Raw genomic sequence first — 144,179 nt, forward strand, 5'->3', positions numbered from 1 at the left:
CCAGTGGCGCAGAGAGTCGCAAGAAGAAGCAGTTGTTGATAGGCTCTGGAAGGTGTAGGCTGGGTACTAGTGCGTAGTATCTGTAAGTGGTTGTTCTTTGGAGGGCAACAATGCCCAGTGGCGCAGAGAGTCGCAAGAAGAAGCAGTTGTTGAGAGGCTCTGGAAGGTGTAGGCTGGGTACTGGTGTGTAGTATCTGTAAGTGGTTGTTCTTTGGAGGGCGACAATGCCCAGTGGCGCAGAGAGTCGCAAGAAGAAGCAGTAGTTTATAGGATCTGGAAGGTGTAGGCTGGGTACTGGTGTGTAGTATCTGTAAGTGGTTGTTCTTTGGAGGGCGACAATGCCCAGTGGCGCAGAGAGTCGCAAGAAGAAGCAGTTGTTGAGAGGCTCTGGAAGGTGTAGGCTGCGTGAGCCAAAGGCGGTTGCGTAGCGAAGGATTTATCTCTATGTTTAATAGTAGTGGCACACAGTTTGAATAATTGTGTGTTTATGTTTGTGCATTGTGATAAAGAAAATAAATTAAATTTTACCAGTTCTTAATGCATCTCCATCAGTTAGTATCACACCATTGCATTTAATAATGAACGAAGTCTCGATATACACGGTCAACTACAACAAGAGGATTGTAACATAATAATCATTAATTAACCCATATAATCTGCAAGGGAAAGCGAACTTATAGCTGGATGTGGAAAACCGCTTAAAAACCACAATCTGGCTAGCCCGCACACTGTCGCTCGTTGATTCGGGCCCGTTCGCTTCTTCAAATCCCGGAAGCAGCACGCTAACGCGCTCGGCTAGCCGCGGGTGTAATTGTGATCTCTCGGTATGAGACAGCCGTAAGCCGGGCGCACCACGACCTTTATTTCCTAAGGTGGTCGGAAAATAAGAGATGCTGCGCCCTATTAATGACAGACTCGGCCTCAGTACCCCTTGGTTTTACAAGAGGCTTTATAAGATTCCTTGTGAGTGCGAAAGCAACTACACCGGTCAGTCTATCTCTACCGTTAGCGACCGTAACACCAAACTCACAAATCGGAAACTTGACTAATCAACATCTCCTCTGAACACGTTCACAGAGAAATACAAAATATTGTATGATGAAACTAAAATCTTGCGTCACTCTTCTACACACTTGGATCCTGTTACTAAAGAAGCAGTAGAAACTACACTCCTGGAAATTGAAATAAGAACACCGTGAATTCATTGTCCCAGGAAGGGGAAACTTTATTGACACATTCCTGGGGTCAGATACATCACATGATCACACTGACAGAACCACAGGCACATAGACACAGGCAACAGAGCATGCACAATGTCGGCACTAGTACAGTATATATCCACCTTTCGCAGCAATGCAGGCTGCTATTCTCCCATGGAGACGATCGTAGAGATGCTGGATGTAGTCCTGTGGAACGGCTTGCCATGCCATTTCCACCTGGCGCCTCAGTTGGACCAGCGTTCGTGCTGGACGTGCAGACCGCGTGAGACGACGCTTCATCCAGTCCCAAACATGCTCAATGGGGGAGAGATCCGGAGATCTTGCTGGCCAGGGTAGTTGACTTACACCTTCTAGAGCACGTTGGGTGGCACGGGATACATGCGGACGTGCATTGTCCTGTTGGAACAGCAAGTTCCCTTGCCGGTCTAGGAATGGTAGAACGATGGGTTCGATGACGGTTTAGATGTACCGTGCACTATTCAGTGTCCCCTCGACGATCACCAGTGGTGTACGGCCAGTGTAGGAGATCGCTCCCCACACCATGATGCCGGGTGTTGGCCCTGTGTGCCTCAGTCGTATGCAGTCCTGATTGTGGCGCTCACCTGCACGGCGCCAAACACGCATACAACCATCATTGGCACCAAGGCAGAAGCGACTCTCATCGCTGAAGACGACACGTCTCCATTCGTCCCTCCATTCACGCCTGTCGCGACACCACTGGAGGCGGGCTGCACGATGTTGGGGCGTGAGCGGAAGACGGCCTAACGGTGTGCGGGACCGTAGCCCAGCTTCATGGAGACGGTTGCGAATGGTCCTCGCCGATACCCGAGGAGCAACAGTGTCCCTAATTTGCTGGGAAGTGGCGGTGCGGTCCCCTACGGCACTGCGTAGGATCCTACGGTCTTGGCGTGCATCCGTGCGTCGCTGCGGTCCGGTCCCAGGTCGACGGGCACGTGCACCTTCCGCCGACCACTGGCGACAACATCGATGTACTGTGGAGACCTCACGCCCCACGTGTTGAGCAATTCGGCGGTACGTCCACCCGGCCTCCCGCATGCCCACTATACGCTCTCGCTCAAAGTCCGTCAACTGCACATACGGTTCATGTCCACGCTCTCGCGGCATGCTACCAGTGTTAAAGACTGCGATGGAGCTCCATATGCCACGGCAAACTGGCTGACACTGACGGCGGCGGTGCACAAATGCTGCGCAGCTAGCGCCATTCGACGGCCAACACCGCGGTTTCTGGTGTGTCCGCTGTGCCGTGCGTGTGATCATTGCTTGTACAGCCCTCTCGCAGTGTCCGGAGCAAGTATGGTGGGTCTGACACACCGGTGTCAATGTGTTCTTTTTTCCATTTCCAGGAGTGTAGAACTTGCGAGAACATCTTAAACCGGGACTGCGGTTGTAAACTTAGTGGTGCATGGAAGCGAGCTGAACGCTGAGAAGACAGAAGAAATGCGCTGGATTATTTTTAGTTCCTACGGGAGCTCCCCCAGTGCAGACATGGATACAGTCTCTTGCAGCACGATGTAATGATGGCGTGCACCAAGCAGTCATAAACCGTTTATGCGCTATAAATGATTACGACAGCAGTAGCGACGGTAGTTATTTGCTCCTGACGAGGAAATGGACGATTTCGTCGACAGTTTCACTCAGATTTGGGACGGGAAGAAAATTGAACGTGTTTTATACAAGGATGTCGTCACAAGAAGCTCCACTAAATTGTTTAAAGAACTGTTTAGAATAGGTTCTTGAGTGGACATTACATATTAACCGCATTACACATTTCTGTGTTAAAATGTTGTCGGGAATATGACGCCAAAATATATTAGTGAATAGGAATAGGCGAAGTCAGTCAACTATTATGTTTTTTTTATTTTTTTATTGTATATTGTCTGTTCCTTCGAAAGAATAGACAAGACACAGATCCCGCAGTTGTGAAACAGTGTATGTAAATTGAAGAGCAATCACTGCTATCAGCTACAGCGGGACATTAAGAGAATCAGCGGCGATGAGCGAAAATGTGTACCGGACGTATGTTTTCATTTACAAAGGCTCCTGTTATCAATAACGCAAAGGTTGCAGAGCTTAGACGTTTAAGAGCATCTAGCATATTCGACTTTTAGCTCAGGTTCTTACCAACATAAACGTAAATTTGTTTAGAATACTGTATTTCATTTATCGATCTTTCTCTGGTGCGTAATTTCTAACGGCATGGCCACTCCTTGCGCAGTATAGAAATATGTGCATTGTGTTTCATCTGAATTCAGTGACAGTCTACTCCAAGAAAACTAGTCTACAGTTTCCAACAAAAAAATTATTTGCATTTTGCAGTGTTGAAATTTTTCCATCGGGTTTCGTTATAAAACTTGCTTACGTCAAAGCAGAGAAGTCTTTCAACATATTGGAAAAACTATAGCAGATAATTTATAGGTTAAGCTTATCCATTACGGATGATTCAGAACCCATGACTGTTTATTCAGGGGAAGTCACTTTTTTGAAATATTTATTTATTCTTTCCATGAATCAGTTTTCGAACCTTTTCAAGCTATCTTCAGACGGCTTTCCGAAAGTTACAAAGTGCCGGCTGCTGGCTTGCAACAGTATAGGCGGCTTTTGTTGTTAGAATCTATCTGTCTGCTTCCATTTTGATGGCCAGTTTGTACCAAATGATGGATACTGGCAAAGTTTGGTTATCGCAGTGTATATGCACACACCTGGCTATCACAATGGAAACAGACACATGGGTACTGACAACAAAAGAGCCACACGTACTGTCGCAAGCCAGTACCCAGCATTATGCTTGAAGTAGATATGTAACTTCTGGAAAACCAGCTAAAGATGGCTCTGTAGGGGGTTCAAAAGCTGGCTCGTGGAATGAATAAATAAGTATTTCCAAAAATTGACTGGTTGCTGTTTTGTGTATCTACATTAGATAATTTACGGGATGACAGTTATTGAACTACATGAAATAAAAACGTCAGAACTTCTGAACGGTTTGTGTTAGGACGTTCAAACTGTATTGTTGCCTGCGGCGCGTGATGGGAATTAGTATGCGCATGCGCACGCGACTTGTTGTTTCATTTGGATGGGTTCGTCAGTAATCAAAATTGGCGCGTTTGGGAGACTGAGAACTCTCATTTCGCGACTCGGAACTGTCTTTAGCTTCAATGGGAGACACGGTGACTACCGAACGGTACGTGAAGGTTTTGGAAGATGATTCCATTCCAATTATCAAAAGTGACCCTGATTTCGAAAAGATGTGGTCCAGGCAAGACGGAGCTCGACTCCATCGAAGGAGAAGAGTATTTGATGTCCTGGAGGAGCACTGTGGGGTATCCAGAGGCCACTGTCTTGGGCCTCCATTGGCCACCGTATTCTCCAGATATGAACACGTGCGACTCCTTTTTGTGGGGCTGTATTGAAGGCAAGGCGCACACCAGTAATCCCCAAACCATTGCTGAGCTTAAAACAGCTATTCAGGTCATCCACAGCATCGATGTTCCGTCACTTCAGCGGTCCATGCAGAATTTCGCTATTTGTCTGCTCCACATCATCGCCATTGATGGCAGCTACACCGAGCATGTCGTAACCAAAATCCGAATATCTGTACTGGCGTTTACATGTTGGATAAGGTGTGTGCATGCCGTAGTTTATAGCTAATTTACGCATTTTTCGTATAGTTCAATAATTGTCATCCTATATATGTAACAAGAACAAGACGTGAAACAGTGTAGATCTCTGTAATGATTATTCCCCATTCTGAAAATGCTGTTGTGTTGTGTACGTTTCCCGATTTTATAGGGTGACACCCTGCGTTCTTCTAGTTTCGAGAGGATGAAAGCGAGTGAGATCTATGATCCGAGAATATTTGTGCTCCTCTGCAGAATATCGCGCATAGCACAATCAGATGTTTTTAGCAAGTCACAGGAATTAAAAAATTAGGAGTTGATAATGTTTTGTTATTCAGATTTTGTATAACGTGATTTGTGAACTGAAAAATATCGAATCAAGCTTACAAAATCAAATGGCTCTGAGCACTATGGGACTCAACTGCTGTGGTCATCAGTGCCCTAGAACTTAGAACTACTTAAACCTAACTAACCTAAGGACATCACACACATCCATGCCCGAGGCAGGATTCGAACCTGCGACCGTAGCAGTCGCACAATCAAACTTACAGTAGGTTTCATAACGAATGGCAAATATATCGAGAAATAATAGTATAGACATTTACAGGTGTTTATTTTTGTGGTCGCAGATTTGCAGTGGCTGTTAAAAGCCGTCAACCGCCATTACATCAATAGATTGTAAGGCTTTCGCAGACGAGATCTATATCGACCAACTATTAATCTGTATTCCCACACACACTGTAATATAATATATTGCGATTTAAGGCATGGAAATTTCGCACTTCAGAGAAAATAGCCTCATTGTTGTAGCAATCTTGAACGCTAACCGATCAGTGGGATTAACTCTCTGCTGTTACTCGTTTTCTATGTCCGAAGTGAAACGAAGTATTTCATAATTTATTCTGGAGAGTGTCATGAAGAATAAACAGTTTTGTACAAGGTGAGCCAATTTTGGTTTTACGAGTTTCAATTTCATCATTGGAACATCTCTTTTTACGAGATTTGGTAATTAGCTGCGGTCCATGGTCAGTCGCTGCAGAATGGAGACAATCTGATATATTACCCAAATCAATTTCAATGTAACATGCAAGCTTACCATGGACTAGAAAAAAGAGAGAGCTTTACACGGAGTTGCTAATAACCTAAAAGGAAAGATTAATTATTTATCTTACAATTAATTTTAGTTAGCGTTTACTTCCTTTACTGAAAGGACTGCAGACTATGATTTATTGCTATACAAAGGATATCCCACGGAAAGATTATAGTAACTTTTATTAAGCGGATTGGACTTGCTAGTAGACTATAGATTGATACTCAGTTTAATACTATTTAGAAGTGGGATATTTTACTATCACAGCCTACGTATTACTAAAATTGACAATAACGATATTTTAGAAAAAATATGAAGAAGACACGCGCAAATTGTGGCGACGAACAGGCAAGAGAAGATTTAGACTTGCTCATCAGCAGCGAGTACTCTGAGTGATAGCCGGCTAAGTGAACTGAAGACCGAGCTCGTGTGGTGGTGTTTCGCCCGAGAAACACGGAGGGAGAAGTATTAATAACGTTCAGTTCAACACTATTACAAGTGAAGTGCTGCCATAGACTACACGTCCAAACAAGCCACTTAATGGAACAATAACAGAAAGTAGAACAATAACAGAAATAAAACGTACTGTATACTTATCTTACTGATGTTAATAGGAAACACTTTATAATGTTCTGCAAAATTATGTTTATTTGGATAACCGCCTTCAACTTCTTAGGCCATATTCAGGTGACAACTGATGTCGCAAACACAGATAAAATGGCGTGCGACTAACACAGAAGATTAAAATATACAAAAATAATATCATGTAGTGTGTTTACATCTGAAAGAATTACATTTTTTGTCATGCAGAAATAGATCCATTAACTAAAAAAGGAAACAAAAATTTTTATGTGGCACAATTTCAAAGAGCCTCACCATAAGTTAGTGTCGCAGCTTCACACCTGTATTTGGTAATATCGACAATACATCAAATTTTTGTTCAGTAATAAAGATAAACTGTAACCTTTCGCACAGAATGGTCTATATAAAATCGTATGTAAACACTGTGGGAAAATTTATATTGGTCAGTCAAGCAGAGTTGAGGTACTTAGATTATCTTAACATGAGAGATTAAGAAAGAAAGATTCGACCTTGTCGAACATTTGTGAACGGAAAACTACTAATATGTTGAATAAGAAATTGCAAATTCCGTCAAGAAAAACAGAAAGTCGACGCTACTGGAAAGACTGGAAATCAACAAACTTATGACACAGAATACCAGCTTCTATCAGCAAATTGAGTTCGCCTTGATGCAAAACACCTTGTTATTCGTTTATTTCTGAATTCTGCCAAACTAGTTTCGGCGACAAATAGCACCATCATCAGTAGGGTTTTTAATCTAAAACATGCAGAAAATAGCATGGTTATACAAACACAGTAGCACATTATTACGTTTTTACTATTAGTTTTTTGAAATATAGTTTTCTATGGACACTTTCATACTACCTTATTTATTGTATGTTATAGCATGTTTTAATAAGAACTATTTTCGCTGTTTGCGACATGTTTTCTGTGCGCTTTTTTTGAATGCCGCGTCTGTCAATAAATCTTTGTAATGTTGATACAAATCGAACCGTTGTTGCGCTGTCGACTAGCTCTAGGTGAACAGCTCAAGACACAGCACAGGTGAGCGGTGTAGTATAGCAGTCGCTTTTGATACTTCCTACTATGACGTTCAACGGTTACGCAAACTCAGCTTAAAGGACCTGGAATGGCCAGTTCCGTGTTACCCGATCGACGTGCAGTGGAGCATAGAGCTGAACCTGGAGCGAAACCCCTACGCCATTCGCATGCCCAGCAACTGAATGTTGACCGGCACTTTAGTTTACCAAAGTTCTTCGAAACATTGTCACTGCACCAACATTTATGAGGTGTTACCTTTCTAAATCCAGCTTTCTTCTCATTAAAATACTGGCCGCTTTAATAATAGTGCTTCATAGTGTCGCAGAAATTTAGTGTAGCATATGCTTTTTTCAAAAATATCGTCTTGTTCACACATGATGAGTCGTTCATTCTAGCACAATTTAAAACCAAATATCAGAAACAGGACAACTTTCCACATATATTACTTGCTACCCTTAGAATCCAAAGTGTGATATAATCTCCAAATTGGTATGCCTCGTTGGTAATACTGCAAAATTTTTGCCTAATAAAATTGTGAACGACGTCTGTTTCAGTCACGCTCCATGCCCTGTAAATGTAACGCTGTCCCCCTCGATGGCTGCGAGCACTCTGGACTCGCATTCTGTAGGAGGACTGGACTGGTCAGACCCGCGTCCGGTCATTCAGATTCAGGTGATTTACCTAAATCGCTCCAGGCAATTGCCTGGTTGAGGGGGGCACGGCCGATTTCCTTCCCCATCCTTGATACAAACCGAGCTTGCGTTCCGTCTCTAATAACCTCGATGTCGATGGGATGTCGAACCCAATCTTCCTTCCTTCCTTCAATAGCTGCGGGGTCAGCGCAGTAATTGCGAACGCAAGCGCCCTGGTTCGATTCCCGGCCGGATTGGCGATTTTCTCCGCACGGGGTCTGGGTATTTATTTGTCCTTACGTACGTATCGACGTAACTAAGACAGCCGGCTCCAGTACACTGTCGTATCGTCTTTTCATTACTGAGATTGCTGAACTGGCGCGAACCGAAAGCCAATTAAGAGAAAGTGACGTCAGTAAGCACTGGCCTCCCTCAAAGATTTGTAGCCACTTATCGGCCTACAGTGGTAATACACATCAGGTGTAAACTGTGAGTAATGTCTTAACGTGTCGTCCGGAATGAGCCATTAGGGGAACTTCGAGTCAGATTGTGAGTTTGTTCTCGTGGCGGCACACACAGGGTCGTTTCGAACTCGCCATTCTTCTCTCTACGCTCGTTTCTTCCGCTTACTACTATGATGCCTAGTGGTGAATCTGTCTCGTAGAATAGACGCTAGTGTTGTGATACTTACGTGGGCATGCTCAACTGAATTTATCCCGGCTGATAGTGAGATGGTTGCTATCTCACATTCTTGCGCTGCATTTACGTTATTGTACGTTATGTGGATTTCAGATTATGCGGCATTAGATTTCTCTCCGTTTTCACCAGAGCTCAATGTGCGAAATGTAAGGGTGGTGTCACCGACAGACACCACACTTGCTAGGTGGTAGCCTTTAAATCGGCCGAGGTCCGTTAGTATACGTCGGACCCGCGTGTCGCCACCATCAGTGATTGCAGACCGAGCGCCGCCACACGTCAGGTCTAGAGAGACTTCCTAGCACTCGCCCCAGTTTTACAGCCGATTTTACTAGCGATATTTCACTGTCTACATACGCTCTCATTTGCCGAGACGACAGTTTAGCATAGCCTTCAGCTACGTCATTTGCTACGACCTAGCAAGGCGCCATATTCAGTTACTATATGTCTTCTGAACAGATAATATTGTGAATCATGTACCGTCAAGAGCGACGTTCCTCATTAATGGATAAAGTTAAGTATCAAACTAATTACGTCCGCTTTCTGAATTCTAATTCCTTGTCATGTTCCAGACCTCACGTCAGTATAGTCCTTCCCTCCTCATGCCAGCCTGCGTGAGCTAAAACGCGTGCATTTCGGCCTCCATTCGTAACACGGTTTTGGATCTTCTGCCAACACAACAGTAAGGTCTTTCTTTCTCCACTCAGGTTTTGAGAACACATGGTTCAAATGGCTCTGGGCAGTATGGGACTTAAAATCTGAGGTCCTCAGTCCCCTACACTTAGAACTACAGGAACCTAACTAACCTAAGGACATCACACACATCCATGCCCAAGGCAGGATTCGAGCATGCGACCATTGCAGCAGCGCGGTTCCGGACTAAAGCACCTAGAACCGCTCGGCCACAACGGCCGGCAGAACACGTGGGATCAAAATCGAGTTATTGGGTTTGTGCAAGAGTTTGTAGCGTCTTTCCATCGGTTTAATAAGCGCAACAGATACGCGTAAAAGAGACGTTAACTGTCAATAGTATGTTCTGCTTCACTAATTACGACAGTCCGTCAGCGTTGGGGTTACTTTCCGATTCAGATAATGCAGAAATCACGTGGTTTTGAGGCGAAGAACACGTCGAACAATGTTGGGAGCGCATTTTCATGCTGAAAGGAAGTTCCTTGAAGGTTGTTCGACAGAGAGAGGGAAAGGTGAAAATATGGGGGCCCAAGATCAGGTAAATTAGAAGGGTGCGGAATGACTTCCCAACCAAACTCGTAAAAAGTGTTTTTCCTCAGTCCAACAGAACGCGTGCGGGCGTTATCGTAGAACAGCATCACTTCATGCAGTCTTCCTGGTCGTTGCTCTTGGATTGTGTCTGCACGACGTCTCTGTTCTTGACAATAAGTGATGGGTACACTTCGGAGAACAATTTTTAGTACACAACACCATCACTTTTGCACCAGATGCATTACTATCTTTTGTGAATGCGCACAGGCTTTTATATGCTGATGCTTTGTTTACGCTCAACCATTCCTTTGTTTTCCTCATGTTAGGGTAAAGACACCATTTCTCGCCACCAGTAACGATACTGGATAGGATTGTTCGATGTTGTTCAGAGCCAATTTATGACGAAGAAGAAGAGATGCATATTTGGCCACACTGCTTTGAGCATGAGGTACCCATACATCCGATTTTTGAACCTTCTGCATTGCTCGAGGCTGTCGCACGGTGGTTGAATCATCATCTCCTCCCGAACACACCATGAAGGCCCAAAGGTCCCGATAGGCCGCCGTGTCATCCTCAGCCCACAGGCGTCACTGGATGCGCATATGGAGGGGCATGTGGTCAGCACACCGCTCTCCCGGCCGTATGTCAGTTTCCGAGACCGGAGCCGCTACTTCTCAATCAAGTAGCTCCTCAGTTTGCCTCACAAGAGCGGTTGAATCATCGTAGTTCATCACATTTGACAGTTCTCGAGTACACTGACGTGGATCCTTATGTATTGCTTTAACGCGTTTAAACCATCTTCATCAAACCCCAAAAGTCTTCCTGAACGTCGAGAGTCACTAACATCGAAACGATCCTCCTTAAAACGAGAAAACCATTTTCTTGCTGTGATCTGTCCAGTGGCATTATCCCCATACACGGCGCTAATGTTTCTGGCTTCCTCCGCTGTTGTCACTCATCTGTTGATAGATAGAAGAATATATTGGAAATGTTCCGATTTCTCCATTTGCCACTCCATTTTCTAGCGTCCACAGCTTCACTCACTGTCTCCAAATGACAAAATGTCAATATGTAAAACCAAATGGCAACAGTGAACTACAAATAAAAAATGACAGTCGATAAACAAACTTTTAGCAACCGGAATACAGGCAGAGCAAAAACGCTACACACTTAAGCACAAACCTAATTGTTTCAGTCATTGAATGCTTCAAATTGCTTGGATCACTACTCTCCCACTAATCAAATAATATTTCGGGCGTTAATGCTAAAATATGATTATTTTATTTTATCTGTTGTATATGGATGGTAGTGTAAAGACGCAAATCTATTGAATTGAGATTTTTATGACACGTGTTGTCATGTATTCAATTAGCGAACATTATCCAAGGTATGAATATGTTATCGGACATTTACGAGCTTATTCCCATTTACTTCAGTCCGTGTTCAAATGTTATAGAGAGTTTCAGGGACAAAATTTGGGAAGGATTGACAAAAATGGGGGAAAGAAATACAGTAGAAGAAGAATGGGTAGCTTTGAGAGACGAAATAGTGAAGGTAGCAGAGGATCAAGTAGGTAAAAAGACGAGGGCTAATAGAAATCGTTGGGTAATAGAAGAGATATTGAATTTAATTGATGAAAGGAGAAAATACAAAAATGCAGTAAATGAAGCAGGCAAAAAAGAATAGAAACGTCTCAAAAATGAGATCGACAGGAAGTGCAAAATGGCTAAGCAGGGATGGCTAAAGGACAAATGTAAGGATGTAGAGGCGCATATCACTAGGTGTAAGACAGATACTGCCTACAGGAAAATTAGAGAGATCTTTGGAGAAAAGAGAACGACTTGCATGAATATCAAGAGCTCAGATGGAAATCCAGTAATAAGCAAACAAGTGAAAGCAGAAAGGTGGAAGGAGTGTATATATGGTCTATACAAGGACGATGTTCTTGAGGACAATATTATGGAAATGGAAGAGAATGTAGATGAAGATGAAATAGGAGATATGATACTGCGAGAAGAGTTTGACAGAGCACTGAAAGACCTAAGTCGAAACAAGGCCCCGGGAGTAGAAAACATCCCATTAGAACTAATGACAGCCTTGGGAGAGCCAGGCCTAACAAAACTCTACCATCTAGTGAGCAATATGTATGAGACAGGCGAAATACCCTCAGACTTCAAGAAGAATATAGTAATTCCAATCCCAAAGAAAGCAGATTTTGACAGACGTGAAAATTACCGAACTATCAGTTTAATAAGCCACGGCTGCAAAATACTAACGCGAATTCTTTACAGACGAATGGAAAAACTAGTAGACGTCGACCTCGGGGAAGATCAGGTTGGATTCAGTAGAAATATTGGAACATGTGAGGCAATGCTGCATTGCACGAAATGGCTTTATAAGATGCAATTCATATAGATGTGTAATTAGTTGCTACATGAGGTGTATTGTAAGTATTATAGTTCCAGTTTTATCTTGGACAACAGTTGCTAAAAGATACCTTTTATTGTTCCGTTGTGCCATGCGAAAGTACTTGCCACTAAAAAACATAAAAACAAAGTTTGTCAGACTGTATTGCCGGTCGGAGTGGCGAGCGGTTCTAGGCGCTTCAGTCTGGAACCGCACGACAGCTACGGTCGCAGGTTCGAATCCTGCCTCGGGCATGGATGTGTGTGATGTCCTTAGGTTAGTTAGGTTTAAGTAGTTCTAAGTTCTAGGGGACTGATGACCTCAGATGTTAAGTCCCATAGTGCTCAGAGCCAGAGCCAGACTCTATTTATTCACATATGGCTCAAATGGCTCTGAGCACTATGGGACTTAACATCTATGGTCATCAGTCCCCTAGAACTTAGAACTACTTAAACCTAACTAACCTAAGGACATCACACTACACCCAGTCATCTATTCACATATGGGTCAGATTTTATTGGAAATTGAAAATTTATGGTATGATCCTATGGGACCAAACTGTTGAGGTCATCGGTCCCTAAGCTCACACACTACTTACTCTAACTTAAACTAACTTACGCTGAGTAAAAAACAAACACACACACACACACACACACACACACACACACACACACACACACACACACACACATTTCCAAGGGAGGACTCGAACCTCCGACTCGGGGAGCCGCGCGAACCGTTACACGACGCCCAAGACGGAGCGGCTCAGACTTTATCTAGCGGGGTAATGTATCAGGACATAGTCCCTGTTGAACGCACGTGTGAAAGTAAATAATAGTGGAAGAGTTTCAGCTGCACTGTCGCTCCTTTCTATTGATCAATGTGAGTCAGTGGCCTGAAGTCGGCGCATCTGCTTGCATAGACATTTTCCTGAATCACTTCCCGAACTTTCTCTATGATGTAAAAATGCACACTGCTATTAACTGGAACCTGACTGTACCTAGTCACGTAACGCCACAGTTAGCGCAAGAGCTGAGAACATAGATCGCTTTGTCGAGGGATTATTGTAATAAGTGTTCCAGAAACCGAAGCCCTAATCAGTCAAGCTTGATAAACACGAAAATCTTGTCCAGAAGTCGCTCGCATTCTTGCGTAAACTTGGGTCTACGTGTGCCCTAAGAAGTGCCCATATCTAAGAAATCTTCGACAACCCACTGCAGCTACGCTACGACGCATTAATTAATTGTTTACATGAAGTTTCCGTCCACTTCCAGCTTTAAAATACAAAAGGTTTTCATTCATCTCGTCTGAAGTAATTGTACATTGCGCATTGTGCGTGGTGGGACTAGGAGCACACTCTTAGAATTTCTAGTCATCATGCATAAAATGTAAGGAACGAAAGGTTTTCTGAGTTTTAACATAAGTCTGACTGCAGTTTTGAGAGACAAGGGAAATGACAGGGAGGGAGGAACTATTCTATTTTTTTATCCAAGTTCTACACTGAGCAAGCAGTTATGGAAACCAAGGACAAATTTGTAAAGAGAATTGAAGTTAAGGGAGAAGAAGCAAGAATCTTACGGTTTGTCGATGACAATGTGATTCTGTCAGGGACGGCAAATTACAAAGAAAATTAGCTGAACGGAAATGATAGTGTAGTGAAAGCAAGTTGTAAGATGAACAGCAATAAAATTAGAACAAGAGTGATGGTGTAAAATTTAATTAAGTAAAGAAATACTGGGGAATGACATTAGGAATTGAGATGTTCATTGTAGTAGGTCAGGTTTGCTGTGCGGGCAGAAAAACAACTAAAGATGGCAGATGAAGAGAACACATAAAATTCACACTTGCAATAGAAAGAAAACGTTCTTGAAAAAAAAGAAATATGTATTTTAACATCGAGTGCAAATTTAAATCGACTTTAGTGTCTTCTGAAGGAATTTGTCTGGAGTATGGCTCAAAAAATGTTTCAAATGGCTCTAAGCACTATGGGACTAAGTTCCCTAGACTTGGAACTACTTAAACCTAACCTACCTTAGGGCATCACACACATCCATACCTGAGGCAGTATTCGAACCTGCGCTCGACCGTAGCAGCAGCGCGGTATCGGACTGAAGCGCCTAGAACCGCTCGGTCACAGCGGCCGGCTGAAATATAGCCTTACGCGGAAACGAAACATGGACGGTAAACAATACAGACAAAAAGAGATTAGATGCTTTTGAAATTCAGTGAAGCAGAAGAATGATTAAGAAATCTGGGTAGACGAGATACTTAATGAAGAGATAGAAATTCGAATAGGGGTGAACAGTGGCTTTTAGCTCAATTTGACTAAAAGCAGGGATAGATAATTAGGAAGAATTCTGAGACATTAAGGAATAGTTAATTTGTTGATCAGTAGTTCAGCATTCAGGCTGACTGGGTCGCAGTGTTAAAAGTCAAACATTAGGTGAGAAATAGCTTTATCGCTCATATGACACGTTTCGGAATTTATCCATCATCAGACATCCAGGACCGATTGCGGCACGTAAATATGGCGTTTCAGTTTGTATGTGAAACAAAAATTCACTGACTAGTCTTCAAATGTGTGTTTCATATACAACTTGAAACGTTGTATCTATATGCACCAATCACTCCTGGATATCTGATGATGGATAAATATCGAAACGCGTCATATGAGCAGTAAAGTCATTCCTTGCGGCCATGTCAGCCGAATACAGAACTACTCCTCATTATAAGTGGCTGCCTCTTTCTGCACGACGTTGTGTAAGATTGATATTAGTTGATCTGGTAAAGCAGAAGGGGAACATTTATTGGGCCAAATGGATGTCGGTGGAGATAAATATACTCGCACACGACATACTATCGTGGACAGCTGAATCAACCGGACTTTCGGATTGGAGACAACAACAATACTTTATGGTAGAGCATTAAACGTCGTGTTAGAAAGTAAACTCTTATGGCTCTACGTAGGCTGCTGGGATTTAGGAGGGACTACGAGGAGAGGGGTACTGTCGTATCGCCCTCGAATCATTCCGGGCCTCCGGGCCTTGTACCAGCCTACTTCTCCGTATATCTTGTGATTCTGCTGCAATAAACCCGCTTGTTAAATGGCTCGAAGAGCAAGTTATCTTTGGAACCGGTGAGGGTCAGCCTGCACGTGATTTACTGCGACACTATGGGTGGGAAGTACTAGAAAACTCTCGACTGCTGGGAGATATCCATCTCTGCGGGTCATTGAGTAACCCACTTGTACGGAGGGCGCCTTACTTCCTTTGCCGATGTCCAGCTGTCTTTGTTGAAAATCGCCTTATAGCGTCATTTTATGTGTGATCCTCCTTACGCCAAAGAAGAATATATATTCAGAACGATTCTTATATGTAACGTATTACGTGTGAATCAATCTATATTCACTACGAGATAATATTAGGGTTGGAACTTAAATAGTGGCAACTATTTATTCACAACCGATACAGAAGGGTTACGTGTTTGCACCTGTTACTGTTCTTCAAAGTAATCACCAGCGTTGTGTAGAACCCGTTGCCAGCGATGTGGAAGGCGTAGTATGCCGTTAGCAGAGCCTGTTCTGTTGATGGTGCGAATGGAGCGATCTACTGCCTGTCGAATTTCTGGAACAGTTCTGAAGCGAATGGAACAAAGTGGTTCCTTCATCTTCGGAGTCAAATCAAAGTCTCACCGACTTAAGTCCGGGGATGGTACAGTACTTCCCGGTCCCATCGACCGAACAGAGCAGCCACAGCTTGCACTGTATGCGCCCGCGCATTGTCGTGCGAAATGATGGGTGGGTTGTGCAGAAAGTGTTGCCACTTCTTTCCCAAAGCTGGTCACAGGTGATGCTCCAAAAACGAACAGTAATACTGTGCAGTGACGGTCTGCCGTGGGGGAACGTAATGTGTTAGGATAACACCATCACAGTCGTATACGAGAATCACCATAACTTTCACCATACTGGGGCTCTGACGAGCTTTTGACTTCGGCGGCGACCCATAATGACGCCATTCGTTGAATTGACGTTTCGGTTTTGGCTCGTACGATGTGGCCCATGTCTCATCCAGTGTTGCGATACGGCCTAAGAAAGCCTCTCCTTCGCGCTGATAGCGTTCCAAGTGCGTCTGAGCAGCGTCGTAACGCATCCATTTCTGCATTTCCGTGAAATCATGCGGAACCCATCGTGATGCAATTTTTCGCATGCCCAGGAGTTCGCCCAGGATGCGAAGCACAGTCGTATGCGCTAATACGGTTTCGTGGGCGAGCTCACGAATCGTATGGCGTCGATCACTGTCCACTAACGTGGCAACAGCATGCACGCCTTCTTCAGATACGCTTGGACGACCTGCCCGATGCATGTCTGTCACAGTTTGCCGACCTTCGTTGAAGGCTTTTACCCAACGTGCAAATGTTCTGTACGGCAATATCAACCCCCAGCACGCCCCTTGAAGACCTTGATAACACTGTCGTGCTGTAAGACCTCTGGCACATTCAGTCTTGATCCAGTTCCGTTGTTCCTGTTTCAAAAATATAGTGACACCGTTACGTTAGAGCGGTCGCTCACGCTTGACTGTGTTTCCCTCGATTGTGCTCACGCCGGTGACGTGGGACGGGCGAGTCGATTTGCTCGGAGGTATGGTAGGTATGTCAACAACGTGTGCTATCAGCGACAATAGTAGATTCCATTGCATAGTGTCTCCACAGAAGTGTTTCCACTATTTAAATTTCAACCTACGTATATGCATATTGTAATATCATTTATGGACGGCAAACAAGTAATACAGCGATGAAGTATAAATCAGCTTTCACGTAAACCAGCAATCATCGCTGCTCCCAAATTGTTTTGTAATTGTCTTCTCTTCCATTTCTGGATGCCATCTAGGGTAGACGTAAGTGCGATGTAGTCTACTGCCATTTGAAGTAATAACCATTGTGTCAGCTAAAATTGCTTTTATTCTAGTCTTGAGCACACTGCCATTTCTTTCCTGATAAATGAAATAGGAAAATATAATATCTGGCCGTTTAAACCGAGCTGGAGACGGTATACATACGGAGATGCAGCGATCGCTGCCTTCAGCGCCATATCGTTAGATATTCTGTTGTTCAAACTAAATCTGCATTTTATAACGAAGTTCAATAACCTTTTATGAAAAGCATTTTACGTGCACATGATAATATTATTTAACTTGCATGGTCAAGCGTCATCAAGTAAACCAACGACCAACATCACACTTTGGCTTGTACTTTCACATGGAACTGATAAAAACAACAAATGAGGATAACTTAACAGGAAATACTAAAGGCAAAGTCTCATATTTAAACGACCCAACACCTTTGTTAAGGAAAGAAATTTAGTCCCATAAAAATCTTGGAAGTTTTCTTTTTGTTGAATGTTTTAAAATTCCGTAACTATATCAAAAGCTAACTAAAACACGAAAGGAATGCATTGTCCTGCCGTAAATCTCACTTACGAAAGCCCCGTTGCCTTGATAAAATGATGGAGCAAATATTTAAAAAGGATGGGGTTTATGGTGTAACGAGTACCAGTACTTTAATACATTCATTTACAATAAGAGCCTGTGCGATAGCTAGTAAGTTAGAGCTGTTATCACTTTATTTTTGGAATCACACTAGTAGTGTGTCACTGGGCATTCTGGCCAGGAATTAGCAGACATCAGCATCAGCACTTTCTTATCTGTGATGTCGTGTAACAGGGTTAGACACTTGTGCACGTCATATTTCGCTTACAACAGAAGCAGCACGTTTTCATCATACTGGGAGTCACATCGGACCATGTGCCAAGGCTATGGAGGAGGAGGACCCAGCGCTCTCTCCACCTTCCCCGCACCCACACCCACACTTGGTAGCCAATGGGCGTGCAGTATTTAATTTGCACGTGTGTTGTCATATGCTGGCCAGGATGATGCCTCCCCCCACCCTGACCAGCACCACACCTGCCTCCGCGCCTATCCACTCCAAATCAATGCATAGCCAATGGTGTAGTTGGTAGCTGTCGGGTTCGCACTTTTTCGTGTTTTCGTGGGATGACTGTAGTTTACACATGTAGCACGCATCTGTACATACTAGTATGTTCATGTTTTTATGATTTCGTGGAAGCAAAACACGTGCTTGAAAAATGGTGGCTCATCTGGCATGCAATTGGCACATGACACTACCCCTCCCCTTACATGGTCTTTTCACATTGCTAGTTACAATTCCAGCAATGATAAGGAAGTGCTGATGTTAATATCACCGAAATATAACAAGTACAATTGTGTCAGCTGTAATATCACACCACAGATAAAAAACTGCTGACGCCGATGTCAGCAAAATATGAATGTGCAATACCAGGGGTTTTATGAACCAGGCAACTTATGACGGCACTTGAAACAGACACTTGAGAGAATCATATCGTATGAAGAATTAAATCTTCACACTATTCTATTAAAAAAAATCGAAAGGTTAAGAAAATGAGAAAACATCCAGTGCATATTAGCCGGTTCACCAGATCTGCTACACACTTTTTGGCAGTCTAAGTGTGGACGACTGAAAGTTAATTAATTATCTTCGAATGTCTAAATCTTCGTTTTATGAGTTAGTTGACTGGATGAAAGAAGATATATCTCCAATTGACACAGTTTTTCAGAAAATGTCATCTACTTCTACGCCGGCCATGGTGGCTGTGCGGTTCTAGGCGCTGAAGTCCGGAACCGCGGGACTGCTACGGTCGCAGGTTCGAATCCTGCCTCGGGCATAGATGTGTGTGGTGTCCTTAGGTTAGTTAGGTTTAAGTAGTTCTAAGTTCTAGGGGACTGATGACAGCAGATGTTAAGTCCCATAGTGCTCAGAGCCATTCTACTTCTACACTGAGATAAAGAAGTTAGTGTAAAACTGCCTAACACATTCTTTACACTTTATGGTGCCTTTTTACGACCGGTGTGTTTTAGAATAAGAGAAAAATGTTCATGAAACAAGGTTGCATCACACTGACGACAACAAGAGACAATAAAATTATGAAAATGTAGACCTTAAAATTAATGATTTGAAGTAAATATCTCTTGCTAATATCTTGAATTGATTAAATACCTGTTACCTTAATGAATCTGAATAGTCTGGCAGAGAAGTCATTGTCGGAGAGCGGAAAAATCTGGTGACAGGAAACCATCTTTTATGTTAGGTTTCAATGCAAATAATGATTTCCATGATAATAGCAATAATGACTGGACATCTTAACATGATTAATTGCAGTTCAGATCATGTACGCTGAAATCTGGAAACGAAGGTGCGCTTATAACGACGATGTCTTGAGTGAAATTTCCTATCTTAAAGCCCATTCTCTATAATACCTTAATCCTTCCTACTTTCCCGTCAATTAATACAAGTACTGCATCGTAAGTTGCAATTCTGACAAATGCAGTAGACGGAAATTTGGTTTTAGGGCATCGTTTCCATAAGAGTGAATTAAAGACTCATTTTATGCTGGATTTTGCCATGAACACACTTATTTAGAAGTTCAGAATTCGAAGCTTTCTAGATGTATACTGTGCAAGTTCGTTTGATAGGAATCCGTTGAATCGTTCTGCACTGAGGTACTACTAAATGTAAATGTCGTGTGACTAGGGCCACCCGTCGGATAGACCGTTCGCCGGGTGCAAGTCTTTCGATTTGACGCCACTGCAGCGACTTGCGCGTCGATGGGGATGAAATGATGATGATTAGGACAACACAACACCCAGTCCCTGAGCGGAGAAAAATCTTCGACCGAGCCGGGAATTTAACCCGGGCAGTTAGGATTGATATTCTGTCGCGCTGACCACTTTATTTTCTTTTCTTTTTCTTTTTTTGATCTCGTTTTGTTGTATTTTGTTTGTTGTAGATGTTCGGGGCGGACGTCTCCAGACACTTTTTCAGGTTGTTAGTTGATCCGTTCACTCAGTTTTTTTTATTAGAGGGAGTAGCTAACCCTCTGACCGAACACGCTGAGCTACCGTGCTGGCGACCGCTCAGCTGCCGGGGGCGGACACTGGGGTAGTACTGAAGTGTTGCTTCAAATACTAAGCGTGACAGGACTGTCTCGTCATACAGTTCATTATTTTGCAGGAACCTCGGATGCGATTTCGTCATTGAAACTTCGTGAACTTGTTGTCTACGAGTTCTTCTAATAAATAAAAAGTGTAAATTCAAAACTGACATTTTTCGGTCAATTTCATGTACGTCCTCGCTTAAAAATGCCGATGACGGCCAGTTAGTTGCATTGGAGGGTGGGGTCGGGAGACCCGACAGAGATAGTAACGAACTGTAATCTCCCTCCCCCCTCCCTCTCCATGGTTTCGTGGTTCCTCTAGAAACATATCCTGGATCCGCGCCTGCCAAATAGGATAGTAAGGTGAAAATTGAGTATTACAAAAAATTGTCCATTCTAAGCTGTAGAAAATGTGCTTTTCGAAACTCTTGCATCACTAGGAGTTTTCGATGATGAAATAGTTGACAGGCGTGTCAGTGAATGACTGAAAAGCGAAGAAACAGCAGCAACGCGTCAGAGTGGCTTCGATCGTTTTCCCCAGTCCTCTGTCTTATGGAACGTCGCCTTGTCAGAGTACAAAGTAGGGAAGGAGAAGCTGTCACCGTGGCCGAAAGTCATTACCTTCTCTAGCATGAGCAGGAGGAGAGTTCTCTAGTGGCACCAGCCAGCTAAAACCGCCGCCTGGCCGGAGAACGAAGGATGCGGCCTAAACCTTTTTCTTTCTTCCTCCGTCCGTGCCGTGCGTAGTACTTGACGTCGTGCTCCTTTATGCTCAAAGACGGCGCGCTGCGAAATTACTGGCGAAAGGCGCAAAAGCCGTCGCCTAGAATGACGTGCTCGTTCCTGTGCAAACACGAACACAACCACAACCACAACCATACAGCCTACGCAAAAGAGCCGTCGCCGGCAAATACCAGAGTTCAGCCGCACCGCGTCTTTCTGGGCCAGTCTATCGCCGTCTCACCTCACCCCGCCACTCCACAACAGTAAAATTGACTTCGCGGTTACGTTACACACTAGTGTCTCATGTTAGCGTACTTCATGAAAGGTGTCCTAGAGAAATCTCCCGTCTGTCCACTTTTTCATGACAATGGGTATACCACGTTAAATGAGCGTGCTTCGGTTAGATCTAGCCGTCAGGGCTGTGAATATCGCCGAAATATACAAATAACTGCAGTCAATCACTTTTATTGATTCGCCATCCCTCCCTCCCCCCTCCCTCTCTCTCTCTCTCTCTCTCTCTCTCTCTCTCTCTCTCTCTCTCTCTCTCTCTCTCACACACACACACACAGTATCAACGTTATTAATTAAAGTCTCGAATGAAACAAGAAAGCTACTGTCACCAGCCACTGTTTATTTATCAGGTGTAGAAGTACACACACACACACACACACACACACACACACACACACACACACAGTATCAACGTCATTAATTAAAGTCTCGAATGAAACAAGACAGCTACTGTCACCAGCCACTGTTTATTCACCAGGTGTAGAAGAATGAAACCGGAATTTGGTTGCAATAATTACACGTACGTTGTTTGAAACTAATAAACAATATTTGATTCAAAATAATGTCCATTGCTATTTATACATTTCTCTCACCTCTCTGGCAGTCTATGAATGCCAGGCCAATAGAACAGTTCTTCTTTTGAAACGAACCAGTCATCGAACCATTTTCGTACATTTTCATACGAATTGAAGCGTTGTTCGGCGAGAGCGTGTTCCAATGATGCAAATAGGTGATAATCGGACGGAGCCAAGTCGGGAGAATAAGCTGCATGCCCTAGTATTTCCCAACTGAATGCCTCGATCTTTTCCCTGATCCGTTTTGCTGTGTGTGAAGGGGTGTTATGATGGAGCAATATGACTTTTTGTTGCCTTCTTCCATATTCCGGTCGTTTTTCACGTAATGCTCGATTGAAATCGACCATTTGCTGTTGCTAGCAATCAGTGTTAACGGTTTCACCAGGTTTTAGCAGCTTATAATTGATGACACCCTCCTGAACCCATCAAACACAGAGCATTGTCTTCTCTCCAAAGCCATTTGGTCTTGCATTGGATGTCGATGGTTTGCCTGGATTTACCCATGATTTACGACGCTTAGGATCCATTTTTCATCACCTGCCTCTATTCGATGGAGAACCGACTTTCTTTTGCATCTGGCGAGCAGCATTTCACAAGTGGTCTTTTGAGTTGCTAGCTGTCTTTCATTCAGTTAATGCGAAATCCATTTTCCCACTTTCTGCACCGTTACCATAGCTTTCAACCGAGGAGAAACGGCTTCCTTCGTCACAACGTCCGCGAGTTTTTGTTGAGATTGAGTATCATCTTCATGTTCTCACATCAAAATCACCACTTTTGAATTTCTTAAACTACTCGAAACACTGAGTTTTCCCAAGAGCATGTTCGCGCAAAGCTTCGACAAGCACTCGATGCGATTCTGCAGCAGTTTTCTTCAAATGATAACAGAAAACCAACGCTGTGAGCGAATCGCAGTTCGTGACCACAAACCTCAACATGCTTAGGGATTTGAAACAGATACCGATGTATTGGACTTGGGTTACTGTGTGTTGACTTTCATTACCAGCCGTTACAGGAAGCAGATAGCGCTCCAGACGCGGTTTCACGGGCCAACACTGACGGCTAGCACCATCTATAGGGAAATTACTGTTTCATACCTCTACAGCTACTATTTCCACGAATCGTTTCTAAGGTTTAAAACTCAATCATCGGGTGGTTTTATATGGATTAATACGTTACATTTATGTTGTGTTATGATTTTGGAACAACCGATTGCATCATTGTCTAGTGTAGAGAGAGAGAGAGAGAGAGAGAGAGAGAGAGAGAGAGAGAGAGAGAGATACACTACTGGCCATTAAAATTGCCACACCAAGAAGAAATGCAGATGATAAACGGGTATTCATTGGACAAATATATTATACTAGAACTGACATGCGATTACATTTTCATACAATTTGGGTGTATACAGCCTGAGAAATCAGTACCCAGAACAACCACCTCTGGCCGTAATAACGGCCTTGATACGCCTGGCCATTTAGTCAAATAGAGCTTGGATGGCGTGTACAGGTACAGCTGCCCATGCAGCTTCAACACGATACCACAATTCATCAAGAGTAGTGACTGGCGTATTGTGACGAGCCAGTTGCTCAGCCACCATTGACCGGATGTTTTCAGTTGCTGAGAGATCTGGAGGATGTGCTGACCAGGGCAGCAGTCAAAAATTTTCTGTATTCAGAAAGGCCCGTACAGGACCTGCAACATGGGGTCGTGCATTATCCTGCTGAAATGTAGAGTTTCGCAGGGATCGAATGAAGGGTAGAGCCACGGGTCGTAACACATCTGAAATGTAACGTCCACTGTTCAAAGTGTCGCCAATGCGAACAAGAGGTGACCGAGACGTGTAACCAATGGCACCCCATACCATCACGCCAGGTGATACGCCAGTATGGCAATGACGAATACACGCTTCCAATGTGTGTTCACCGCGATGTCGCCAAACACGGATGCGACCATCATCATGCTGTAAACAGAACCTGAATTCATCCGAAAAATTGACGTTTTGCCATTCGTGTACCCATGTTCGTCGTTGAGTACACCATCGCAGGCGCTCCTGTCTGTGTTGCAGCGTCAAGGGTAACCGCAGCCATGGTCTCCGAGCTGATAGTCCATGCTGCTGCAAACGTCGTCGAACTTTTCGTGCAGATGGCTGTTGTCTTGCAAACGTCCCCATCTGTCGACCAAGGGATCGAGATGTGGCTGCACGATCCGTTACAGCCATGCGGATAAGATGCCTGTCATCTCGACTGCTAGTGATACGAGACCGTTGGAATCCAGCACGGCGTTCCGTATTAACCTCCTGAACCTACCGATTCCATATTCGGCTAACAGTCATTGGATATCGACCAACGCGAGCAGCAATGTCGCGATACGATAAACCGCAATCACGATGGGCTACAATCCGACCTTTATAATAGTCGGAAACGTGATGGTACGCATTTCTCGTCCTTACACGAGGCATCACTACAAGGTTTCACCAGGCAACGCCGGTCAACTGTTGTTTGTGTATGAGTAATCGGTTTGAGAATTTCCTCATGTCAGCACGTAGTAGGTATCGCCACCGGTGCCAACCTTGTGTGAATGCTCTGAAAAGCTTATCATTTGCATATCACAGCATCTTCTTCCTATCGGTTAAATTTCGCGCCTGTAGCACATCATTTTCGTGGTGTAGCAAGTTTAATTGCCAGTAGTGTATTTTCGACAGGTGACGTCAGAGGATCACTTGGAAGATAGAATGGGGCGCCGTGATCTTCAGCGTTCAAAGCAGATTCGTCCAGCAGGCAAGTCATGGTAGTTTGCGCGCACGAAGTAGGCCTGGTGAGCGCTGTTTCGTAGAGTACATTCGGCCGAGACACTCTTGTCCCACCCCAGGGTTTCTGGTCGGGGTGGGATAAGTTACAACTCTAGTTCACCTTTGTTGTTTCTGGAGGGGAGGCTAACCAGCGCTCGGTACGTTAGCCTCTTCTTTAGCCGTTCTTGCTCTAGGAAGGTGATGTGTTGTTCCAACAGTACAGTGCTCACCCACACATTGCCCGTGAAACTCAACGTTCTCTCCAAGACGTGCAGCAAAGCCCCTGGCCAGCACGATCTCGAAGCTTGTATGTAACCAAGCACGTGTGTGGTATGATGGTACGAGAAGTGACTCGTCAACCAACGGGTCTTGCAGAATGCGTGAACAGGTCGAGCAGCCTTGGCGTAACGTATCCCAGTAAAGTATTCGGCGTTTGTACGATCGACTATATGCCAGAGTCAGCGCCTACATTGCCGCCTGTAGTAATATGAGTGTTTCAGCTTTGGTTGATACCTGATTTCTCAGAACCGCTTGTAAATGTACTCATTTCATGTACTCCATAACCAGTGCTGTAACAATAAATCTTCAGTGAATCGGAAACCTCCAAAAGTGCGTACTAATTTTTCTTTCCAGCAGTGTAAATCACTTATCTTAGAAGAAAGATTAAGGAAAGGCAAACCTACGTTTCTAGCATTTGTAGACTTACAGAAAGCTTTTGACAATGTGGACTGGAATACTCTGTTTCAAATTCTGAAGGTGGCAGGGGTAAAATACAGGGAGCGAAAGGCTATTTACAATTTGTACAGAAAGCAGATGGCAGTTATAAGAGTCGAGGGGTATGAAAGGGAAGCAGTGGTTGGGAAGGGAGTGAGACAGGGTTGTAGCCTCTCCCCGATGCTATTCAATCTGTGTATTGAGCAAGCAGTAAAGGAAACGGAGTAGGTATTAAAATCCATGGAGAAGAAATAAAAACTTTGAGGTTCGCCGATGGCATTGTAATTCTGTCAGAGACAGCAAAGGACTTGGAAGAGTAGTTGAACCGAATGGACAGTGTCTTGAAAGGAGGATATAAGATGAACATCAACAAAAGCGCTTCAATCTGGAAACGCGCGACCGCTACGGTCGCAGGTTCGAATCCTGCCTCGGACATGGATGTGTGTGATGTCCTTATGTTAGTTAGGTTTAAGTAGTTCTAAGTTCTAGGGGACTGATGACCTTAGAAGTTGAGTCCCATAGTGCTCATAGCCATTTGAACCATTTGAACCATCAACAAAATCAAAACGAGGACAATGGAATGTATTCGAATTAAGTCGGGTGATGCTGGGGGAATTAGATTAGGAAATGAGACACTTAAAGTAGTAAAGGAGTTTTGCTATTTGGGGAGCAAAATAACTGATTCGAAGTAGAAAGGATATAAAATGTAGACTGGCAATGGCAAGGAAAGCGTTTCTGAAGAAGAGAAATTTGTTAACATCGAGTATTGATTTAAGTGTCAGGAAGTCGTTCCTGAAAGTATTTGTATGGAGTGTAGCCATGTATGGAAGTGAAACATGGACAATAAATAGTTTAGACAAGAAGAGAATAGAAGCTTTCGAAATGTGGTGCTACAGAAGAGCACTGAAGATTAGATGGGTAGATCACATAACTAATGAGCAGGTATTGAATAGAATTGGGGAGAAGAGGAGTTTGTGGCACAACTTGACTAGAAGAAGGGATCGGTTGGTAGGACATGTTCTGAGGCATCAAGGGATCACCAATTTAGTACTGGAGGGCAGCGTGGAGGGTAAAAATCGTAGAGGGAGACCAAGAGATGAATACACTAAGCAGATTCAGAAGGATGTTGGTTGCAGTAGGTACTGGGAAATGAAGAGGCTTGCACAGGATAGAGTAGCATGGAGAGCTGCATGAAACCAGTCTCAGGACTGAAGACCACAACAACAGTGTATATCGAACAGCCATGAAGGAAGATTTTATTTTGACAATCCTGTAGTAGCAAGTGTTACTTGCAAACTTCAGCACTTGCTGCGTAACTGTCGAAATGTTATTTACAAAGCTGTTTGCGCATGAAACGCAATATTCGCGAATATATTCAACTATGACAAAAACATGAATGCAGATTCTAATTATGAATATCGGCACTGATCGATTTTAAGTGCCGATTAACACGTGGACTGATGAATCGCTGTAAAATTTCATTTGCTGGGCCCAGTCAATACTTCTGTGCCGGCGGACAGAATGAGCCGCTCGCATTTGATAACGCGGGTCGCACATTAGTTTTACGTGTATCCGCCGATGCGACCATAATAAATTGATTCTGTGTCTTTTTTTTTAACTGACTTTTTACTTGTTTTGTGGTTGGAAAACCAACAACAGTCGCTAGCGTTATTTATGTCGGCGATTCGAGAGTGTTGCGCTGCTGCGAAATGACGCGCGGCGTTGTTGTCGGGAAATTTATAGCGGCGGTTCCAGGCCAGAGTGTCTGGCGGTACATTGTACGCTGGAGCAGTATGGTGGCGCACTCCAGGCCAAAGGATGCAGTCTGGGCCAGTGGCGTGAATAAACGTGTACGGTAGCTGACGGTGATGTACAAGGAATTTACTATTTATTTATTGAGGCATTCATTTTATCTAACATCTTAACTTCTACATCTTACCTGGCATCCGCCTTGAAGTTATCTATACGGAACCTCACCATGCTGCTCATAGAAAAAGAAGTATCTTTTGCTACATTGAAATAATAGTAATAGTTATTTTTAATATTGTTTTTATTAGAGGAGAATTGGGGAATTTGGCTCACATAAGGGAAATCTAGTATTAATCACTAGACAATATTGGTATGCCTAAATAAGTACTGCCACACGACGCTGTGGCGCATTATGCTTACTAACTGAGTCCCCACTATCTCTGTTACTCGCTGTTGTGAACGGGAACGCGTTATGCAGATCTTGGTGCCTCTCACGTCCATCTAGAAAAGATAACGAGAAGATGCCTAAATAAGGCGAAACGCGTCGCTGAAGAATAAAAAACTAAAATTGCAACCAAGACTGTTTTTAACCAATACTGTTAAGCACTGGTTTGCTGTACCCCACATATGGATTAATCACTAGATTTATTCTTAATCCCATGGAATTTGTTATTTAACTTTCATATATGTGCCCATAAATAAGTGTTAATATAAAAGAACTTCTGCATGATTAATTTTTACTTATCAGTATCTCTATCCTAATTTTAGCATTGCGCCATTTTATCCGAACAAGGAGGGAGGGGGGGGGGGATGACGCATCAAGTGGGGTTAAATAACGCATTGTAGGCTTTATATAGTTGCTTTCACAGTTTAAGTTTTGCTGCCATCCTAAATAATTAAATCTGCCTTAATCTAAAGGTTCTACAGATTAAGACAAATTATAGCAGAAAAGCATTAAGTCAGTCAAAACTTCATTGTTTCCCTAAACCTTCCACTTATATAAGGAGTGCTCAAACGAAAAGGTACGAAATGTCGGAACAAACAATCTGGTTGAAATTTGCATATGCCGATTTGGATTGGTTGGTTGATTTGAGGGAGGAGCCCAAACAGCGAGGTCATCGGTCATATCGGATTAGGAAAGAATGTCGACCGTGCCCCTTCCAAAGGAACCATCCCGGCATTTGCCGAAGCGATTTACGATATTCACGGAAAACCTAAATGAGGATGGCCGGACGGGAGTTCGAACTGTCGTCCTCCCGAATGTTAGTCCAGTGTGTCAACCAGCCGCTTTGGGATAACGTCGTGAGACATCTAGGCGATGGAGGCATCCGTCGACTCATCCCCCAGTAAACCTCGAGGTGGTGCCCACAGCAGGGAAGTGATGTTCACCGTCTCTTCCCACGTCCGAGGTCCGACACCCATCGAATTCCTCGAGCGTGGACGTATACTGTGAGATACTCCGTAGCCTCTAGAAGGGCATCAAGAGCAAACGGCCTGGGCTGCTCACGGAAGGTGTGATTCTGCTCCACGATTACGCTCATCCACACGTCTCCAACGTCACACAAATTGTAATGGCCAAGTTTAAATGGAAGCAGCTTGAACATCCACCCTACAACCCGGACATGTCGCACAGCGACTTCCATTGTTTGGTCTGCTAAAAAAACACTTCAGAGGGAAGTGCTTCAACTGAGGGACACAATGGAGGACTAGCTCTCGTCACATTCACAGGAATTATGGAAATAGGGAATCCTTTGCCTCGTAAAACAGAGGGGTAGCTGTGTTCAGACCTGCGGTGATTACCTTTGAATAAAGACTTCAGTGTTACCCACGATGTTCTTTCGTAAATTTTCTTTTGAACACCCCTCATATGGTTCTGTGGACTGTCCAGGGCCCACTGAAAGGTTCTAATTACAGCAGGATACACGTCTGTACCAAACTTCTCCATCTTTCTCCAGTTCGTCACACACCAAACAAATTTCATGTGTAGCATCAGGAATGTATATCATCTTGTTCATTCTTGTCGCGTAAGTTGGTGAACTCTACTACTGATCCTGATTCAGACGATGAGAAATCAGATTTTCTCTTATAATTTGTTCGTTTCATGTTAGTGGAACCTGCTTCCTTCCTCGCAATTTTTAGTTGTTTTTCAATCTTCTTATTTTATTTGATCTTCCCCTTCTCTTATTTAATTTTGAAAACCTCCTCGCACAGCGTAGCTAATAAAATTGTGAAGTGCTCCTTTTATCTGCTTCAGCTTCTGCATCCGTTTTTATATCGGCACACATCAAAAAAAGTTTTGCGTCACCTCGCAGAAAATTGGAATAGAGATCAACACAAACATTATTTCCGTCCTTTTTATTCCTCATGAAAACCACACATTGCTTGTTGTACCACCATACAGTGAGACCTTCAGAGGTAGTGGTCCAGATTGCTGTACACACCGATACCTCTAATACCCAGTAGCACATCCTCTCGCATTGATGCATGCCTCTATTCGTCGTGGCATACTATCCACAAGTTCATCAAGGCATTGTTGGTCAAGATTGTCCCACTCCTCAACAGCGATTCGGCGTATATCCCTCAGAGTGGTTGGTGGGTCACGTCATCCATAGACAGCCCTTTCCAATCTATCCCTGGCATGTTCGATAGGGTTCATATCTGCAGAACATGCTGGCCACTTTAGTCGAGCGATGTCGTTATCCTGAAGGGGGCCATTCACAAGGTGTGCACGATGGGTGGCGGGGGGGGGGGGGGGGGAGGGGTGAATTGTCGTCCATGTAGAAGAATGCCTTGCCAATATGCTGCCGATATGGTTGCACTGTCGGTCGGAGGATGGCATTCACGTATCGTACAGCCGTTACGGCGCTTTCCATGACTACCAGCGGCGTACGTCGGCCCCGCATAATGCCCCCCAAAACATCTGGGAACCTCCACCTTGATGCACACGCTGGACAGTGTGTCTAACGCGTGCAGCCTGACCGTGTTGCCTCCAAACACGTCTCCGACGATTGTCTGGTTGAAGGAGTGTGCGACATTCATCGGTGAAGAGAACGTGACGCCAATCTTGAGTGGTCCATTCGGCATGTTGTTGGGCCCATCTGTCCCGCGCTGCATGGTGTCGTGGTTGCAAAGATGGGCCTCGCCATGGACGTCAGCAATGACATTGCACATCATGCAGCGTATTGCACACAGTTTGAGTCGTAACACGACGTTCTGTGGCTGCACGAAATGCATTATTCAAGATGTTGGCTTTGCTGTCAGGGTTCCTCCGAGCCATAATCCGTAGGCAGCGGTCATCCACTGCAGTAGTAGCCTGAACGAGGCATGTCATCGACAGTTCCTGTCTCTCTGTATCTCCTCCATGTCCGAACAACATTGCTTTGGTTCTGACCGAGGCGCCTGGACACTTCCCTTGTTGAGAGCCTTTTCTGGCACAAAGTAACAATGCGGACGCGATCGAACCGCGGTATTTACCGTCTAGGCACGGTTGAACTGCAGACAACAAGAGCCGTGTACCTCATTCCTGGTGGAATAACTGGAACTGATCGGCTGTCGGACCCCCTCCGTCTAACTGGCGCTGCTCATGCGTGGTTGTTTACGTCTTTGCGCGGGTTTAGTGACATCTCTGAACAGTCAAAGGGACTGTGCCTGTGATACAATATCCGCTGTCAACGCCTATCTTCAGGAATTCTGGGAACCTGGTTGATGCAAAACTTTCTTGATGTGTGCATATTTTGGAAAAAAATGAAAGTAATTTAAAATACGGTCAATATAACCTCCTAAAGCAGCAGATACAGAACAGTAAATAGAGTGAATAGGGAATGGAATTCAGACAATACATTCATTAGACTAGGTAAAGATGCCTTGAAAGCTAAAGCTGGGAAATGGAAACAGCGTTTCATATTATACGAGACATTTACAACTGCACAAGTTTTGCCACAAATACCAAACCTCATCTTTTTCAACTCTGTGGCGAAAGCAGTGGGTTTATATAGAGTGATTTTTCCACGTGTTCAAAGTCTAGGATTGATCGATTAGAGGATACGGAACGAAAACGGTCTAATGTACTTATGTCCGGAAATGTATAGATCCCATGCTAGAGTCCATTTATTCAATCATGATTTGTTACAGAGACTGCGATCTAATACGCACTTTATTATGCAGCCAAAGTTAAAGTATACATGGTTTCCTCCGAGAGGGTGGTACTGTTCCTCATACGTCATCCCTAGCGTCCTCTCCTGCCATAGTAATTGGTAATGTTGTGTCCGATTCACTTCTCTTGCTGACACACCTTCTAGTTGATGTGCTACAGCGTTGTACACAATGGTTCCGTATTCTAACCGAAAGCCTGCTGGCATGGCGTTTTCTTGCGGAAAGGCAAATAGCAACGGGTGGCGGACAGCAAGGTTGTATCAGGAGATCTATCCTTGCCGGCAACAACCTCAGCATTCAATGTTTGCAACAGTGTTTCACCGTTTGTCTGATACAGGGTCGTTTCAGGAAACAGGAAATCATGAAGGACGTACTCGAAATGTTCGTACAGCTGACTTGGAGAAAAGGAAAATGTGATTAACACTGTGGAAGACGACCGCCGTGTCAGTACCAGGCAGTTGGCCCTTCAGTCATCATCATCATCTTGGACAGTTTCCAGCCACTGGCTGGGTCTGTCGGGAACACAAGCCTCTCCATCGTGTTCTGTCTTTCCACCATTCCCCCTCTTCCACCTTCGTCCAGTTCTCTCCTCTTCTCGTCACACATTCCTTCACTCCCTTCACCCATCTATCTCTTGGTCTTCCTCTGGGCCTCTTCCCCTCCGGTTAAAGATCAAACATCCTCTTTGGAATTCTTCCCTCATCCATTCTCTTCATGTGTCCATACCACTGCAGTCTTGATTTTTCTATCCTGTTCTGTACTGGTTCCTCCTTTAGTCTTTCCCTCACATACACATTTCGCAATCTGTCTCGTCTTGTTACACTCAACCTGCTCCTCTGGAACTTCATTTCACTAGCCTGTATTCTACTTTTGTCGCTTTTGTGCATTGCCCATGTCTCACTTCCGTATGCCAATATGGGGAAAAAGTAGGTTCGGTATATAGTTCCCTTGGATTTCTGTGGCACCTCCTTGCTCCAAATAAGCCCCCTAATGCATTTGTAGAACTGCCCTGCTTTTCTGCACCTTTCATTTATTTCCATTTCGTTTCCTCCCTTACTTCCAATCATGCTTCCCAGGTACTTGAAGTTCTCTACCACTTGTAGTTTTTCCCCTCCACAAGTTATATCCACATTTGGCCTACTCTTCTTCCTTGTTGTGACAATTATTTCACTTTTCTTTGCAGAGAAATGCATTCCATATTGCGCTGCCGTTTCCTCCCATGCATCTAACTGCTCTTGCACCTCCTTCTCGCAATTTCCCCATAACATCAGGTCATCGGCAAAAAGCACTGCTTTCATTTTATGATCTCCGATTGCATCTGATACTTGCTGTAGGATTTCATCCATAACAATAATAAACAATAAAGGCGAAAGTGCACTTCCCTGTCGCAGCCCATTTTCCAGCTTGAACCATGCAGTACGTCCCCCCCCCCACTTTCACACAACTCTCACTTCCCTCATACATTTTTCTGACTTTTCGTGTTATCTCTTCATCTATCCCTTTTGCGTTCAGCACATCCCAGAGCTTGTCCCTACAGATACTGTCATACGCCTTCTCAATATCTAAAAATGGCCCTTCAGTACAGGGTGTAAGCCCTGCACACGCTGTGATGATAAGAGCAGTAAAAGTTGTCATGGAGAATGTTTCACACCCTGGCCCTTCAGTGCAGGATGTGAAACATTCTCCATGACAACTTTTACTGCTCTTATCATCACAGCGTGTGCAGGGCTTACTAACGACAAACTTGCCACATCGGGAGCAGTTTTGTGAATGGTTTCTTCACCAGGCAACCACGATTCCGGGATTTGTGTCATTCACCATATTCACCTTTACGCGGAATGGTATCTTCAGCTTTCATAACAGTCACCTGTGAGATAGTATGCAGAACCCCGATGACATGATGGCAGCGAATTATCAGCATCGGTCCAGCCGGAATGTATGGGTCGGGCCGGCCGGAGTGGCCGTGCGGTTCTGGGCGCTACAGTCTGGAGCCGAGCGACCGCTACGGTCGCAGGTTCGAATCTTGCCTCGGGCATGGATGTGTGTGATGTCCTTAGGTTAGTTAGGTTTAAGTAGTTCTCAGTTCTAGGGGACTGATGACCTCAGAAGTTAAGTCGCATAGTGCTCAGAGCCATTTGAACCATTTGTATGGGTCGGGATAATTGGGGAGCGTATTTTGGGACCGGTCTTCTCTCCACGTCACCTAACAGGCCGGAATATCAGCACTGCTCGTTCACCGGATCTCAACCCGTGCGATTTGTGGTTACGGTGCCATCTCAAAAACATCGTGTTTGCAGAACTCTTTCCAGATGTGGAGACACTGGAGCAGCGTGTTCATGCTGCCTTTGACAGTGTTCGGACGCAGCCCGGCCGATGTGAACGTGAGAGACAGAACACGCTGCGGCGCGTACACACATGCGTTGAGGCACATGGAAACCATTTTCAACACAAACTGTAACTGTGGCTGCGTGGTACAGTAGTATTCGATCGCAGTCTTTGTAACGGCGTGTAAACCATGCATTTCCGGTCATTAAGTTCAGTAGACCTTTTTTGTTCCGTACCCTCTCATCGATCAATCGCTAGAGTTTGCACACGGCGGAAAAGATCACCCGATTTTTATATAAGTGTCGTATCATCTCTGAAAGATGTTTGCTAGCGGAATAAAAAAAAAAGCAAACAAGGTCTCACACAATACACATCACGTAAATTATCAAAAACTGGCTCTTTATGAAAAAGCCTGAAACAAGAAGTATACTCTAAAATATAAAAATTACAAACATAGTGCGCAACCTCAAAGCTTTGGTTCTGTGATACATACGAAGAATGAATGGCTCCAAGTGGATGAAACGCATCTTCAGATCTTTGACTCGAAACCGGAAACAAAATTTCGTAGTACATTGATTACAAAACAGTGAAATGTACACACAGACACTAGATACGTAAAACAGAAATACCACCAAAGATGCTATAGTGATGTTTGGTACTCTAAGAGACGAGAAATGATGAACTGTTGCTAAATTGTCATATTAACAACTTCATAAAAACTGCGAATTGAAGAGTAACATCTGGATTAAACAAATGTTATAAATGACAACTGTCGTAATCGTTTTAAGCTTATCGTGACACATAAAGGCCGGAAAAATGTAAATAAGATGGGAGGTGGAAGTTTGACGCGGCGAGGGAAAATGATGCTTTTGTATGTATCCTCATTTCTTTAACCAGTAACCTCCAGAAGGGTGCTGCACCCTAGTGCTTGTTGATACAAATCACTCGGTTGCCGTCGCCGCTGAGTTAGAGCAGTGAAATGATACGTGTTTTGTAATTTTCGGCTTTGTTTCTATGAGGTAATACCAACTATGTAAGATACTACTGAATGTATGTACTGCACTGATAATGTTCTCATATTTCTACTTCGCGAGATAAAATGTTTAGGACTCTGCATGTAATGCTTACGTTCTGTAACGTCTTCAGTCAATCAGTGAGCGCTGAGGTTATGTGGCACACAATGGCTGATTACATTGCACAGTCCCACCGTATTATGTGTTTATTTTTATCATAATTTTATGGTTGCAGATAAAATAACATTGGCATTGTAATCTTACCCTCCCTCACATCACGAGTAAATTTTCAGTCTCTTCATTAGTCGCAAAAGCTTACAGAGGCGTGAGGAAACAATTTTTTTTACTTATATTAATTTTCTTATTGTTGACTGCAGTACGTTTAAAGATAGATTCTTGAGACTGTAATTTTGACTTTTTGGGTTCCAGCTGACAGAGAATAATTGATGAAGTACTTTCTGTTTCTATAAATTTTTTATTTTATCCAATTCTTCTATATCGCACTGACTTCACACTCTCCATTTCCATAAAACCAAAAATTACATTATTATTGCCAAAATTATAAAGGCGTCTGTTTCCATCAGAAGCATGCCCACTACTAGTGAGTCGTTCTGCGGTACTAACACATTACAACATGAAGCCCAGTGTTGGGCCCCTGTCACATCTCAATTTCCAACAAATCTGGGTAATGCACGATTCGAGCAGCTGACCAAATGGAGATCTCCAAAGAGTTAGGTCCTAACAACGCTGTCTCAAACGAGTACATGGCAGCTCCCTGTCGGTAACAGCGCTCACTTACGGGTGTTATCTGACGCCTTTCACGCCCCTTACATACCCTACCTGCCCCGGTAACAACATTAAACACGAATAACGCTAACCCATTCTGCCTGTCACAGAGAATTGCAACTGTAACCATTAACATCCCCGCCGACTGTGCATACGTGTACGAAGCTACGTTGACATCCAGCCGTGTGGTTCACTTTTTCGTTTGGCAATGCAGATAACTGCATTGACTGCGAACAGTGTGGGGTTACTGTTAATGTCGTCTGACGAGTCATTAATATACAACATGAACGACGTATTCCTTACGGCGCGCCTAAAGTTACATTTACTTCTGTCGATGATTATCCACACAAGATAACATGATGCATCCTGCCTAGCAAGAAATACTCAGTCCACGTACTAAATCGTTATACCTGGATAAACTACCTACTGCCATCAGGAACGCACCCAAGGAGGACAGGAAAAATGCAGCTCATCATAAGGACATCGCCGTGGCGTTATTGGCAACTAGGGGTACAGAGTGGAGTTCAAGTGCCCCGTCCCACGATCGTGATTTAGTTGGTTCTGTTTTTCCCATTGCTTCCCTGAAGCATTTGAGGGGAATCCGTATGGGATTCATTCGATTTCTTACTTGTCTAATGACTACATCTGCCTAGACTGAATAAACTGGATTGTATCACCAGACAAAAAAATTGCTACTGTAATTTCTTTATTTGACTTTAAGCTCTTGTTTGATTTACAAGGTCAGACGTCATATTTTCAACCTGAAAGTGTTTCTTATAAAGCGCAATGGAAAATCTTACCTCTTTTAAATCATGCACCCATAAAACGAAGACCAACTTTTTACCCATTAAAACAGATTTATTTGGGAGACATGGTGCAGCTGACTGAATATAAACAAAGAAAATACATTCAGCAACGTGATCAACACCGAATACTTACATGGTCTCCACTTTAGATGCAAATAAATTTACCAAAGCTGTATATATATATATATATATATATATATATATATATATATATATATATACAGGGTGTCCCAGCTATCTTGTCCACCCAAAATATCTCTGGAACAATAACAGCTATTGGAAAACGACTTTCACCGGTATCAATGTTGGGCTGGGGCCCATGAATGTACATATTTGGAAACATTCTAAAACGAAAGCATATGTGTTTTTAACACAAACTTATGTTTTTTTAAATGGACCTCCTATATTTTTTCTTCAGCAATCCATAGCATGACAAAGCACATACACAATGGCGTTGATTGCATCGCAATATTCCCATTACATCCCGAGATATTAAGACGCGAAGTTGACGCTTGAAACACCCGACATGCGCTGCTAGCGCATGTCCTGAGGCTCAGGCGTGAACCCCATGCTGCCCGTAATCGCGATGTGATTGACATGCGTAATCACACTTCCATACTTATCAAGGGGTCCGAAACGAATAATACGGTCTGCTACCATCCTGCTGCGATTACGGGCAGCATGGGGTTCACGCCTGAGCCTCAGGACGTGCGCTAGCAGCGCATGTCGGGTGTTTCAAGCGTCAACTTCGCGTGTCAATATCTCGGGATGTAATGGGAATATTGCGATGCAATCAACGCCATTGTGTATGTGCTTTGTCATGCTATGGATTTCTGAAGAAAAAATATAGGAGGTCCATTTAAAAAAACATAAGTTAGTGTTAAAAAACACATAAGCTTTCGTTTTAGAATGTTTCCAAATATGTACATTCATGGGCCCCAGCCCTACATTGATACCGGTGAAAGTCGTTTTCCAATAGCTGTTATTGTTCCAGAGATATTTTGGGTGGACAAGATAGCTGGGACACCATATATATATATATATATATATATATATATATATATATATATATATATATATATATATAGGGAGTACAAGTATATATAGTGAAATAGTGAAACGCCAAAAAACCGATATAGGCATGGGTATTCAAATACAGAGATACGTAAATATATGTAAATAGGAAGAATACGGCTCTGCGGTCGGCAGCGCCCAAATAAGGCAACAAGTGTCTGGCCCAGTTGTTAGATCGATTACTGCTGCTACAGTGGCAGGTTATCAATGTTTAAGTGAGTTTGAACGTGATGTTATAGTCGACGGACGAGCGATGGGTCACAGCATCTACGAGATAGCGATGAAGTGGCGATTTTCCCGTACAACCATTTTACGTGTGTACCGTGATTATTAGAAATCCGGTAAAACATCAAATCGCCGACATCGCTGCGTCCGGAAAAAGATCCTACGAGAACGGGACCACCGACGACTGAAGAGACTTGTTCAACATGACAGAAGTGCAGCCGGTCCGCAGATTTGTGCAGATTTCAATGCTGGGACCATCAACAAGTGTCAGCGTGCGAACCATTCGACGAAACATCTTCTATATGGCCTTTCCGGAGCCGAAGGCCTACTGGTTTACTCTTCGTGACTGCATGACACAAAGCTTTACTCGTCGCCTGGCTCCGTGAATACCGTCATTGGACTGTAGATGATTGGAAACATGTTTGCTGGTCGGACGAGTCTCGTTTCAAATTGTATCAATCGGATTGACGTGTATGGGTATGGAGACAGTATAATGAATCCATGGACCTGCAGCCCGCATCTCGTGGTCGTGCGGTAGCGTTCTCGCTTCCCACGCCCGGGTTCCCGGGTTCGATTCCCGGCGGGGTCAGGGATTTTCCCTGCCTCGTGATGGCTGGGTGTTGTGTGCTGTCCTTAGGTTAGTTAGGTTTAAGTAGTTCTAAGTTCTAGGGGACTTATGACCATAGCAGTTGAGTCCCATAGTGCTCAGAGCCATTTGAACCATGGACCTGCATGTCGGCAGGGGAGTGTTCAAGCTAGTGGAGGCTCTGTAATGGTGTGGGGCGTGTGCAGTTGGAGTGATATGGGGCGCCTGATACGTCTAGATACGACACTGACAGCTGACACGTAAGCATCCCATCTGATCACCTGCATCCATTCATGTCCATTGTGCATTCCGACGGACTTGGGAAATTCCAGCACAACAGTTGCTACAGAGTGGCTCCAGGAACACTGTTCAGAGTTTAAACACTTCTGCTGGTCACCAAACTCTCCGGACATTGATCATGTCTGGGATACCTTGCAACGTGCTGTTCAGAAGATGTCCCCCCTCCGTCATACTTTTAGGGATTTATGGACAGCCATGAAGGATTCATAGTGTCAGTTCCCTCCAGCACTGCTTCAAACATTAGTCGAATCCATGCCACCTCGTGTTTTGGCACTTCTGCGTGTTCGTGGTGGCCCTACACGATACTAAGCAGATGTACCAGTCTCTTTGGTTCTTCAGTGTGTGAGTGTGTTACACCGTATATCCGACTTGGCCAGTTGTGTTTGATAGTAGTCATATGTGTTTGAGTTGGTTTTGTGTGTTTTCTAATTTACAAGAAGACATGGAGGCCAAAAGGTCAAATTTATAGCAGCAGATATACACGGTGAAAATTAATAAAACCGATAAACTGCTGGGACGGATTCCTGACTAGAATTGGAGAAAAATAGGCCCTAGAACATGTGTCTCCAAAATGCATCGTTGCCACAATAGATGGCGTTAACGAATGAAGCTTGCTCTCACCACATGCCGTGTGTTCCTTGTTTGTTGCAGGCTGCGAGAACGAGGCAGTGTACTGCAAGCAGCAGAATGAAGCGGTATTCATATCGGGAACAAGCTGATATAATGTTTGTGTAGAGCCAAGCAGCACGGCTGTATCAAAACAAGTATCCTCACAGACACCAACCACATCACACATTTTAAGCCCTGTTTGGGCGTTTGTGTGATGATGGTTCCTTTGACACAGACGAAAGTACAGGGAGACGCGGACTGTGCGTATACCCGATTTGAAGTAGACGAATCCTAGTTCAAGCTCGAGGCAAGCGGCCCGCCAGCATGATGTAAGCCAAAGTACGCAATGTACGATTGTGTGTATCCTTTAAGGCAACGGATACTATCCCTATCACCTGAATCCCATGGAGGCCACTTTGAACGTCTCCTGTGACGTGGATGCGATGCAGCTGTGTACTCTGTTCCGGGACGATTTGTTGACGTTCCACGCACACCGTCCGTTTCTGGACAGATGTTCGTAGGACCTTTTTCCCTCCATTTCCAGGCTGGAATCCATCCCTGCAATTTGTTAGTTTTATTAATGTTCACTACGTACAGCCTGCGGATATCGTTATGGTATCGTAAAATGGCTTCAAGATTTGTTATAGAAGGCAAAAAACTAGAGTGATGTTCCCGCTACACTTAAATAACTGCATAAGAATTAATGACGTCTTTAGAAGGCTACATACTACATAGACTGAAATCAGTGAATTGTATTTCATTTGTAACTCATGAGGTGCGACTCCGCTGGAAACAATATGAGAATGTGTAAATTCAACATGACGGAACTAGCAGCCGATAGTTCTAAAGATCGGTCACAGTTACTCTCTATATTTTCGTATACATTAAGCAATCCACTGTGAAGGGCTTGGTGGAGGGGGGTTATTACAAATATTTGCCACTTCCTCCTCTGTTCCAGTCGCGTACAGATTGTGGAAAAATTTAACTGTGTTTGTTTCTCTGTATACGCCATAATCTCACTTAACGCATGTTGGTGATGTCTCTGGAACATACACGGTAGCTGTAGCAGAACTGGATACCTACCTCTAACATCGTTCCAAGACAACAGTCACAGTCCTATTACTATCCGAGCGGTTCTCAGAATTCCTTTTTGGACGCTGGAACAAAAATGTAGAACAGGACAGAGCAGAGTATTTTTGGCAGTTATCATGAACGATATTCTACGGCTCCCCATAATTGTTCCAGCATATCTAAATGCTATTAATCTCACGCATTCTTTCCATAGAATATCGCTACGTGGTATTATGCTGACATGCGTTACACGTTTACCACTAGCACAGATAGCGTTGTAACTGGGTACTACGGTTTCGTTGCTCTTGTGCAGCACTTACATGGATTTAAAGAGAGTTGTCATGCAGTAAACGAAATGGAAATGCTTTATTGTTACAGCCATCCAGGTGCTACACTTCTGTAATCACAACATCGCCAGAAATCAGTCTGGAAGTGCTAATGGAACACGCCGCTGACAGGCGCTAATACTGAGAGAAACAGGCGATCGTTCGACGTGCTATTTCCCTATATAACAGACAGGGATGTCCCCAGAGTGATTTGAAATTGTGGTGTCTAGAGAGGCTGCTTACTCTTTTCGCTAGACAAACATTCAGACAAATCGTATTAACGAGTTTTATTTCAAAAATGAAATTACAGTACTTAACTTCTGCAACTACACAGCCACAAGCAAAGGGCGAGATATGAATTAATCAGTCTTCTTCAACATAAACTTTTCCAAGTCTGTGGTACATTGAGAATACAATCGAAGTAACTAGCGTTGACGATTCTATCCAGGTCGCTAATCTTAAAGCTGCCATTGAACCGGCCGTCACCAGTCTGTCGTGGCGCTTGTGTCCTCTTCACGTAGGGGCCGTTGCTGTCGCATTGTCGTCCTGGAGGGAAGTCCAGCCAGAGTGCGATCGGCTGACTTCTTCTCATAGTCTTCTCTTCTTTGTCGTTCCCGACTGGCGTGCCGGCACTTGACTTTACGCCGTAACAGAAATAATGAAAGCATGGCTCGCAATTGAGTAATTTGATTCCGACACGCCAAACATGTAACGACTCCGATACCATGAGAGACAGGAATCTTGATATTGAAAATAATTCAGCTTTGGCGGCTGCAGGACCATGTCTGTAGCGATATTTTATTCTTATCTGACAATTTGTGAATAATCGACAGTTTCAAAATTTAACCTGTCACTGTATTTTGAAACTTCCTGATAGACTAAAATCATGTGCCGGATCGGTGCTCGAATCCGAATGCTCGTCTTTGGTTAGCAATCCAGACAAGTCTCGCTATCCGCCCTCACGGATTCTATTCTGCCAGTATCTCTTTCCCAGTTGCCAAACTTCTCAGTGACTCGTCCGTATACTTTCCGGCTCTAGCAGTGCCAGAAGAAACGGTGTCACGGTGATGTGTCTCAGCCATTGCATAGGGGATTGTTTCTAAATGAATCTCACTTTGCTGCGTAGTGTACCTTGTTTCGAAACTTTCTTGCAGACACGCGGTTTTAATCCGCCGGGAAGATTTAACTGGGAGTAGTTGGTATCGTAATGGCGTTCACCAGTCACATTAGAATCGGTTACTTCGTCCAAATACCTGGATAAACCACTTTACAGGGATTCTGAATTGAACGGTCACATAGGCTCAGTCGAAAGTAATTCAGATGGTAGACTTCGGTTCACTGGTAAAATAAAAAGGAAATGCATTCAGCCTACAAAGGAGATAGCTTACAAATCACTCATGGAAGCCATCCTAGAATGGTGATCAAGTGCGTGGGACCCGCTCCAGATAGATCTAGCGTAGACTATTGAATGTATACAGAGAGCGACGCATGAAGGGTCACAGGATTGTTTGAACCGTGGGAGAGTGTTACAGACATCCTGAAAAAACAGGACTGGTGCGTCTTGAAGATAGACGCAAACTATGCCGAGGAAGCCTACTTACAGAGTTTCAGGAACCGGCTTTAAATGATGACTCTAAAAATGGTTCAAATGGCTCTGAGCACTATGGCACTTAACATCTGAGGTCATCAGTCTCCTGGACTTAGAACTACTCAAATCTAACTAACCTAAGGACATCGCACACATCCACGCCCGAGGCAGGATTCGAACCTGCGACCGTAGCAGCCGCGTGGTTCCGGACCGAAGTGCCTAGAACCGCTCGGCCACAGCGGCCGGCTAAATGATGACTCGAGGAATATTCGGCAACCCCCTACTTATTGCACCTATAGCGATCGTCAAGAGATGATTTATTACAGCGCGAAGTGGCATTTAAACAGCCATTCTTCCCGCTCTCCGTGCCTGTATGGAACTGGCAGCAGGTCTAATAATTCGTATAATGAGAAGTACTCCCTGCCACGCACTTCACAGTGGCAGAGGATGGACGTAGGTACATTTGTAGATGTAGAAATAGCCACCCATTTTATACATTTAGACAGCTAACGCAGGAAATGAAGCTCTGTAATTTTGCGGATAATGTAACTCGCGTTGGTCGACAGCAGCTTCGGCTGGGAGCCTGCAGCCGCCGTTGCGCGGTGAGTACAGTAGTTTGCAGAGATGTGATTACGGCGGAGGAGCGCCCACCTGCTTTCGCTGTGTGGCGGCCGACCTGCGGCAGGCCTCCGCGTGGAGCCGCCCACGCCACAGCCACCCACCCAACCACCCACCCACATAGTGGTGTGGCCAGTATCAAAGCAGCAGGTAATCAAATCGGAGAGACCGTGCCGGGGGCAGGTAGGCAGCTAAGGGCGTTCTGCGGCCCGTAATGGTGCCAGATTGCGTTTGCTGGGGGCGGACAGGTTTCCACCCGAGAGGCTGCGCTGTCTGTCGTCGTTTCGTTTGCGGTTTTTAAAAGTTCGTCCGTTCCGTAAGAGAGACGTATCATCTGTGTAACAAAGAGCATAAAAGCTATTAGCGGCTAGTTCTTGACTCTGACAATGGGGATTCTTTTCCTTTTTTCCTTTATTGTATTTCAATTCCCCATCGGAGGGGGCTGGCAGCATCATATGCGCTGCTCTTCAACCAAAAGACATAGAACAAACAATAGAAGACATTTAAAAAGAACAAAGGAGAAAACATGGTGAACGTAAATATAAAGAAGGGGGAACATCATGGAAGACAATAGACAACAAAAGGGGCGACTGTAAAATGGAGAGAAAAACCGTAAAACAGTAGCACACACAAGAAACCACACACTGGGACAATTAAAATAACACAAGACACAGTATGACTGTAGCTTAAAAGTATTGACGGATGGCATAGCACATAACAAACACTGACAGTAGCACTAAGTACAAGGCCAGCACACAATTAAATTCACACCTCTCGATGCACAGGAGAAACAGCACTAAACACAACACTGATGTGGCACACTGATGATGATCAAAACGGAGGATCTGCCAGGTGCTAAGAGATGTGGGAGAAGAGAAGAAGGGAGGGAGGGGAAGAGAGGGGGGAGATGGGCGGGGGATGCGCCGAAGAGGGCAAGGTAGGAAGGGACGTGGGAGGGAAAGAGGCAAGGATGGGGCGCAGGGTCTCGGGGGCGGGTGGGGGAAGGAGGTAAATCCGCTCTGGGAGAAGGAGGGGACAGGAAAAAGGGGACCCTGGGGAGGGGGGAATAAGGCCAGCTTATAGTTAGAAGGAAGGGTATATGTCATGGCGAAGTTCATCATCTGGGAGGGGGAGGCGCTGGAAATTGTCCTGATGGAGGGTGTGGAGGTGGAGAGAGGGAGGGATACAGCGGTAGAGGCGTGGCAACAGGCAGGGGGGTGGAGAGGAAGCAGGAAACCAGGGGGTGGGGGAGATCAAGTCTGTGGACAACATAAAGGATGCAGAGATGTTGGAGGAACATGAGGAGGTGCGGGAAGGGGATGAGTTCATACAGGAGCCATGTGGGGGAAGGAAGGCAGATACACAATTGGGACAAGACACGTACATTATAAAAATAATAATGCATTTTTAAAATATGAGCGTAAAAGCCATTGGAACACCGGCACTTGACTGACACAATTGGGGACGAAATACGTACTGTTGTAATAATAATGCTTTTTTAAAATTTAATTTACCAGTACTTGTTTCGAACAAAGACTTGCCCTGATTATAAAACGTTATAACAGAATAACCGTTTGACATAATAAGTTACATTTGTTAGGTTAGTGTTATTAGTTGTTGTGACCAATAGATAGCACTAGTGCTCCACAACACCGACGTGGTCTGTTAGGTCATGTTAGTTGCTGGCGAAATGGCGTTGTAGCAGGAGAGAGCGCAATGTGTGCTTTGGTTTCATGAAACGAAATCCCCCATCAGTCTTGAGCGTAAATTTCTGGCTTCTCATGGACGCAGCCCTCCTGGCGTTAAATCAGTAAAGCAATGGTATGCGAAGTTTAACGAAACACGCAATGTTGAAGATCGTCCTCGAAGTGGCAGGCCTCATGAGTGATGCAACTGTCGTTTCAACGGAGTCTAAATCAACTCATCAGGCATCACATGAACTTCAAATACCGCAAACAAGTGTGGTGATGATTCTTCATGAAAGGCTTAGGTTGCATGCTTACAAAGTGCAAATCGTGCAGGGCTTGCAACCGAATGATTTGCTGAGACGTGCTGAATTTCCAGCTGAGATTCTCAACAGGATTGATGGCGCTAACGATTACTTAAATCGCATATGCTTTACCGATGAATCCACCTTTTACGTCAGTGGAATCGTAAATCGGCATAATGTCCGTATATGGGGTTCAGAGGAACGTTTTTCTTCGCGGAAAAATCCATTACCGCTAGCGTTTACTTAGATGTTTTGCAACAGTTCATTGCTGCACAGTTAGAAGAATATCAACCAGGGATAATTTTCCAATAGTGCGTGATTTCCTCTATGAAACGTTTTCCGATCGGTGTATTGGAAGGAACGGTCCAACACCCTGGCCACCCCGCTCTACAGACATTACGCCCCTTCACTTTTTTTTCTGGGGCTATATCAAGGACAGAGTCAGTTGCTGACGTCGACGAACTGAAGACTAGGATACAAGCTGCTGTGGGTACTGTGACAGAACACATGCTACGAAACACCTGGCGGGAACTGGAATACCGCCTCGACATTCTCCGAGCTACCAAGGGAGCACACGTGGAGGTTTACTAACGTAAATGGTCTCAAAGAAAACTAGTAACATTAACCTATATAACGGCATCAAATGTAAATTATTATGTCAAACGGTTATTCTGTAATAAATTGTTATAATCATGATATATAAGCTTACGAAAGTCATAGGACACCTCTTAATGTCGCGTCGGACCTCATTTACCCGGTGTAGTGCAGCAACTAAACATGGCAGAATCAGTTAGCATAGACAGCATAGACTCGTTGGAAGCCCCTGCAAAAATATTGCCAGTGCATGGCTTTGTGCACGAACTGACCACTCGATTATGTCACATGTAAATGTTTCATCATTCGCTGGAAATGTTCAGAATGTCTTCAAAGCAACCTCGAAGAGTTGTGGCCCAGGGCATGGTGCACTGTCATCCATAAAAATTCGGTCGTTGTTTGGGAACTTGAAATCCATAAATGGCTGGAAACGATCTCTGTATAGCTGAAAATAACCGTTTCCAGTTAGTCATCTGTTCAGCTGGATCAGAGGACGCAGTCCATTCCACGTAAACGCAGTCCGCTTCAGTATGCACCTTGCACATAATGCCTTTTTGAAAACTTGGCTCCATGGCTTCGTGGGGTCTGCGCCGCACTCGAAGTCTACCATCAGCTCTTACCAACTGAAATAGGGACTTGTCTGACCATGCCACGGCTTTTCCAGTCGTTTAAGAGTCCAAACGGTACGGTCACGAGCCCCGGAGATGCGCTGCAGGCGATCTTTGCTGTTAGCAAAGGAACTCGCGTCGGTCATCTGCTGCGGTAGCTGACTAACAACAGATTTCGCCGCATTGTCCTAACGGATACTTTCTTCGAACGCCTCACATTCATTTCTGCGGTCATAACAGGCAGCGTTTCCTTGTGTGTTAGCACTGTCAACACTACACACACGCCGCTGTACTCGGTCATTACATGAAGGCCGCCGGCCACGCGTTGTCCGAATTGAGAGGCAGTGTCTGAAATTTGGTATTCTCTGAACGCTGTTGAGACTGTCGACGTGAAAGTCGACGGACCGTCACGTCATCCTCAGCTATTCATCCTCGTAATTGGTATGAATCAGCATGGGACCAGCAGCAGCCCCCACTCCGTGGCGTTGACCTTGGAGCTGCTGCGCCTCACTCTGGTTGTTCTACAATTGTCACCATGAGGCGAGTGCCCTCCAGTCTAGTGTTCCCACCCAGGAAGAATCTCTGGCAGTACCGCGAATCGAGCCCAAGTCCAGGATACAGAGGCGGATACGTACGCGGTGGTCATAAACTGTCTGAAAAGGCTGTTAGGATTTTGCAGAGTAGGCGTTTTGAGAAGTGTGAACTCTGAGAATTTTTCATTGCAGTACCGACCATTTGATGTGAACCTGTTAGTCTCCTAGATTAATGCGAGAAGCCTAGTTTACGAGATGAGTTCTGAAAATCACATGTCTCAATGTGTCAGCCTCCTACTTGCTATCTCTCCAGATGCATCGTCATCTGTGGCTGCATGTGAGAGACAATAGGCTGCAGTCGGCGTCGCGAACAACTTGGGCGAGGTGTTACCTACTTCAACCCACGCACATGACAGTGAATCAAATGGTTCTGAGCACTATGGGACTTAACGTCTGAGGTCATCAGTCCCCTAGACTTAGAACTACTTAAACCTGAGTAACCTAAGGACATCACAGGATTCGAACCTGCGACCGTAGCAGCAGCGCGGTTCCGGACTGAAGCGCCTAGAACCGCGGCGGCGCCGACGGTCAATCGCTCTCACTCGTCTACATATGGGACACTATTCAATGACGCACACCTTCCGGCTCTGGCGAGAGAAGCCGGCAGTTTGTCGAACTTGGTGCAGAGAAGAAGAGCCTTGCTAGAGAACTCCGAGAAAAGCTGCATCAAACGAAAGTGTTCGCAGCGAAGACCACAACCACATTGACAACTCGCATAGACATCATGAAGAATTATGCAACGTTCTCCCTTGTTTTTCCAGATGTAATCGATTTCTTTTTTGTGAGATTTCCACGCGATCTTCCTTACACACAACTACGTAAACATTTTGTATAAATAGTGTAACAGCTCAGTGGCTGGCTCTGAGCACTATGGGACTTAACATCTGTAGTCATCAGTCCCCTAGAACTACTTAAACCTAACTAACGTAGGGACATCACACAACACCCAGTCATCACGAGGCAGAGATAATCCCTGACCCTAACAGCTCAGTATTGAAGCAAAACATTTACCAAGCAGGTAATGAAAGAACCCACAACATTACCAGGTATGGCTGAATAAATAGACACAGAAGTGAGTTTATATGTGACAATGACCAGTTCATAATTAAATTTTCCCGGAGGAGGTTCGAGTCCTCCCCCCCCCCCCCCCCCCCGAGCATGAGTGTGTGTGTTTGTCCTTAGGATAATTTAGGTTGAGTAGTGTGTAAGCTTAGGGGCTAATGACCGTAGCAGTTAAGTCCAGCAGTTAAGTCACACACATCTGAACATTTTTGAATTAAATTATTGTCAGTAATGGTATGTTTACTAGGCCACGTGTATATCAGTACTGGACTACATACATCGCTATTGTACGAGGGCGAATCAGAAAGTCTTTATTAGCAGAAACAGGTTACATTCAAGTAATTACAAGTATGTGTACTATTCTACATATCTTACACTATTTTCTTACGTACTCCCCATAGTCCCCAGTTCATTCATTTATCCCAGCGCAGCATTAAATTTGAGATACCCCTGTGGCAGACTGCGTTCCTCTGACTGTGGAACCACCATTGGACTGCTGTCTAGGCTTAATCGTTACACGTGGATTGCTGTCCTGCCAGAAACTTCGTCAGCGGACCTAAAACGTGGAAATTAGTAGCTCCCGGCTAAATGACTGGAGATTTTCAACGGCACTGATTGCCACATTTTGCTTTGCGTTGTTGTGGAGGATAATCACGTTGTCCACATCGAGTATTCCTCGGAGCTCGTTAATGATGGCACCCATCAGACGTGGCAACGTGATACAATATCATGGGCATTGATGGCTGCACGTAGCATCATGAGATCCAGGAGGAGCAGTCCACGGCGACGTCAGAAGACCGTTAACATCACTTTCCCAGGATGGCACTGAATGATTTTCTTTATCACAGTCGAACTCGGATGTTCCCGCACCATACTCTGCTGCTTCAATTGCATCGTGAAATGTAGTGTCCACCTTTCATCGCCAGTAACAGTACGGACCAGGAATCTGTCACCCTTCTTGGGATACCATTGCAGATGATTTAATGAGGCAAACATTCAGTTGCCTTTCATTATGTAATCCAAATGCTTAGACGCTTACTGACATGCTTGAGATACGCACGCCGCACCGTTTTCACCATTGCATCCAAGTGGGAAATGTCGTCAGTCAGCGACGAACGCAGCAGGCCCAAACGCTCATTGCCACGCAAGTCTTTGCGGCCTTTGTGAAGCCACAACAAAATCATGTCTCATTTCTCAAAGCGTGACACTACTCCCCATACGAGGGCTGCATTTCTCTTTGGATTTCGATGGACCTTCGTCCGTTACTCTATAGAAAACTAATGACACTTAGTTGTTCATAACGCCGTGAATGTGTGAAGTAAAAATCCCGTTTTCAGTAGCTGACAGCAGCGCCATGGCGCGGAGCTACCGGCATATAAGGCCGGTCCGGTCCAAGGCCGGTCCGGTCCAAGAAGAGTCCAACGCAAGGAATGGATATGTTGATTTCGCATTTACAGCCGTAATTTGGTTCAACAAGAATAAAGACTTTCTGATTCGCTCTCGTAAAAAAAGAACAAAAAATTATTACAATTTACAGCATTACAATTTACAACTCACAATAATATAAAACATTATTTAGAATTAATTTCGACATGGAACATTCATTAATGTGTGAGCGTCATGGGTACGGCATTGTACATCGTACTTCAACCTCAAGTTGTGTTACTGATGTAGTAACAGCATCAATTTTGGACGTTTGTGATGGTGCTCGACCTTGCTACCGTATGTGGACAACTGAAGAATGACACGTTAGTTAAAGGAAGTTTGCTGCAAAAAGTTTGGGATATGGAGGGGAGATCTTCTGAAACAGTTCGCATTTTTAAGTCGTTGTCGACTGTTGTGTTTCTAACGAACCGTGGAGCACTTAATATTATTTGCAATGTCTTATTTTGGACAACTTAAAGTTTGTTGAGATGCGTGGACACAGCAGATCCCCAAATGGGGTTAGCGTAAATGATTGCTGGTCGTATTGTTAACTTTTGAGGTGGGAGACTAACCGGCCGCTGGGCACGAGCGGTTCTAGGCGCTTCAGTCCGGAACCACGCTGCTGCTACGGTCGCAGGTTCGAATCCTGCCTCGGGCATGGATGTGTGTGCTGCCCTTAGGTTAGTTTAAGTAGTTCTAAGTCTAGGGGACTTATGACCTCAGATGTTAAGTCCCATAGTGCTTAGAGCCATTTGAACCATTGTTTAGAGTTGCCCTTGTGTTTATTAATGGATATACGGTAGCTGATACACTGTTCGCTACATATGTTACATGGTTCTTGTATGTAAGAGAACTCCAAGATATTTGGCGGAGTCACTCCAAGAAATGCTTTCATTTAATAACTGCAGCAGGGTTTGTAAATCGTGTCTTTTCCTTGACTTTTGTCCACATTTCTTTTGATCCGTTTTCAAGCAACAGGAGAGTTTGTCATGAATATTCGTGACTTGCTTTTCGGTATGACATATCGCTGTATCTTCGATCCTCTAAAGCGGAGGTCGCGACATGGCCAAAGACACAGACGATCATTTTATTGGGAGTATGTCTTGAACGAGTAACTTTAGTTGGTTGATTGGTTTCGTTTCATCTTGGAATATCAAAACATACAAAATTTTAATTTTCATGGTCGAATTGTTTCAACATTTACTTACACTAAATGGCACAATCCCATTTCTAGCTGCTTTCAAACTGCGTGGCATCCATTGGAAATCGGTTTTTTTCACAGCTAAATTTTCATGTGAAGGCGAACTACTGTAGCCGTTGAAAGGCGTAAGTACACTCTTATCAAAGTTCAAGTGATGTGTCGACCCTTGTTATTCAGCATGCGCCCTGCAACTTAACGATGTATTTTATAACAACAGAATTGGGTGGAATTTCACTAAATTTTTCGTTGACGGAAAAACGACGAATTCTGCACAGTATTTTCCGAAGGAGACTTGTTACAAAAAGCTGACTAATTTAATTTGAGACATTTTTGTTGAGTAAAATATCTTCCACTGGAAATCTTAACATGAAATTTCAATCTTTTCACATTATTTCCTTAACTCCCATAGTAAGCAAACTACTCGCCCAGTTTTCTGCGTTGCCATTGTTTTAACAGTAACAAATAACCAGTTTTAAAACAATGAAACATCAATTAGAGATCGTATGTAAAAATTTAAAATGGCATTTCTAATTGTGATTATGTAACATTCTCCTGTGGTTTTTAAATGTAAAGATGTAATTGTGATTATTTCGTTTGCCAATGGATAAATATGTTTCTTGCTTTGTACCTGTGGTAAAGTTTCTAAAGTTCTCTTTTGAAATATTATTAATTGTGAAAAATGCAGTCAATAACATTTATAAAGGTTTATGTAATTTACAATAACGATATAACGTCTATAGACAGGGCACAGCGATAGTGATATCAAGAGTTGAAAGGTTGTTGCGTAGTAGAGGGGATGGTGGATGGCGTGTCCGTGAAGCGTGCGCGGGAAAAATGGTACTGTGTTCCATGAAAAGCATACGTAATTGTATGGGCAGTGATACCGAACTATCAGATTGTTAATTCCCTTTACCACTGCGGTATGTAATGTCATCGCCAGCGAACTTTAAGAGCAAATAAACCGGACTGTGAAAGTGCCGCTAACATTACTTTGTTGTGGCCGACACGAACTGTGCCTTTATTAGAATGAACTTTGCTGGTATTGGTTTTGGGTGGTGGAACTGTTGTATATCACATTCTATCAAGCCATGAAAGTGAAGACTAATTAACTGTGCAATATAAATGGCTTTCAGTGACGTTGTCGAAGTTTGAAATGCGAGAACAGAGTGGACATTGTTTACGGTGTGCTTCACATACATGAACAATTCTATGAACTGTGTATTTGTGGCTAAGACTATATTAATGTGACGAACCGTGTAATTATGGACGATAGCGTCACGGACAGTGCATAAAGTGTAAAAACGAGTGATGTCTACGTAATGAACTTTGAAAGAGAGGACATGTCAACAACGTTCGTATACTGGCGTCTTGTGGTTTGTTAATCACCACGGGGTTAATGATACAGCTGTGCCGGAACTTTATTTGCGTTTCGCCGGAGAAGATTAACCAGGGGAACTGCCTGTATACTGCTCTCATCATCGTAACCCGCCGACATCGTGCTGCCCAACGCAACGCTTCGTATGCAACAAAAAGTTACGGGATTTCGCTGAACGTTATCCCCTGACCTAGAAACTTTCTTTCTCTATTAAAAGTATAAGAATTACAGACTCTGTTTAATTAAATTCTTTGTTCAGTTTGTTTGCTTTCTGCTAACGAAAATAAAATTACAATCAGTGAATTAAAAGTTGCCTGGTAGTCATTGTTGAAACACCAGTAAATATAAACTTCTTCCTCTCATAAGGACTAATTCTCCTTGCATGTCAAAATTATTATAGTTATTTTATGTAGTTTTATGTATTGTTATGAGACTAGATATATGGCAGTAACTAATAAGAGTATTTTGTCTCGAAATATGGCTTCGCGCGAAAATTGCGGCGACTGCCATAATTGCTTGCGTTCTGACCAATTATGTAAAAGCTGCTATTCCCGTATTGGTGCTTTTCCTGACGTGAGCGGGAATTATAAATGTCAGCTGTCAAATCACGTAGTGACTCTTTACCCAGTAATCAAAGTTTTTTGATATTGTATTGCTACGAGTCGTAGTATTAAGAGACACTGGTTATGCTCAAAAGTGGGTAGATGTATGGTGAAAACCCCCAGTGTTCATGCGAATGTTAACAGTATTGTGTGTGATTCACGAAATTTTGTCACTTTTTCTAATTCCTTTGAAGTTTCAGAGAATATATACACAATTTTGTCGGTTCAGGTTAATTTCAGAGCAGTTTCTCGTGAATATTAGAGTTTTCAGTTCATAAACAAAGTGGGATCGTGACCAATTGAGAAGTAAAACAAAGAGTGTGGTTTTCCAACTAGAATTTTGGATGACTTCACAGTTCAGATTTTGATAATTATTTTTCCTGTGGGTTGAGGTCATCACAAGTTGCAGAGCTGATTCGACCTTCACAGCTTACGATCACATTCTGCACAATAATGGGACAAATCCTCTTATCCATGTGCATCTCTAACGGTCTGTGGGCGAAAAAGGAAGCCGCTTAAAGCAATACTGTTTTATACGGTCGAAACACCCATGGAGTCAGAGAAAAAGTTGTCAATTTTAAAAGTGTGCGTCGTACGACGTTCTGAACTTGCGTCTTTTTCCTCTGTGGAAAGTGGCAGTACTGTTCTCGTTTCTATTAACCTTGTAAAAGCCAAGGTGACTTGCTGCGTTTCTTTGAGCACCAAATATATTTAAGGCCACATTTATCATTCTTCTTTTTTTCTTATTCTTTCTTCGATTACGGCAATCTGTAGACACGTAAGGCAACTTTCTCGAAATTATATCTTCATTTCTGATTTTCGGTCTTTACAGTGTTTTTCCTTTTTTTTACTGTGCTCTTTTCTTGTTTCGTCTGTCCAGACTGTGATGCACTTTCTGAACTTCTCCTAAAATTTCCGAAGTTCCTGAACTTGTATTGACTAGTTAGTCTATCTAGATTTTCTGCTTTTGTAGTGTTGCCCGCATCTCGTGGTCGTGCGGTAGCGTTCTCGCTTCCCACGCCCGGGTTCCCGGGTTCGATTCCCGGCGGGGTCGGGGATTTTCTCTGCCTCGTGATGGCTGGGTGTTGTGTGCTGTCCTTAGGTTAGTTAGGTTTAAGTAGTTCTAAGTTCTAGGGGACTGATGACCACAGCAGTTGAGTCCCATAGTGCTCAGAGCCATTTGAACCATTTTTTTTGTAGTGTTAATTGCTTTTTCATTTCCCTGAAAAACATGATTTGCGTGCTATGATTTTAGCCCAAATGGTCAAATGCTTTTTTAGTCGGACTTCTCGGATTCATTCGAAGCAAATGAGCATAGGACGAAATTCTCCTCCTCACCATGGCATCGGACTGTTTTAAGTTTGGGTGTAGATTTCTTACACAAATTCTCCCCCTCTATCTACTCCCAACTTCTCTTGGACCGAGTAATTTCCTTAGTACTTATCTTTGGTTTTTGCTCGACCTCTTGAATTTCTCCATTTTTGCTGAGGACTAAACATTTCATTGCATAGAGGCACTCCAGTTTTCTGACAGTGTAATACTGTTGAATTTCTGTTTTTCCTGACAGAAATTTTTTATTGCACATGTTCTTGAACTGATAAGCTACTTCCGTTTCCTGCTCTGTATTTTCCCTTTAAGCACCTAAATCTACTCATTATATTGATTTTTATGCTTAGGAATTTCGGAGAATTTTTAATGTGTAATATGAATCCTCTCTTCTCGAAAGACTTTTGTAGTCCAGTCTTTCGCACCGTCTCCTTCAACCGGTTGATTTGCGCAGTTGCCATATCGAAGTTTTTGGAAAATTTTGATAAATCGTCCACAAAGACTAGACAGTTGAGTTTCACGTTCAAGTTTTTACACCCTAGTCTGATTTCTTGGCTTCCTTTCCTTTGAAACCTAAGATTCTGTTTCCTTATTACCTTTTTCAAATCGCTGTTGAAGAGCATTGGGGAGAGGTCATCATCTTCCTTTTCATCAGTTTTGATTTCACATGGTTCCCAAATTCCTCCACAAAATTTTATTTTGGACTTAGTTTCGTCAATATTTCTTTAATAACAATAATAATAATAATAATAATAATAACAATAATAATAATAATAATAATAATTATTATTATTATTATTATTATTACTATTGTTGTTGTTGTTGTTAACTCATTGATCTTCACATAACGTTATTCCACTTTTCATGTTCTCTTGTGAGCCTCAGAGCCTCATAATAATTCCTTCATACCACATAATGACAGTTTTAAAATACCTAATATACCTCTGCTATGATGTACTGGGTGATCAAAAAGTCAGTATAAATTTGAAAACTGAATAAATCACGGAGTAATGTAGATCGAGAGGTACAAATTGACATACATGCTTGGAATGACATGGGCTTTTATTAGCACCAAAAAAAAATACAAAAGTTCAAAAAGTGTCCGACAGATGGCGCTTCATCTGATCATAATAGCAATAATTAACATAACAAAGTAAGACAAAGCAAATGTGATGTTCTTTACAGGAAATGCTCAATATGTCCACCATCATTCCTCAACAATAGCTGTAGTCGAGGAATAATGTTGTGAACAGCACTGTCCGGAGTTGTGGCGAGGCATTGGCGTCGGATGTTGTCTTTCAGCATCCATAGAGATGTCGGTCGATCACGATACACTTGCGACTTCAGGTAACCCCAAAGCCAATATTCGCACGGACTGAGGTCTGTGGACCTGGGGGGCCAAGCATGACGAAAGTAGCGGCTGAGCACACGATCATCACCAAACGACGCGCGCAAGAGATCTTTCACGCGTCTAGCAATATACTTTTTTGAACTTTTGTATTTTTTTGGTTCTAATAAAACCTCATGTCATTCCAAGCATGTGTATCAATCTGTAACTCTATATCTACATTATTCCTTGATTTATTCAGTTTTCAAATTGATACTGACTTTTTGATCACCCGGTATATTACCCTTTACTCAACAGCGTGAAAATCTAGTCCTTATTTGCCTTTCAGACTAAATCCCTTAAGTTAATTTATTCTTATCTTTGTAGAGTGCAGTTTCTGCACAAATAATCCACATGCATCTGGACTTTCCTTGCTGTGAGACATTTCAGTGTAGAAATACGTCAGCAGAAATAATATACAACGTATAGTTACGAAACGTCTTAGCTCTTATCTTTATTCAGTTAACACTCAGTTCTAAACCATAACACACAATATACTGACAACACGAAGGTATTATAGAAAATTTGGAAATTTATGATAAGGTCTCACGGGTCGTTAAGCTTACGCACTATTTAATCTAACTTACGCTACACACACACACACACACACACACACACACACACACACACGCCCGTGCCCGAGGGAGGACTCGATCCTTCATCCTTAACTGACGGGGGGAGCCGCAACGTATTCTCTTTAAGGCACATGGCACACAAAATACAGGGTAAGCATAAAGTCTCTCCCTGATTACAAAACTTAGTTTCTAAGGAACTATGCTACATACAGTATGTGGTTTGTTCCAAATGGTAGCTTTACTCATTTTGTTTAGGAATACATTTTAACACTGCGTCTAGGCAATACCGAGTTTCTCTCCATGTCTTGACTATCAATCGTAGTGCGTAGTGGCGACGCAGCCATATATGATTAGAAACCTTAAATGAAACAGTCTCTGGTAGCAAGGCTGTTTCTTTATAATTGTTTTTCTCTATGCCTCTGCCAGCATCTCTTCTCTCACTGCCTCTATAGAGTCTCGTATTCGGACCAAAGGAGTTTGCACATCAGTAACTGGTAAACTGAAAACTTCATCCTTAACTGAATCCCACAAAAAACGTCAAGCGGGTTATGTTCGGAGAATGTGGTGGCCGTTATGTTGGACCGTCTCTATCGATCCATCTGTCCGGGAAGAATTCACCAAAGAGCTGGTCAACAAATAATGCACAGTGTGGCGGTGGTTGAAATTCCTGTGAAGTGCAACGTAGAGTGTAGAAATATACCCGTAAATATGTTTATGAGCTAATCTACTATTTGCGGCAAATCTCGTAGTTATATCTAGCATAATTCCTTAAAATTAAATTTTTGTAATCAAGGAAAGACCTCATGCTCACTCTGTATTCCAAGAGTGAACATGGAATTGCAATTAACTATATTGAAATAAATATAACTGAAAAAAATATGACTTAGATGCTTCTAAATCTCATCAAAATATGACTAGAAGGTAAATCCATATGAAGCTGTCACCGATATCATTAACAAAGTGCTATTAATGATTCACCCGTCTCCTAAAAACGCTGGACGTTTAGTTCACATGTACAAATATCCAGCATAAGTACATTACTAAAAGTTATAATTAATATGTATAAGACCAATAGAGTGGAAATTAACACCATTCTCATCTTCCTGTCTACTGAAACCCAAAAAATTTGAGGGTGAAACACAGAATATTAAGAAAGTAGGCAGCAGTATAGGAAATTAGACAAAGGACACATGATTTACGGAATGTAGTTTTACTCAGCTGTGGTTCAGTTTGACAAAGATATTTGGCATTTCGCGGTACTGCAGCTCAAGAACAAAAGACGTAATACATTGACGCAGACATACAGGTATACTTTGACAAGTACATAGCCTTGCTGGAGGAACCATCAAGGCTAACAATCTGTCATAGAAGAAACAACATGAACAGCACATTTAGTAACGCGCAGGGAGCAGCATCGACGTAATATACGCTGTCTAACATAAAACTGGTTCGCAAAATTTTTTCTGCACTTCGTGGAAAGTTAGCATAAAAAGTATAAAGACTGTAATATGATACCGTTATCAGGAACGACTTGGATCTTTGTCCTAAGAGATTTTCTTCTTTGTGTGAGTTGCAGATTACAGAACAACCTGTGCATGTTCAATTCTGACGGTGGTGTCTGAAAGAAGTGGTATCGATACATGTGAAATCTCAGCTTTTCATTTATCTTATTACGCACCAGGAATTCTCAATTAAAAGTTTGAAGAACCGTCGCTTGATGTTAAGATTCGTCTTTGGGAAGCAATTTACGAACGAGATTAGGTGTGATGACAAGCAGGTGCCTTTCTTGACATGTGGGAAAGTTTTATATCAGTGTGTGGTGAAAGACTGCAACGAATGAGGAACGGAGAGAATCGTGAAGTGTTAAATACAAAATGTAAAAGCTGGTATCTCCTAAAACTCTATATGATAGCAGATGACATAAAAGAAGCCATCAGTTAGGTAGCAGATGAGATGATAACGTAAACAGACAGCACTGACTGTACAGACAATAGATGCTCTTGCTAACTTAACTGGGGCCGTGGAGTTAACTGAAGCCTGCTCACTGATACTGAACCTATAACGTTCTTCAGTCGCAAGCAGTAAAGCCTTCCGCCGTTCTGGGTTGTTATAGCCGCTCGTAAAAGCGATCTGATGACGCACAGGAGCCGCCCACCCGTGCCGTCGTTTACACGCACAGACAGCGTTCCTCTAACTGTCATTATTTCTTTCTGCTTTACGTCATTGGCACAGACTTTCTCCACATTTCTGCAGAAACAGTTTTGCAATGCATTATTTACTGCAGAAGCTTATTTTGAGAATCATTCAAATTTGAAGTACACTGCCTGAACAAAAATGTGAAGCACCCAGGTATGGAGGAGGAAACGAAATGAAACTTCACGGTTTGATAGAATTTGTGATGTTATTGCAGTTATTGTAGTATCGAGTCAAATTTACAATGACCCTGTCAGCAAGCGTCCACGTATAAATATGACGCTGCACTCAATTTAGCCTGACTGCTCATTCAGTTGGGAAAGGTGACATGAGCCCGCAGTATGCTCTCCTGAGACAAACTGTCCAATAACTGTTGTAACTGGTCTGTGATATAATGGAAACTGGGACTGAGATGAAGTCGACGCCCCAGTCGATCCCACACATGTTCTATTGAGGACAGACATGAGTGACTTGCCGGCTGAAGATTACCTCAATGTCACGCAACAGTTCATTCAAACACATGCCATATATGGACGAGCATTGTCCTGTTGAAGAACGGCACCTCGATATTGACGCACGAGAGGTAACACATCAACACGCAGGGTGTCTGCGACCTCCTGTCGTAGGGTCATTACCGAGCGAGGTGGCGCAGTGGTTAGCACACTGGACTCGCATTCGGGAGGACGACGGTTCAATCCCGTCTCCAGCCATCCTGATTTAGGTTTTCCGTGATTTCCCTAAATCGTTTCAGGCAAATGCCGGGATGGTTCCTTTGAAAGGGCGCGGCCGATTTCCTTCCCCATCCTTCCCTAACCCGAGCTTACGCTCCGTCTCTCATGACCTCGTTGTCGACGGGACGTTAAAAAACACTAACCGAACCGAACCGTAGGGTCATTATTCCCTCAGCCAGTACCAGCCTGTCTCGAAGACACACCAGATGCCTGCCGCACCAGGTATTTTCGAAAACAAAGTAAAATCTTATATTTAATACATTGATACGTTCATCGACACACTTTCGAAGACCTTCTTTGGATTTCGCTACCTCTCTTCTGATTACTGCTTTAGCGCTCCGTTGTGCTAACGCGCCATGTTTGTGTCAGGCGGTTGAAGAAGCGAGATCCTACAGGGCCAGAGCAGCACGAGGCAGCGAACTCCTACCCCCAGACAATAAGGTCCGCTATTTGTGTGGCACTCTGGACTGGAGCAGCTTCGTGAACACGAAACATTTATACATCGTTTTCAAGTTTGCATTTAAGATGTTTTTTCACGAGACTTGAAAAGACACGCAGGTTTTATGGTGCATCGTTCTGTTATTGCAACTGTGCGTTTTGTAACTTGTTCCTTGTGCAAGTTTTGTTATTTTTTTATAGCTCGTTAGATAGTTATGCATATTTTCCAGTTTTAACTCCTGTAATTTTAAAATTTCTACGTAGCGAATTGCTTCCGCCTGTATTGTTGTGATCGCTGCGCATACACAGTTTGTGTCACAAGTCGTAGCACTGAGTCTCCGTTTATCGTTCATCTCTAGTCTTTCGCACAGCACGACAACAGATACATTACTAATTTTCCTTTCCCTTCTGTCGGTAATCGAGTTACGCAGCATGCGATTACAGAGCATTAAATACACATTAGAAATGACAGAATTTGGTGTAACTGAACGGAAGCTATAGGACGTTGGCATTCACGGTTAGCCTTTCATCACCACCAATAAGTCCCGAATAATCATTCCATCTATTACGCAAATAATCGCGAAGGTATACATTTCCAAGAAAGTGAGGAAAGCACTGAAGCGGATCAGAGAAGTTGCCGGGACTGTCGTCCTCCCAGCAGAGAAAGGGAATTGCACGGTCCTACTACCATTTAACGTATACAAGCAAAAATTGTACGACCTATTAGGAGACGACACCTACCGGACAATCGAAGACGATCCTAACAACAGAGTGAAAAGGAAGACTATTGAGCTTCTCCAGCACACCTTCGAAGATACGAAGATGGTGAAGAAACTTCGTCCACGATCAGCTGCACCTCCTAGACTTTACGGACTACCTGAAGTCCATAAGGATGGACTGCCTCTCCGGCCGATTGTTAAGAAACGTTGGAGCACCAACACATGAATTAGCAAAACACCTGACGTCGATGCTCAGTCTCTTTGTGGGCAAATGTCAGCACCACATCAGAAACTCCGCGCATTTCGTCCAGCAGCTCCAGAATTTCCGATTGGGCCAAGAAGACCTCATGGTGAGCTTTGACGTGGTATCCCCCTTTACTAGGGTACTTCTAAGAGACTCCCTAAGTCTCATAGGAGAAAAATTCGGACCAACAGTAACGAAAGTTTTCTAATTCGTACTTACGTCAACATACTTTCTGTTCGATGGGAACTACTACAAACAAACAAATGGAATAGTGATGGACTATCCGCTATTACTAGTAGTAGCCAATATGTTTTTGGAGGCTTTTGAAGAAGAAGCTCTCGAGTCAGCAGTCTACAAGCCCTCTTGCTTTTTTCGATATGTGGCCGCACGGACGACAACGCCTCCAAGACTTATTCCAGCATCTGAACTCGCTCCACCAGAATATCAAGTTCACGATGGAGGTAGAAGAAAACAACTAACTAACATTTCTGGTTGTGCTTGTCAAGCGAAGATCAGATGGCACACCAGGACACAGTGTCTACCGTAAGTCGACACATACGGATTTGTACCTGCATGCCTCCAGCTGTCATGCTCCTTCACACCTAGAGGGTGTTCTGAGCACAGTGGTAAACAGAGCACGTCAAATCTCGGACTGTGACAGCCTTGCAGCTGAATTGCAGCACTTGCAGGCCGTGTTCCGCACGAACGGTTACAATAACTGGCAGATAAAACGTACATTGAGACCGAAGAAGCCGAGACCGCAGCCTTCCGAGGACGAAGACAAACCGGATGCGACGGTGATTATATCATACGTCGGGTACACATCGGCAAAGTTCGGCAGAATATTCAGAAAATACAATGTCATGTGCGTGTTTTGCCCTCCATACAAAACGAAAACGTTATTAGGATCAGTCAAGGATGACTTAGGACTCCGGAAACCGAGACTTTACAGCATCCCTTGCCAGTGCAGGAAAATGTGTATAGACCAGACCATCCGGACGGTACAGGAGAGATGTGAACATAAACGCCACACAGACAACGCACAGCCGACCAAGTCCGCCGTGGCAGAGCACTGCATCTCACATGGACATGACATGAACTACGACGCTACAAAGGTGTTACAGCAATCGAACACCTTCTGGGACTGCATCCTCAAAGAGGCAATGGAGATCCGGCTGCACGACGAACTAATAAATAAAGACAGCAGTTTGCAGTTAAGCAATGCCTGGGATGCAGCTTTGAGGATGATTAAAACACAACGACAGTCTACACGGAAATCTGCATCTGTCAAGAGACCTGAAGAAGAAGAAGAAGAAGAAGAAGAACAAGAAGCATAATCACCACGACGGCAGAGTTCCGCCAGCGGCCGTGGCCGCGGAAGGACTGCGGCCCATGATGTGTCGCGGGGCACCGCGCTTCCCCCACCACCCAGCCACCCAGCTCCGCCCTTCCCCCACCACCGGCCGCGGTCCGTCCGGAAGCGCCCAGACGGAGGCTGCGGGAGAGGTATGGATATTATATAAAGTCGGCATCCATCAGAGATCAATCAAACTCCAACAGCGCCTGAAGATGGCAAGAAGTCGGCTTGCCGAAATATCGCGTATTTTAGATCAGCCCACCTCCGCATTTCACCATAATGTCTAACAAACAAATATTCTTTCGAACGTGACCTGCACTAATTCCGTAGAAATGTTGGAAAACGTGAGGCAATACTGACCCTACGACTTATCTTAGAAAATAGATTAAGGAAAGGCAAACCTACGTTTCTAGCATTTGTAGACTTAAAGAAAACTTTTGACGATGTTGACTGGAATACTCTCTTTCAAATTCTGAAGGTAGCAGGGGTAAAATACAGGGAGTGAAAGGTTATTTACAATTTGTACAGAAACCAGATGGCAGTTATAAGAGTCGAGGGCCATGAAAGGGAAGCAGTGGTTGGGAAGGGAGTGAGACAGGGTTGTAGCCTGTCCCCGATGTTATTCAATTTGTATATTGAGCAAGTAGTAAAGGAAACAAAAGAAAACTTCGGAGTAGGAATTAAAATCCATGGAGATGAAATAAAAACTTTGATGTTCGCCGATGACATTGTAATTGTGTCAGAGACAGCAAAAGACCTGGAAGAGCAGCTGAACGGAATGGACAGTGTCTTGAAAGGAGGATATAAGATGAACATGAACAAAAGCGAAACGAGGATAATGGAATGTAATCGAATTAGACTGGATGATGCTGCGGGAATTAGATTAGGACAGGAGACGCTTAAAGTAGTAATTGAGTTTTGCTGTTTGGGGAGCAAAATAACTGATGATGTCGAAGTAGAAAGAATGTAAAATGTAGACTGGCAATGGCAATGAAAGCGTTTCTGAAGAAGAGAAATTTGTTAACATCGAGTATAGATTTAAGTGTCAGGAAGTCTTTTCTGAAAGTATTTGTATGGAGTGTAGCCATGTATGGAAGTGAAACGTGGACGATAAATAGTTTAGACAAAGAGAATAGAAGCTTTCGAAATGTGGTGCTACAGAAGTATGCTGAATATTAGATGGGTAGATCACATAACTAATGAGGAGGTGCCGAATAGAATTGGGGAGAAGAGGAGTTTGTGGCAAAACTTGACTAGAAGAAGGGAGCGATTGGTAGGACATATTCTGAGGCATCAAGGGATCACCAATTTAGTACTGGGGGGCAGCGTGGAGGTTAAAAATCGTAGAGGAAGACCAAGAGATGAATACACTAAACAGATTCAGAAGGATGTAGGTTGCAGTAGATACTGGGAGATGAAGAAGCTTGCACAGGATAGAGTGGCATGGAGAGCTGCATCAAACCAGCCTCTGGACTGAAGACCACAACAACAACATAATGGCATCCGTCCATCCCTGAAGGATGATGGTGTAGCGTAGTTGGTTCAGACTCTGCTACATCTGTTAAGGCTGAAAAGTCCCGCTCGAGAGTGGCAGTCTCTACTGCAGTTTGGGCTCTTGAAATGTGAAGGACTTCCACCAGAGGCCGCTCTCTCCTTCCGTCTTGCCCTCTACCTGATGTTTTCTTGCATGCGTTCGTTCTATGCAACCTCAACCCCATTGCGCACAGCTTGTCACCACTTGACCCCTTCACCAGCTGTATTTTCCCACTGACTTGGATCGATGCTGGCCTTGGTCACATCTCTCTTGCAGACATCCTTGATGCGAACAGATTATGCAAATAGATTATATAGTAAGTATAGGTTATACTCACTACATATTAACACTTTGCCGACCAGCGACACCACAGTCGTGTCGTGTACATAGTATCGCTCAGTGGCCGACGACACCGCAGTGGTGTCGTGAGCATAGTATCGCGCAGTAGCCGGTGACAGCACTTAACTATCTTTTGCATTCTGTGGGTGTTTTGTTTAAGTAACAATGGCAGACCAAAGATACGATACGATTATGTACGATGAATGCGCGGACGTCTTGGCTGACACTCCGGACGACTTGGCTGATTGGGAAGTCGACATTGGATATCATAAAAATGAAAGTGAAGCAGAATCGTCGGAAGATAGTGAAATACGTCCAAGAAGAATTCGGTGAACGCTACGGTTGCCAACTATTTCGGATGAATCAGATGCAGAAGGCAGACTATGATTTACTGAGGACCAATAATAAATTTGAAGGATCTCCGAGTCCACACAGATTTCCCAAAGATACACAGAGCGTCGTGGATATCGTAGAATTATATATTGGGAACGATCTATTTGAATATATTAGCAACAAAACCAACAAGCATTACAGTCAAAATTACAATGGAAGGACACTGGATAAAAAATGCCAAATTTGTCGACGTTACGGGACCCGAACTTAGAAAATGGTTTGGGCTTGCTATCTTTATGGGAATTGTAAAAAAAAGCAAGGATCGTTGATTAATTGTCAACGAATACGTTGATAGACACACCGACATTTCCCAAAACGATGTCCCGCAACCGATTCATACAAATAATATCATTTTTACATTTTTCCGACAACACAATAAACCGGATAATGCCGACCGGCTTTTCAAAGTGCAATTCGTAATTGATTATTTTTCCAAAAAGTTTAAAGAAACGTTTAATCTGAGTCAAAACATCTCAACTGATGAAGGAATGATACCGTGGCGTGGACAATTAAATTTTAAAGTTCACAATCCGTCGAAAATTACGAAATTTGGCATACTCATTCGGATGCTGTGTGATTCGAGTACGGGATACATTTCCTCATTCAAGATATATTCCGGCGCTGGACAACCTTTAGCAAAAACAGTGATGGAACTATTGACACCTTCTTATGGAAAGTGGCATCACCTCTACATGCATAATTATTATAACAGTGAAGAACTTGCAGAGACGTTACGTGAAAAGAAAATTCGAATTTGTGGAACGATACGGAAAATATAGGATTTCCGGAAAAGTTAAAGCGCGCAAAAGTCAATGCGTTTGAAGTTTGTCATCAACGGAAAGGTGACAAGCGGCCGGCGACAAGCCAAGTAATCCGAATTAGCGCTGCCGGCGCCAAGCGAATAAATTTGGATGAGACGTGCGGACGGCAAAGTGTTAATAAACAAATTGTTTCAGTTCATCAGATTCAATGTATCATAACGTTCGTAAATTGTCATACATTTAACGATCTGTGTTATTTTATACAGAAAGTATAAATCATTAATTACCTACATCTGTAAAGAACAAAGTCTCATTTCCATTCATTTGAAGTTTCTTCGACAGCTTGTACTTAAAATAACAGACACAGAGAAATTCTCATTAAAGGCCTCTTAAGATCTTTATGTGGATACGTTTAGTGTCGGGATAGACAACTATGTAACTTCCTTCACAAGGAATATCTAAAATAGTTTTTGACCAGAATACATTATTGGCCATTTCTTATTCTGTTTCCTTAACAATGATGTGATGCCATTGGGTCAGTTTTCAGTAAAATCTTTTCTCCTAGAGAATACAGTAGTCTCTCGCAGCTTTTTATCATATTATCCTTTCTCATCTATGCACTATGTTTGAGTGCTTTTAAAACTAATTTTAACTGCGTTTTATTGTCGCAAACCGTTTCAGGTCTCTTTCGAAGTAATCTATTCATTTGACTGTGGTTCGTTTAATAATACTTCTGCGCTTGTATGCCCTGTCGAAGAATGCGGTAGATGATTAAAACGATCTTCAAACACTGATACGTACTTAATCCACTCAAACTGCTGTCTGGACATGTATGATCTAATGAATGTATTAAATTCACGGAAGTGTCGGTTGGTCACAGTCAGTGTGCTCCCTGCTGCCGTTGGATAAGCAGCTGCAGCAGCATGTCGTATACTCCTAGCTCACTCACTTGTTACATAGTGTAATTCTTAATTTCTTTGCGTGTTTTTGGTACTTGCATTGTTTAATTCATAAATTTCGGGCGTATTATAGTATTTGAGAGTTGTAGCATCGCGTTCTAGTACCTGAATAGTGTAAAATCGCGTAATCTCCTTCCGCCGCCGAGCAGTGAGGTCTGGCGTGAGGTCTGGAACAGGACAAGGAAGTTAGACTTTAGCAAAAAAGGACGTAGCTGTTGGAATACTTAACTTTAATCCGTAAATGGTGAACATCGCTCTTGACGGTACATGTTTTACGGCATCAATAGTAACTGGTAATGGCGCTTTGCTAGGTCGTAGCAAATGACGTAGCTGAAGGCTATGCTAACTATCGTCTCGGCAAATGAGAGCGTAATTTGTCAGTGAACCATCGCTAGCGAAGTCGGCTGTACAACTGGGGCGAGTGCTAGGAAGTCTCTCTAGACCTGCCGTGTGGCGGCGCTCGGTCTGCAATCACTGATAGTGGCGACACGCGGGTCCGTCGTATACTAACGGACCGCGGCCGATGTAAAGGCTACCACCTAGCAAGTGTGGTGTCTGGCGGTGACACCACACTGCAACTGCTGTGTTCGGATGCAGGCTGAGTTGGCATCCCTTCGCTCCCAGCTTCAGGCAGTGTTGGCTTCGGTCACACAGCTTGGGGCTGTTGTCAATGGGCATCACTGTGGGGGTCCGGATGGGGGTTTGTCGGGGACGGCCAGCTCGTCCCACGCATCCCCAGTTCGGACTACGACTGTAGTTGCCCGGGATACTGCCCACATTGAGGCTGATCCCTCACCTGTGGTAGAGTGGGAGGTCGTCTCAAGGTGTGGCAGGGGGCGAAAGACATTCCGGAGGGCTGAACGGAAGGCCTCTCCAGTTTGTCTGACGAACCGGTTTCAGGCTCTGTCTCAGGCTGATACTGATCTTCGGCCTGACATGGCTACTTGTCCTGTTCCAGAGGTTGCCCGTCAGTCTACAAGATCCGGGCGGTCGCAGAGGGTGGGCTTACTTGTAGTTGGGAGCTCCAACGTCAGGCACGTAATGGGGCCCCTTAGGGATATGGCAGCAAGAGAGGGGAAGAAAACCAATGTGCACTCCGTGTGCATACCGGGGGGAGTCATTCTAGATGTGGAAAGGGTCCTTCCGGATGCCATGAAGGGTACAGGGTGCACTTATCTGCAGGTGGTCGCTCATGTGGGCACCAATGATGTGTGTCGCTATGGATCGGAGGAAATCCTCTCTGGCTTCCGGCGGCTATCTGATTTGGTGAAGACTGCCAGTCTCGCTAGCGGGATGAAAGCAGAGCTCACCATCTGCAGCATCGTCGACAGGACTGACTGCGGACCTTTGGTACAGAGCCGAGTGGAGGGTCTGAATCAGAGGCTGAGAAGGTTCTGCGACCGTGTGGGCTGCAGATTCCTCGACTTGCGCCATAGAGTGGTGGGGTTTCGGGTTCCGCTGGATAGGTCAGGAGTCCACTACACGCAACAAGCGGCTACATGGGTAGCAGGGGTTGTGTGGCGTGGGCTGGGCGGTTTTTTAGGTTAGATGGCCTTGGGCAAGCACAGAAAGGGCAACAGCCTCAACGGGTGTGGGGCAAAGTCAGGACATGCGGGGACCAAGCAGCAATCGGTATTGTAATTGTAAACTGTCGAAGCTGCGTTGGTAAAGTACCGGAACTTCAAGCTCTGATAGAAAGCACCGAAGCTGGCTGAAGCCAGAGATAAATTCTGCCGAAATTTTTACAAAGGTACAGACGGTGTTTAGAAAGGATAGATTGCATGCAACCGGTGGTGGAGTGTTCGTCGCTGTTAGTAGTAGTTTATCCTGTAGTGAAGTAGAAGTGGATAGTTCCTGTGAATTATTATGGGTGGAGGTTACACTCAACAACCGAGCTAGGTTAATAATTGGCTCCTTTTACCGACCTCCCGACTCAGCAGCATTAGTGGCAGAACAACTGAGAGAAAATTTGGAATACATTTCACATAAATTTTCTCAGCATGTTATAGTCTTAGGTGGAGATTTCAATTTACCAGATATAGACTGGGACACTCACATGTTTAGGACGGTTGGTAGGGGCAGAGCATCAAGTGACATTATACTGAGTGCACATCCGAGAATTATCTCGAGCAATTAAACAGAGAACCGACTCGTGGAGATAACATCTTGGACCTACTGATAACAAACAGACCCGAACTTTTCGACTCTGTATGTGCAGAACAGGACAGTGGCACGTAAAGTGCCCTCCGCCACACACCGTTGGGTGGCTTGCGGAGTATAAATGTAGATGTAGATGTAGATGTAGATGTAGAAAATACGTTCCACCAGGCTAGATTTGAAGTGAAATCTGCATATCAGGATTTGTTTAATGTCTTTTAGGAATTCCCTCTACTTATGTCCCGTAAAATAGAGGTATTATCAGACAGAACAGCGTTCGGCTTTCTGACATGTGGGATATATTCTCGGACGAATCTTCTTATAATTGAAGTAGCTGTTGTTGTTGTTAGCGGATGAAGTTTGAAGTATTTAGTAAACAGATCATAGATATCTATCACGTATTTTACTCCGCCTCTAGCTGCAGGGAGCGTCAGTGACACCGCAAGACACTAGTTGCAAAGTTTTGGCAGGTATAATTGGCTTTAGATCTATTCGGCAACATGTGTTTCACCGTTTGACGCAGGATACATGTTCGTAAAACTTGATGTACTTTCCGCTCAAGATTTGGAAAGCAGCAGTGTCTTAGTATTTTATTAGTACGTTTGTCAAAACCAAAGTGCGCCCAGGAGTAAATTCACCAAACACAATAAAGGTGTACATACACGCCACTTATCCACATGTACCTTACTTCTATAAAACAGAATATAATCTGATTTTTTGTGAAACCTCTTCATTATGATTTTGTCATAATAACTGTTTCATACTACTCGATTTAAGATTTTCATCCAGTAATTCTGCCATATTCCTACACATGGTAAGGTAATGCTCTCTAAATGGTGAATCCTTGATCAGTAATACTCTGAAATTAGATGATTGCTCTAGTATTTCCTGATGGTTGGGCAGTCCCTGCATTAACTGGGAAAGAGCATGAGCTGTTATATTGCCCTTGCCTTTAACATGAATTATATCAGTATTGTATTCCTGTAACAATGATCCCCAGTGTGCAAGTCTTTCATACTACAATGTATGTGGTAGTAGAAAACCTACTGATTGTTGGCCACGGAATGTTGTGATATGTTTCCCGTAAATAAAGTAATTAAATTTCTCTAATGTCTGCTTCACAGCAAGCGCTTTCAATTCTGTCGCAGTATATGCTCTTTGTCACAAAACCTAATACTTTAACATCCTGCTTATTGTCTCGTGCATCTGTCTGAAACAGGCAGGTTCTAAGTCCACTTAAGGATGCATCTGGTGCCAGACGAAAATCTTCTTTCATGTTAGGATGGTTTGAAAGATCGGTATTAACACATGCTGCTTTCAAATGCTTCAGCACGTTACAGCGTCCTATAATAAGGTGTATTCTTTCATAATAAATTTAATAGATGATCATTGTTCGTTTCCGTGTTGGGAACAAATTTTCGAAAAAAATGATGCTAGTTCTAGAAACGATTTTAATTGCCTTTTAATGCTGGGATGAGGGAAACTTTTAATTGCCTCCAGCTTCTTTGGATCGGGTTTAATCTCCTCTGGTGAAATGATCTGTCCTAAAAATTTCATCTGTTTCTTACGAAATTTAGACTTCCTCAAATTTACAGTAACCCAGTTAATCAGTAACTTTTTGAAAAACCATTTCAAGTATTTCAAGAAGTTATTCTCAGGTTTTTGCTGCTATTAGCAGATCATAAACAGATTCTGTAACTTTGTCTAACAGCTCTGGCTCAAACATAGTATCCAAGGCTGCAATAAATACACTACCAGTTACGTTAAAACCAAAGGGCATGACTCTAAATTCATAACTATGCCCTGCGAAGAGAAATGCTGTTTATATTTTGGATTTTTCTCTTAACAGGAACTCACAGTAAGATGATTTTCAATCTATAAAAGCCAGGAATTTGAAATCATAAAACCTTTGTAATAGTTCTTCCAGGTTTTCCAGGTGTGTTCATACTAGTAGAATAATTTCATTGATATCTCAGGCACCCAGAAGCAGTCTGATACTGCAACCTGGTTTAGTCACTATTAAAAGGGGACTACTGTATGCTGAATTAGAAGTTTCTATTATTGTCTAGTCTAATATCTTATGAATTTTCTCAGGTACAGCTTCTTTTTTTGTCAACGGGAAAGAATAGGAAGCACAACAAAATGTCTTGAGGGGTAGACTTCCACGTTGTACACACAGTCTTCTATCACTAAAGGTTTTTCATCGAATACACCTGAGCGACTATTGAAACAAATCCTTTTGCTGTTTTAGTTAAACATTCGGATCTGGCTACTTTATTATTAATAATATCATTCTGATTTAACGTGTTTGCCTGAGCAGATTCTTCCACACTAAAATCCGCCGCGAGTTTAGTGTCTTGTGTCGAAGACACCATACATTAATGTGCTGGCAGTATGTACCATGAACCTCAAGACTTTTTACCTAAATCATTTTGATTCTATTATCTTTACCATATATACAACCAAAACCTGTAGAAAGATTTCACTCGCGCAGGAAATCCCACCCCCATGTACAAGCAATGGACAACTTAGGTGCAATCAAGAAAATGCATTTTAGTTCTCCCTCCTTGACAACTACGTCCACTTGTATTTGAAATTTCACAGTCTATGAATATGCACCTAAGTCTCCAGTAATACTACAGTTCTGCACTGCCAAAACTGAACTGCTATTATTACGACTGATCCGCTTGGAAAATATCTGGCTCACCACGTTTGTTATAGAACTAGTATCTAACGTTACTTGTACGAGTAGTTTCCCAATAATTGCTTTTATAATGGCCTGTACTGATCCACTTTTGTGGTTTTACATTGCTCTGATTCTTTACTCAATATCTTCATTCATTGTATCTTAACATCTGGATATGATGCCGTTAGATGCCTTCCGCCTGTCCTCCAACCAGTCGCGAAAGGCTGAGAATGGTCGGCTTTAGATTGATGAGGAGGATGGATCTGCTCGATTTTCCCCTATTACGTCAACGATTCTCACACTATCATTATGTTGTGGCCAAGACCTATTTACATTTTGAGCAGAAAGTGGATTACTGTTATTATTATTTAGTCAATTTTTTATGGGGTTGCTTTGTGCAAAGGCTACACCAGTTGGTTGGTGCATGGGACCTGAATTTTCATTACTCATACTACTTCCCATGGCTCTAGCAGTGTTATGATTATTAGAGTTAAAATTATCGTTGTACTTCCTTTTGCTATGAATATTATGTGTGTTACCATTATTACTGTTACTATTGCAAGGCCTATAATTTTAGCTCCATTGCATAGATGGCCCTTGAGAATACTCAAAATCCCCATTTACTACTGTTATTTCTGTTATTATTATAATTATTAGGTTTATGATTGTTATAACCATACTTATAATTATTTCCTATCGAATTAGGTGAATTATTATCGCTATTAAGCTGGTTAATATCTTCCTGAATTAAATCTAAGTAATCAATTACTGATGTGAAATGATTGAAATCTGTGTCAGGTACATTAGTTTCTCCCTAAGATTGATGGACAGTTTAGCTTTAAAAATTCGTAATACTTCTCTGTGTGATATTGGTTTATCCGACTAACTGTTTTTATCAGTATAACATTACAAATACTTTCTAAAGCTGCCCTTTTTCAGGTTGAAATATTCAGGGCTGTAAACTTCCTTCTGAAGTTCTTGCTTACTAGCGAACCAAACGTTGAAATGAACATTCGTTCAAATTCTTCCGTACATGTTTCAGCAGCTTGATTAGGCCATAACTCCGCATCTCCGGCTGTATGTGAGATAATAAACTATATTTTATTATCCACGATCTTGGAAAAATATTCTGGAAACTTTTTATGAATACTGTAGGATGGGGTACATCTTTCTCTGCAGAACAGGTTTCAAATTGACTGCTCTCAATAATACTATGTTCTAATTTTAATGTAGACGTTGAAAGAATTCCACCTCTCACTTCATCTTCTTGGTTAGGATGTGCATCAGAGTATGGTGATTCATTGCCACATTTGAGTCCTTGCCTATAGACGGGACTGCAGTTCTTGTCAAATTTTAATACCTTTGGCAAACTATTCTGTTTCGAACTACTTTCCGGAGGGAGTTCACGTCCCAGTTAATGTAACCTGTTGTTTACTTCAAAGTGCCATTTTTGGATTTCGAAAACTACTTTTTCCTTCATTTGCTGAAATTCAGCTTTGTAATGCTCCACCTTTTCGTTAGTATCCAAACCCGATTAGTTGTTTGATAGCTGGATTGCCGACGTAATTTCGGAACTAACTAGCCCATCAGTCTCCGCAGCTTCAACTTCAATTCCGTTAGGCAACTCATCCTCCCAATTTTTCGATTGTTTGACTGAATAGCCACCTATCTGTGTCTGACTATCTACTTCCATGCCTTTAATTTTTGTGGCGTCGTTCCACATACCACTGGTATGTTCCTACACATTCGTCAAAGGTAGGCAGAGAAGTGGACGACGCGCATTTAACCCATGCCGTAATAAACGGCTACGGACGTTCACCCCTGACAGTGTGTACGATTTGTTACACTGTTCCACTAGAGCCGAGTATGAAATGAAATGGCTCTGAGCACTATGGGACTCAACTGCTGAGGTCATCAGTCCCCTAGAACTTAGAACTAGTTAAACCTAACTAACCTACGGACATCACAAACATCCATGCCCGAGGCAGGATTCGAACCTGCGACCGTAGCGGTCTTGCGGTTCCAGACTGCAGCGCCTTTAACCGCACGGCCACTTCGGCCGGCAAAAAAGCGATACCAGTGACGAAGCAATTTATGCGAAGGTGCCGGCCGCTGGTGGCCGAGCGGTTCTGGCGCTACAGTCTGGAACCGCGCGACCGCTACGGTCGCAGGTTCGAATCCTGCCTCGGGCATGGATGTGTGTGTTGTCCTTAGGTTAGTTATGACCTCAGCAGTTGAGTCCCACAGTGGTCAGAGCCATTTGAACCATTTCTATGCGAAGGTAAATACTGTTTATTACTTTACTCTAAAACTTGAAAAGAATGGCTCAGAGCCATTTGAACCATTTGGTATCGCTTTTCTGTCAATGTACTGGACTGCACTCACCAGTTCGAGAGCCTTTGCATCCACTAATCATCAGTCGTTCCGTTGACTTGGTGTGGTATCGTCTAGAGCTCGCAGTGCCACATCAATGTCGGCAGTGCGAATCGATTCCACGGACATTAACGAGGTTTCGCTGCAATCAGTAACGATTTATGTAAGGCGCCCTTGAAGACCACACCTCGAGCTCACCATAGCAGCACCCTCGCACAGAGGGTGTTGAGCATGCAAGAGCCCAGCCCTGGTGCGAGACCACTGCTTCAGCAGTCAGCAGTGTCGAGTAGGACAGTGTTCGTGAAGTTTCAGATGGACATATACTTTTGTCAAGGTTGAACGTTTGATAATTTGTTAGCCCATGACAGTTGTAAATAATTCAGTGCTCCTGTGGCAAAGAACTGAGGCAAAGTTAAATAAATTTTTTATTCATTTATGTGAGAAAGTGAAATAATAGTTCGTGAGTTCTAGTTTAATTCACCACCTCACGGAGCAATCAAAGAACCCGAAGTTGTGGCCAGATGATTGAAATTTCCGCTGAACACAATGGTTGGTATCCTTAGCTTTGCTCGTAATACCTCTCATATTGCTTTCTTAACATAACGGACGCGTTTTCTCTTGGTTGCGATGTCTGTCGTTGTGACCTTGTCCATTTCCTAGAAAAGGCGAAAGTCAGGAGGACTCACTGCGATATCTTATGTTACTACATGTCATTTCAGTTCTTTAGATGCGCTAGTGTTGAATTTATATTTTCCTATCCTTCAGCATTGTGGGAGGTGGCTGGGTTTCCTGCCATGTTTATTTCTTGCACATCACTTTCGTGATTGGTATCCTCTAACACTAAGACTCTTTGGGTTTTCTTCCCTGTTGAGCCACAACTTGAATTCGGCATTAGCTATCGTGTAAAACTGTCCCTCCTTTACCACTTGCGGCGATGGTGACACGTGACGGCTTTCACTATTTTTTGCAGTTCTCTTTCGCGTGCGGGATGCCTATTTCCTCTGTTGTGTTGATTTACTCAGTTTAAACTTTACAATGAAAAACGTTGAGCAGTGTTTGATATTCGGATATGTTTTCTCTCCCGTTGCCACACAATCACCCTGGCTTTAGCCATATTTAGTTCGCAGCGTTTGCCTATCCAGCACAATTTTATAGGTCGGACACAATTTCAAAATGCTGTCGTCTTTTGTTCACGTATTTCTTTTGTTATTTTTCTGTCCAGTTGTCGTGTTTCTTTGCGTTCCAGTATAAACAATATAAGAGGGGCCGTATTCCTGCTAAGGAATACAGATTGGCCTATTTTCCTCTCTGATGAATACCTCTAAAACTGTAGTTATGTCGCAGTAGAGATTATTAAAGAGTATCGTATTATGGAAAGTGATTTTTGAACGAGAATCCTACGGGACAAAATAACGTCCATGAATTTATAATGAACGCCTAAGAAGTACTTATCGGCTTCTTCCGCTTCACCTTTGTCCTTATTACGAAAAGGAGAGGCCGCTCTACGAACTTTAAGGTCAATATTATCGCAACAGATATTGCGCGGACGAGAATAAATGATGTTTTTCGACTTGAGCGACTCGTTCACAACAACTGAAATATTGGTTAATGAAGTAGCGATTATTATTTTATGTTTCGGTCCGCCTTCGAAGGTGAGAAACGGCACGGCAGATCAGCGTGTTCGTTCAGAGCGTTAGCTGGCTCCTGCAATAAAAAAAAAGAGTGAATTAATCATCGATGATGTACTAAGATGGTATCTGTTCTTTCGGACATGTACCATGCAGGTCGTTAGAATGAAATTACAATGAAATGAACGCCCTTAGCTGCTTACAGGCGTTGACATACGTCAACGGGGACGGATGAAAATGTGTGCCCCGACCGGGAATCGAACCCGGGATCTCCTGCTTACATGGCAGACGCTCTATCCATGTTTTTTTGACGATTGCCACTTTTTTATTATTATTATTTTATTTTTTTACCAATTTTTTCTCTTAAAAAGCCCCTTAGGAAAATGGAACTAAAAAAAAACTAAGTGCCACCGCCATTTTTCATCCTATAACAAAAAATCTGATCCACTTCAGGCGTTGGCTCCTGAGTAAACCCACCCCATAGAGCTGCCTATATACCAGGGGAAATATGGGAAATCAAGGGTAGTGCTATCCTTTGCCACTTTTTTTTTTTTTTTTTTTTACATGATTACATTTAGGGAACGTATACAAATGAGAATTCTAGCAACTAAGTGTTAGAAGTAAGTGTTACAACAACAAAGGTGGCATAAAAGAGTAATCAAAAAATAAAAATATAAATCACTGATGTAATTCCAACTAAAAGGTTCTTCAATAATGTAACTGGTTCCACTTGGAGCCTCGCCATCGTTATCTGATATCTCCAATAGCGCCTTTGAAGGGCATCTCAACGGAGGCATTCTGCTTCGCTAGTGCCTCAAGGAAAACAGCATCCTTGCAGCAGCTTGTCTCTTCCTTCGCTCATGGCTGACAAGGCAGAACGTTCAGTGTGAAGTCGCTGTCGTGTGGCATATTTTTTGTTGGCGATCTGATACCACTTCGAACGCACCGTGGATGACAGAAAGTTGTGGTGTATCGTTTTCCACACTCTTGGCCAGTGAACCGTAGGGTACTTGTTTTCCACCACGTTATGGGGAACAGCCCGCAGAAGGTTGGTATAAAAATCTTTCGCCTTTGGTGGATGTGTGGCGGAGGGGTTCGAGCTGACATAGCTGTAATCAAGAATGAAGGTCGACACATGGGAGAGCTGTGGTGCGACGTGCGCAACCGACACCGGCGGGACGTTAGAGGCTGGCATCAGAACCTGTAGTAAACGACCCGTGAGAGAGGCATATTGACTTTTCCATCGTTTCCTCATGTTGCTCATGTAAAGGGCAGCTCCTCTCGCCCTGACGTTGACCAATCCCAGTCCTCCTTTGTGCATTGGGAGGGTAAGAGTGTCGTATCGTACTTTAAAGATATGACTTGCGGAAACGTAGTAACTGAAGGCCGCCTGATGCCGGCGACCTATCCGCAGCGGTAGTGGGAGGACCTGTGCCACGTGGTTGAGTTTTGATGCCCCGTAGAGATTCTGGTACTCAACACGTTGTAGCTGGTTCAAGTCCTGGAGCAGGTTCTGTCGCACCATTGCGCGTATGATCTGTAATAACCGTCGGTAGTTTGCTGCAGCTGTTTTACGTACATCTTTCTTGAGCGTGATTCCCAAATATCGCAGATCAGAAACTGGTGGGGGGGGAGCGAGGACTTCCGGTCCGAGACCACGCCCAGTATCCAACGCCGCCGACTTGTTGATGTTCAGAAGACTGCCTACGGCCTGTCCGTATCGCTCAATCCAGGTTAGTACGCTTTGAACTTCGTCATTGGAACGAACCAGCAGTAGCAGGTCGTCAGCGTATGTCCTATAGCGAAAGGTGACGTCCCGCAGCGTGATGCCAGATAGGCGGTGGTTAAGGCCCCCTAGGAGTGGTTCGAGTGCGATTGCATAAAGGTAGGTAGAAAGGGGTCAACCCTGTCGTAGAGACCTCTTAATGGGTACTGGTCCTACCGTCCTTTCATTGACCTGGACGTGTGAGCTGGCTGCGGTCCAAAGACGCCGTAGGGTGTCGATGAGGCCCGGGGGGAATCCCATACAGTCCATCACTCGTAGGAGGAAGTTGTGGTGCACTCTATCAAAGGCGCGGTTGAAATCGACAGAGACGATCGCCGCTCTCAGACGGCACGCAGAAGCGATCGCTATTAAGTCCCTGCAGTCACTGGTGGCCATGTGTATGTTGGCTTCTCCCCCCTGCGACGTCTGTTCTGGAACGAGGATCATCGGCAAAGTCGTCTTAATACGGCTCACCATAATCCTGGTGAAAATCTTGTAATCGGCGTTCAGCATTTTAAGCGGCCTATAGTCGTTAATCGATAGCACTCCACCTGGCTTTTGTACCGGTATGAGAAGACCTTCTACAAACGCTGGTGGCACAACACAGTCTGAAGACATAAGTTCGCGGAACATTATAACCCAGCGAGGCATCATGATGTCACGGAAAGTCCGGTAGAATTCGATGGGCAATCCATCAGGTCCAGGAGACTTATTGGCCGCACCTTTGTCCACAGCGTCTTCGACTTCTTCGAGTGAGATTTCCTCTGTTAGTGCATTCACGGTAGCGTCGTCGATAGTACGTGTTTCCTGCTGTAACACTTTGATAGTGGCCTCGTCATCGACGGTTCTTTCATTGTAAAGATGACGAAAATGATCCTCCACCGCCTTTACTATGGTTGCTTGGGTCGTACATAAGCGACCGTCGTGTGTCCTGAGTTGTGTGATTAAATGTTGGCGCTGTCGGCGCTTTTCCGCCACAACTTGGTGCATAGTGGGTTCCTCTGCAACCGTTCGGTCGTGCCGTCGCGAGCGGACTACTGCACCTTCTAGTCGGCGCTTCGTCAATAATAGTATGTGAGCCATGATTCTGCTTTAGTCATGTCGTCTCTCCGGGGAAGGGGGTAAAGCGTCGAGGTCCCTGAGTGCCGCGTAGTAAAAATCGAGGGTCTGTCGATGCCACGCAGTTACGTCCTTGCCGTATTGCATAAGTGTCCTACGGATTGCTGGTTTGGCACAGAGGAGCCACCACTCCAGGGTCGAGGTGTATCGTGGGTGGCGGCGTTCACAGTCAGTCCACGTTACTGCAACTTGCCGACCGCAATCCAGGTCCTGGAGACGAGTTATGTTGAGCTTCCAAAAGCCATTGCTGCGCCAGACTTGTTGGGGGCGTAGGTGTATAGTGCAGATATAGGCACTATGATCGGAATAGGCTTGAGGCCATAGTTCGGCGTCCACCACACCTTGTGTGAGATCTTGTGACACATATATGCGATCAAGTCGGCTGACCGAATGACTCGTAAGATGAGGGTGGCCAGAGCGGTTACCGTGGACTTTTTCCCACGTGTCGCACAAGTGAAGTTCTTGGATCATCGCACCCAGTTCCGGACAAGGCATGTAATGTGGGATTTGGTCCTTGGGGTGAAGTACGCAATTAAAATCGCCGGCGAAGACACTGTGGTCGTATCGTCCAAGGAAAAGGGGAGCAACATCTGTGAAGTAGAATCTGGCGCGGCCGTGACGTCTTGTGGTACCCGACGGCGCGTGAACAGTAATGAATCGGGTGTTGAGTGCCGTAAAAGCTATTCCTCGCGCGGAGGGAAGAAACGTGACGTCGGTAACTGCAATACCTACACGCACTAATATTGCCACTCCGGTGTCTGCAGGGCTACCGGGCGTCACATGTGTGGCGTAACCGTAAAAGTGCGGGAGTGCAGTCGTTTTCCCTTCTTGTAGGAAAGCAAAATCAACTCCCATGGCTCGCATGGTTTCTTTCAAAAGTTGGGTCTTGACAGGAGAACTGATCATGTCGATATTCATTGTCGCCAGGCGGTAAGCCTGGCAACGCGTTGTTTGGGCGAGGTTATCCATGTTGAAGTTGGAGAGAAGCGAACATCGGAAGTGATGTCACCCCCCGCCGAACGCGGTCCTCCTTGTGCTGCTTATGCTGCATGATCCGGCGGCGCCTCAGCTGGCCGCGGATCGGGATCTTGTGTCTCGACGTCCTCGGCCCACGAAGCGGGCGCGGATGTCTGTTCATGTTCCGTAGCCTCGGAATGTTTGATAGTAAGGGGCCGGGCGACTTCGCTGCCTGCACTGGTACCTTCCCGCTGCTCACTGTTTCTGTCATTGGGCTGATGGTCGAAAGCTGCATGTTTTTCTGTCTGTTCTGCAAGGTTGGAGTCAGTGGAAACAGCCTCAGCTTCGCGGCTGGCTTCTTGAGTGGTCAGTTGCTCTTCCCCGGCCGAATGCGAACCGCTGTGTTCCGACACGGTCCGACGACGGCGCTTTCGGCGTTTCGGTGATCGCTGTTTCCGTACATGACCTTCATTGTCAGAAGACGACACTGACTCACGCTCCGCCGGAACAAACGCTTCGGTCGGTACAATAAGGGAATCAATTGCCATCTTGCTGGCGTCAATGTCTGTCGCGTTCGGTATCTCCAGAGTCGTAGTACTATTTTCCACCACTGGCGGATCATCCAGGTTTTTGTCCGTGGAAAGTGATTCTTGTACCGCTGAAGCGGTCGGCCGTGTCTGTTGTGTGGAGAACGTCGTGAGCGCCGCCGCGTGAGTCACGGGTAGAATAGTCTTCGCCGCTGGTGGTGCAAAGTTCTTCGGTGGGAGTTGTGTGATCCGACGCTGGAGGCACTCGGAACGAAGGTGACCTTCCTTGCCGCATCCGGAACACGTCTTCGGCTGGCCGTCATAAATAACTATAGCCCGGCATCCTCCTATCTGTAGATAGGATGGCACGTGTCGTTGGAGATCTATGCGCACTTGGCGTACTCCATTGAGTACTGGATACGTCTTAAACTGGGTCCATTTTTCAGCCACGTGTTCGTGTACCGTGCCGTAGGGGCGGAGCGCCGCTACAACTTCTGCCGCCGGGAGTTCAAATGGAAGTTCGAATATGCGTATAGTCCGCAGTCCCATTGCGGCATGGCCGACCTCGACGTTGCCAACGTTGCCATCTGCGTGGCAGAAGCGGAGTTCTTGTTTCATCTCTCGAAGCACCATGTCGCATGTAGTTTCGTTTATGAGCATTACGCAGACCGTGCTACTGACGATCGAAAAGTGAATGCCGACAATGTCGGCAGCCGGGATCTTGGCTTCCTCTTTTAAAAAGCGTTCGACTTCGAGCGCCTTTGGTCAGGTAAAGTCGTTCCGAAATGTGAATTTCAACGTTGATCTTCTGTATTGGTTTGCCATGGTCTTGTAACACTACGGCGTCACGTTAGTGTCGGCCGAAGAAAGTAAACAAAGCTCGCGGGCCCTCTCTGACAGCGGAGAGCACACACGGCACGTCTGCTTCGCTCGGCTGAGAGAGCCGCACTGATCCATCTGAGCCACCGAGGACACAGTAGATAGCGCGACTGCAGGGATTTATCTCTTGCACGCCTCCCGCAAAACACACGTTCTCAACGTATTGTCCCGCACTACATTCGTAGTGTCCCCGCCCATTATACTCATTACTCGCGGCGCGTTGCTAATTCCCGTAAGAGTTCGGGCACTGTTTGTGCATTCGTACAGAAGAAGAAGATGGTCAAGCGGCCGGTGAGCCTTAACTATGTATATACTAACGAGCTGCATGGTCACCGATGAGGTTAAACAAAGAAAAAAGGAAGAAGGAGAGAAGGTCAGTGTGGCTGACTGCGATGCAGGGGACGTGGGTTCGATTATCGGTACTGCCAAGTATTTTTACACGGTAGGAGGACTGGTACGTGGTGCTCTCTGCCTCGTCCTGCCAACTGAGGAGCTACCTGAGTGAGTAGTGCGGCTCCGTGGCCTGGAAAGTCGGAAAAACGGCCAGGAGGGCGGTGTGCTAACCACATACCCCTCCGTACCACATCTGCCTGCTGCCACAAAGTCCGCAGCTCGTGGTCGTGCGGTAGCGTTCTCGCTTCCCAAGCCCGGGTTCCCGGGTTCGATTCCCGGCGGGGTCAGAGATTTTCTCTGCCTCGTGATGACTGGGTGTTGTGTGACGTCCTTAGGTTAGTTAGGTTTAACTAGTTCTAAATTCTCGGGGACTGATGACCATAGCTGTTAAGTCCCATAGAGCTCAGAACCATTTGAACCATTTTTCCTGCCACAAGGATGACACGGCGGCCGGTGGACATTCTTTCGGACTTTTAGATCTGGACGAGAACTCCTACATTCGCTGTTTCGAAACATGTTACGTAGACGTGTTCATTCTCGTGAAATATTGTGATCTGCTTTCGCGAAGATGAAAGTTAGGTTATTTGCGAAGAGGTTGATTTGGTTCAAATGGCTCTGAGCACTATGCGACTTAACTTCTGAGGTCATCAGTCGCCTAGAACTTAGAACTAATTAAACCTAACTAACCTAAGGACGTCACACACATCCATGCCCGAGGCAGGATTCGAACCTGCGACCGTAGTGGTCGCTCGGTTCCAAACTGTAGCGCCTAGAACGGCACGGCCACTCCGGCCGGCGAAGAGTTTGAGTCTTGTATTTCTCACATTGATTATCGCCACAGATAAATCCAGGAACAAATCCGTAACAAATACTTTTGAACACTTCTCTCCCGACTCTTTTGGTAAAACCCATATTTACCACACGACCCATTTGTTTCACGTTATAAGTCCTGTAAGAATCTCACTATGATTTTCTCAAACCAAATGATCCATCAAACCACATAATTTCAAATTTATGAGTGGTTCTTCTGATTGACGTCGCCGGCATCAATGGCCGAATGGTTCTAGGCACTTCAGTCTGGAACCGCGCGACCGCTACGGTCGCAGGTTTGAATCCTGCCTCGGGCATGGATGTGTGTGATGTCCTTAGGTTAGTTAGGTTGAAGTAGTTCTAAGTTCTTGGGGACTGATGACCTCAGATGTTAAGTCCCATAGTACTCAGAGCCATTTGAACCAGTTTTGATTGACGTCTTGCTAATAGAACTACGTATCAGCGTTTGGTAGGCCGTCAGTGTTCTATACGAGCTACCTTCCACAAATATTTTCCATTTATAAGTATGAATGCACAAATATGTACAGTATACAGCTTTAGTGTGACGGATCACACTCGTCTCGGCTGTGAAATTGCGTGTCAAGCGTTATCGTTTCTCGCTTTGTTCCGTGAGACGTAAGTTTAATGACCGTCTGCCGGTAAGGCCTGTGTAGCGGTAGTTATCTTCTAAAGGTCATCGCTATCAACTGTGGCATTTTTATCTCGCTGTCATCGCGCTCTAAGCGAAAGCGTCGTAATTTTGAGTCAGTCTTTACGAGTGTCCATCAGATAACGTTTTTCAGTGTCTCTGTCTCGGCCGACTAGAAACCCCGTGACCATTCGTGTCACCCTCGATCGTACACATTCCACTTGCTCCGTTACTCCGCCCAGCTATGGATCACACACAATCTAACAATAATGTTACTGGTCCGTACGAACGAGTAACAAATGAAAACTGAATTTTACAAAATGGAGCGACGTCTTACGACACCTCAATCCTGCCTTATAGTTGGTGGTTGGACAAATGACTACTCCACGATATCTGCTATGACTCTGCCTAGGCGTTGACCACACGCCACCGTAATAGGTTCCAGTAACTAACCAATGTGAAAGCTTAAATAATGTCTACAAGATGTGGCTGGTTGTGGATCAATAGAATTACGTGATACTGTCTGTACTGAAGTTCAATCAGCGTAAATTTATTTCACCCAAGTCTGCGCATCTACGAATGTTCAGCGTAGGAGTGAATGCTATACTTTAATAAGTCCAGTCGCGTAAGGCGTAGCACTTCTTTCAGAAATAATGTCGAATATGCTCAGAGGCTAGACTCAGCTTACGTTCCACGGGGTTTATCAGAAGTAACGCAATAACTAAAACTATCAAAATACTCATACTGAAGTGCTGATTACAACGACACCAAACACTGAACAACTAACCCCGACATCCATTCCGTAGGAAGAAGCTGGTGCCCATAGAATTATGGTATCTCGCATTGTCTGTTAAATTATTACGTTAATTATGATTGTCTGATTTTGGCGTTCGTAATCGCCAGAACAGTGAATATAAATCTGTCAACCAAAAATTATTATTCAGTTTCGAAGCACTATATTCATCCGATATTGTGATTTTGTGTACAATGGCTTTAAATTGTCTCATATTCCTCACGGGAATTCATTAGTAGAAGAATGTTCCTAATGGCTCGTTAAAAACATTTGCAAATCATTGGAGTATAGCATTGGAAGCTGCTTGAGGGACATAACCCCTGGACATACTAGTTAACTGTTGTATTAGTGTTACTATGTCTTCTATTATTTTTCGCAGAAATTGCATGTTAAATAAATTTTGTTCTACCCTAACGAATGAACTATAAACAGGACAGGAGGGTACGTTTATTATTAAACCAGGTACGAAATTTCCTTTCCTTAGGTAGTCTTGTATTTTGAATACCTCAAATGGTTCACCCTCTGCATCATTGTTCTCATAATCGAAAGTATAGGGTGAACCCTAACTTCACCGACAAAGTTTCGTGTATTTTCAGGAATAATTCCTGATTATCCTGGTGTAAACAACCCGTGATCTCTGGTAGCTCGTATCACAGCAATGAAATTTAGTTTGATTTCTTACCACCGTTTATTCGTATATCTGTATTCCACTGAAAATTAATGCAAAAAATGCTAATGTAGACGGTATGCACTGTGTGTCTTGTTTGGAAGCAAACTTGCTTCATTCACTGACGGTACTTTCTGCTCGGTTGTGCGGCTGGTCCCGAGGGAGGTTCGAGTCCTCCCTCGGGGATGGGTGTGTGTGTGTGTGTTTGTCCTTAGGATAATGTAGGTTAAGTAGTGTATAAGCTTAGGGACTGATGATCTTAGCAGTTAAGTCCCATAAGATTTCACACACATTTGAACATTTTCTGCTCGGTTCTCTCTCAGGTTTGTTTTCACGGCAGCATTAGTTGTACATTAGAAGTGATGCATAGCAGTACCGTGGATGGGTTTTCTGATCAATAGTTGACCGATGTGCACCTTTTGTAGGGGTCCACTGAACTCAGTTTAAGAACTGAACCATGAAACTATGCTTAGCTGCTCACATGGCAGTGGCGAACACATCAGAGAACTTCGAGAAGGCTTCCTGTTTGGGAAAGGCGTTTTCCCCTCTGAATGTCATCCGCTACAATGTTGTACTTGGAATTTTGTGTACACACTGGCACCAACTTTAACTTGATAGCCAGCAGTTATCTCCGTGAAAAACGGTGCGCCGCGCGGGGTAGCCGCGTGGTCTTTGGCGTCTTGCCACGGTTCGCGTGGTTCGCTCCTTCGGAGGTTCGAGTACTCCCTCGGGCATGGATATGTATGTTGTCCTGAGTGTAAGTTATTTTAAGTTAGGTTAAGTAGTGTGTAAGCCTGTAAGCCTAGGGCCCGATGACATCAGCAGTTTGGTCCCATAGGAACTTACCACAAATTAAAAAAAAAAAAAAAATGGAGCGAAACTCCCCATGTATGTACTCACTCTGATCAACTACAATGCGAAATTCAGGTCCCGGTGGGTATCAAAAGGGAAACATCAACTGTAAATAAAGGAAACTACTATGCTTCGATTCAATCCAACATACCTCGATTGCTTTGCTACACTACAGAGCTATCTCTACTATCACTCAGATGAGATTCAGTCACGACAACTTCCATTCTCATTTTTCTCGCCTACAGCTGAGAAATTCAGGCACGGTTAATGTCTCCAACATGAGGCAGTAACTCATATGTGGGAGTCATTAACGATTTAATCTTCGCTTGCCCCAAGTTCTAACGAAATAGAGAACAATTCCTTTGAAAACCATCAGTACATCATTCCCTGTAAGCATTACAGGTCTTTTGCTACAGCATCATAAGGCAATTCTTACGTGTCTGATAAGATTAATTTTAGTCCGCAATTTTAAAATCGGGCCTCGGTGCTATAGAGATATAGAGATTAATTAACAAAACTTTCTGGAACGATATGGGTTTGCAACTAAAATATTAGAATTAACGTAATTGTTTGTATTTCAAACAGATATCACAGTACGAAACTTTCGGTAAACATTTTTTTGCAAAGAAAATGTAATTATTACCTCTATATTCAAAAATAAGAAGTTTTCCCTTTTTCGCAGTAGTGAAGACATACTGGTTTTTACTTTTTAATTTGTACAGTTATATGTTTAAAAAAACAGTTTTCATTGTAATTGTTGATGATTAATTATGTAATTGCTGAGAGCTAAACATCATTATTATTATTGATGACTAAATACACTGAGGAGCCACAGAAAATGGTACAACTGCCTAATATAGTGCAGGGCCCCCACGGGCACGCAGAAGTACCGCAGCACGATGTGGCGTGGACTCGACTAATGACTGAAGTAGTGCTGGAGGGAACTGACACCATGAATCCTGCAGGACTGTCCATAAATCCGTAAGAGTACGAGAGGGTGGAGATCTCTCCTGAACAGCGCGATGCAAGGCATCCCAGATATGCTCAATAATGTTCATGTCTGGGGAGTTGGGTGGCCCGCGGAAGTGTTTAAACTTAGAAGAGTGTTCCTGGAGCTGCTCTGTAGTAGTTCTGGACGTGTGGGGTGTCGTATGGTCCTGATAGAATTGCTCAAGTGCGTCGGAATGCACAATGGGTATGAAAGGATGCAGGTGATCAGACAGGATGCTTACGTACGTGTCACCTGGCAGAGGCGTATCTAGACGTATAAAAAAATGAAATGTCGTGTGGCTAGGGCCTCCCGTCGGGTAGACCGTTCGCCTGGTGCAGGTCTTTTAGTTGACGCCACTTCGGCGACCCTGGCGTCGATGGGGATGAAATGATGATGATTAGGACAACACAACACCCAGTCCCTGAGCGGAGAAAATCTCCGACCCAGCCGGGAATCGAACCCGGGCAATTAGGATTGACAGTTTGTCACGCTGACCACTCAGCTACCGGGTACGGACTCTAGACGTATGAGGGGTCCCATATCACTCCAACTGCGCATGCCCCACACTATTACAGAACCTGCACCACCTTGAATAGTCCCCTGGTTACATGCATGGTACGCGGGTTCATGAGGTTGTCTCCATACCCGTACACATCCATCCGCGATATAACTGGAAACGAGACTCTTCCGACCAGGCAACTTGATTCCAGTCATTAACAGTCCAGTGTCGGTGTTGACGGCCCAGACGAGGCGTATATCTCTGTGTCATCGGCTCCGAAAGCCCATATCGATGATGTTTCATTGAATGGTCCGCACGCTGACACTTGTTGAGGGCCCAGCATTGATATCTGAATCAATTTGCAGAAGGGTTACACTTCTGTCATGTTGAACGATTCGTACAATGAAACGAATACCCCTGGCTGAGTACAGGCGTTGATATAAGTCTACGGGGACAGTTGAAAATATGTGCCCCGACCGGGACTCGAACCCGGGATCTTCTCCTTACATGGCAGACACTCTATCCATCTGAGCCACCGAGGACACTGCGACTGCAGGGACTTATCTCTGGCACAGCTCCCGTGAGACCCACATTCGCAACTTATTGTCCCGCACTATATTGATAATACCCGTGCCCATTACACTCATTACTCGCCGCTTTACTGCCGCTTCCCGTAAGAGTTCGGGCACTGGTTTTGCATCTGCACAGAAGAAGATGGTCAAATGGCCGGCGAGCCTTAACTATATATATATATATATATATATATATATATATATATATATATATATATATATATATATATATATATATATATATATATATATACAGGGTGTTTCAAAAATAACCGGTATATTTGAAACGGCAATAAAAACCAAACGAGCAGCGATAGAAATACACCGTTTGTTGCAATATGCTTGGGACAACAGTACATTTTCAGGCGGACAAACTTTCGAAATTACAGTAGTTACAATTTTCAACAACAGATGGCGCTGCAAGTGATGTGAAAGATATAGAAGACAACGCAGTCTGTGGGTGCGCCATTCTATACGTCGTCTTTCTGCTGTAAGCGTGTGCTGTTCACAACGTGCAAGTGTGCTGTAGACAACATGGTTTATTCCTTAGAACAGAGGATTTTTCTGGTGTTGGAATTCCACCGCCTAGAACACAGTGTTGTTGCAACAAGACGAAGTTTTCAACGGAGGTTTAATGTAACCAAAGGACCGAAAAGCGATACAATAAAGGATCTGTTTGAAAAATGTCAACGGACTGGGAACGTAACGGCCAACCAAAGGACCGAAAAGCGATACAATAAAGGATCTGTTTGAAAAATGTCAACGGACTGGGAACGTGACGGATGAACGTGCTGGAAAGGTAGCGCGACCGCGTACGGCAACCACAGAGGGCAACGCGCAGCTAGTGCAGCAGGTGATCCACCAGCGGCCTTGGGTTTCCGTTCGCCGTGTTGCAGCTGCGGTCCAAATGACGCCAACGTCCACGTATCGTCTCATGCGCCAGAGTTTACACGTCTATCCATACAAAATTCAAACGCGGCAACCCCTCAGCGCCGCTACCATTGCTGCACGAGAGACATTCGCTAACGATATAGTGCACAGGATTGATGACGGCGATATGCATGTGGGCAGCATTTGGTTTACTGACGAAGCTTATTTTTACCTGGACGGCTTCGTCAATAAACAGAACTGGCGCATATGGGGAACCGAAAAGCCCCATGTTGCAGTCCCATCGTCCCTGCATCCTCAAAAAGTACTAGTCTGGGCCGCCATTTCTTCCAAAGGAATCACTGACCCATTTTTCAGATCCGAAACGATTACTGCATCACGCTATCTGGACATTCTTCGTGAATTTGTGGCGGTACAAACTGCCTTAGACGACACTGCGAACACCTTGTGGTTTATGCAAGATAGTGCCCGGCCACATCGCACGGCCGACGTCTTTAATTTCCTGAATGAATATTTCGATGATCGTGTGATTGCTTTGGGCTATCCGAAACATACAGGAGGCAGCGTGGATTGGCCTCCCTATTCGCCAGACATGAACCCCTGAGACTTCTTTCTGTGGGGACACTTGAAAGACCAGGTGTACCGCCAGAATGCAGAAACAATTGAACAGCTGAAGCAGTACATCTCATCTGCATGTGAAGCCATTCCGCCAGACACGTTGTCAAAGGTTTTGGGTAATTTCATTCAGAGACTACGCCACATTATTGCTACGCATGGTGGATATGTGGAAAATATCGTACTATGGAGTTTCCCAGACCGCAGCGCCATCTGTTGTTGAAAATTGTAACTACTGTAATTTCGAAAGTTTGTCTGCCTGAAAATGTACTGTTGTCCCAAGCATATTGCAACAAACGGTGTATTTCTATCGCTGCTCGTTTAGTTTTTATTGCCGTTTCAAATATACCGGTCATTTTTGAAACACCCTATATACATATATATATATATATATATATATATATATATATATATATATATATATATATATATATATATATATATATGAAGATGATATCTGTTCTTTCGGGCATCTTCATATATATATTGAACGATTTTTTGCGGCTGCAAGGATGTCGGGGATTTGATGTTTTACCGGGTGCCTGATATTCACGGTACACTCGAGAAATCTCCGCATTATCGCTACTTGGGAGATCCTGTGACCCATCGCTCGAGCGCCGATTATAACACCACGATCAAATTCATTTAAATCTTGATAACCTGCCATTGTAGCAGCAATAACCGATCTAACAATTGCGCCAGGCACTTGTTGTCTCATGTGGGCGTTGCCGACAGCAGCGCCGTATTCTGCCTGTTTAGACATCTCTGTGTTTGAATACGCATGCCTATACCAGTTTCTTTGGCGCTTCAGTGTATTATTCCCACGATGATGCCAAATAAAGTAGATTACAGTATTTTATGGCTAAAATGGTTCAAATGGCTCTGAGCACTATGGGACTCAACTGCTGAGGTCATTAGTCCCCTAGAACTTAGAACTAGTTAAACCTAACTAACCTAAGGACATCACAAACATCCATGCCCGAGGCAGGATTCGAACCTGCGACCGTAGCGGTCTTGCGGTTCCAGACTGCAGCGCCTTTAACCGCTCGGCCACTTCGGCCACAGTATTTTAAATCTGTACACTGTGCCTATGTAGAACGATATGCTACCGTATTATGGTATTTGCGTATTATTGCCTTTATCACTTGTACGAAGGTATTTTCAGAAAAACAAAGGTAATTTGGGTAACAAAGCGAATGAATCAGAATTACATTATCGCCCTGCAACGAGCCACCGTAGAGCACAACTCCTTTATGCTATGCTCAGCAAATATCGGTGAACTGCCTCTGAAATTTCCTTGGTGTAGTTCGTCCTCACCCTGAATGCCGCGTTTCTCAGGGTCCAGCTAGAGCCGCCACAAGTGGATTCGCCACCGGACGAACCCCTGGGCCTATCGCCAGTTGTTTTCCTTCTCGCAGCGGCTGCTTCCCTGGCAGCTGGCTAACCTGTACAAGCCCTGTGATAGCTCCGGCACGTCTACGTGCACACACAACAAAACTCACTTGGGCCCCTCTCGGGCGTGCAGGAGAGTCGCAGACAAGTGCCGAGAACGAGAGTTCGTCAAGTCACACTCTTAGTGCTGCCTCTCAGCGTCAAACCAGAGTCTCTCAAGATATATCTGTGGCTTAATGGACGAACAAGCAATGTCAAAACATGCAATTTGTGAAAATAAAGAATTGAAATGTAGAGAAAAGATTCAATTCCATTAATAATCTCCTCTGTATTTTCATACATGGCACATGTAATATGACTATAAATGCTATTATTAGTGCTATCTAAAAGTCTCTAGTACTTTTATTAATTACAATGTTTGTGACATTGGTTGTTTTTGTGTTTTATTAGTTTCGGTATCTTATAGACGTTTGTTGTTTTCTATCATTTATCAGTTACGAAATATGGCAATTTTTCCTGTTTTAGGCAATCCAAAAAAGTCAAGTACGTGTTTAATTAATTTTTTTTTGTTCTGCTGCATTTCACTCTTAAACCCCGTACGTTAATACAAAGAGAAACAATATTGGATAATGTTGTTTATTACAATATTTGAAGGCACTCTCCGTATGGAATTGTCACTGTATGCATGATTCCATAGTATAAAATGACGATACAATTCAGATAAAGTGCAAGTTTCATACTCTGACACTGTTCATCATCACTTTCATCTGCTAAGTGCTCTGCATAGTCCCCTGTACTGTTTGCTGACAGGTTCTGGTAAAACGCACGTCTGTGGCTTTCAAGTCGCCATTCACCGGAAATTTGTCTCTTCTTGTTAGATTTAATACCATGAACGCCTTTCGCGTAGGGAAGGAAAATTTGTAGTACGTCATTCCAGGTGAATTATGCCTGTATTGAAACCATGTTATCTGAACCCAAGGAACCGACTCACCCGAACTCCTTTGTTTTCCATTAATATAACGACGAAGAAGTTCACTAAAATTAAGAAAAGCGTTCTGTTGAAATTATAATACATTTGTCGGTAGTTTCCTCTGGAATAACCTGATCAAATTAGCGTGTTCCCTAGGTGTAAATCTTTTTTTAGTTGCAATGTTTTTGGCCTGAACGTAGCCGGCCTGCATATTGTTGCGAGCTGGTTCAGGGAATTTGCGATTAATAACCTCCAACTTTTTACTGCTTTGATTTTCCTCGTGAAATATATTCATGAGCACTAATGAGAAATTAATAATTCGGTTGTACCAACTGCAGGAGTCACCAAACACACTGATCTCTATGACTTCTTCTGGTAAAAACGGCGTACGCTTGCGAATACAAAAAAAATTCATTTCCTCCGCATCCAGCAGTAGTTTTATTCCACATATAACTGCGAGCAGATTTATGCTTGTTAATTGCGGAGTAAACAATTAGATTGGGAGTCCACAGTAATCGTTTATACAATAGAGCAATGATAAACACATTTGCAAATCAAAACCTAGCAAAGAAATGCGTTGATTTTTCTTGCTTTTCTCTTTATCCTTCCTCTTCCGCCCATAGCTATATTGTACTAAACTGAAATGAACTTCCTTTTCTTTTTCTGTTTTATATTTTTCTTCCTCATTATTGATATCGGCTGTTGTAGCAATGAGAAAACCATGGAACATCCTTCACCAATTTATATATTGCTTATTTTTGCATTAAAAACTTCCGTGCGTATGATCTGACACTGGTTTTTCGGAAGACATGTTTCATCCTTCCTGTTCAAGTTAGTGTTGGATTATTCTTACATATCAAACATGGTAACTTTCTTAGCCGATTGTGTAATGCATCTGAATATCAGGAAAAATTGGCATTGGTTGTATTGTGTTCTGCCATAGATATGTAGCATGGGGGCTACAGATTTTAATAATTTAGTCTTTCTAAAGGTACAGAGTATACAGATGTCAACATACTACACCGTTTGTTATAAATGTTTCAGAGCCGTATGACAGTAAATGGTTAAATGTTACTTATTGTGCACATCTGCATCCACATGGATACTCTGAAAATTACATTCAAATGCCTGGCAGAGGATTCATCGAAACACCTTCACTATAATTCTCAATTATTCCATTCTCGTACAGCGCGCGGAGAAAACGAACACCTTCGTTCCGAGCGAGCTCTGATTTCCCTTATTTTGTTATCATGATCGTTTCTCTCCTCTATAGGTTGGCATCAACAAAATATTTTCGCATTAGGAGGAGAAAACTGGTGATTGAAACTCCGTGAGAAGATTATGCCGCAACGAAAAACGCTTTTATTTTAATGATGTCCACCCTAAATCCTGTATCATTTCAGTGACACTCTCTCCCCTATTTCGCGATAATACAAAACGTGTTGCCCTTATTTGAACTTTCTCGATGTACTCGGTCAATCCTATGTGGTAAAAATTCCACGCCGTGCAGTATTCTAAAAGAGGACTGACAACCATAGTGCAGGCAGTCTCTTTAGTAAATCAGTTACACTTTGTAACTGTTCTGCCAATGAAACGAAGCCTTTGGTTAGCCTTCCCATCAACATTTTCTATGTGTTCCTTCTAATTTAAGTTGTTCGTAATTGTAATTTCTAGGTATTTACTTAAATTTACGGCTTTTAGATATGACTGATTTATCGTGTAACCGAAGTTTAACGGATTCCTTGTAGCACTCACGTGGATAACCTCACACTTTTCGTTATTTAGGGTCATTTGCCAATTTTTGCACCACGCAGATATCTTTCCTAAACCGTTTTGCAATTTGTTTTGATTTTATAACGACTCTACTAGTCGATAAACGACAGTATCAACTGCAGACAACCTAAGACAGCTGCTCACATTATCTCCTAAGTCGTTTATGTAGGGTAAGGAACAGTAAAGGCCCTGTACCACTACCTTGGGGAAAGCCAGAACTCACTTCTGACTTTCTGTCTTACTCGAAGGCTTTCCGTCAATTACTAAGAACTGTGGCCTCTGTGACAGTAAAAGACGAATCGAGTGACATAACTGAGACGGTATTGCATAAGCTCGCAATTTCACTATAAGCTGCTTGTGTGAAACGGTGTCAAAAGCCTTCTGGAAATGTAAAATACTGAGTCAATTTGACATCATATGTCAGTAGCACTCAACATTTCGTGTGAGTAAAGAGCTAGTTATGTTTGGCAAGAACGTTGTTTCCTAAATACGTAGCCGGCCGGAGTGGTCGTGCGGTTCTGAGCGCTACAGTCTGGAACCGAGCGACCGCATGTTCGAACCATGCCTCGGGCGTGGATGTGTGTGATGTCCTTAGGTTAGTTACGTTTAATTAGTTCTAAGTTCTAGGCGACTGATGACCTCAGCAGTTAAGTCGCATAGTGCTCAGAGCCATTTGAACCTAAATCCGTGTTGACTGTCTGTCAATATACCGTTCTCTTCGAGGTAGTTCATAATGTTCGAACGCAATATATGTTCCAAAATACAGCTGCATATCGACGTTGTTAATTTGGGCCTGTAATTTAGTGAATTATTTTTCTTGAACATTTGTGTGACTGTGCAACTTTCCAATCCTTTGGTACGAATATTTCGTCAAGCGAACGGATGTATATGATTGTTAAGTATGAAGCTATTCTACCAGCGTACTCTGAAAGGAACCTAAATGGAATACAGTGTGGACCGAAAGACTTGCTTTTGTTAAGTGATTTAAGTTGCTTCACTACTCCTAGGATGTCTACAACTACGTTACTGATGTTGGCAGCTGTTCTCGATTCGGATTCTGGAATATTTACTTCGTCTTCTTTGGTGAAGGAATTTCGAAAGGCTGTGTTTAGTAACACCGTTTCGGCAGCACTGTTGTCGATAGCACTCCCATTTCTATCGCGCAGACAAGGCGTTGACCGTGTCTTGCCGCTAACATACTTCACATACGACCAGAATCTCTCTGCATTTTCTGCCATGTTTCGAGACAAAATTTCGCTGTGGAAGCTATTACAAGCATCATGTATTAAAGTCCACGCTTCTGTAAAAGATATCCAATCTTGAAGATGTTGCGTTCGTTTAAATTTGGCATGCTTTTTTATTGCTTCTGCAACAGTGTTCTAGCCTGTTTTGTGTACCAAGAAGGATCAGTTCCGTCGTTTGTTAATTTATGTGGTATAAAGCTCTCAATTGCTGTCGATACTATTTCTTTGAATTCAAGCCACATCTGGTCTACACTTACATTGCTAATTTGGAAGGAGAGGAGATATTTCTCAGGAAAGCGTCAAGGGAATTTTTATCTGCTTTTTTGAATTGCTATACTTTTCGTTTAGTTTTGGAAGATTGGGGGTTGCAATATTCAATCTCGCTACGACAACCCTGTGTTCACTAAGTCCTGTATCCGTTTTAATGCTTGTTATTAGCTCAGGATTATTTGTTTCGTGCCAAGGGTGGAAGCATTTCCGAAACGGCTAAGTTTCTAAACAGTTCGCTTGTCACCGTAGTTCAAGTTAACTGTGCGTGGCAAAGTGGCACTTTCCGAAACTGACACCGAGGCGCATGTGGTACGCCATACGCCATAGATGACAGGGGTGAACGACGGCTGCGGAAGTGTGTACTGGCAAATAGACGACAACTGCTGAATAAATGACCACACAGATGAACCAAGGAGCTACCGACCGTTCAGCGAATGTTGCCTCTGCAGCAGGCGCCTGATTCTTACACCTATGTTGACTGCTGTTAATGGGCGACGAAGTGTGGAATTTGTACGCCAATACCAAAACTGGAGAGGTCCGTCTGTGGTGACAGGTTGTCTTTTCAGATGAATACGTTTTATGCTCGATCGGACAGCGCGTACTGCGCGAAACATCTGTAAGCAAACACACTGTAATAATCGTCGGAAGGATGCTGGCTGAGGGCACTCCTTTTGTGGTCTCATCGTTGCCGATGGCGCAGTGGATCGACGCAAGTATGTATCTATCCTTGGGGACCATGCACACCTCTACATGCATTTTGTTTTTCCTTGGCACAATGGCGTCAACCAGAAAGACAATTCAGTTTGTCATGCAGCTTGCAGTGAGTAGTCGGAAGAGCACCAGTATGAGTTTACCGTACACCTCTGACCACCAGATTCCCCGTATTTAATCCTAATCGACCATCTGTGGAACCACCACCATCGGGCTCTTTGCGCCGTGGATCATTAACCGAGAGACATAGCGGAGCTGGCCACGGCTCTGGAATCGACATAGCTCTACGCAACTGCCGGTACTTCCGGATCATTCCTATGTTGTCTTCCCGCATATCTCATAGAAGTCTCCGCTCGGGAAGATGGTTGACAGGTGGTCTCATTCATGTGGCTGGACAGTGTACAATGTACACTGAAACGTCCCCTTAGAAAAATTATACATGACTGTGCTTAAACTGACATACAATATTTTTAGCGCAACGCCATCTGACTTTCAAAAATCCCTAGAAAAGAATGGCCCTGACTAACATTAACCTATACGTTTCACAAATCACTTACCTCACAAAAATCTTGGTTACTCGAACTACTGCAATACAGCGAGCGCCACTACTGCCAGCTAAATAAAAGATTCAAACTACGGAAGGCACTAACTACTGATAGGCATAGTTAGCAAATGAAAGATTTTAATAGAGATCAAACAATGTATATACCTTAATAGTATTTGAAAAATCATAATATACATAGCAGTTCATGACATCCAGTCTTACAAATTTCGAAACTCCGCCATTTCTCTCCCCACATCCACCACTGCTGGCGGCTCACCTCCAACTGCGCAACGCTACGCGCTGTTCACATCCAGCTGCCCAACACTACAATAGCGAATATTACAACAACGCCACCCAGCCACACACTGCACACAGCACAGCCAGTGATTTTCATACAGAGCGCTACGTGGCGTTACCAATATAAAAACCTAGACAGCCTACTTACATAGCCCCCATGCTCCCCACAAAAAATTTTACAAATTGTTTTGGGCCGTGGCCAATACAGATTTGAAGAAATTTTTCATAATTACAATAACAAAGATATCAAATGAACACACTTATTGATACACTGTTGGTCAAAAGCAAAGATTTTCTCACAGTCCTGATCATTCATCACAGTAAAATTGCAGTGTTTTTTAGAGAACAAACAATGTATTTACCTTAATAGTCATAATATATATAGCAGTTCATGACATCCAGTCTTACAAATTTCAAACTCCGCCATCTCTCTCCCCACATCCACCACTGCTGGCGGCTCACCTCCAACTGCGCAACGCTACGCGCTGTTAACAGCCAACTGCCCAGCACTACGATAGCGAATATTACAACAATGCCACCCAGCCACAGACTGCACTCAGCACACCCAGTGATTTTCATACAGAGCGCTACGTGGCGTGACCAATATAAAAACCTAGACAGCCTACTTACAACACTACTGGCCATTAAAATTGCTCGACCACGAAGATGACGTGCTACAGACGCGAAATGTAACCGACAGGGAGAAGATACTGTGATATGCAAATGATTAGCTTTTCAGAGCATTCACACAAGGTTGCAGCCAGTGGCGACACCTACAACGTGCTGACATGAGGAACGTTTCCAACCGATTTCTCATACACAAACAGCAGTTGACCGGCGTTGCCTCGTGAAACGTTGTTGTGATGCCTCGCGTAAGGAGGAGAAATGCGTACCATCACGTTTCCGACTTTAATAAAGGTCGGATTGTAGCCTATCGCGATTGCGGTTTATGGTATCGCCACATTGCTGCTCGCGTCGGTCGAGATCCAATGACTGTTAGCAGAATATGGAATCGGTGGTTTCAGGAGGGTAATACGGAACGCCGTGCTGGATCCCAACGGCCTCGTATCACTAGCAGTCGAGATGACAGGCTTCTTATCAGCACGGCTGTAACGGATCGTGCAGCCACGTCTCGATCCCTCAGTCAACAGTTGGGGACGTTTGCAAGACAATAACCATCTGCACGAACAGTTCGAGGACGTTTGCAGCAGCATGGACTATCAGCTCGGAGACCATGGCTGCGGTTACCCTTGACGCTGCATCACAAACAGGAGCGCCTCCGATGGTGTACTCAGCGACGAACCTGGGTGCACGAATGGCAAAACGTCATTTTTTCGGATGAATCCAGGTTCTGTTTACAGTATCATGATGTCGCATCCGTGTTTGGCGACATCGCGGTGAACGCACATTGGAAGCGTGTATTGGTCATCGCCATACTGGCGTATCACCCGGCGTGATGGTATGGGGTGCCATTAGTTACACGTCTCGGTCACCTCTTGTTCGTATTGACGGCACTTTGAACAGTGGACGTTACATTTCAGATGTGTTACGACCCGTGGCTCTATCCTTCATTCGATCCCTGCGAGACCCTACATTTCAGCATTATATTGCACGACCGCATGTTGCATGTCCTATTCGGGCCTTTCTGGATACAGAAAATGTTCGACTGCTACCCTGGCCGGCACATTCTGCAGATCTCTCACCAATTGGAAACGTCTGGTCAATGGTGGCCGAGCAACTGGCTCGACACAATACGCCCGTCACTACTCTTGATGAACTGTGGTATCGTGTTGAAGCTGCACGGGCAGCTGTACCTATACACGCCTTCCAAGCTTTGTTTGACTCAGTGCCCAGGCGTATCAGGGCCATTATTACGACCAGAGGTGGTTGTTCTGGGTACTTATTTCTCAGGGTCTATGCACCAACCTGCGTGAAAATGTTATCACGTGTCAGTTCTAGTATATTTGTCCAATGAATGCCCGTTTATCATCTGCATTTATTCTTGGTGTAGCAATTTTAATGGCCAGTAGTGTAGTAGGAAGAACGGATGCAGATATTTAACTTCATAAAAGATGTACAATTTAGTACAAACTGCCACGTCTGGCGGCAATAATGGCTGTAACTTGTCTGGGCATCCAATCCAACTGAACTCTGATGCCAGATGTGGGTACGTAGTTCCATGCTGCGTTTATTCTGTGCCTGAATGTATTGGTCATAGTGGATGGCGAGTGATGATCTGCCAGTCTCTCGGTAACGCCGACCGAATGCTTTCGATTATTGAGAGATCGGAAGAAACAGCTCACTGGGGCAACGTTCGAGAAGCTTCTCTATTGAGGTCAACATGCTGTCTTGAGTTATCTTTTTTTAAAGATAACGCCACGGAACTCTGGAAAACAGGGAACAGCTACAGATCTTGAAACATCATAAATGTAGCGACTGTCCAAATTATCTGTCACGCTAACCAGAGGTGATCGTGTTGTGCATTTAATGGCACCCCATGTCATAATGGAGTGTGTTGAGCCTGTATGACGATGATGAATGAAATGTGGCAACGCCTGTTCTCTGTGGAAGCTCCCCACACAGCCACATCCATCTTGTTGTACGCAGAATTTGCTCCAGTTGTCGTCGGGCTGCCAGTGTGAATACTTGTCTTAATGAAACATTCCCATTTCGTACGTGACAGCTGTATTATCCTGCGTGGGCGAGCAAACAATGTTATAGTCCTCTCGGGCGCTAATCGCGTGAGATGACAGAGATCCTGCTTGCCACTAATTATGACCCTCCTGTAGAAATCGATTCCATATTCGTATAACAGTCTGTGGATACCGACCAACACTAGAACCAGCACTGCGAAGTGACAAACTGCAATCTCGATAGACTCAGTCCTGCCTCTGTAAAATTCCGACATGTGCAATAGGTATATTCTTACAAGCAAACATATTTCCGAAGTGATTTTTTAATGAGAAACTCGAAAACTCGCTGCGTAATCTTCCCTTATACAGAATGTAGATGGAATTACTCCGTGCGATGTAGCCAGCTACATCTGCTTCCGTCACAACACCCGCGACGGGCGGGTAGTCTGGTTCAATGACGCAGGCGCTCCTCCACCGGAGGAAGTCACATGCCGAGCATGGCTAGTATACCGCGTGTTACGGAAACGTTACTGCAGACCAGAGTTGCGCTGCACGAAAACTACGTTTAGGCAGTTTTGGTACGGTACATAAATCTCTAAGCACATGGTAGGGCTGTCGGTAGTATTGCTAGCATTGGCAGGAAGCGAAACGTAAATGAACGTCGGAAAGAAACTGGAAGCCGACGACTCCTCTTTGTTTATTGTTTGTTTTGCACATCATTAGAACTGCACGGCGTCAACGTTAGACCATTGTGTATTTTATATCCTTACAAAATATAAATAGCATTTTACAAGTAATAAAGGTTAGTTGATTGTATAAGTTATGCGTCTTTGTGTACCCAAAGCAGTTATATGCACAAACATAAAAAAGTATAGGTAATATTATTTTTAATCTACACTCAATAGAACTTCCTTTATCCTCATCAATGGTAAGTTTTCTGTTATTATTGGTAAGTGCGAAAGCTATTTATGAATAACTGAACCATGTTTTATATAAGATCGACGAAGTACTGAAGTGATGTTTTGTATGTTTTTGTTTTGAATTTTTTTAATTTTACTTTTTTTAGGGGATTGTGTTTTCTATCGCAGTATCATCAATCTGTATTTATTTTTTACTTTTAATACAACATCCGTCTGTTTCACATGACAATTCGGCGTCTTTCGGACAAAAACGTTTTTAAACGTTGACAGTTTCAGTGTTACTAATAAATACTGTTAATTTTTAGGGAAGAGACAGGAGGATACCTACGTAGAACCAAAATGTTCCGCTGGTTATGAGATTATATATATATCCTCAGTCAGTTTCTAGACGTTTCGCCACTACCGGTTTATAGGGCGAATATAGTAAGACACTGATCTCACACGCAAACAAAGCGACTGAAATGCTGTAACGCCCGATGCGTTTGCAACAAAACTAACGTACAGGTAATACAGTTACGATCTTCACTGACCAAGGCTAATAGGAAAACTAGCATAGTCTACGGTTACTTATGTAGTCTACGGTAGCCTACTCTGCTGTAGACAAACCATAACACAGTTGTTGATGCGCTCAACCTCTAGCAGGCGCTACCACGGGGCGCCAGCATCGCTCTCAAGCAGCGTGTGCTTTGGGGGCATCAGTGCTGCCATCGCAGGACTATGTTGCATCCGCTGTCACGTGCTCGCTCAAAGCCGCGCGATATCCTTCCGCCCTGTGCATACAAAGACGCTGTTCAACTGCAGGCAGGCTCCTCCATACCTACAAATCCTTGGTCCGTCCCATCCTCTCTCATGCTAGTGTAGCGTGAATCTCCACCCCTCCTACATTCTATAAATCCCTTCAGGTCCTTGAACGCCATGCACTCCCCTCGCCTTCCATATTCGTCTTCCGTCCCTCATGAGGATCCTATATGACCAACTCATGTTCCCTCATCTCCTTACTTACCTCGAACACATCCGCAAGTTCGATCCCCCCCTCACCCCTTGGTGTCTCCTCTCTTCTCCAAGCTCTGTGCGTTGCCGCGCCTATACCACTGCCTCTCACTTGCCCTGCAGCTTCACCACCCCCCTCCCCCCCACGTCCTATCTCAAAGGAAGTTTCATCAGCTTCCCATTCCCAGATGATGAGCTTCATCCCGACATCTATCCTTTCTTCCAAATGTGACTCCAACCCTCCTCTGCTGCCCTCCCTAGGGCTCTCTCTCCTTCTCTTCCCTTCGCTGCATTCTACCTCCTACTCCCTCACCCCTGTCCTTCTCTTGCTTCATTCCCCTCCTTTCCCTGACATGTTATTGCGCTCCTTACCGGATTGCTCCCTCTCCCACCCTCCACTGTCTCATCTCCCTTAGTGTGCTCCCAGATCCTCCTCCTCTGCCGCCCCATCCCGCTTTCCCCTCCTCCAACATCCCCTCCTCTCATCTCCCTTTCTCTAACCTTCCCTTCCTCGGTGGATCCTTCCCGTTTTACCTTGTGAAGTGCTTCGTGATTTCCGTTTGTGTTCTGCTAGAAGTGCAGTGTATTAAAATATTTTCGTGTCGCGTCGGTTTTAATGCCGTGACCCACGTTTTCATCGCGTTATAGGTACTCCATTGTTTCTACAAGTCTTCCTCGAGCGTGATTTCTATTTTTATGCTGTCTGTGACTTTAACTTGTGGCAGTGTCTCCAATTTACATTCCTCTTGCTTTGTGTATTTCATTCATATTTTATATCCTTATCATTTTTAAACTCTCTGTTTTACATTTGTATGTTTCACTCGGCTGAAGAGCGGCGTCAATGCGCCACTGCCAGCCCTTCCCTGCCCACGTGAGGCAGCGGGATGAAATTACAATAAAGGAAAAAAAAAAGACAGGCAGGCAGCATTGAACCACTTGCCGCTTCTGCTCACGTTCCGGGCTCAATGCCGGCCTCAGGGCCCAGCATTCGAAACTCTCTCTCTCTCTCTCTCAGACGCACACTCCTTTCTCCCTCTCTTCCTCGCCCTCCGCCCCGTCACCTCTCCGTCACACCAGCCGCGCTACGCCGATCCGCATCTCAGCGGCCATCGCAGTTAGCGTCATGACCTACATCGCGATGGACTGTCGTCACCAACTACGTCACGACGGATCCTTGGCTACGCCACATTACCAGATCAGGGGCACAGTTATCAGTTGTATCATTCAGAAGCTGTATTATGCTAACCGTTTTTCTTTTTGTGTCGTGCTCTAAGATGTCACTTTCACGCTGCTTGAGAACTCATCATTTATTTCGTGTAGCCTGTAACTCAGGACACTAGTCCCCAACCTACTTCGTCCGGCTGCTCTGAAATGCTGATCATTTGCATATCCAAGCATGTAGAATACTTCATACCAATTTAAATTTTGTTGCTTGCCGTCTTCACAGTTTTGCATTTTTAATTGCAGGGAGTATAACTCTGCATATTATGCTACATCGTCTTCTGAAGGGAATGACTAGCCACCCAGCACTGATTAGAACGTCTTCTTTCTTGGAATAGAATTTACGGAAGTGAAAAATATTGAACTGGTGGTGAGCGTGACAAGACTTCACACCCTAGATGTGCAGATGATTCGCAGATTTAAAGCCACAACCTGCTGACAAGCATGCAACTAGAGCAGGCTGGTATATGAAGCATCATTCTGTTGCCGTTTGTCAAGAATTGCTGGACGTAATTTTGCCAATTTCGTTCAAGAACTGGCACATTCTACACGCAGGTCAGCGACAGACATGGCTGTTAACTAGCTTGGGGTGCTCGGGATAGAGGCGCCGACTTCACACAGCCCTATCGTTTTAGAATTGGCATAGGTATAATTTTTAAGATTACTTGTAGAAGATTATATTTCTTTTGTGTAAAATATTATTTTCTGTGATTTTCATACCTTTAAATTATGAATATCTTATGGTGAAGTTTGACAATTCTTCTATACTCTGTTGTGAACCGCTTATGTTTTATATCGTATCTTTCTTGCGACTCAACGACAAATTGCTAGTCACTATTTTTTCCATTAAGTTTTGTCTTGTCCACCATTACGGTTATTACATAACGAGTATTAGCTGATTAAACTCTTATTCGATTCAGATCTCACGTCCATCAACAACATCAGCATGAGATGTAATCCAGAAATACAGTCTTGTATTCCTTGTGGTATTGAAGCAAACCGTTTTCGAATGTCACCTAGAGCAATTTATTGCCACGACTGGAACACTGGCCGTGTCAGTTTATGAGGGTTACTGGCTAGAGGTTGCTATGAAAGTATACATCTCTCCATTTCACCCTAGACGTTCTCTATGGGTGACAAATCGATGGACCGAGTAAGCCAGTCAACAATCCGCGCACTCTTGTCAACATCAGTAGTGTGGCCTGCTGTGTGGGCCCTTGTACTGTGCTGCTGGAATACGACATTTAGTACGTTTGTCATGAAGAGTTTACCATTCTTTCTATATAGTGGCTAGCATTCAGCCTCTCTTCAGCAATTATCAAGGCAATGACGTTGTCGTATCCAATAGATATCTAAACGATGAATCTAAGAATTGGAGAGGTATAGGTTTACCTCTGTGTTGACCACAAAATATTACTGCAGAAGTTGGACCATTATGGAGTAAGGGGAGTAGCTTACAATTGGTTCGCCTCTTACTTTAAGAACAGAAAGCAGAAGGTAATTCTCCGCAATATTGAGAGTGGTAGTGATGTTCAGTCCCAATGGGGCACTGCTAAGTGGGGCGTTCCCCAAGGGTCGGTGCTGGGGCCACTGCTGTTTCTTATTTATATAAATGATATGCCTTCTAGTATTACAGGTGATTCAAAAATATTTCTGTTTTCTGATGACACCAGCTTGGTAGTGAAGGATCTTGTGTGTAATATTGAAACAGTATCAAATAATGTAGTTCATGAAATAAGTTCGTGGCTTGTGGAAAATAATTTGATGCTAAATCACAGTAAGACTCAGCTCTTACAGTTTCTAACTCTCAATTCAACAAGAACCGACATTTTGATCAGACAGAATGGGCATATTGTAAGCGAGACGGAACAGTTCAAGTTCCTAGGCGTTCGGATAGATAGTAAGCTGTTGTGGAAAGCCCATGTTCAGGATCTTGTTCAGAAACTAAATGCTGCTTTATTTACCATTAGAACAGTATCTGATATAAGTGACAGTTCAACACGAAAAGTAGTCTACTTCGCATATTTTCATACGCTTATGTCATATGGTATTATTTTTTGGGGTAATTCTTCTGATTCAAAACGGGTATTTTTGGCTCAAAAACGGGCTGTTCGAGGTGTGTGTGATGTAAGTTCGAGAACCTCTTGTCGACCCCTATTCAATAGACTGGGAATTCTGACATTGCCGTCACAGTATGTATTTTCTTTATTGTCGTTTCTTGTTAGCAATATTAGCTTATTCCCAAGATATCAGCTTTCACTCAGTTAATACTAGATAGAAATCAAATCTGCATGTGGAATGCACTTCCTTGACTCTTGTGCAGGAAAGAGTGCAGTATTCTGCAGCATCCATTTTCAGTAAGCTACCACTAGAACTCAAAAATCTTAGCAGTAGCCCAAACACTTTTAAGTCCAAATTGAAGAGTTTCCTCATGACTCACTCCTTCTACTCTGTCGAGGAGCTCCTGGAAGAGCTGAAATTTAAGCAAATTCCAGTGTTACATTATTGATTTTCTTTATTTAGAATTACGAATTGTCGGTTGAAAATGTTTCTTATATTTCATTTTATCTGTTTCTACTATCGTGTTATAATTTCATGTATTGACCATGGAGACTTCTCCTTAATTTTGTCCCACGGAACAATAAATAAATAAATATAGACGCCTAGAGGACCACCTGCTTTCTCCAACCTTTCACCAGGCCGTCTTCTGACGCACAGGCATCGACCGGACCGCCGTCAATAACTGCCGAAACTTATCGCTGGACACTACACCACGCCACTCAGTTTCTCAGTTCATTCTGACTCCGCGTCATTCACGACTGTTGTACGTGGTAATGTGTCACTGGTAAACGACACTTCGCAACTCAAGAACTCAAGCCAGTAATCTGTTCCCGACGTTCCATGGTGGCATTCTGCCAGTAACCTCAGATTGGACTTCAGCTGTTGTCATCCGTCTGTTGGTCAGAAAAAGTCGAATAGTACTACGATCATCTAGTGTAGTACTTCTGTAAGGACTCGCCCATATTCTTCTTGCACTAGTGTTGCCCTGTTTCCGTCTGATCGCTACATCCAACTGTCTATGTGATCTGTCGGTTTGTTGTTCCTAAGTCCCTCGTGCCAATAATTCGACCAAGCGACATATGGCAGACGTTAGTACAATGGACTCGTATTCGGGGGGACGAAGGTTCAAGAAAAAAAAATGGTTCAAATGGCTCTGAGCACTATGGGACTTAACTTCTAAGGTCATCAGACCCCCAGAACTTAGAACTACTTAAACCTAACTAACCTAAGGACATCACACACATCCATGCCCGAGGCAGGATTCGAACCTGCGAGCGTAGCGGTCACGCGGTTCCAGTCTGTATCGCTTAGAACCGCTCGGCCACTCCGGCCGGCGGACGAAGGTTCAAATTTGCGTCCGGTCACCAGATTTAGGTTCTTCGTGATTTCCCAAAATGACTCCGAAACACTCCGAGCCTGTGCTTCGTCTCTAATAACCTCGATGTCGATGGGCAGTTACAGCCTCATCTTCTTTCCTTATTTCTCAGTCTACGAAAAATGGCGATTATCTCCACGTGCATGTCCTCTGGGGTGCTGTGCTACACCTTAAAAGTTCCAGTAACTTTAAAAACAGCTAATAGCCACCACATACGTACACAATTCTTCATGTGTAGGAATGTCCTATGTACTACAAATACTGAAAATATGCCCGCATAATATTGTTGATTAGCATATCCCCCAGTCTCGGAAGTATTTGAGCATAAGTTTGGTAATATTCGGTCAGTGCATTCATAGTGTAACACTTTCCATTTCCGTCATTGTGTTTTCATACGCTGTGTCGCACCAGTTGCCTAAAGAATTTAATATACCGAGCACAATTGTTCTCATAAAGAAATATTAACGCAGTGGAATGAATTATTCTGTGACATGAGGCACGCTGTTAGCTTTGAAACAACAAAAGTGGAAGGCAGGGGAGGTACAGTCAAATTTCGTCGTGGTAAATAGGTTAATACATTTCTGACACCGTAGAATGTCCCAAACAATAAAATTAAGACACAACGTAAGCAGAAAAATGCACACAAAAGGCATGAGATATGTCCTCCATAGTAAGTGAATCTCTGATATTTAACAGATTTACGTTTCAAAATTACTATGTTTGGCGCTACAATACGCCTTTCACGTGTCCCAGCACCCATTTTATTTTGCTTGCTTACTTTCGTGTATTACCCATTCCTCTTTCGTAAGCGATGACATCTTCATACAATTCTGCAGTCCTGCTTAGCTAAGTCTGCACCGTGCCACAACTGCCTCTGATAACTCCGTAGACGCCACTGTGTCGATAAAAGCAATCTCCATGATTCATAGATCTGCGCTCTTTATACCGTCTTTGAAACAGTGTCAGGTATAGTTCTTTGAATAACATTACACCCAGATTCGACAAGACTAATGTTAGTGACCTTCACATATCACTCACGATTGATGTGCGTTCACATCCAGTACCGGTATTGCATCCAGAACCAGTATTAATTCGCCACACCTCGACGTGACGCACAAGCGTAACACTCCCTGTAATTTCCTGTTTGCTTAATTGCCCGAATAACGGTTCCGCTGTGCAATACGTACACACACTCGTGGGCAGTACCGCAGTCACACCAACCCTCCACTCTCGACTGTCACGGTTCTTTTTTTTAAAAAAAAAAAAAAAAAAAAAAAAAAAAAAAACGATTGCAGAAAATTGAGACGCATCACCACTCCTACAGTCTGGTAAAACCTCCAAAAATTCCGGGGTAAAACCAAATAGTCTGATTACAGTACGTTAGCTAAAGAACTCCGCTTTTGTTTCACTGCGGGCAGTTGCATTTTGCACCGCCTTCTGAGGATTTAATTATCCCTGCAGACTTTCGCAGTTACCAAATTAACTACCCAATTTAAGGAATATTGAAAATAACACCATTATGTAAATCTTGGAGTATTGTTATTATTTAATTATTCCAGTCGACTGCCAACGCCAGTGACTTCTACTCTGGCATACGTCACGCATTCAACAATGAAATTCTAGTATTTATTTATTTAGCCTGATCGGATTAAGGCCGTCAGGCCTCTCTCATATCGAACCAGGGTCTCGCACATACTGTACTTTTCCTAAATCACAGGTTTAATATAACAAATAGTATTAAAATTCTGGGTTACTTTAGAGACAACGTGAGTAAATAGTACTAACTATGATCTAATAAAGTTCATACTGGCAGTACTTCTACTACTGCTGCTGCTGCCACAAATTATATTAATAGTTACAATAACAATAATGATAGTGGCAGATATAAAAAGAATTTATAGAAGTACGACATAGAAGTTCTCTGACATAGCGCGTTCTGGGGAAAGGAAATTTAAGGATGCTTCATGAGGGAAACGAGTGAGATGCGGTTGGAAAGAAGGATCTACAGTGGTAACGAATCAACACAAGGACAAGGGTACTCATTATTGTTGTTTCAGTACATATATCATTAACTGTCTTCTGAAGCTGGAGATGTTATTCCATTCTCTAATATTTGTATAATGCGGGATATTATTCCATAGTAGGGTTCCTGCTACTGAGCAGAACGCAGCGTATAATATTTTTTTTTACGTAAAGGTACTTTACAACGCGTTCAATAAGAAACTTTATTTTTCGTATGATTGCCTCTTATCTCTCACAGTCAGAGTATCTACTGGCACGATCATTCATAGACGAAAACTATAACGCACTAGATATGTTTTATCAAAGCGGTGATGTGTGTTACAATGGTGCCAAATTGGCGTTGCTGTAGTTTCTTGTGCTGCGAAGAAGCAGATCAGTAAATGGACATATGTTCGGGTGCATACTTGTGGCCAATCATGGCAAGAGAAGAATTAGAATTCTCAGGCTTAATAAAAATTATTAGAGCATTATTTGTGACAATGAACTAGATTCAAGTAGATAATAATTTCGCTTAGGGGAGTATCAGGTAGAATCAGATGGCGGATTGCATCGGACAATAGCTGTTTCTAAGCCGTAGTGCTAGTGACAGCACCTTATAAGACTAATGGTAGTGATATGTTAATCCTATTCACTACAAATATTTTGTTACATATTATTATTTACTGTTAATTTTAGGAAGCGGACAATGAAACATTAACTGATAAAAAATAACGGTGAATCACAGACTGTGCGATTTTTTACTGAAACTGTTAGTCGTTCCAAGACAGTTCAACTTCACTCAGTTTTGGCAATATCTCATGTTCCACAGTACAACATTAATCTCTTCACACCGAGACTTCGAGGCTATCAGAACGTGGCACGAATAATTAGACTGAATGCATTAATCCGAATGTGCAGGTCTTTCCAGGGCCAGAACACAAGCGCATTTTCTTTTGGCACCCCCCCCCCCCCCCCTGCCTTTCCCCCATACAGTTTCAGCAGAGTCAGTATCCAATAGTTTTGTGGTACGTATTGTATACAGTGGTGGAAATCAGTATAAATGCAAGGTTCCTAGGAAAGTAATACAGTAAAATTTCCTCAACACGGAATTGCATGGCCTAAAATAATTTTCCAAATTGAACAAGTTTCCGGATTACACAAAGGACATTAGGCTACATAAAATTTCAGGTACCGTGCACTTATTTACGTATCTTAACTTCTGGACAGTAGACGTTAATTTACTATATACTGTACAATATAACACTGAACTACTACAGTAATTGCCGGCCGGAGTGGCCGAGCGGTTCTAGGCGCTACAGTCTGGAGCCGCGCGACCGCTACGGTCGCAGGTTCGAATCCTGCCTCGGGCGTGGATGTGTGTGATGTCCTTAGGTTAGTTAGGTTTAAGTAGTTCTAAGTTCTAGAGGACTGATAACCTCAGCAGTTAAGTCCCATAGTGCTCAGAGCCAATTGAACCATTTTTTACTACGGTAATTGATAAACAACACGGAATTTCTGTGTATTTATCCTAACTTTAAATTTATTTACTGACGTATGTACATACATATTATTCCCATATTTATTTGCTTTACGTTTCACTTTTTTCGCCACATGTCAAGGACAAAAACTTAATTGAACTTCCTATTCAATTCTGTTTTCTCTACGCAAATTATTGCACTATGCAATAATTTCAGCAGCTTGGGACTAGAAGCTCACTGACGTCTATGTTTGTGAAACCGCGCGATTCTGCCACTTTTCCAATTTCCAGTGATTTCTCCATTTCAAGCAATCCAGTAGATGCCTTAAATTCCTTATTTCCAAGTTCCTTAGCGACTTTGAAAGCCTCGCTCGGCATCATGGGTCCAGACAAATGTTGTTTTCCCGCCTGTGCACTTACCAACAATTGTTATTCACAACAAATCATGGAATACACGCATTGTACATATACGCTATACTTTTTTTCTGACTTCACAACTTTAACAAGTTCTTTCCCATTGTCGGATTTGACAAGTGTAGCACATTTCATACGGTAGTTAAAATTCACAAATAATGTGGTTTTTACCATCTGCACTTTGTCTGTTTCTTTCATTATTCCAAGTATTTAGCGTCACACTGAAAATCCGCTCTGCAAATGCAATGGACGGCGGCACTGCTAGTACATGTTAAATAACTTTCAGCAAATTATGTGCTTTGTATCTCCTAAAAATGTCACCCATTTGTTTGAAATGTTTGAGTCTGATAAGTCCTTAATGAATGACAAGACGTCATTCAATACACATATTTCAGAAAATAGTTCGTCAACGTTTAAATTGCCCGCATCTCGTGGTCGTGCGGTAGCGTTCTCGCTTCCCACGCCCGGGTTCCCGGGTTCGATTCCCGGCGGGGTCAGGGATTTTCTCTGCCTCGTGATGGCTGGGTGTTGTGTGCTGTCCTTAGGTTAGTTAGGTTTAAGTAGTTCTAAGTTCTAGGGGACTTATGACCACAGCAGTTGAGTCCCATAGTGCTCAGAGCCATTTGAACCGTTTAAATTGATGTCGAAATTATCTATACGTTTCGCTATATTCTCCATTTTAAGGGACTCTTCAAGATTTAACTGAGAGCAAAGCTTGAAAATTGAATCTTCGCTGAAGTCAAACCATTTTTCTAGACATTCCAGAACCCAAGTAGAGACCCGCTGACCTCTGGCTAATTTTGCTCGTTCTTATTGCGGACATTTTTTCAGATCTTGTAGTACTTTCAATCCAGGAAATTATTTCTTTTTTTATTAATAATTTCCGTACGCAGCTTCAGTAATACCGAACATATTTCAGTTATCTCTGTGTAATCACTTTCCACGAGTTTTATGGTTGTGTTGAATAAATGCATGACATTATGGACAAAATAATTGTAAATCTCTGGGAGTGTTACTTCACTGTTTACTTCACGTTCGTTTCCATGCGCTACGAACGTCCAGGTAAGTTTGGCAGAATTGTCTTCACTCTGGCTTAGGAAATAAGACTTCAGCAATGGTCAGTTCTGGAGCAGAAAAAAAGAGTCAAAAGGTAGTAAGAACATGCTGAAGAAGTGTGGAGTACTCTGACTGCAGGAACTCAGAAGCAAACTCATTAAAAACTTTAACCACTAACGATTCAATATCGTATGACTGTAGTTTTAGTCCACATTTCGCAGTATTCTGCAGTATATGCATGTGACACGTCCCGCAAAAAGATGTGGTGCTCCAATCATTTATTTTAACTCCACAAAAACAGGTTGGTTTTTCCGTAATTTACGAAACAGTTGACTGCACCATAAGCAATTACTGAATACAACACAGTGTGGTAATTCGAATTGCAAAGGAAGGATTTACTGACAAGTGTGTAAATTACTGAACCTCCAGTTTAATAAGTCATCATTGCAAGATAATAAAACGTATCGTTTACAGAAGAATGGAAAAACTCGTAGAAGCAGACCTCGGGGAAGATCAGTTTGGATTCCGGAGAAATGCACGAACACGCCAGGCAATACTGACTCTACGACTTATCTTAAAAGATAGGTTAAGGAAAGGCAAACCTACATTTGTTGCATTTGTAGACTTAGAGAAAGATTTTTAAAATGTTGACTGGAATACTCTCTCTGAAATTCTGAAGGTATTATGGGTAAAATACAGGGAGCGAAAGGCTGTTTACAATTTGGCCAGAAACCAGACGGTATTGACAGGAGTCGAGGGGGCATGAAAAGGAAGCAGTGGCTGAGAAGGGAGTGAGACAGGGTTGTAGCCTACCCCCCGATGTTATTCAATCTGTACATTGAACAAGCAGTAAAGGAAACCGAAGAAAAATGTGGAGCATGGATTAAAATCAGGGAGAATAAATAAAAACTTTGAGGTTTGCCAATTACCTTGTAGTTTTGTCAGAGACAGTAAAGGATTTGGAAGAGCAGTTGAGCGAAATGGACAGCAAAGGAAGGATAATGGAATGTTGTCGAATTAAATCGAGTGATGCTAAGACAACCGGATTAGGAAACGAGGCACTTAAAGTAGTAGATTAGTTTTGCTATTGGGGCGTCAAAATAACTGATGATGGTCGAAGTAGAAAGGATATAAAATGTAGACTCCCAATAGCAAGAAAACGATTTCTGGAGAAGGGAAATCTGTATACATCGAATATCGATTTAAGTGTGAGGAAGCCTTTTCTAAAGGTATTCGTCTGGCGTGTAGGCAAGTATGGGAGTGAAACATGAACGATAAACAGTTTAGATAAAAAGAGAATAAAAGCTTTCAAAGTGAGGTTCTACAGCAGAATGCTGAAGACTAGATGCGTCGATCACGTAACTAATGAAGTGGTACTGAACAGAACTGAAGAGACAAGAAATTTGTGGCAAAACTTGACGGAAAGAAGTGTTCGGTTGAAAGGACACATTCTAAGACATCAAGGCATCACTAATTTAGTATTTGACGGCAGTGTGGGGGCTTAAAATCGTAGAGGGAGACAACGAGGTGAATATAGTAACCAGATTTAGAAAGATTTGGGATCCAGTAGTTATTTGGAGATGAAGTGGTTCGCACTGGATAGAGTAGTATGGAGAGCTGCATCAGACCAGTGTTCAGACTGAAGGCCGCTATAATACAGTAGTACAGTGTAAGTTCTTTCCCGTATTATACAATGCATTATTAATTAAGTCTTAAAATTTTCATTCATTTGGCACGCTCTGCTTTATACAAAAAATTAGCATATAAAAGTGGACTGAATGCGTGGGGACTGAAATACTAGTGCGGACTGGGCAGATTTCCGAAATACATCTACATCTACATCTACATTGATACTCCGCAAGCCACCCAACGGTGTGTGGCGGAGGGCACTTTACGTGCCACTGTCATTACCTCCCTTTCCTGTTCCAGTCGCGTATGGTTCGCGGGAAGAACGACTGTCTGAAAGCCTCCGCGCGCGCTCTAATCTCTCTAATTTTACATTCGTGATCTCCTCGGGAGGTATAAGTAGGGGGAAGCAATATATTCGATACCTCATCCAGAAACGCACCCTCTCGAAACCTGGCGAGCAAGCTACACCGCGATGCAGAGCGCCTCTCTTGCAGAGTCTGCCACTTGAGTTTATTAAACATCTCCGTAACGCTATCACGGTTACCAAATAACCCTGTGACGAAACGCGCCGCTCTTCTTTGGATCTTCTCTATCTCCTCCGTCAGACCGATCTGGTACGGATCCCACACTGATGAGCAATACTCAAGTATAGGTCGAACGAGTGTTTTGTAAGCCACCTCCTTTGTTGATGGACTACATTTTCTAAGCACTCTCCCAATGAATCTCAACCTGGTACCCGCCTTACCAACAATTAATTTTATATGATCATTCCACTTCAAATCGTTCCGCACGCATACCCCCAGATATTTTACAGAAGTAACTGCTACCAGTGTTTGTTCCGCTATCATATCCTTCTTTCTATGTATTCGCAATACATTACATTTGTCTATGTTAAGGGTCAGTTGCCACTCCCTGCACCAAGTGCCTATCCGCTGCAGATCTTCCTGCATTTCGCTACAATTTTCTAATGCTGCAACTTCTCTGTATACTACAGCATCATCCGCGAAAAGCCGCATGGAACTTCCGACACTATCTACTAAGTCATTTATATATATTGTGAAAAGCAATGGTCCCATAATACTCCCCTGTGGCACGCCAGAGGTTACTTTAACGTCTGTAGACGTCTCTCCATTGATAACAACATGCTGTGTTCTGTTTGCTAAAAACTCTTCAATCCAGCCACACAGCTGGTCTGATATTCCGTAGGCTCTTACTTTGTTTATCAGGCGACAGTGCGGAACTGTATCGAATGCCTTCCGGAAGTCAAGAAAAATAGCATCTACCTGGGAGCCTGTATCTAATATTTTCTGGGTCTCATGAACAAATAAGGCGAGTTCTGCTTCGATGAAGTGTTACTGTAGTTGAATATCTGGTACATACAAGTATAGAATGTATTATGAAAGTAGTAGATCCTTATAAGACAGCCGGCCGCGGTGGCCGTGCGGTTCTAGGCGCTGCAGACCGGAGCCGCGAGACTGCTACGGTCGCAGGTTCGAATCCTGCCTCGGACATGGATGTGTGTGATGTCCTTAGGTTAGTTAGGTTTAAGTAGTTCTAAGTTCCAGGGGACTCATGACCTAAGATGTTAAGTCCCATAGTGCTCAGAGCCTTATAAGACATAAACACTCATGACAGAATTACATACTTCCTTCCATAACACGACTTACAAATTAAGGCGTTCTCATTTCGTGGATGGAAACTGGTGCAAAGGCACTCACTGTCCTGTTGTAATCTTGCATTGGTAGTACTTTGCCGAACCTCCGTTCTTCCTAATAACCTCGAAAAGTCTCGTCGGCATTGATTTTGACAGTTTTTTTATAGTCTGTTCAGAATTATTTGATAGTTGACACTTCACATGTTGGAGCTGTTTTCCTTCAATCAGAGCGCCCAAAGTCACGCCCGAACCGTTAGCCATTGCCAGACTGGCACGACAGCTGGTCAGTCACTTCCAGTTCCCTGTCCAGCACTATTTCCTGATGTGTTTGGATCCCGAATTGTGAGCCACATGCACAACGATGCTAATGAAATACATATGTTTGATACACAGTACTAACTTAACATTACTCAGCAAAAGAGACGATCCAGTGTCGCATAAATAGTTAGCATCATTACCAAGATCGGATTACATTAAATAAGCCTAGCCCGAAATTGCTCAAAGCCGAATTTCTTAAGGCTGCAGTTCATTCTTCTGACTGGGTGACCGCAGCTATGAAATAATAACGTAATTCATTGGTGTAGCGAAACACAATGTATAGCATAATAACCTGCTGTGTGGGAGGTCGTAGGATCGAATCTCCTTAACTGCATTTTTTTTTTGTATTTTTATCATTTTTATTCAATTTATTGATTTAAAAGTATTTTCTATTTCTAATTCTTTGCCACATCATTTTCAGCATCGCAATGACTTTTTTTTTACTTGCTCTTATTTTCCTTCCCATCATTCTTTTTCGCCTGGAATCTGCCTGTGTCGCCTGTAATCTGTAACCAAGCGCGAACGAGAACTGGCCATCAGCAGATAATCAGGCACCTCGAGTAGTGGTTGTGATGATAGTTTCAGGTAACCAATGACAGCGAGAAATTACAGTTTGCATAGGAGTAACCCATTGAATTACAGACCCATATCACTGACATCAATTTGCAGCAGGATTTTGGAGCATATACTGTACTCGAAAAAGAAAATGACTTATTGATACATAACCAACACGGATTCAGAAAATATCGTTCTTGTGCAACACAGCTAGCTCTTCATTCCCATGAAGTAATGAGTGCTGACCACAAGGGATCTCAGATCGATTCCATATTCCTAGATTTCCAAAAGGCTTTTGATACCGTTCCTCAGAAGCGACTATTAATGAAATTGTGTGCAAATGGAGTATCGTCTCAGTTGTGTGACTGGATTCGTGATTTCCTCTCAGAGAGGTCACAGTTCGTAGTGATAGACGGTAAATCATCGAGTAGAATAGAAGTGATATCTGGCGTTCCGCAAAAAGATGTGGTGCTTCAATCATTTATTTTAACTCCACAAAAACAGGTTGGTTTTTCCGTAATTTACGAAACAGTTGACTGCACCATAAGCAATTACTGAACAGTCATAGGCCCTCTGCAGTTCCTGATTTGCATAAATGATCTAGGTGATAATCTGAGCAGCCCCCTTAGATTGTTTGCAGATGACGCTGTAATTTACCGTCTAGTAAAATCATCAGACGATCAATTCTAATTACAAAATGATCTAGAGAGGATTTCTGTATGGTGCGAAAAGTGGCAATTGGCACTAAACAAAGAAAAGTGCGAGGTCGTCCACATGGGTACTAAAAGAAATCAGATAAATTTTGGGTATACGATATATCGCACAAGTCTAAGGGCTGTCAATTCGACTAAATACCTAGGAATTACAATTACGAGCAACTTAAATTGGAAAGACCACGTAGATAATATTGTGGGAAGGCAAAACAAAGACTGTGCTTTGTTGGTAGAAGATGCGACAAACCCACTAAACAGACAGCCTACATTACACTTGTCCGTCCTTTGCTGGAATATTGCTGCACGGTGTGGGATCCTTACCAGGTAGGATTGACGGAGGACACCGAAAAAGTGCAAGGAAGGGAAACTCGTTTCGTGTTATCGCGCAATAGGTGTGAGAGTGTCACTGATATGATACAGGAGTTGGGGTGGCAGTCACTGAAACAAAGGCGGTTTTCTTTGCGGGGAGATCTATTTACGAAATTTCAATCACCAACTTTCTCTTCCGAATGCGTAAATATTTTGTTGACACCCACCTACGTCGGGAGAAATGATCAACATAATAAAATAAGGGAAATCAGAGCTCGAACGGAAAGATTTAGGTGTTCCTTTTTCCCATGCGCCATTCGAGAATGGAATGGTAGACTAGTAGCATGAAAATGGTTCGATGAACCCTCTGCCAGGCACTTAAGTGTGAATTGTAGAGTAACGATGTAGATGAAGATGTAGATGTAGCGCTGAAGCCGAAGTTTTTCAGTATTGGGTTTGATCGTAGGGGTTAGCTTAGGACACGAGTTTAAATTGAGGGCTACAAAACACGTCGACTGCCGCAGTCCAGTCACTGATCTCGTGAAATCAGCTGTCGAAGGAGCATCTCGCATATCCGTCATACCTCGTGGCGTCCTCTTCTGACATTGTTCTGCGTTCGTATTAACTGCATTTGTGAACTGACCCGCCGGATTGTGTGTCAGCTACAACCGACCGGTTGTCAGCAGCCTATGTGACAAGCGGCAATTACTTCAACTTCAAGTAATTATAAACCGACTGTAGTTCTTGCAGTGAAATTGTCGCCCACACTTTTCGGATCGCTGTTTTCAGCTGACATACGGTATCATATGGCGTTCCAGTGCGACGAACACGCCTTGCATGTACACTCCTGGAAATGGAAAAAAGAACACATTGACACCGGTGTGTCAGACCCACCATACTTGCTCCGGACACTGCGAGAGGGCTGTACAAGCAATGATCACACGCACGGCACAGCGGACACACCAGGAACCGCGGTGTTGGCCGTCGAATGGCGCTAGCTGCGCAGCATTTGTGCACCGCTGCCGTCAGTGTCAGCCAGTTTGCCGTGGCATACGGAGCTCCATCGCAGTCTTTAACACTGGTAGCATGCCGCGACAGCGTGGACGTGAACCGTATGTGCAGTTGACGGACTTTGAGCGAGGGCGTATAGTAGGCATGCGGGAGGCCGGGTGGACGTACCGCCGAATTGCTCAACACGTGGGGCGTGAGGTCTCCACAGTACATCGATGTTGTCGCCAGTGGTCGGCGGAAGGTGCACGTGCCCGTCGACCTGGGACCGGACCGCAGCGACGCACGGATGCAAGCCAAGACCGTAGGATCCTACGCAGTGCCGTAGGGGACCGCACCGCCACTTCCCAGCAAATTAGGGACACTGTTGCTCCTGGGGTATCGGCGAGGACCATTCGCAACCGTCTCCATGAAGCTGGGCTACGGTCTCGCACACCGTTAGGCCGTCTTCCGCTCACGCCCCAACATCGTGCAGCCCGCCTCCAGTGGTGTCGCGACAGGCGTGAATGGAGGGACGAATGGAGACGTGTCGTCTTCAGCGATGAGAGTCGCTTCTGCCTTGGTGCCAATGATGGTCGTATGCGTGTTTGGCGCCGTGCAGGTGAGCGCCACAATCAGGACTGCATACGACCGAGGCACACAGGGCCAACACCCGGCATCATGGTGTGGGGAGCGATCTCCTACACTGGCCGTACACCACTGGTGATCGTCGAGGGGACACTGAATAGTGCACGGTACATCCAAACCGTCATCGAACCCATCGTTCTACCATTCCTAGACCGGCAAGGGAACTTGCTGTTCCAACAGGACAATGCACGTCCGCATGTATCCCGTGCCACCCAACGTGCTCTAGTTGGTGTAAGTCAACTACCCAGGCCAGCAAGATCTCCGGATCTGTCCCCCATTGAGCATGTTTGGGACTGGATGAAGCGTCGTCTCACGCGGTCCGCACGTCCAGCACGAACGCTGGTCCAACTGAGGCGCCAGGTGGAAATGGCATGGCAAGCCGTTCCACAGAACTACATCCAGCATCTCTACGATCGTCTCCATGGGAGAATAGCAGCCTGCATTGCTGCGAAAGGTGGATATACACTGTACTAGTGCCGACATTGTGCATGCTCTGTTGCCTGTGTCTATGTGCCTGTGGTTCTGTCAGTGTGATCATGTGATGTATCTGACCCCAGGAATGTGTCAATAAAGTTTCCCCTTCCTGGGACAATGAATTCACGGTGTTCTTATTTCAATTTCCAGGTGTGTAGTTCTCAAAAGTTTGCCACGGGGTTCAGACCTCGGCTACGTGTAGGCCAAGGAAAGATATCCTTATTTTCATCTTCATATCAAGTTTTCGTTGTAGTAGAAACAAGCACAGATGCATTATGTTGTTGAAGCACCAGACTTTCGTCACACAGGCCCTTATACTTTCTCATCAACTGTGTCTGTAGCATCTCAGTGTACATGTTAGAGCTGAGTCCAGCCTTTAGCCAAGCAATGCGTCATTTACATTTAGCGCAGAAGCCTGCCCAAATTTCCACTGCCAAAATTTCTACTCATTCTTACCTCCTGCCCTGTTCTCAGATCGTACTGATAATATCGAGATTCATCCGGCTCGTTTATATTAAACTTCTTCTTATCTCCGAAGACCACTTCTGAAGTGTATGACACGTTTTTCAGGAAACTCCAATCTTCTTGCGCATGTTTGGGTGTTAGAGCAGGCTTCTGCGGTCGTATCTTAAATGGAATATGTTTTTCATATGACAAAATTTGTCGTACACGTCTGACAGTTACTGGCAACTGTAAATGAGGAGTTAGTTGACTAGAATAACGGTTGTGGTCCTTGCTGTGAGAAAAAGTAACTGTTCGTGTGAGCCACGTTATTTTGTACTTGCATTCTGTCCACGTCGTATGCCTAATCTACAGAAACTGTCAATAACTGTACTTCAACGTTTCACCTTCTTGGCGACTTGACAACTTCAGAGTCAGATTTCCTGGCAAGTATCGAGTTTTTATTTTTCATTACAAAATAATCGTTTTCCGCGTGGCATTTTCACAATTGTGGATTATGTACACAACACGCACTGTCGCTAATGGTATCTGCAGCAATGGGTCATACTCACCACCGCTACCGCACAGAGCCGAGTGCATTTATACTGAGTACCACCCTCTGGCACCCGAACCGTTGATGTCTTGTTATACACTGCACTGCTGACATCAAATGCTATACCATTTGACTGCATTTGTCGGTATACTCGATCTTATACTATTGCACGTACACAGTGCACAAGTTTTCCAACCGACAACGTTAATTTTCCTACACATATCATTGCCTTTATGTCGGTTTCCACTCCTGTACAAATCTTGCACTTGGCTGACCAACGACAACAATCGACTCCAACTTCCAACTCAGTACTCAGCGCTTCTGTGCACGCGCACGACAGGATAACCACAGCTGAAAAGGGTAGTCAACGGGCAAATATTAACAGTATTAAATGTTGGATACAGCTTAACCAATGATAGCGGAGTTAATATAACACTCCCTCTGAGATAACACCGAGGAGTAAGTTCACGGAAAATTTCGAAAGTACAACAAATATTCCCACGTTGGAGGTCATAGTACTACGCAGCTCGGCGCTCTTCTGTGTAGGCTGTGTTCTGTACCTTCTGGAGTACACAGCACTACTACGGTCAAAAAGCTTTTGAAACTGTTTTTTTATTCATTCCAGACCTGGGTAAGGTCTTAACCCTCACGTCCCTTTGACCTGCTATGAAGCATATGTATGGTGTGGAAGACATGGAATAAAACGTGAAACCCAATGTTGGTTATGGTCTACCTTCTCCATTGCCACTAAGGAGGCCGCCAATTTGTACCTCCCCTTGGGACCTAGGGAGCACAAGCTGCAGTGACGTACACACGAAGTCGGGTACCGCCCCGGCACGCTTCCAGTCGACTATGCGACGACAATAATTTTCTGGTTTCTTTTGACATAGCACTGTGGGAACTAAGAATCAGCCATCTACACAACCATATGCCGTTTTTGTCGCAGACGAGAAACGACAAGTGACAGTATTGATTGCTGTCAGCTTTATTTTTATTTATTTCATCGACTTGCTCATGAATCAGTCGGAGTAGTATGGTGTCTGTGCGGATTTACCTTCGGGAATTTTTGGCGTTCTGCTTGCTTTGGCTCAGGCAAATAAAAACAACGTCTTCCACGAGATAGACAGAAAAATATTCGACTGAATAAGCGAGCCGAGTCCTGCCGCGGGTGTTTTTTACGACAGAAATAACAGAGACTGGAGTGTGGGTGGGTGTCATATCCAGCGAACGTCATTGCAGGCGCGGCACACCACGCCACAACGTCAATGTAGGTTATCAGAGAACCAGGCGCCGCAAGTCTCACAGATTTCTCACAACCACTGCAGATTGAAAGTAAATTTTCAAAAGACTAAATATCTATGCAGTAAAGGAAATACAGGAAGAATAATAGTAGGTGGCCAACACATCGGGGGCATTTAAAAAATTTAAGTACATAGATAGCATCCTATAGAAAAACGGAACACATAATTGATAAATACAGCAACGAGTACCCCATGGGAATACAGTAATATCAGTTGGAAAGTGTCTGCCCCTGGTAGCTGAGTGGTCAGCGCGACGAAATGTCATACCTAACGGCCCGGGTTCGATTCTCGGCTGGGTCGGGGTGTTATGTCATCCTTATCATCATCATTTCATCCTCATTGACACGCAAGTCGCCGAAGTGTCGTCAGCTCGAAAGACTTGCACCAGGCGAACGGTTTAAGCGACGGTCCTAGCCAGACGGCATTTCCATTTTATAGTTGGAAAGATGATGCTCTGCAGAACTGTTATAGCACTTATAACAACTTATGGATGCCAGTGTTCGCAGATTATTGGGACAAATGACAAGACATTGATAGTTTTAGAAATGGACTACCTCAGAAGGTCGTGTAGAATATCTTGGCGTGACCACGGAAAAAATACAACGATTTGAGAAATAATTCAGACGCAAGAAATCATCGCAGACAGAATAGAAGAACGACAACTGACCGGTATGGACATATAACGCGAATGACGGCTGAGACATGTCGAAATAAGATCTTGATGTTCCATCGTCAGCGAAGAGAGAGTGGAGGGAGACCAAAGGTTGCCGATTAGATGGGATAAAGGACGTCATGAAAAAAGGAGAAATGGAAGAAGACGAGGAAGCATGGGAAGGTATGTGCGATGCAGCAGTTGTTGCAGGAACTCCACAGGGAAAAAAACTGTGAAGTTTGGAAAGTGACATAACTGGGCCTTGAATGAAACGTTGTCGTTTACCTGCCACTTAAAATTCGGATCAAATTCCGAGCTGTCGAGGACTGCATCCACCATCGTCGTCAGGGATTAGATCTGACTGTCGTGAAACTGGCAAGGTCCCCACTTTTATACCCAGAGGATGTCATCTGATTGGCTCATGTTTGGGCTTTGTATTCAGCGCCGCTTGCAGTGCTGTCGCTCGTATCGGACGGTAAACGACGAGAAGTCTTCGTCTCTGCATTTTCTTCATCAGGTGCACGATTCCACGGATTGTTAAGTGCGTAGACGGTGTCTCCATTAAAGCTGTTTTCAAGTAATCTATTTTCAGTTGCTGCCTTGATCACAGAGTCCCAGTAGTTCGACGAAAGAGCAATAATTCTCGTTTCTTCAAACAAAATCTTGTGTTTGTTTTATAGGCTGTGCTCCGCCACCGCTGACTTTTCGAGATTTTCTTATTTAAAGGTGACAGTCATGCTCAAAACAGCGATCCGCAGCCGTTCGTATAGACTTGTCCACGTAGCGTTTACTATAGTCGCAAGGAATATTATAAATCCCTGGTACTTTAAGGCCGAGATTAACTTTAACTGCTCGCAACATACCTGTAATTTTCCTGGGAGGCCGGAAGACTGGTCTGATTCCTTGCCTGTTTAAGACTTTACCTATCTTGTTCGTTGTTGCACTGCAGACCGGAAGCCGCAACATGTGCTGGTCCCCCTGGCTTGGTTGAACGGCGACTCGTCTTGGTTTCCTTTCGTAGATCCTGCTTCATCAGATATGTTGACCACACATTTTTAATCTGTCAGCACGGCAGTGCGGCACAGCAGCAACTAATCGACCACACATAAAATTTACAGCGGTGTTGGAGAATGGCGGGAAGTTGCCTTTGTTAGATGTATTGGCCTAAAGGAAATCAGGTGGATGGCTCGGTCATTCTGTGTATAGAAAACCAACGCTCTCAGACCTGTATCCCAACGGGCGAAGCTTTCACTATACAGTCATAAGAGAGTTATGTTGAACGCACAATACACAGAGCCTTGGCTATTTCTGGCAAGGACCACCTCGGCCTCGAGATTAACCGTCTAACGACGGTGTCCAGAAGGAACGGGTATTCTGTCCGTGATATTAGGCCAACGCTGTCGAGGAAGCGAAGATGCGACGCCGTTCCAAGCCAGGAGACCCTACACGTAGCGCGGCTTCTACTCTGCGTTGTAACAACCAGCAAGGTGGATAGAGTCCTAAACTGTTAAGGAATTAGATCAGTCTTCTGGCCGCCCAAAGAAATTAAAGAAATGTTGCCACCCGTTGAAGATAATCTCGGCTGGAAAATAATGGAAACGGTGGCCCAAGTTACGTGCACCTGTCTATATGGATTGTTGCCGATCGCTGTTTTGAGTATCAGTGTCAAAAAATCTCGAAAAACCACAGGCGGCCGAGCACGGCCTGGTAAACAAATAGAACAAGAGTTTATTTGAAAAAAACGAGAGTTGTTGCTCAGGCATCGAACTGTTGGGACTTTGTAATCAAGAGAACGGTTGAAAATGGACTACATGAAAACAGATTTAATAGAAACACGGGTTATGCACTGATAAATGCATGGAAATGTGCACGTGATAAAGAAAGAGCACAGTGGAAGACGTGTCGTAATTTACCTCCCGATACGAGTGATGGCGCTGCGAGCGGCGCTGGATAGAAGGCGCAAACATAATCTGTGGATATAGAGGGTGCCATCTCAGTACGAGGTATTTCCGAGATGTCTTCATTTAATCCAGACAGTTAGAAACCATCCTCTGGGTTTAAAAGTGGAAGTGTAGCAGTTTCACGCAAGTCAGATTTCGCCACTCGTCGAAAGTTCCAGATTTTATCTAAATTTAACCCAGAAAGTAAACTGAGAACTTTTCATGGTAGTACTCCGTCGTGAAAGACTTCGTAGCCATAATTGAAGCTTGAAGTAAGATCGTGAAAAAAAACGAAAACAAAATCAGCACCACCGACCGTTTGTTTTTATATTTTCTTCGCATCTTTTTCTCCATGTTTCAGTTTTTAACAGTCACCGTTTTATCGCCTGCTTTTATTGTTCTCATATCTTCTAATTCTGTTTTTAAATTTTCTGTAGGCTGCAGAACGGCGTATTGTGCTGCTGCGAGCCCCCCTCCCCCCCTCTGGGGGCAGGGGGAATCAAAATCCAATAAAGAAAAAAAATTAAAAAAAGATCGTTATTCGTGGCTGAGTAGCTCAGTCGGCAGATAAACCTACAATCATCATAATACACTATCTGTTGAGAAGTATCGGGACACTCGTTCGTAATGCATAATTGACCATTAGTTGTCACGAGAGGCGGACCCGCAATTATAAAAGGAGGCGAGGGTTATTGTGTAGTCAGTAGAGAGGCTGTAACACTAGAATGGATGGGTCTGAAGAGCTCAGTGATTTCAAACGTCGGCTAACCACTGGAGATCGGCTGGGTAACGAATCCAACAGAGCATTTGAACCCTTTCATGCTGCCCAAGGCGACTACTGACGATGTGATTGTAAAATAGAAGCGCGAAAGAACAACCACAGCTAAACCAAGATGAGGTAGACTTCATGTACTGACGAAAGAGTCCGACGAGCATTACGGTTCCTCTCAGAGTATGGTGATAAAATAGCTCCATATTTAGCAATTATATACAACCACTCGCTCACAGAAAGATCCGTACCTAAAGACCGGAAAATTGCTCAAGTCACACCAATACCCAAAAAGGGAAGTAGGTGTAGTCCGCTCAATTACAGGCCTATATCACTAACGTCGATTTGCAGTAGGGTTTTAGAACATACTGTTTTCGAACATTATGAAGTACCTCGGAGAAAAGATTTACTGACACATAGTCAGCACGGATTCAGAAAATATTGTTTTTGTGAAACACATCTAGCTCCTTATACTCATGGAGTAATAAGTGCTATCGATAGAGGATGTAAAATTGGTTCCATATTTTTAGATTTCCGGAAGGCTTTCGACACCGTTCCTCACAAGCGTCTTCTAACCAAACTGCGTGCCTACGGAGTATCGCCTCAGTTGTGCGACTGGATTCGTGATTTCCTGTCAGAAAGGTCACAGTTCGTAGTAATAGACGGAAAGTCATCGAGTAAAACAGAAGTAATATCCGGCGTCCCCCAAGGAAGTATTAAAGGCCCTCTATTGTTCTTGATCTATATTAATGTCATAGGAGACAATCTGAGTAGCCGTCTCAGATTGTTTGCACATGATACTGTCATTTACCATCTTGTAAAGTCATCAGATGATCAAAACGACTTGCAAAATGATTTATATAAGATATCTGTATGGTGCTAAAAGTGGCAATTGACTCTGAATAAAGAAAAGTGTGAAGTTATTCACATGAGTACTAAAAGAAATCAGCTAAATAAGTCACACAAATCTGAAGGCTGTAAATTCAACTAAACACTTAGGGATTACAATTACAAATAACCCAGATTGGAAAGATCACATAGATAATATTGTGGGTAGAGCAAACCAAAGACTGCGATTCATTGGCAGAACACTTAGAAGGTGCAACAGGTGTACTGAAGAGACTGCTTAGACGATGCTAGTCCGCCATATTCTGGAGTATTGCTGTGCGGTGTGGAATCCGTATCAGGTGGGACTGATGGATGACATCGAAAAAGTACAAAGAAGGGCAGCTCGTTTTCTATCATCGCGAAATAGGGAAGATAGTGTCACAGACATGATACGTGAATTGGAGTGACAATCATTAAAACGAAGGCGTTTTTCTTTGCGACGGGATGTTCTCATGAAATTTCAATCACTAATTTTGTCCTCCGATTGCGAAAATATTCTGTTGGCACCCACCTACATGGGGCGAAATAATCATCACGATAACATAAGAGAAATCAGGGCCCGCACATAAAAATTTTAGTGCTTGTTTTTCCCGCGTGCCGTTCGAGAGTGGAACGGTAGAGAGACAGCTTGAAGGTGGTTCATTGAACCCCCTACCAAGCACTTTATTGTGAGTAGCAGAGGAATCACGTAGATGTAGATATGCTTAGGGAGCAGCAGACCCGAGTTCGAATCCAGGTCTTGGCATAAATTTTCATTCCTTGGTTCAATCTGCATATACATATCATAAGTTTATTATTACTATTCCATGGAGGTTTCGGGTTGTAATCGCATTTTCTAATTCATAAGTGATCCTAAAGATGAGAACCAAGCAGAGCAAACGTGTCGACCTCTTAATCTATCGATTCCTAACTTAAACTGTAAGAGTTTGCTATGTTGACAATTTTCACAGATTTTCATATGAATTTACGAAATTCAGTTGGACAGCATGTACAATAACTATCAGAGAATGCTTCATCAAGAATACACATTTGAATCAAGAAAATAATTAAAACCGATATGGTTGTGTGTCACATTGACAGAGGAATGGTCAGTGATATGTGTGTGCGTGTGTGTGTGTGTGTGTGTGTGTGTGTGTATGTGTGCGAGAGAGAGAGAGAGAGAGAGAGAGAGAGAGAGAGAGAGCGAGAGAAAGAGAATCTGTGTAAACAGGATGGGTTCTGAACTGGTTAGAAACCTTTCACCAGCTTCTTTCACTGCTGTAGAAACATCGGCTTAAAGAAGAATAGGTAATCACAGGCGTTAACATTTAGTCACAAGACCTAATCGGTACGACAGAAAATACAACGTGCAACGAAGAAGTGTGGACTATGAGGCGCAACAGGTGAGCTGTTCAGAGTGCCACTCAAAAATGAGGTGTGCTGAAGAAAGGCATCGGACCTGCAAAATAATTATTTTGTAATGAAAGTGACTGAAGCAAAAAACGGATGAAATAATGTAGCGCGATTACTGAACTCGATCATTTTTCGGTAATATGACTAAATTGTATTTAAATTATAAACATGTCTGATGAGTCGTTGGGTACCAATTACTTTCTATGCAGGAACGCAACGCATTGCCTCAAATTTCATGCTTTGTGTTCCAGGAGTTCCCCAATAAATTGGAAACGTGCAGCAAAAGGGATCTGACGTCAACAGCCCATCTCCCGGAAGCTCGGGTCAGTTTATTTGATGGTAATCTGTGTAAACCAGAATGATCCGTTCCCTTTCATTTAAAGGGTGATTAGCTTCCTCTCAAGACGCTCTGAGTATTGTTTCCCGGAAAGCCGTTATCGTTCTGTTATTGTTTAGGGAGCTGTAGAAGAAAAGAAAATTGCTGCCGATCTTTTTCCTCTTACTTTGCGATAAAGAGGATGAGCGCGCCGATGGCGTTCCGGGAAGCAAGCAACGTGCCTGTCTGGCGTGCAGCGCAGCCTGAACCTGTCCACAGCTCCCAGCGCCCAGGCTGCGTTTGTGGACAGGGGCTGCTCTGCGGCGTTTGCTTTGTAACGCTGCCCTCTCCACTAATGGCCCCCCACAGCCGATCAAAGGCTGCTCTCTTCCGCAGTGGAGAAACAGTGAAAAGCCCAGGCATGCGCCAGTTATCTCATCTACCTGCCTCTTCCAGTCACCGAGTGTGACATGTGTGACAACACTACGAAAGCACCAGTGCTACACTGTACTATTACGCTACTGGCTATTAAAATTGCTACACCACGAAGATGACGTGCTAAAGACGCGAAATTTAACCGACAGGAAGAAGATGCTGTGATATGCAAATGATTAGCTTTTCAGAACATTCACATAAGGTTGGCGCCGGTGGCGACACCTACAACGTGCTGGCATGCGGGAAGTTTCCAACTAATTTCTCATACACAAACAGCAGTTGACTGGCGTTGCCTGGTGAAACGTTTTTGTGATGCCTCGTGTAAGGAGGAGAAATGCGTACCATCACACAAGTGGCTCAAGTGGCTCTGATCACTATGGGACTTAACATCTGAGGTCATCAGTCCCCTAACTAACCTAAGGACATTACACACATCCATGCCCGAGGCAGGATTCGAACCTGCGACCGTAGCGGTCGCGCAGTTCCAGACTGAAGCGCCTAGTACCGCTCGGCCACACCGGCCGGCGCGTATCATCACGTTTGAGATTTTGATAGAAGTCGGATTGTAGCCTATCGCGACTACGGTTTATCGTACCGCAACATTGCTGCTCGCGTTGGTCGAGATCCAATGACTGTTAGCAGAATATGGAATCGATGGGTTCAGGAGAGTAATACGGAACGCCGTGCTGGATCACAACGGCGTCGTATCACTAGCAATCGAGATGACAGGCATCTTATCCGCATGGCTGTAACGGATCGTGCAGCCACGTCTCGATCCCTGAGTCAACAGATGGGGACGTTTGCAAGACAACAACCATCTGCACGAACAGTTCGACGACGTTTGCAGCAGCATGGACTATCAGCTCGGAGACCATGGCTGCGGTTACCCTTGACGCTGCATCACAGACAGGAGCGCCTGCGATGGTGTACTCAACGACGAACCTGGGTGCACGAATGGCAAAACGTCATTTTTTCGGATGAATCCAGGTTCTGTTTACAGCATCATGATGGTCTCATCCGTGTTTGGCGACATCGCGGTGAACGCACATTGCAAGCGTGTATTCGTCATCGCCATACTGACGTATCACCCGGCATGATGGTATGGGGTACCTTTGGTTACACGTCTCGGTCACCTCTTGTTCGCATTGATGGCACTTTGAACAGTGGACGTCACATTTCAGATGTGTTACGACCCGTGGCTGTACCCTTCATTCGATCCCTGCGAAACCCTACATTCCAGCAGGATAATGCACGACCGCATGTTGCAGGTGCTGTACGGGCCTTTCTGAATACCGAAAATGTTCGACTGCTGCCCTGGCCAGCACATTCTGCAGATCTCTCACCAATTGAAAACGTCTGGTTAATGGTGGCGGAGCAACTGGCTCGTCACAATACGCCAGTCACTACTCTTGATGAACTGTGGTATCGTGTTGAAGCTGCATGGACAGCTGTACCTGTACACGCCATCCAAACTCTGTTTGACTCATTGCGCAGGCGTATCAAGGCCGTTATTACGGCCAGAGGTGATTGTTCTGGGTACTCGCCGATGCGCTCATCGACGAAAAGGGATTTGAGGACGAAAATGAGGGCTTATCTGGTCAAAGCAGCAGAAAAAGCCCATCCATATGCCCGGGCGATAATTATTGTGGGCCGGCCGCTGTGGTCGAGCGGTTCTAGGCGCTTCAGTCCGGATCCATGTGGCTGCTACGGTTGCAGGTTCGAATCCTGCCCCGGGCATGGCTGTGCGTCATGTCCTTAGCTTAGTTAGGTTTACGTAGTTCTAAGTCTAGGGGACTGATGGCCTCAGTAGTTATGTCCCATAGTGCTTAGAGCCATTTGAACCTATTATTGTGCACCAGGTGTCGATGACATCCCGTAAGTTTCAACCTTTGTCACCATTTTATGTGATAAATACTTGTCACACCGCGTTTTTCTCAAAACTATGTTTTTCGGCATGACTGTCGTCGCCCACCCTACGATTTTCATCCGATTTTAATGATTTTTGGTCTCCCTTGAATCAATCTGAATTCTGTTCAGTTCATCGTAGCCGATTTTTTTAATGTTGCTATTTAGTATTTTTTCGGGCAAAAAAGAGGGATCGGAAAATGGCCATTCTTTTCAAATGTATATAATTTCGCCAATTTTTTTTTAAAATCCATACAATGAACTAAAATTAGATCAGAAAGGATCAGGGTGATATGTTAAGTTCACGTTTCAGATAATCACAACCGGAGTTACAGCGACAACCGTCAATCTACCACCTTTCAGAGCTGCCACAGGAAAATCTCAATTACAAAGTGAAAATATTTATATTTTTTCAGTAAAAAATACCAATGAAAACTTCAATGAATGCTTTATGATTGCAGCAAACCCCATTTGTCTACTACATTCCAGTACGGAGAAAAAAAAATCCTAAATTTGAGCAATATTTTCGTCCGTCTCCTCGCCATTCCCCCTTAATGCAGTTTCACATGACAGTCTGTGCTCTACCAACCCCGCCATCTCTGCATAACCGCTGCACCATTCGTCCACTTGGAAATTCTTGCTATAGTCAAACCATAGTCTTCTTCTGTTATTTCTACCTGTTGTACTTCCCACAATTACTAACTAATCCATGATGGCTCAGTACGTGAACTACCTTTTAGTTAAGTTATGCCACAAATTTCTCCCACAGTCGATGCTGTACCTCTTCATTAGCTACCCCATCTACCTAATCTGTATTTAGCGCTCTTTTGTGGCACTGCATTCCAGTACCCATTCTCTTCTGGTTTGTGCCGTTTTATGTTCACGTTCCTCTTAATGTCAATCTGCATTCTGTAGCATTTTTATTTCTGCCATCGTCAGTTATTTTGCTACCCAAAACTCTGCTACAATTTCTAGTTCCTCATTTCTTAATTTTTTTCCTTCAGTATCCCCTGACTTAGTTTCTTATTTCCTAATTTGATTACTCCAGTATCCCTTGATTTAATTCGACCAATCTCTTTTACCTTTGTTTTCTTTTTGTTTATGGTAAACTTACAATACCTTCCACTCAGTTTGTTTCTATTGTTGTAGGCATACCTTAAAGTTTTTATTTTTTCCGTCTGAACTTTAATCCCCAATCCATTTTTGTCACCTCTTCTCTTTTCTATGTTTACTGTGGGACTCTTCATTTACAGCTTCAATGTGGAAATCGCATCTCCTCCAAGACTTACCCCCAGTAGTTAAATTTGCGTCCCAGAGAGGAGAAAGTTGTAGTTTCAAGTCACAATTTTCTCATTAGATTTTTCTATATTGCATTTGATCTGCGATGCAGTGTGTCCAGATGACAAGGAACAATAAAAAAGTTTCCGTTTGTGGAGCCTTGCTGCAGTTATATGCAATGTCTCATGAATCTGATGCTCCTATATAATCACCGACATGTAAGCAAGAGGTTGGGGTGGCATTCGTGTCTTTCCGACTTGTGTGCAGTAAATATGACAACGTGAACTACGGCGGCGTTATTACGAAACGCGTACAAACAGGACGAACGTGCTATTATTCTTTCCTTGGATGCCGAAGGACAAGCACCGGTAGATATCCATCGGAAAATGAAGAATTTGTAGGAGGCAGCATGTTTGTCGAGAACTACGGTTGTGGAATGGTGGACCAAGTTCCGTACCGGTCGCGACTCGACACAAGACGCCAGTGGATCTGGAAGGTCAGTCTCAACTGGGAGACAGTCGAGTACCCGCCCTATAGTCCTGATCTCTCCCAGTACGAATATCACTGCTCCAGTCCCTTGAAAAGGCCGTGAAGGGTCGACGATTCCTATCGGATGAGGATTTGCGGCAGGTAGTTGCGGACTTCTTCACGCCGCAAGGACACAGTGTTGTATCAAACAGATATCTTCAGATTAGTGCCTTAGTGGGCGATTTTGCGTGAACGGCATAACGAATCTGGACTGTACGGCCTTCGACGGAAACTTTTTGATTGCTTCGTATACTTGAGATGCTGCATAAATGACCTAACCTTAACCATTGACATACATGCGAAGACAATGGTTTCCATTCAAGGTTTTCTTCTGTCTGTGACCCATACAAAAATTATTTATCCAATTACACCTACTTTTACACAAATGGGTCTGAGCACTATAGGACTTAACTTCTGAGGTCATCAGTCCCCTAGAACTTAGAACTACTTAAAGCTAACTAACCTAAGGACGTCAGACACATCCATGCCCGATGCAGGATTCGAACCTGCGACCGTAGCAGTCGCGCTGTTCCAGACTAGCGCGCCTAGAACCGCTTGGCCACCATGACCGGACTTTTACACATGTAAGGGGTGTTCCGGGTAATGTAGACACCCTTAACACTCTACTGACTGTTCCACATCGCGAAGTAATGGTTTCAGCAAACTATACTCCGCAAAAGACCATGTATTTTGCTTTAGGTTTGTACTCGTTATATACTGATATTATAAAGAAACGTCGGGTTATTTTTATGAGGCGATGCTCCTTTCTCAACGATCTTCGATAGCTCATAGAAATGAGAATTCCATTGTAGAACACGGACGCGCTTCTGACCTGTCATCCAATGCTTACTTCGAACGAGATAGCGCGGTCGTTAACATTCGGGAGAAGTAAGGTTCAAACCCGCTTCTGGTCAAACACTTTTAGGTTTCCCGTGATTTCCCTAAATCGCTTAAGATCAGTGTCCGGGTGTTTCCTTTGAAAGGGCACTGCCGGTTTCCTTCTCCATCCTTCCCTAACCCGATCTTATGCTCCGTCCCTAATGACATCGAAGTCGACGGGCCGTTAAACACTAATCTCCTTCTCCGTTGGCGAAGTGGTAGCGTTGACCTAACCGTGTCCTTTCGGAACCGAATGTTGATAGAAACCTATAACTGTCGAGGATATTCAACGAAATAACTGATGTTTAACTATTATCAATGTAAGACTTCCATTTCACCAACAAAAACATATCACTTACAGACTAGAGACTAACTCTGTTTCTGTACATAGTCACACTTCAGGAACTTTCTAATCCGTGTCTGTTAGTTGTACAGTGCAGTCTTCACCAGTTCATCATGTAGCCCGCCCAGTAACTAGTTTGATCTCTGCGAAATGCTGACGTGCACAATTCCGTCCTTCATTTCACTCTAGATCATCTGTGGTCTACATTTACAGTTACGTGCATACTCCGCAGGCGAGCGTTCGGTGCATTGCGAAGATACCTTGTACCACTTCTGGTCATTCTTTTCCTGTTTCGCTTGTAAACGGAGTGAGGGGAAAACGACTGTCTGTATACAGCCGTACGAGCCCTTATTTCTCTTATCTTGTCTTCTGGGCCCTTATGCGATATGTTCATTTGCGGCAGTAGAGGCATTCTGCAGACAGCTGGAAGCACCGGTTCTCTCAATTTTCCCAACAGTGTCCTGCGAAAAGAGCACCGTCTTCCCTCAAGGGATTCCCATTTGTGTTCACGGAGCATTTCCATAACAATCGCGTGTTGATCGTACCTTCTGGTAACAAATTTAGCAGAACCACTCAGAAATGCTTCGATGTCTTCCATTAATCAGAGCTGGTTGGAATCCCAAACACTCCAGAAATACTCGGGAACGGGTCGCGCTAACGTTCTGTAGTGGTCTTCTATAAATATGAGTTACACTGTCCAATAAACAGAAGTCGATCATTTATTTTCCCTACAACTGCCCACATGTGCTTGTTCCATTTCATATTGCTTTGTAACGTTACGCCTAGGCACTTAATCGACGTGCATGTGTCAGGCAGCAGACCACTGGCACTACATTCAAACGTTCCAACACTCTCGTCCCTACTCATCTGCATTAATTTGCATTATTTCTGTATTTAGAGCAAGCTACCGTTCGTCACACCAAACAGAAATACTATCCAAGTTATTCCGTATGATCCTACAGTGTCCCGTACACTACAGCGTCATCTGCAGAGAGCTGCAGATTGCTCCACACCTTTTCCTTTGGCCGGCCGGAGTGGCCGAGCGGTTCTAGGCGCTACAGTCTGGAACCACGCGACCGCAACGGTCGCAGGTTCGAATCCTGCCTCGTGCATGGATGTGTGTGATGTCCTTAGGTTAGTTAGGTTTAAGTAGTTCTAAGTTCTATGGGACTTAGTCCCATAATGCTTAGAGCCATTTGAACCACTGGAACCTTTCCGTGCATGGATGTGTGTGATGTCCTTAGGTTAGTTAGGTTTAAGTAGTTCTAAGTTCTATGGGACTTAGTCCCATAATGCTTAGAGCCATTTGAACCATTGGAACCTTTCCGTGCACTTGCGCCAGTAGTTCAGGACATCCTGTCTTATAAAATAAACACGCTGTGCGAACAAAGAACGAAAATGAATCACGATTGGAATGGTAGTGGTCGCAAACGTCGACTGTAAGTGACTGGCCTCTGAGATAGCAGAGCCACATGGGAGTGGTGAACGAAATGAAAGACATGGAGAACCTCATTCCCTGATTGTTGTTGCTGTGGTATTGTCCCGTAAACAAGTAGCTGTAAGTAACTCTGTTAATTTAAGACGGGTATAAGTTGGAAGGACTGATGATCTTGTAGTGCAATGCCTGTAAAACCTCAGTAATAATAGTAATAATAATAATAATAATAATAATAATAATAATACAGTTGTACTACCGGAAGCCCTCTATTCATCAGAAACGACCACAATCGAGGCATCAGGCATCACAGAGACTGAAAAGATAGAACGTAAAATCCTTCGAAAAATTTTTGGAGCAATATATAGAGATGGTGTTTGGAAGAAGAGACCAACCAAAGAACTGTACGAACATACAGACCGACTCACAGACATAATCAGAAAACGTCGCTTAGCATTCTTTGGGCACATAGAATGAACGACACCAGACTCACAAAGAGGATTTTTGATCTAGTCAACGGCTCAATCAAAAAAACCAACTGGTTTTATGAAATAGAAGATCTAAAACAAGGAGTCAATAAAGAAATGTTATATGAACGAGACAAATTCAGAAACAAAATTATGAGCACGAAATTTGAAGTAAAAGCAATGGAGAGATCGGGGAAAATATGGACGGAGCAAAGGAAACACGAACACAGTCAAAGAATGAAGAGGTTTTGGGAAGAGAAAAAGAAGAAGAAAACATAAAAAGGGGAAAATTGAATAACTATGTATTATTCAAGTTCAATCACTGTCTTAAGAGCAAAAATGTATAATAATAGGCCGGCCGTTGTGGCCGAGCGGTTCTAGGCGCTTCACTCTGGAACCGCGCGACCGTTACGACCGCAGGTTCGAATCATGTGTGTGATGTCCTTAGGTTAGTTAGGTTTAAGTAGTTCTAAGTTCTAGGGGACTGACGACCTCAGTTGTTAAGTCCCAAAGTGCTCAGAGCCATTTTTTTGGTATAATAACAATAATAATAATAATAATAATAATAATATTCTAGTGCGTAGCGGGGAAGCGTAAAAATGTTTTGTAAGTTATTTCTTTCCTAAAAAAGTAGCCATAATCTACCATTCCACCAGGAAACGCAATCGTGGCGTTCGATTTTCCTACTTCAGGACGTATGTGATCGTTTCGCTTGCTATCCCTACTTATTGTAACTAATAGAATTTTGGGTATGATGTGAATGAATTCTTTTGTGACATCAAACAATCACACTTTTGCTAGTTACTTACAGTTCAATATATCACGTGAAAGACTCTATTATCGAAATCATGTCGAACGAGCCAGTTTACGGGATATGTATTCATAATTGGTTCAAATGGTTCAAATGGCTCTGAGCACTATGGGACTCAACTGCTGTGGTCATAAGTCCCCTGGAACTTAGAACTACTTAAACCTAACTAACCTTAGGACATCACACACATCCATGCCCGAGGCAGGATTCGAACCTGCGACCGTAGCGGTCGCGCGGTTCCAGACTGTAGCGCCTTTAACCGCGCGGCCACTCTGGCCGGCTTATTCATAATTGGTGTTGACGTTATTGAACACATATTTTTACAAGCTACTAGTTTTTAAACAGGAGATCGTCCATGGAACAGAAAGAGTTTTCCAGGAGAAACCATTTTAGATTGGATTTGAAAACCGCTTTGCTGCCTGTCAGACATTTTATGCTGCTGCGTATCGAATTCCTTTCTGAGCCACTGGCACCTTTAATAATGGATAACAAAGATTTTCCCTTAGAATTGTCGGTATGGGCATCACAGGTCTTCTCCAATTGTAATGGATTGTTTATGACGAATTTCATTACCGAATACATGTATTGTGATGGTGCAGTTAAAATGCCCAACTCCTTGAAGCGACACGCATGTCGACTGCGAGTGAACACAAATAATATTATTCTTACTTCCTGCTCGCTTTTGTGCAATCAAAAATTCCAAACGATTTGTTACTCCAGAAAACTTTTCCATCAGGCATCGGTGAGTGGAAATCTGAAAAAGGGGCAGAAGATTCATAAATTGCTTCCAGGATTAGCAATTATACGAAGAGCAAAAGTAGCTGAATTTAATTGTATGAAGATCAGTAATCTGCTTCTTCCACTTCCAAGTTTTTATCAGTGTGTACACCTAAAAATTTGAACCCTTCTATAAAGTGAACAGTGAAGTACTCGGTTTTATGTTTCTTCATATTTACGACTAGCTGCTAATATTTCCATCAGGATAAAATTTTGTCAATATTTCCTTATTACTACAATCTGTTGTGCGTAACAACATTTTCTCGCAGGTAGTGGGTCATACGTGGTAAGTCTTAAGATTGCAGGAAGTGATTTCACAGTTCTTTGATGCTCATATCCACAAATTCCCATGGTATTTTATGGAAGCCTTCTATTAATAAACTGTGAATAGCTTCAATAACTTGCCATTCAGTAACCTGTAATACCGATCACAATAGATAACTGCAAATATATGCTACATGTCACATCTGTTTGAAGGTTTGACAACATTCAATCTTACAATGAATAACGTATTTTAATAAACGCCATCGGCTATAGAATGGAAATGTATTAATAATCTAACCATGCAGCCTGTTTCAAAACAGCTCACAGTCCGTTGCAGAGGAAAAGATATCTCTCTGGCGTTACTTATCTCTGGCCAAGGTGGTTAAAGGGCACCACGACCTGCAACCTTTTCTCCCTCGTCGTCTAACTGACCCATTAAACAAATCGTCCGAAACAGCTCCTTGTCTTCTTGCCAGACACAAAGGAGGATGAAACGGCGAGGAGCCGTTGCAGCAGGCCGGTCTTCGATTTCCCTTCGAGCCACACAATGGCCAACGCAACAAGGCGGCGGCCATACCCACTGGAAGCGCCTTGGCCGGTAGCAGCAGCTGCGGTCCGTGAAAGACTCGTCTCCGTCAAGAAGGTGCATTCTGGAAGCAGAGTGTCGCTCAAACGTTTGTAGGGACACTGTCCTCCGAATTTTACCGTTCACTGTGGCGCACTGATTATGAAACTGGGCTCAACGAAGTACAGTCGTAAATTCCTCTTTATCAGCAGTAGTCTACATAAGGGCAATCTGTAAACATTTGTGATATGTGGGCCAAATCATTGACCTAGTGGTTCCATCCTTATCAATGACGTCGTCATTGTTATCAGTGACGTCATCATCCTCATCAGTGATGTCCTCATTCTTCTCAGTGGGAAGCCACACCCCCTGACTCCTCTCCTTCTTCTTACCTCTAGCCAATCGTAGTGAAGTATTATACGAGGGTAATCCCAAAACTAAGGTCTCCTATTTTTTTTATAAGTACATAGACCTGTTGTCTGTCTTACACAGGATAATTGAGATTGCATGGGAGTCGGGACAGGTTCCATCAGACTGGACGAAAGCAGTAATCACACCAATCTTTAAACATGGAAACAGAAAAGATTGTACCAACTACAGTGGTATCTCTTTAATCAGCGTTGTGAGTAAAATCTTCTCAGGTATTGTTGAAAGGAAAGTGCGAGTATTAGTTGAGGACAAATTGGTTGAAAATCAGTGTCGGTTTAGGCCTCTTAGAGGTTGTCAGGACCAGATCTTTAGCTTACGGCAAATAATGGAGAAGTGTTACGAGTGGAACAGGGAATTGTATCTATGTTTTATAGATCTAGAAAAGGCATATGATCGGGTTCCTAGGAGTGAATTATTGTCTGTTCTACGTGATTATGGAATAGGAGGCAAACTTTTGCAAGCAATTAAAGGTCTTTACATAGATAGTCAGGCAGCAGTTAGAGTTGACGGTAAATTGAGTCCATGGTTCAGAGTAGTTTCAGGGGTAAGATAAGGCTGCAACCTGTCTCCACTGTTGTTCATATTATTTATGGATCATATATTGAAAACAATAGACTGGTTGGGTGAGATTAAGATAGGTGAACACAAAATAAGCAGTCTCGCATATGCGGATGACTTAGTTGTGATGGCAGATTCTATTGAAAGTTTGCAAAGTAATATTTCAGAGCTAGATCAGAAATGTAAGGACTATGGTATGAAGATTAGCATCTACAAAACCAAAGTAATGTCTGTGGGAAAGAGATATAAGCGGATTGAGTGCCAAATAGGAGGAACAAAGTTAGAACAGGTGGACGGTTTCAAGTACTTAGGATGCATATTCTCACAGGATGGCAACATAGTGAAAGAACTGGAAGCGAGGTGTAGCAAAGCTAATGCAGTGAGCGCTCAGCTACGATCTACTCTCTTCTGCAAGAAGGAAGTCAGTACCAAGACTAAGTTATCTGTGCACCGTTCAGTCTTTCGACCAACTTTGTTGTATGGCAGCGAAAGCTGGGTGGATTTAGGTTACCTTATCAATAAAGTTGAGGTTACGGATATAAAAGTAGCTAGGATGATTGCAGGTACTAGTAGATAGAACAATGGCAGGAGGGTTTCCACAATGTGGAAATCAAAGAAAAACTGGGAATGAACTCTATAGATGTAGCAGTCAGGGCGAACAGACTTAGATTGTGGGGTCATGTTACACGCATGGGAGAAGCAAGGTTACCCAAGAGACTCGTTGGTTCAGCAGTAGAGGGTAGGAGAAGTCGGGGTAGACCAAGGAGAAGGTACCTGGATTCGGTTCAGAATGATTTTGAAGTAATAGGCTTAACATCAGAAGAGGCACCAATGTTAGCACTGAATAGTGGATCATGGAGGAATTTTATAAGGGGGACTGTGCTCCAGACTGAACGCTGAAAGGCATAATCAATATTAAATGATGATGATGATGATGATTATGATAGACGTGTTTATTTCTACAATGGTTTACATCATTTTACAACTTGAACATTTAGCTGTTTTTCGACATAATCACCATTTCCGTCGATGCATTTTTGTAGACGCTGTGGCAGTTTTCGTATGTCCATGTCATACCTACTCGCCGCCATGCTGTTCAGAAAGTTATGAACCTCTTCTTTCACCTCGTCGTCGGAGCGAAATCGGTTTCCGGCCGAATGTTCTTTTAAGCAATGGAACAGGTGATAGTCACTGGGCGCTGAGTCAGGACTATAGGGTGGGTGGGTGATTATGTTCCACTGAAACCGTTGCAGGAGAGCAACGGTTTGCCGAGCGATGTGATAGAGAATGTGTACGCCCTTGCTCAACATTCCTCTTCTCCGGTTTTGAATTGCCCGTTTGAGTTTTTGCAGAGTGTCACATTACCTTTCAGCGTTAATTGTGGTCCCGGCGATTCAGGTACGACGACGAGGTGAAAGAAGAGGTTCATAACTTTCTGAACAGCATGGCGGTGAGCTGGTATGACATGGGCATACAAAAACTGCCACAGTGTTTAAAAAAATTCATCGACAGAAATGGTGATTATGTTGAAAAAAAGCTAAATGTTCGAGCTGTAAACTGACGGAAACCATTGTAGAAATAAGCAGGTGTATATGCTTATGAGAAAATAGGAGACCTTACTTTTGGGATTACCCTCGTTAATCCAAGCTGGTGGAAATATTGCAATTGCGTAAGTGTAAAATTTAAAATCCCGTCTCATAGTGGTGGAAAGAACTCCAAGATGGCGGAAATGTGAAATTTAAAAAACCCTCCTTCTCCCTTCCTCCCTATCTCCCTGCAATTACAGCACAGCAACGTGCCAGGTTTCCACTTACGCAAGTTGGCTGTTTCTGCCACCTTAATTTTACAGTACTGCCCTATGATTGGCTGGAGATAAGGAGATGGAGGGGAGAGGTCTGGGGATCTGGCTTCCCGCTTATGATACCACTTATAAGAATGATGACATCACTCATAAGGATGATGACATCGATAGGTCAATGACCTCGGTCAAATGAGGTCACGAACGTAAGCAGTGTGTGTGTTGGGATGACCACACGCATACTGCTTCTTTTGAGTCATCAGACTTCTGACTGGTTTGATATGGCCAGACACGAATTCCTCTCCTGTACAAAGTCTTCATCTCAGAGTAGCGCTTGCAACCTACGTCGTCAATCATTTGCTGGATGTATTCGAATCTCTGTCTTCCTCTACAGCTTTTGCCCTCTACAGCTCCCTGTAGTAGCATGGGAATCATTTCCTGATTTCCTATCATCCTGTCCCTTCAGCTTGTCAGTGTTTCCCACATAGTCTCTTCCTCTCCGATTCTGCTCAGAGCCTCCTCATTCCTTACCTTATCAGTCCACCTAATTTTAAACATTCGTCTGCAACACTGCATCCCAATGTTTCGATTCTCTTCTGTTCCGATTTTCCCACAGTCAGCGTTTCGCAGCCATACAAGGTTGTGCTCCAAACGTACATTCTCAGAAATTTCTTCCTCAAATTAAGGCCTATGTTTGATACTGGGTGATTTCTCTTTTCCAGGAATGCCCTTTTCTCCAGTGCTAGTCTGTCTTTGATGTCCTCCTTCCTCCGTGCGTCATTGGTTATTTTGCTGCCTAGGTGGTAGAATTTCTTAACCTCATCTTTTTCGTGACCATCAGTCCTGATGTTAAGTTTCTCGTTGTTCTCGTTTCTGTTATTTCTCATTACTTTCGTCTTTCTTAGATTTACTCTCAGTCCATATTCTAGACTCATCAGAGAGCTGCTATCAGCTCGAAAAAAAAATCAAGCTGCGAATATAAATTTTGGTGATGGTGTCAGATCCTACAGACTCTTCGTCTGAGTGAAGAAGAACAAATCATCGTCAGCCATGTCAGGAGAACACGTTGGATGAGATAAAATTTAATTACCCGAAGAAGAACACAAGCAGCATGGTTTGACTTTGTTGTGTGTAGAATGAGATGGCCGGCCGCTGTAGCCGAAAGGTTCTATGCTCTTCAGTCTGGAACCGCGCTGCTGCTACGGTCGCAGGTTCGAATCCTGCCTCGGGCATACGGGTTAGATTCTCATACATGTGGATGGCTCGAAGGCTTTTTAAGTAGTAGAATCTACTGCTTTGTTCTCGACAGCGAGTGTTCGCCAGAAATGAACGATATCGTCAGGAGTGCCACACGGAAGTGTCATAGCACCGCTATTATTATCTCTACACATAAGTGATCTGATGGACAGGACGAGCAGCAAACTATGGCCGTTTGCTATCATTCTGTAGTGGATATGAATATGTCATCGTTGAGGGAAGGTGGGAGGATCAAGATGACTTACACAACATTTCTATTTGTTGTTAGTAATGGTAGCGTGCTCTAAATGTAGAAAAATGTAAGTTAATACAGATAAGTAGGAAAAAGAATCCCGTACTTTTCGAATACAGCATTAGTAACGTGATGCTTGACACATTCACTTCGATTAAATATCTATGCCAGACGCTGCAAAGCTAAATGATATAGAGCGAGCACGTAAGATCGATAGTAGAGTAGGCGAATGGTCGACTCCGGTTTATTGGGAGACTCTTTTGTAAGTGTAGATTATCTATAAGGAAGACCACATAGAGGCCGCCAGTGCGACCCATTCTTGGGTACTGCCCGGGGTTTGGAAACCCCACCAGGTCGGAAAGAGGAAGACATCAAAGTAATTCAGAGGCGTGCTGCTAGATTTGTTACCGGTAGGTTCGATCAACACTGAGGTGCTTCGTGAAAGCGAATGTCCCTTTATCGAACACTATTCAGAAAATGTAGAGACCTAGCATTTGATGCTGGTTGCAAAACTATTCTCTTGCCGCAATCGTATTAATTCGGGTAAGAACCAGAGAAACTAGGGCTCATAGAGAGGTACATAGATAGTCGTTTTTAGATCTCTCTCTCTTTGCGAGTGGCACAGGGAATGGAATTATCGGTAGTGGTACACGCTACCCTCCGTAATGCATCGCTCGGTGGCTTTCAGAGTGTACATGTTGATGCAAACTTAGACGATGCGCTTTTCAGCCACCTGAAATTTCCTCAGCACATGTCGGTAGTATAATTCTGTGATACTTTGCCTACTCGGCCGGCCGCGGTGGTCTAGCGGTTCTGGCGCTGCAGTCCGGAACCGCGGGACTGCTACGGTCGCAGGTTCGAATCCTGCCTCGGGCATGGGTGTGTGTGATGTCCTTAGGTTAGTTAGGTTTAAGTAGTTCTAAGTTCTATGGGACTTAGTCCCATAATGCTTAGAGCCATTTGAACCATTGGAACCTTTCCGTGCACTTGCGCCAGTAGTTCAGGACATCCTGTCTTATAAAATAAACACGCTGTGCGAACAAAGAACGAAAATGAATCACGATTGGAATGGTAGTGGTCGCAAACGTCGACTGTAAGTGACTGGCCTCTGAGATAGCAGAGCCACATGGGAGTGGTGAACGAAATGAAAGACATGGAGAACCTCATTCCCTGATTGTTGTTGCTGTGGTATTGTCCCGTAAACAAGTAGCTGTAAGTAACTCTGTTAATTTAAGACGGGTATAAGTTGGAAGGACTGATGATCTTGTAGTGCAATGCCTGTAAAACCTCAGTAATAATAGTAATAATAATAATAATAATAATAATAATAATAATACAGTTGTACTACCGGAAGCCCTCTATTCATCAGAAACGACCACAATCGAGGCATCAGGCATCACAGAGACTGAAAAGATAGAACGTAAAATCCTTCGAAAAATTTTTGGAGCAATATATAGAGATGGTGTTTGGAAGAAGAGACCAACCAAAGAACTGTACGAACATACAGACCGACTCACAGACATAATCAGAAAACGTCGCTTAGCATTCTTTGGGCACATAGAATGAACGACACCAGACTCACAAAGAGGATTTTTGATCTAGTCAACGGCTCAATCAAAAAAACCAACTGGTTTTATGAAATAGAAGATCTAAAACAAGGAGTCAATAAAGAAATGTTATATGAACGAGACAAATTCAGAAACAAAATTATGAGCACGAAATTTGAAGTAAAAGCAATGGAGAGATCGGGGAAAATATGGACGGAGCAAAGGAAACACGAACACAGTCAAAGAATGAAGAGGTTTTGGGAAGAGAAAAAGAAGAAGAAAACATAAAAAGGGGAAAATTGAATAACTATGTATTATTCAAGTTCAATCACTGTCTTAAGAGCAAAAATGTATAATAATAGGCCGGCCGTTGTGGCCGAGCGGTTCTAGGCGCTTCACTCTGGAACCGCGCGACCGTTACGACCGCAGGTTCGAATCATGTGTGTGATGTCCTTAGGTTAGTTAGGTTTAAGTAGTTCTAAGTTCTAGGGGACTGACGACCTCAGTTGTTAAGTCCCAAAGTGCTCAGAGCCATTTTTTTGGTATAATAACAATAATAATAATAATAATAATAATAATATTCTAGTGCGTAGCGGGGAAGCGTAAAAATGTTTTGTAAGTTATTTCTTTCCTAAAAAAGTAGCCATAATCTACCATTCCACCAGGAAACGCAATCGTGGCGTTCGATTTTCCTACTTCAGGACGTATGTGATCGTTTCGCTTGCTATCCCTACTTATTGTAACTAATAGAATTTTGGGTATGATGTGAATGAATTCTTTTGTGACATCAAACAATCACACTTTTGCTAGTTACTTACAGTTCAATATATCACGTGAAAGACTCTATTATCGAAATCATGTCGAACGAGCCAGTTTACGGGATATGTATTCATAATTGGTTCAAATGGTTCAAATGGCTCTGAGCACTATGGGACTCAACTGCTGTGGTCATAAGTCCCCTGGAACTTAGAACTACTTAAACCTAACTAACCTTAGGACATCACACACATCCATGCCCGAGGCAGGATTCGAACCTGCGACCGTAGCGGTCGCGCGGTTCCAGACTGTAGCGCCTTTAACCGCGCGGCCACTCTGGCCGGCTTATTCATAATTGGTGTTGACGTTATTGAACACATATTTTTACAAGCTACTAGTTTTTAAACAGGAGATCGTCCATGGAACAGAAAGAGTTTTCCAGGAGAAACCATTTTAGATTGCATTTGAAAACCGCTTTGCTGCCTGTCAGACATTTTATGCTGCTGCGTATCGAATTCCTTTCTGAGCCACTGGCACCTTTAATAACGGATAACAAAGATTTTCCCTTAGAATTGTCGGTATGGGCATCACAGGTCTTCTCCAATTGTAATGGATTGTTTATGACGAATTTCATTACCGAATACATGTATTGTGATGGTGCAGTTAAAATGCCCAACTCCTTGAAGCGACACGCATGTCGACTGCGAGTGAACACAAATAATATTATTCTTACTTCCTGCTCGCTTTTGTGCAATCAAAAATTCCAAACGATTTGTTACTCCAGAAAACTTTTCCATCAGGCATCGGTGAGTGGAAATCTGAAAAAGGGGCAGAAGATTCATAAATTGCTTCCAGGATTAGCAATTATACGAAGAGCAAAAGTAGCTGAATTTAATTGTATGAAGATCAGTAATCTGCTTCTTCCACTTCCAAGTTTTTATCAGTGTGTACACCTAAAAATTTGAACCCTTCTATAAAGTGAACAGTGAAGTACTCGGTTTTATGTTTCTTCATATTTACGACTAGCTGCTAATATTTCCATCAGGATAAAATTTTGTCAATATTTCCTTATTACTACAATCTGTTGTGCGTAACAACATTTTCTCGCAGGTAGTGGGTCATACGTGGTAAGTCTTAAGATTGCAGGAAGTGATTTCACAGTTCTTTGATGCTCATATCCACAAATTCCCATGGTATTTTATGGAAGCCTTCTATTAATAAACTGTGAATAGCTTCAATAACTTGCCATTCAGTAACCTGTAATACCGATCACAATAGATAACTGCAAATATATGCTACATGTCACATCTGTTTGAAGGTTTGACAACATTCAATCTTACAATGAATAACGTATTTTAATAAACGCCATCGGCTATAGAATGGAAATGTATTAATAATCTAACCATGCAGCCTGTTTCAAAACAGCTCACAGTCCGTTGCAGAGGAAAAGATATCTCTCTGGCGTTACTTATCTCTGGCCAAGGTGGTTAAAGGGCACCACGACCTGCAACCTTTTCTCCCTCGTCGTCTAACTGACCCATTAAACAAATCGTCCGAAACAGCTCCTTGTCTTCTTGCCAGACACAAAGGAGGATGAAACGGCGAGGAGCCGTTGCAGCAGGCCGGTCTTCGATTTCCCTTCGAGCCACACAATGGCCAACGCAACAAGGCGGCGGCCATACCCACTGGAAGCGCCTTGGCCGGTAGCAGCAGCTGCGGTCCGTGAAAGACTCGTCTCCGTCAAGAAGGTGCATTCTGGAAGCAGAGTGTCGCTCAAACGTTTGTAGGGACACTGTCCTCCGAATTTTACCGTTCACTGTGGCGCACTGATTATGAAACTGGGCTCAACGAAGTACAGTCGTAAATTCCTCTTTATCAGCAGTAGTCTACATAAGGGCAATCTGTAAACATTTGTGATATGTGGGCCAAATCATTGACCTAGTGGTTCCATCCTTATCAATGACGTCGTCATTGTTATCAGTGACGTCATCATCCTCATCAGTGATGTCCTCATTCTTCTCAGTGGGAAGCCACACCCCCTGACTCCTCTCCTTCTTCTTACCTCTAGCCAATCGTAGTGAAGTATTATACGAGGGTAATCCCAAAACTAAGGTCTCCTATTTTTTTTATAAGTACATAGACCTGTTGTCTGTCTTACACAGGATAATTGAGATTGCATGGGAGTCGGGACAGGTTCCATCAGACTGGACGAAAGCAGTAATCACACCAATCTTTAAACATGGAAACAGAAAAGATTGTACCAACTACAGTGGTATCTCTTTAATCAGCGTTGTGAGTAAAATCTTCTCAGGTATTGTTGAAAGGAAAGTGCGAGTATTAGTTGAGGACAAATTGGTTGAAAATCAGTGTCGGTTTAGGCCTCTTAGAGGTTGTCAGGACCAGATCTTTAGCTTACGGCAAATAATGGAGAAGTGTTACGAGTGGAACAGGGAATTGTATCTATGTTTTACAGATCTAGAAAAGGCATATGATCGGGTTCCTAGGAGTGAATTATTGTCTGTTCTACGTGATTATGGAATAGGAGGCAAACTTTTGCAAGCAATTAAAGGTCTTTACATAGATAGTCAGGCAGCAGTTAGAGTTGACGGTAAATTGAGTCCATGGTTCAGAGTAGTTTCAGGGGTAAGATAAGGCTGCAACCTGTCTCCACTGTTGTTCATATTATTTATGGATCATATATTGAAAACAATAGACTGGTTGGGTGAGATTAAGATAGGTGAACACAAAATAAGCAGTCTCGCATATGCGGATGACTTAGTTGTGATGGCAGATTCTATTGAAAGTTTGCAAAGTAATATTTCAGAGCTAGATCAGAAATGTAAGGACTATGGTATGAAGATTAGCATCTACAAAACCAAAGTAATGTCTGTGGGAAAGAGATATAAGCGGATTGAGTGCCAAATAGGAGGAACAAAGTTAGAACAGGTGGACGGTTTCAAGTACTTAGGATGCATATTCTCACAGGATGGCAACATAGTGAAAGAACTGGAAGCGAGGTGTAGCAAAGCTAATGCAGTGAGCGCTCAGCTACGATCTACTCTCTTCTGCAAGAAGGAAGTCAGTACCAAGACTAAGTTATCTGTGCACCGTTCAGTCTTTCGACCAACTTTGTTGTATGGCAGCGAAAGCTGGGTGGATTTAGGTTACCTTATCAATAAAGTTGAGGTTACGGATATAAAAGTAGCTAGGATGATTGCAGGTACTAGTAGATAGAACAATGGCAGGAGGGTTTCCACAATGTGGAAATCAAAGAAAAACTGGGAATGAACTCTATAGATGTAGCAGTCAGGGCGAACAGACTTAGATTGTGGGGTCATGTTACACGCATGGGAGAAGCAAGGTTACCCAAGAGACTCGTTGGTTCAGCAGTAGAGGGTAGGAGAAGTCGGGGTAGACCAAGGAGAAGGTACCTGGATTCGGTTCAGAATGATTTTGAAGTAATAGGCTTAACATCAGAAGAGGCACCAATGTTAGCACTGAATAGTGGATCATGGAGGAATTTTATAAGGGGGACTGTGCTCCAGACTGAACGCTGAAAGGCATAATCAATATTAAATGATGATGATGATGATGATTATGATAGACGTGTTTATTTCTACAATGGTTTACATCATTTTACAACTTGAACATTTAGCTGTTTTTCGACATAATCACCATTTCCGTCGATGCATTTTTGTAGACGCTGTGGCAGTTTTCGTATGTCCATGTCATACCTACTCGCCGCCATGCTGTTCAGAAAGTTATGAACCTCTTCTTTCACCTCGTCGTCGGAGCGAAATCGGTTTCCGGCCGAATGTTCTTTTAAGCAATGGAACAGGTGATAGTCACTGGGCGCTGAGTCAGGACTATAGGGTGGGTGGGTGATTATGTTCCACTGAAACCGTTGCAGGAGAGCAACGGTTTGCCGAGCGATGT

The sequence above is a fragment of the Schistocerca serialis genome, chromosome 9 (assembly GCF_023864345.2).
Source record: "Schistocerca serialis cubense isolate TAMUIC-IGC-003099 chromosome 9, iqSchSeri2.2, whole genome shotgun sequence".
NCBI lineage: Eukaryota > Metazoa > Arthropoda > Insecta > Orthoptera > Acrididae > Schistocerca > Schistocerca serialis.